Source organism: Panthera pardus, unplaced genomic scaffold (genome assembly GCF_024362965.1).
Source record: "Panthera pardus isolate Hobbes unplaced genomic scaffold, ASM2436296v1 HiC_scaffold_6, whole genome shotgun sequence".
In the NCBI taxonomy this organism is placed as follows: Eukaryota; Metazoa; Chordata; class Mammalia; order Carnivora; family Felidae; genus Panthera; species Panthera pardus.
The window spans coordinates 111,506,952-111,633,299 of NW_026526991.1; the positions used below are offsets into that span (position 1 = coordinate 111,506,952).

General features: G+C 35.6%; 1 protein-coding gene across 1 annotated transcript; it reads right to left on the minus strand.

The window, feature by feature from the left end:
- Positions 1-17,062: 17,062 nt before the first annotated feature.
- LOC109276309 (coiled-coil domain-containing protein 7-like) lies at positions 17,063-98,566 on the minus strand. The gene is made up of 6 exons (XM_053895745.1): positions 98,444-98,566; positions 69,750-69,854; positions 58,808-58,891; positions 35,059-35,181; positions 19,564-19,686; positions 17,063-17,225 (listed from the first exon to the last, which is right to left on the minus strand). The coding sequence occupies exons 1-6, from the start codon at positions 98,544-98,546 to the stop codon at positions 17,185-17,187; spliced, it is 579 nt and encodes a 192-aa protein (XP_053751720.1). The 5' UTR covers positions 98,547-98,566; the 3' UTR covers positions 17,063-17,184.
- Positions 98,567-126,348: the final 27,782 nt, after the last annotated feature.

Sequence of the window (126,348 nt, forward strand, 5' to 3'; positions counted from 1 at the left end):
TCCCTCCCTCCTCCATGCCACTCTGTCCCTACAGCAGCAGATAGCTTTCACCCCTACATCAAGCAGAATAACTCTGAATGTTTTAGAACTGATGACTAGAAGCTTAAAATTACGTCATTTTATTTAAGATTTGACAGGATTGTTATCTTATTTTCTTTTTTTTTTTTTTTTTTGTAAATTTTTTTAATGTTTATTTTTGAGAGAGAGCGAGCACGAGTAGGGGACGGCAGAGAAAGAAAGGGAGACACAGAATGTGAAGCATGCTCCAGGCTTTGCGTTGTCAGCACAGAGCCTGACTTGGGTCTCGAACTCATGAACCGCGAGATCATGACCTGAGCCGAAGTCAAGACGCTTAACTGACTGAGCCACCCAGGTGCCCTGGAAATCTTATTTTCATTTGGCCTTGGTTTATTTGTCAGAGAAGTGTATATACCCATTAAAAAAATACTTGTGTAAAGCATATTAAAAGACATATATTCCTTCTTAGAGATACAACAAATGTCAGAAAGATTTGGGGGAGAGAATTGTGTTGAAACTTTTAAACTTTTAAACATTTTTAAAAATAGTTATCCTTTTGTGCTTATATCAGTTTAGAATCATACATTTTTACTAGATTGTAAGCTTCATGAGAGAAACTGTCTTGTTTGTTTTCTCTTTCCCACCACACATACTCCTCAGGTCATTTCCTTATGCTGTAGGCATAATCGATTGAATTACATATTTCTACTCCAGGAGTTTGCTTTTATAATGAGGAACAAACTCATTCTTCTATATATACGTATTTTTTCCGGACAGTTCCTTGAGACTGAAATATGGTGAATTTTTAGATTTCCATTACAATTTATAAAAAGATTTTCTATTGAAATCCTTTTATTTGGAAGCTGGAGTTGTTTATTTCTCATACTGACTGTAAGAGTGTTGAATAATTCAGGCTTAAAATTGGCAATTTCAAAGTACAATCTAAGAGATGGGAAATTAGCTTTGATTGAAGCCACATAGAACTTTGTCATGAAAATGTTTATTTTCCAGTGAAACCTCCAATGAAACACTTGCCAAAAAGTAAGAGCCCTGAAAGTAAAGTAACAGTTATAAGGTTTCTTTTATTTTAAACACTATTATGAAAATTTGCAAAATGTTACGTATCATTCACAAATTATTTGTGGATGTCAAATGTCAATAGTCACATTTGTTGCAGTGATTCTGACATTCTACAAAGTTTTCTCATCTTTTGCAACATATAACCTTATGAATTTATTTGATAAGATACCCAGATAAGACCTTAAGCCACAAGAACAGTTCATTATACTAAAAAAAGTTACCATGGTCAACTATTTTAACCAGGAATTGGCCTCTTTTCCTTGTTGCTTGCTGGAGTTTGAGAGAGAACCTTGAATAGAGGCCATTTGTCTTTATTGCCAGGTTTATTGCCTGTCCTCTTGAAGACTTGGATATTTCTGACCTGATCTGCTCAAAGGAGTTCAGAAATAGTATCTCCAGGATACTACTGAGCATATAAAGAGACTTCAGTGGCTCTTTAGAATCTCTATCATGTTCTAGGATTCTTCTAAGAATTTAGGGATAGGTAAAAGTGGCTTCTGACTGATAGGTACGAGCAGATTTTGAGGCTGAATTAGATTCAGATGAAATAGCCCATTAAGTCGTTACCACTGTGATGGTGACATGTTTTCTCAACTAGAACCTTTGGAGTACAAAAATGCTAGGATGAAGTATGAGGCAAGTATTACTGTCTTAAGTCCACTGATAATGACAATCCTTATATTCATTTCCTTCTATAATTTCTCTAAGTGTTCACTAGATTTTAACTGTATTAAAGATCTTATATGAATTTTTCAAGGGGATAGAGTTCATAAAAGGCTACTAGTGATATTTCATACAATTTTATTGGACTTTCTACTTTGGGTTTATTATTAGGACTAATTCTAAAATAGACTAATATTAAACAAGAGTTAATTATGGATCACTTTGTGAGTGGAAACACTATCAGAATATTTAAATCCCATTATTTAATCCATTACTTTATTGTAATAGTTTACAGAAGACAGAGTTACCTTCAATTTCATGTGTAGTATTTGATATGTTGTTGACTTTACTCATTGATAGCAATGTTACATTAATACTGCGTACTGACCAGGATTATTCCTGGGGGATAATATCAGCATTCGGGTCTCCTCCAACAGCTAAGTGGCCTCTGGGCAACAATTTAAAACATGAATTTGATCTCAACACCTGCATTCCAGTTCCAGTTTCAGATCCTCAAGGTTAATATGTGTCCTTTGTACTTGACGTTTCTGTCTTATCCCTAGATTTGATAGGTCTGTGAATACAGCAATCTGTGTGTTTTGATTCATCATTGTATCCCTAGAGCAATGTCTGGCACAGTAATAGGTGACTAATAAGTATTTGTTGAATAGATGGATTTGTTTCCATAAGTTACCACAACTGTATCTACCTACCTAGTATCATCTGCAGTGAGCTTCTCGACCTTCCTGCCAGTTCTTGTAGGTGGACTCTATCCCCCTGGGCCAGTCCTTCCACTTTATTTTAGATGCTGTTATCTCTTGCCTACTAAGACAAGCATCACTGCATCACTGTTTTCCCCTCTCTTCTAGATTATTTCCATCAGTAACAAACCTGCTATCGCTACCTTTTCTGTTTTTCTATTCCCTTTATAACACAAAAGAGTTATTTAATGCATACACCTATGGCCAATTGATTTTTAACAAAGATGTTAAGGAGGAAAGAAAAGTCTCTTCAACAGATGGTGCTGGGTAACTGGATTTCTGCATGGAAAAGAATGACATTGGACCCCACACCTCACACCATGTACAAAAATTATCTCACAATAGATCAGTGACCTAAGGGCTAAAACCATAAAACTTTTAGAAGAGTTTTTACGTGAATTACATGGTAATTCCTTATGACCTTGGTTTTGGCCATGCATTCTTAGACAAGACTTAGAAGCATGAGCAACAACAACAACAAAAAAATGTAGGAGTTGGACTTCATCAGAATGGAAAACTTTTGTGCATTAAAGGACATTATCAAGAGAGTAACAAGAAAGCCTACAGGATGGGAGAAAATATTTGAAAATTGCATATCTGATAAGGGGTGAACATAAATAACTACAACTCAATAAAACGACAACAAAATTAAAAATGGACAAAGGATTTGAATAAATATTTCTCCAAAGAAGAAACACAAATGATCAATAAGCACATGAAAAGATCCACAACATCATTAGCCATCAGAGAAATGCACATTAAACCCACAATTAAATACCACTTCACATGTACTAGGATGGCAGTAATTTTAAGTGGGAAATAATGTGTTGATGAGAATTTAGAAAACTTGTACCTTGCTGGTGGGAATGTAAAATGGTGCAACAGCTATGGAAAATATATTGGTTGTTTCTCAAAAAGCTCAACAGAAAATTACCATATGACCCAGCATTTCCAGGTTAATACCCAAGAGAACTGACAGCAGTCACTAAAACAGTGGCACTTGTGTGCCAGTATTCATTGCAACATTCTTCACAATAGCCAAAAAGCAGAAACAACCCAAGTTGTTTTGCTACACCCTAAAGGACCAGATAAGACGTTAGGTCACCCCCCGACACCCATGAAGGTCCCTCCTTCGGAAAGCCCTGGGTAGCCTAGATAACTGCTTGAGTGACCCCACCTCACACTTCCTGATCCTTAGCTCTTGCTCCTGTGCTTTAAATTGGCCAATAAAGAGTGAATGCAGGAAACTTAAGGCACACCACCCCCAGACCATAATGAAGGCAGAGACCCAAGTTGATACACAGCCTCTCTCTACCACCATTCCCGACCTCATTGTGTGATCTTTGGGCAGGCCATGTGCCCACTGAGAACTATGAGTAATAAATCTTGTTTCCTAAAGTTACCTGATAGTTTCTTAAGTGTGTTCTGCAATCATAATAAGAACCACGATGACCCGTGCAGCCACAACTTTGGCCCTAGTGGGGGAGATGTCTGGTGGGACCTCACTAGGAGTTATATGGGGCAGGCATGTGTGCCTCAGGCATTCCTAGCCAACAGCATCACTATCAATAGGTGGGGGTTGACACAACAAACAACCAGAGCAGTGTTTAATCAGGGCTAGCCCACATTTATTTAAGCAAAATCCTTCTGGGTACTCTACACATGGTTTTCGGATTCTGAGGTCCTCTAATCTGGTAGGAATAATTATTCCTGGCTATTTGCAAGCCTCTAACCATTTTGGGTTGATACATCCTCAGTTTCCTCACACAAATACAGTAATCGGTAGTCTACTGAATACTTACAGGGACACTTAGCAGATCTCTAGTGTTCTTTCTGTGCACAGCTCTTCTTTTACCCTGCCCTGTGTGTTCTAGCCTGCTTGGATGCTCAGCTCCAGGGAGTATGCTAAGCTCTGCCTTGGCACACCTTCCTTGAGTCGTGTCTTGGAACAGGACTTTAAAGACTGTAACTTGGGACAATTCTAGAAATCACTTCTTTTGTTTTCCATCTCTCAGGAATGCCCAAAGTGCTGAAAACTCTTTCATTTGATCTGTTTTAAATTTGGTTTCTTGGCTTGGAACAGAATTATTGAGAAGATGAAATTTTAAGTTTTTTTGAGGTCTAAATTTCTTTGTTAATCCATGTGTTCTTTAGTATGATGTTCTTTAATCTCCAAGTATTCATGGTCTTTAGAAATTTTTTCTTGTGGCTGATTTTGATTTTCATGGCATTGTGGTCTGAAAATAGGCAAGGTATGATCTCAATCTTTTTGTACTTGTTGAGGGCTGATTTGTGTCCCAGTATGTGATCTGTTCTGGAGAATGTTCCATGTGCACTTGAGAAGAATGTGTATTCTGCTGTTTTAGGATGAAATGTTCTGAATATATCTGTTAAGGCCATCCAGTCCAGTGTATCATTTGAAGCCATTGTTTCTTTGTTGATTTTCTGCTTACGTGATCTGTCCATTGTTGTAAGTGGGGTGTTGAAGTCCCCTACTCTTATGGTATTATTATCAATGAGTTTATTTATGCTTGTTATTGATTTATGTATTTGGGTGCTATCATGTTGGGGGCATAAATATTTACAATTATTAGATCTTCTTGGTGTATAGACCCCTTAATTATAATGTCCTTCATCTCTTGTTACAATCTTTATTTTAAAATCTAGTTTATCTGATATAAGTATGGCTACTCCACCTTTCTTTTGAAAACCATTAGAATCATAGATGGTTCTCCATCCTCTTACTTTCAATCTACAGGTGTCTTTAGGTCTAAAATGAGTCTCTTATAAGCAGCATATAGATGGGTCTTGTTTTCTTATCCATTCTGATATACGATACCTTTTGATTGGAGCATGTAATCCACTGACATTTAGAGTGAGTACTAAGAGATATGAATTTAGTGCCGTTGTGTTGCCTGTTGGTGTTTTTGGCTGGTCTTTGTTGCTTTTTGTTTTGTTTTGTTTGTTTGTTTGTTTTTGTCTTTTCTCAGTTTAAAGGGTTCCCCTTAAAATATCTTGCAGGGATGGTTTAGTGGTCATGAACTCCTTTATTATTTGTTTGTCTGGAAAATACTTTATCTCTCCTATTTTGAAAGGCAGCCTTGCTGGATATTGGCTGCCTATTTTTTTCTGTTCAGCACGTTGAATATATCCTGTCACTTCTTTCTGGCCTACGAAGTTGTGGATAGGTCTGCTGTGAACCTGATCTGTCTTCCCTTATTGGTTAAAGACTCTTTTCCCCTTGCTGCTTTCATAATTCTTTCCTTATCTGTGTATTTTGTGAATTTGACTGTGATATACCTGTTGATGGTCGGTTTTTGTTGAATCTAATGGGAGTTCTCTGTCCTTTTTGGATTTTGATGTCTGTGTCCTTCCCCAGATTAAGAAAGTTTTCTGCTCTAATATCCTCACATAAAACTTCTGCTTCTTTTTCTCTCTCTTCATCTTTGGGGACTCCTATGATTTGGATGTTACTCCTTTTTAATAAGTCACTGAGTTCTTTAAGTCCTGTAGTGGGCTCTTTTGCCTTTGTTTCCCCTTTTTATCTGCTTACTTATTCTCCATAATTTTATTTTATGTATCACATTCCCTGCTATGCTTCTTTGCCATCATGGCTTTTGCCATCTTTGCCATCATGGCATCCACTCGAGACTGCATCTTAGTTATAGCACTTTTGATTTTGTCCTGACTAGATTTTACTTATTATATCTCCACAGTAAGGGATTCTATGCTTTCTTCAACCCCAGCTAGTATTATTATTGTGGTTCTAAATTCTAGTTCAGACATCTTGCTAATATCTGTGTTGATTAAGCCCCTGGCTGTCATTTCTTCCTGTTCTTTCTTTTGGGGTGAATTCCCTCGTTTTGTCATTTTGGAGGAAAAACAAAATAAAATTAAAAAAATAAACATTAATTTTTTTAAAAAATTGTTAGCACTTATATTTTATGCCATTACTAATTCTACAAAATATGCTCTAATACATATCAGTCACATTATTGTCATGAGGCATTTATGTTTACTTCTTTTTTGAAATTTCTTGTGTAGTGTTTAAACATTAACATTTTGAATAGGGTATTTTCATCATTTGTGATTTAAAATATAACTAACATTTTTTTAAATTAGAAAAAAGAATTGCAAACATTCAAACTCACCTGTTTCCAATTAAGCTCCTCTATGATATGGACCTACTCTATTTATCCAGGGTGTTGCACACTATTGTTCAATAAGCACCATTCTTTCAAGTCAGTGTTATTTTCATAAGGCTTCCACACTTGAAATGTTCATTGCTATCTCCATTAATTTGCTCATGTTATCTTGACAAGAATTCATTTATTCTCAAAAGTATGGTGGGATAGAGATTTTCAGGCATTTTAAAGAAAAGTTACTGTGATTTTAAAAAATTAATTTCATTATTGATATAATTTTTATCATATGTTACATAGGGAAAACAGGTTATTATATATGAATAATAGTAACAATGGAATTGGAAATTTAAAAGCAGTACATAAATTTAATTTTCTGTTTCTATAGAAATGTTACTGGGACATCCTTAACATAGAGTAGTATAAATATAGTACAATTGTTCCCCAAATTTAGCTAATGTCAGAATCACCCTGAAAACTTATTAAAGCAGATTGCTGGACTTGAACTCCGAAGCTGATTCTGTAGGTCTGAGGTAGGGTCCAATAATTTGTATTTCTAATAAATTCCCAGTTGATGCCTAGGTTACTAGTCTAGAGGACACAATTTGAGAAGCATTCATAGAGAAATTTTAAAAGTTCAAACACTGGAATGATGGGTTTTGGTTGGAATACATATAATATATATGCTTACTATATTTATGGTTCTTCAAAAAATCAGTTTTAAGTGAGAGACAATTTGTGTACTGCGAAAGAAAAGGATCATAAAATTAATGTTACAGAGGAAATAGTGGCAATTCCTTTTAGGTAGAAGACTCATCTTTTAGCTGATAGAAACCAAAAATGGATTATAAAACATCTGTTTATTCAAATGATGTTTTTTGCAACATTGTTTGTTAGAGAGAAAACTGAAAACAACCAAAGTGCCCATTTAACCAGAGGCCTGATTAAATAAACTATGGTATTCTCAAATATAAAGGACTTAAAAAAATTAGGTTGATTTGAATGTGCTGATATGGAAAGATTTTCAAGATATATTATTACATGTTAAAAAGTAAAGGAGCAAAAAGATGCATGATTCCTTTGAATAAATAATGATAGAGGTGATATCAACAAGATGGGGATCTAGAATATCCCAATGCTTATTTTCCCGACAAAACAACAAGAATAAAATATAAACCAATGAAAATAGCTCTAGAAAAACTGCACTACAAAGAAAAAGCAGAAGAAATCCTGCAGAGCTCAAAAACCAAGGATGACCACATAGAAAAGCGGAGGAGACCCTTTACCTGAGTCACCTCATCCTCCATGCTAGGGCATCCAGGACAAGTTCCCTTGGAGGGATATCACCCCTTGGGGAAAAGGAGAACAGAAGAGCTCCAGCAAGCTTCACTACCATAGATGTTTGCACTTTTGCTACTCCCACAGTATGCACCAACACTAATTCCAGCTGACAGAGCTGCTTGGAGTTGCCCCTCCCAACTGCCCCCATCTGTCCAGGACTGAAGCTGTTGCTGTGGTGGGACCTGCCCCCAGGCACCCCAGTCATTGCTACTCCAGTTGAGAAACCACAACACCTCATCATCTATGGAACCAGAGGAGCTGCCACTGCTCTGTCCTCTGCCCCAGGTCCCAGAGGTTGTGGCTTTGACTTGCCATTAATAGAAGAAATCACTACTCTTCACTCAACCCTCTGGGTTCTGCCATAGGACTTTAACATTATATCACCTGGACGTACTGCTGCTGTTTCCAGACTACTCTGTGGGGCCAGAGTTAGGATTTTGACCTACCATCCCCAGGCCATGGTGCTACTGCACCCAGCTCCCTAGGCCAAATCACCACCATACCCTGCTACCACAGGGCCCATGATGTTGCATACTCCCTTCCTCCAAGCACTACCCAGAGACCTATATCTCAGTTCCACAGGAAATCTGCACATCCCACACCTCAAACACTAGTGCCCCTGCCACAGCAAGTGCACTGTATCCCAGGATCCAATTGCTGTGGTAGTTCCACATGCAACTGATCCCAAGACTGGCTCTAGTGCTAATATGAGTGCTAGTACATCAGAACTGGCACCAAGAGGGATTCATTCAGCTAGAACCTCTTCCACAGGCGAAAAAGAACAGGAAGACTCCAGCAGCCTTCACTCCTGAGGACCCTGATAGCCCAGCTGCTACTGCCAACCATACGAACTCCACAATCTTGGCCACAGAGACACCCACAGTATTCCCCAACATAGACCTCTACTGCTGTACCTCCCAGCAATTGGAGATGCTACACCTTGCCCTACAATTAACACCACCACACCTGCCCTACAAGAAATGCTAAAGGGAGTCCTTCAAGCTGAAATGAAAGGATGCTAATTAGTAACATGAAAATATGCAGTCAAAATCAAAATAGTACTGTAATGATGATGTATAATTTAGGCTGAACTCTAGCATATATGTTAAAAGGCAAAAATGTTAAAATAACTATAGATACAATATTTTGCTAATGTAAACAATATAATAGATATAAATTGAGACATCAACAAAATAAAACTGGGAGTATAAGTAAACATGTAGAATTTTTTATGGAATTTAGGTTGTTATCAGCTTAAAATAAACTGCTATAGGATGTATTATAAATGTATTATGATAATAACAAAGCAAAAATCTATAATACACAAATGATAAGAAAGTAAAACATATCACTACAAAAAATCATCAATTCACAAATAAAGACAGCAAGAGAGGAAGAGAGGAACAATAAAACAATTAGCAATTAACGAAATGGTGATCTAAGTCCTTATCCATCAATAATTATACTAAATATAAATGGTTTAAATTCTCCAATTAAAAATACAGAGGACTTAAAAGGATTAAAAAAATAAATAAGACTCAACCATATTCAGCCTACTATAGACTCCCTTAAACTTTAAGGGCACTGATAGACTGAAAGTGAAGAGATGGAAAAAGATATTCCATGCAAATGAAAACCATAAGAGAACAGGGGTAGCTATAATTTTACCAGACAAACTAAACTTTAAGAATTATCAAAAAAGACAAAATCAGTCTTTGATGATAACAGTCATTTCGTTCAGAGGATATAACCATTGTAAATATACCTATCCCATATTGGATCACCTAAATATACAGATCTGAAGGCAAAATAGACAGTAATGCAATAATCAGGGAACTTCATATCTCACTTTCAACAGTGTTTAATATCTCATTCTTAACAATGGAAAGATAATTCAGGTAGAAACCCCATTAGGAAATGAACTTGAATTAAACTTTGGACTAGACCTAACAGACACATATACAGAACATTTCATACAGTAGCAGAAGAATACACATTCTCTTCAAGTGCACATGGAACATTCTACAGATTAGATTATATGTTAGGTCAAAAAATAAGTTTTAAAAACTTGAGAAGATTAAAATCATATCAAGCATGTTTTCCAACCACAATGGTATAAAACTAGAAATCAATAGTGGAAGGAAAGGTAGAAAATTCACATATATGTAGAAATTAAACAACACATTTCTGAACAGCCAATGGGCCAAAGAAAAAAAATCAAAAAGGAAATTTAAAAATTCCTAGTAACAAAGAAAAATAGAAATATAACATACCAAACTTTATGGTATGCAGCAAAAGCAGTCCTAATTGCTAAGGTTTTAGCAATAAATGACTACACTAAGAAACAAGAAAACTCTCTAATAAAGAATCTAACTTTACACCTCAAGGAAAAGTAAAGGAACAATAAATTAATCTGACATTAGCAGAAGGAAGCAAATAATAAAAATTAGAGAAAAATAAAAGAAATAGTAGAAAGTCAACAAAATGAAGAATTGATTTCTTGAAAACATAGACAAAATTGACCAACATTTGCCTTGACTAAGAAAAAAAGAGAAATGACTTAATAAATTTATAAATGCAGAGTAGACAATACTGATACAACAGAAATACAAACGATCATAAGACTCTACTATTATTTAAGTAACTTAGGAGAAATAGATAAATTGAAACACACAACCTAACAAGACAATCACAAAGAAATAAAGAATATGAACAGAGTAATAACAGCAATGAAATTAAATCAGGAATCAAAAAATCTCCTAATGAATAAAACCCTAGGACCAGATGACTGCATGAATGTATTTTACTAAACATTTATTTTTTTTAATTTTTTAATGTTTTTATTTATTTTTGAGACAGAGAGACAGAGCATGAGCAGGGGAGGGGCAGAGAGAGAGGGAGACACAGAATCCAAAGCAGGCTCCAGGCTCTGAGCTGTCAGCACAGAGCCCAGCGTGGGGCTCGAACTCACGGACTGTGAGATCATGACCTAAGCGGAAGTCAGAAACTTAACCTACTGAGCCACCCAGGTGCCCCTCTACTAAACATTTAAATAAGAGTTAATACTAATGCTTCTCAAATTCTTGCAAAAAATAGGAGAGAAGGGAATACTTTCAAACTCATTGTATGAGGCCAGCATTACTGATACTAAAGCCAGACAAAGAGAGAGAGAGAGAGAGAGACAGGGAAAGAAGAAAGAAAGAAAGAAAGAAAGAAAGAAAGAAAGAAAGAAAGAAAGAAAGAGAAGGAGGGAGGGAGGAAGGAAGGAAGGAAGGAAGGAAGGAAGGAAGAGGGAGGGAAGAAAGGAGGGAGAGAATTGCAGGCCAATATCCCTGATGGACATACATGCAAAAAGCCTCAACAAAATACTGGAATAGAATTCAAGAGCACATTTAAAGGATTATACACCATGACCAACTGGGATTCATCTCAGGGATGCAAGGATGATTTAACATAGCCTATCAATAAATGTGATACACCACATTAACAAAATGAAAGATTATAATCATCTCAAGAGATAAAGAAAAGGCATTTGAGAAATTCAACACTCTTTCATGATAAAAGTTCTCAACAAATTAGGTATAGAAGGAATGTACCTAAACATAATAAAGGCCAGATATGACAAGCCAACAGCTAACATACTCAATGAAAAACAACAACAACAACAACACAAAACTTTTATCAGGGATCAGGAACAAGACAAGAGTACCCCTTTCATCATTTCTATTTAAAAGAGTCCTGGAAGTTCTAGTCATAGCAATTATAGAAAAAACAGAAACAAAAATTCATCCAAATTAGACAGGAAGAAGTAAAATGTTTTCAGATTATATTATATACAGAAAATCCAAAAGACTACATCAAAAAATGTTAGAACTAACAAAGGAATTCAGTAAAGTTGCAGGATCCAAATTAACATACAGAAATCAGTAACATTTTATAAACCAAAATAAAACATCAGGGAAATTAAGAAAGCAATCCCTTTTTGATTTAATGTTTGTATTTTCTTTGAATAAACACCCAGTAGTGGGATTACTTGATTATATGGTATTTTTTTTCTTTCCTTTTTTTTTTGAGAAGCTTCCATACTGTTTTCCAGAGTGGCTGTACCAACTTATATTCTCAACAATGCACAAGGACTCCTATTTCTCTACATCCTTGACAATACCTGTTGTTTCTTGTGTTGTTGATTTTAGCCATTCTGACAAGTGTAAACTGATACCTCATTGTGGATTTGATTTGCATTTCCCTGATGATGAGTGATGAACATCTTTTCATGTATCTGTTGACTATCTGCATGTCTTTTTTGGAAAAATGTCAATTCATGTCCTCTGCCCATTCTTTAAATTAGATTATTTGTTTCTTTGGTGTTCAATTGTATAAATTCTTTATATATTTTGGATATGAACCCTTATCTGATACATTATTTGCAAATATTTTCTCCCATTTAATAGTTTGCCTTTTAGTTTTGTTGATGATGATTTCCTTCTCTGTGAAAAGACCTTTTTATTTTGATGTAGTTCCAATAGTTTATTTTTGCTTGTTTCCCTTGCTTAGGAGACATGTCTAGGAAAAACGTTGCTATGGCTGGCTTATGTCAAAGAAATTACTGTCTATGTTCTATTATAGTATTTTTATAGTTTTAGGTCTCAAATGTAGGTCTTTAATCCATTTGAGTTTATTTTTGTGTATTGTATTATTACTAATTAATTCCTTTATTTTTGTTATTAACAGTTTTTATATATTAGAGTGCGTTCATGTTTGGTGCCTAAATATTTACAACTGTTGTATCTTCTTGTTGGATTATCCCCTTTATGATTATATAGTGTCTTTGTCTTTTGTTAAAGTCCTTGTTTTAAAGGCCAGTTTGTCCAATATAAGTATTGCTACTCTGGCTTTCTTTTGACATTCATTTGTGTGATGAATGTTTCTCCACCCTCTCACTTTCAATCTGCAGGTGTCTTTATGTATAAAATGAGCCTCTTGTAGGAAGTATATAGATCAGTCATGTATTTTTATCCATTCTGACACCCTATGTCTTTTGATAGGAGCATTTAGTCCATTTACATTCAAAGTAATTATTGATAGATTTGTATTTATTCCTATTGTATTACTTGTTTTGTCATTATTTCCAGAGATTTTCTCTATCCTTTCCTGTCTTTGACATTTTTAGTCTTTCTTTTCCACTCAAAAAGTCCCCTTTAATATTTCTCATATTAGTGGTCATGAACTTTTCTTTTTGTGTGGGAAACTCTGTCTCTCCTTCTATTCTGAATGGTAGCCTTGCTGGATATTCTTGGCTGCATATCTTTCCCATTCAGCACGTTGAATATATAATACCACTCCCTTCTAGTTGGAAAGTTTCTGCCGAAAGATCTCCAGTTAGCCTTATGTGTTTTCCCTTGCATGTTACTATCTTCTTTGCTGCTTTTAAAATGCTTTCTTTATCACTATATTTTTGCAAATTTAATTTCAATATGTCTTGGTGTTGGATTGCTTTTATTTATTTTGTTTGGCATTCTTTGTCTCTTCTATATCTGGATATCTGTTTCCTTCCCCAGATTAGGGAGGTTTTTAGCTATTAATTTCTTCAAATAAATTTTCTACCCCCTTTTCTCTCTCTTCTTAGGGAACTCTTATAATGCAAATGTTATTATGTTTGATCCAGTCACTGAGTTCTGTAAGTCTTTTCTCATGTTGCATAATTCTTCTTTCTTTCTTTTGTTCAGCTTTATTATTTTCCATTATTTTGTCTTCTAGGTCACTAATTCATTCCTCTGCTTCCTCCAGCCTGCTGTTCATGGCATCAAGCCTGTTTCTAATCTCATTCATAGTATTCTTCATCTCTGATTCCATTTTAACTCTTCAATCTCTGCAGTAAGGGTCTCAACTGGTGTCTTCTTTTCTTTTCTAAAGCTCAGTGAGTATCCTTATGATTGTTGTTTTGCATTCTCCATCAGGCATGTTACTTATATCTGTTTCACTTAGATCTCTGGCTGTAGATTTATCTTTTTCCTTCATTTGTGATAAATTCTTCCATCTTTGCATTGTCAAGGCCTCTGCCTTCTTCTCTGTGTTAGAAAATCCAATCATGTCTTCTGCTCCTGAAAGTAATGGCCTTATGAAGAAGAGGTCATGTAGTGCCCAGGGCCTGACACTTCAGGGGGATATCTCTGGTGTATGCTGCATGTGCTCTGCTTTGTGTTCTGGCTGCTCTATCCCTTAGGCCAGTTGTCTGCAAAGGCTCTCCTTGCTTCCTGTGGTCATTGTTTTCTCCCTGACCCTGAGTGTGGTGAGTTAACTAATCACTACATTGATATTTAATTTTCATTTATTTTTATAGTGTTTATTGTGTGCTTAGATTTGAAGGTATGGAGATGAGAATATGGTCACTATCTTCCAAGTTACCTTTATACATTTCAGAAAAAATAATATGTTTGTGACAGACACACATTTATATCTATCTAATCTATCTATATCATATATATATGAACATAGAGAAAATTATAAGACAAAAATACAGAATAAACAATTGATGAATCTGGGTATAGGCTATATGAGAATTCCTTCTGGAAGTCCTTCAATTTCTCTGTAAATTTGAATTGAGAGAAATTTTTAAAAAATTAAATCCTATTACACAAAAAATTTCTGCAATAACAAAAGCAACTACCAGAAATATAATAAGTAGGTGATTCTTGGAGAAAATTAAAGTATCTAATAATAACAATATTAAAATATGCTTAGTTCTCATTAAATGTAAATAACCATAATTTAAAACATTTTTAGTATGCATTTATTTTTATTTTTTAATTATTTATCTTAAAAATTGCAGTAAAATCTACATAATATATAATTTACCCTTTAAACCATTTTTAAGTATATACTTCAGTGGCATTAAGTATATTCACACTGTGCAGCCATCACCACTATCCATCTTCAGAAATTTTTCATTTTGTAAAACTGAAACTCTACCCATTAAAAAATAATTCTCCATTCCCATTTCCTCCAGCTCCTGGAAACCATCATTATACTTACTATCTCTATGAATTTGACCATGTTAAGATACTTCATGTAAGTTCAATCATACAGTGTTTGTCCTTTTGTGATTGGTTTATTCCACTTAGTATAATGTCTTTCATATTCATCCATGTTATACGCTAAACCATGCTGTATCAGGTTTTCTTTCCTCTTTCAGGCTGAATAATATTCCATTGCACACATATGCCTCATTTTTTTTTTAGTCCATTAACCACTGTTGGACGTTTGAAAGTCTTCTTTTACCTATCATGAATGATGCTGCTATAAACAAAGATCATTTCGTGTCCTTGCTTTCATTCTTTTGGGTATATATCTGGAATGGAATCGTTGAATCATATGGTAATGCCATATTTAATATTTTGAGGAACCACCATACTGCTTTACATAACAGTTACATCATTTCACATTTCCAACAGTAGTGCATAAGAGTCCCAATTTCTCCACATCCTCACCAATATTTCTTTCTTTTTTCCTCTTTTTCCCTTCATAATAGCTACCTTTCTGGATGTAAAGTGATATCTCATTGTGGTTTTGATTTGCATTTCCTTGATGAATAGTGATATTTACCATATTTTCATGTGTCTATTGGCTATTTTATATCTTCTTTGGAGAAATGTCTATCAAAGTCCTCTGCTCACTGTTATATCAAGTTTTTTGTTTTCATTGTTGAGCTTAAGAGTTCTCTATATATTCTGGTTGTTAACTGCTATTCAGATATATGATTTGCAAATATTTTTCTCCCATTCTGTGGGTTTCCTTTTTACTTTATTAGCCTTGTCTTTTGATGAATAATTTTAAAATTGTGATAAAACCTGTCCATTTTTTCTTTGTTTGACTGTGCCTTTGGTGTCATACCCAAGAAGTTATTGTCAAATACAATGTCTTTATGATTTCACCCTATGTTTTCTTCCAAGAGTTTTATAGTTTAGCACTTAGTTTTAGGTCTTTGATCTATTTTAAGCTGTAAGGTAAGGCATAAGGTAGGGATCTAATTTCACTCTTTTGCATGTGGACATCCAGTTTCTTCAACACCATATGTTTTACAATTCTCCTTTTCCCATTAAATGGTCTTGGTCTCCTTGTCAAAGTCATTTGACCATATATGTGATGGTTTATTTCTGGGTCCTCTATTCTATTGCCTTAGTTTGTATGTCTGTCTTTATGTCAGTACCATACTGTTTTGACTACTGTCGCTTTGTAGTGAGTTTCAAAATAATGAACTGTGTGTTCTCCAACTTTGTTTCTTTCAAGATCATTTTGACTATTTAGGATCTCTAAAATTCCATATGAATTTTAGGATGGATTTTTTTATTTCCTTAAAAATACATTGCTGGGATTTTTGATACGTATCACACTCAAACTGTAGATTACTTTACATAGTATTGATAGCTTAACAGTATTAAGTTTTCCAATGTATGAAAAGTCTAGGGCTGATTAACATACTGAGAAATAAGTCATTCATGAAATTGCTAGCAGAATTATTAATTATTATCATTTGAAAAGTAATTTGGAAACATATATTAAAAGAAAAAACATGTATATCTTTAATGTAATACATGTTTACATGCTCTCTTTTATAGAAATACAATCACCGTAACATAGATAAATATGTACAGTGATATTTATTGTACCATTGCCTATAGTAGTAAAAAACCCGATTTGAGAAGAATCTAAATGTCATTTAGTAGAAGAATGGTTGAATAAAGTATAGCACATTCACATTATAGAATATTATGTAGCAACTTAAAGGTATGAGATATAAAAGAGATATATATTATCAGTTTATCTGGATTGGAAGCAAGAAGGATCTATACAAGTGATTCTATTATGTACAGAACCAGCAAACTCATATATATATATATATATATATAGTGTGTGTGTGTGTGTGTGTGTGTGTGTGTGTGTGTGTCAAACACACGTTTGAAGAAAGGTTTAGAAAAATACACTTGGTTCATAACATTTGTTTTTCTGGAGAAGGGGGTCCATAGGTTTAAGGTGATTGGTAAATAAAAACAATGGAAACATAATACAAAGTTTTATTTCATTTGTCTTTGTAAAGCAGTGTTTTTTTTTTTTTTTTTTTTTTACCTTCATAGATAGGTTTTTTAGTTGTAGACATCACAGCAAGCAGAGTATTTGTAAGTTCAACATTCTTTTTTGTTTGAGATACAATTTTTTGGATGCCCTAGAAGATGAAAATAATATTACTAAATTATCTTATAAATGATCTGATTTCAACTTTTAAAAATTTAAAATAAATCTTAATCCACTTCTAAAGCACAGCTTCCTTAAATTTTAAAAAGAATTTAAAGCAGCTTTCCTAACACAAATATTTTTTCTCTGGTTTGTCCTTGCAGGGTATTTGATATTTAAAAACAAAACCAGGGCTCTTGGGTGGCTCAGTCAGTTAAGTGGCCAACTCTTGATTTCCAATCATGTCATGATCTCAAGGTTGGTAAGTTCAAGTCCCACTTCAGGCTTCACACTGGCAGTATTTCCCTCTGCCCCTACCCCACTCATGCTCTCTCTCTCTCAAAATAAATAAATAAATAAATAAATAAATATACTTAAAAACAAAACAAAACAAAAAAACAGTAAGAGTACAAATCAAGAAAAAGAAATATTAGAAATATTGTATACAGAAATGCCAGAGGAAGAGGGGCACCTGGGTGGTTCAACTGGTTTAGCATCCAACTCGTGATTTCAGCTCAAGTCATGATCTCACAGTTTGTGAGTCTGAACCCTGCATCAGATTCTGAGCTGAGAGTGTGGAGCCTGCTTGGGATTCTCTCTCTCTCTCTCTCTCTCTCTCTCTCTCTCTGCTCCTCCCCAACTCGCATGGACACATGCACACTCTCTCTCTTTTAAAATAAATAAACTTTTTAAAAAATGCTAGAAGAGTTTTTTTTCAGTATGACAGTAAAAAATACTTAAACAATTAAATTGATAAATTCTCATATAAAGTTTTTATCTCTATATAAAACAGTATATCTTTATTGAAAAGTTTTATATTACTACAGTGAAAGATCTAGTGTTAATGGAAACAGACGTTTACAAATACTGTTATTAAGATACATACTTTCAACAGTTAAAAACAAAACTATGTATAAAGAAAATAGTATCAGGTTGCTCATTTCAAGAAAAATACACTACAATAAACATAATGTGGGGTATTTAGATGGTATTTTCTCAAAGTTAGTGGGAAAAATTTACTAAGTTAATGCATTGAGTTTCTACAATATATGTTGTACAAAGAAATAAAACATTTTTAATTTTGTCATTTCCTTAAGGCAGGTGTTTGCTCCAAAAATGTTTATCTGTTATTATTTTTAGGTTAAAAGTCTTGATAGTTTGATAGAAAATAAAAACATTTATAATGGAATCATTTCTATTCTATCCATAAAAGAAGACTACTATTATTTTTCTCTAATTATGGAATAGAAATTTAGATAGTGAATTATTCAGACTATTTGTTAGTTGCTATTCTCTTTCTCTTTCTTGTTTCTTAAGGCAATATAACTGCTTATAATTAATGCCTCTATCAAAGGGAAAGCTTTAGCTTAGGAGAGAAAACCCAAATTGTTGGTAAAGTAGGAGCTAATAAATGGAAAGCAGTATTGTAGGTTATATGAAGTAGCAGGTGAATCTAAAATAAATTACATTTGTCTAAAATGTACATATACTATAAAACTACTGATCTCATTGTCTGGCAGTTAAGAAGAGGAGAGCTTATCTGAATCTAAAAAGCATATTATAATTAATTTTTCTGAATTTACAGAATTCTTGTTTGCCTAATCATGCCTTACTTAATAGTCAAATTTATTTTATCTCTGAATTACATACCCATAGAATGGTAAAAAGTAGCCAATGGATAAATGTTGAGATAAAGATGCACAGTGAGAAATAAAAACTGGCCAAAGTATTGGTAGTATGTATAATTACTTGGGACTTTAGAAAAATATGACAGACCAAATAAAAATAATCTACATTTTTAAAAACACCTTTAAACTCAGTATCTATAGGAAATATACTAAGATGATGATTATATAATGCCTCTGGAGCAATAATAAGAAATGGCATCTATAAATTAGTTCCTAGATATTGGCTGGGGAGATAGTAATGAAGGAAAAGGGAAAAGTAAAAATAATGTTTATTTTCCTTCCAATTTACCCTCATGTTGAGTTTCTCTGTTGCAGATCCTGCCTGGGGTTGGACAAAAGGAAAATGTATAAATATAAAAAGGAGGATTATAAGATGGGTTTATCTCAGCCATCTGCAGAATCTATAATAGTGAGCAAGAAAAGAAGGTTGAAAAAAAATGGAACTCCAATTTAGTGGTGACAGGGAAGGAAGAGATATATAAAAATGCATATATGTTAGATGAGCTTAATCAGTGTTTACTTCCACTTATGTTTTGCTAAGCTGGTTATATGACTAAGACTGGTACAATCTGGTTATTTACATATAATTAATGCTTTACTAATTAAAAAAAAATCACATTGTACACTAAGAATAAAAATTACCTGAAGGTTCTTTATTTAGTGAGGGAAACTGGATGGTTTTATAAATGGTTGACCCAGCCCTAGATGTTCTGTGATATGCTTTTGGAGGTTTATTCACATGGGGTGAAATGTACTCAGATCTTTCTAGAAATATTAGAAAATATATTAACTGTTAGATAGATTACATTTGTAACTAATTTTGATACACTTGCCAATAAAATTGAAATAACTAAATTTTTGAGATGATTAATTAGTAAAGAAATATACATTAAGAAGGATAGTTTTAGAGATCAGAGCTAAGTTATAAAAAAAGCAAGTCACAAAAAACCATCTATATAAATTCCATTTCTTTGAAATGGCCAGTGTAGGGAAATTTTATAGAGACAGAAATTAGATTGGTGGGTGATGGCTTGGAGTATGAATATTTCTTTTCCACATAATGAAAATGTTCTAAAATTGAACATGGTGATGGAAGCACAACTCTGTGAATGTACTAAAAGCCATTGATTTACACACTGTACATGAGTGAAATGAATGCTATGTGGCTTATATATCAATAAAACTATTAAGTAGATCAACATCTGACTTTCTATCACAAACAATGGAGGACAGAACTCAGTGGAATGACATATTAAAAGTGCTACAAGGGGCGCCTGGGTGGCACAGGCCAGGCTGAGTATGGGCTCAGGTCATGATCTTACAATTTGTGGGTTTGAGCCCTGTGTCAGGCTCTGTGCTGACAGTTCAGAGCCTGGAGCCTGTTTCAGAATCTGTGTCTCCCTCTCTGCCCCTTCCCTGCTTGTGCTCTGTCTCTCTCTCTCTGAAATAAATAAATGTTAAAAAAAATTCAAGTACTGAAATCAAAAATTCACAATCAAGAATTTAATACCCAGCAAAATTATTATTCAAGATAAAATGAAAACATTCCTAGATTAAAAAAAAAAACTAACAATATTTGTTATTATATTAGCAAAAATGTCTTAGAAGAAATGCTAAAAAGAATACTTCAGGCTGATACAAAATGACACTAGGTAGTAACTTCTCATTATATATAAAAATTGACTCAAAGTAAATTACATCCCTGAATGTTACAGTTATACTATAAATGTCTTAGAAAAATAGAAAATCTTGAGATTTTAATTAGACAATGATTTTTAAATACGAGTTTAAAAGCATGATTCATAAAAGAAAATTTAATACATTGGGCCTCATAAAAATTTAAAACTTTTGACTGCCATTAAGAAAGTTAAGATGAGGGGGGTGCCTGGGTGGCTCAGTGGATTAAGGGTCTGACTTCAGCTCAGGTCATGATCTCATGGTTCTTGGGTTCAAACTCCACATCAGGCTCTGTGCTGTCAGCTCAGAGCCTGGATCCTGCTTTGGATTCTGTGTCTACCCTCTCTCTGCCCCTCCCCTGCTCATGCTCTGTCTCTCTCTATCAAAAATAAATAAAACCTTTTTTAAAAAGTTAAAATGAGAGATGCCTTGGTGGCTCAGTCGGTTGAGTGGCTGACTCTTGATTTTGGCCCAGGCCATATGTCAGGTTTTGTGCTGAGTATGGAGCCTGCTTAAGATTCTCTCTCTTTCCCTTTACACCTTTCCCCCATTCATGTTCTCTCTCTCTCTCAAAATAATCACATATATATATGATACATATATATATATATGTATATATATACATGTATATATGTAATAAAGAAAGTTAAGACAAGCTGTAGACTAAAAGAAAATAATTTCATATTATGTATCCAATAAAGAAGTTGCATCCAGAATATATAAAGAACTCTTAACATTTTAAGAACTTAAAAGATTAAACTTTACAAATGGGCAAAAATTAAAAAGTTTTAAAAGACATTTCACCAAAGAAATATACAAATGGGTACTAAACACATGAAAAGATTCCCAAAATAATTTTTCAGGAAAATGTAAATGAAAACCACAATGAAATGCCATTTCGCATCCAACAGAATGTCTATAATCAAAAGGATGGACAATAGCCAAATGATGGAAAGACTATGAAGAAATAAATTCATTCATACCTTGCTTGTCTGTAGGTAAAATGGTACAGCCACTTTAGAAAAGTTTGACATTAAAAAATAGTTAAACATAAATTTACCATACAACATGGCAACTCTACTCCTAGATATCCACCTAAGAGAAATGAAAACTTATGTCTTCACCAAGACCAACATAGGAATATTGAGAGCAGCATTCATTATAGCCAAAAAGTGAAATGAACCTAAATGTCCATCAGCCTAAGAATGGATAAAGAATATGTGCTACACTTCAGTGTACTTGGAGAACAATGCTACAGTATTTCATTTGTATCATTAGGAACCAAATTTAACTCAATTATTTGTTTAAGGCTTTGAAAATTAAGTATATGTTTCATCTCAATGTTTCTCTTAACCTTTCAAATGTCTCTTTCAGAAATAATAATTAAAAGTTTGAGATACAGGGACGCCTGGGTGCCACAGTTAAGTGTCCGACTTTGGCTCAGGTCATGATATCATGGTTCATCGGTTTGAGTCCTGCATTGGGCTCTGTGCTGACAGCTCAGAGCTTGGAGCCTGATAAGGATTCTGTGTCTCCCTCTATCTCTGCCCCTCCCCTGCTCATATACTGTCTCTCTTTGTCTCAAAAATAAACATAAAAAATTTTTTTTAAAAGTTTGAGATACAGAGGTAAGATGTAATAATCCTAATTTTACTTTTTCAAATTGTCATTAAAAGTGACAATAATGCTGAGGGAAAAATGTGCTACAGCCATAGAAAGGAATACTATTCAGCAATAAAAATGATGCATGTTACTATATAGGTAAACTTCAAAATCATGCTCACTGAAAGAAGCTACATACAAAACACCATGTATTCTTTGATTCCATTCATATGAAATGTCCAGAAAAGGCAAATTGATAGGCACCAAAAGCAGATTAGTGGTTTGCCTGGGACGGGGAGTGAGAACTAACTTAACTATCATTAGGGATCCTGTGGGAATGGCAAAAATGTTCTAAAACTGAATTAAGATGGTGACTGCATACCTAGATAAATCTACTAAAATCCTTGACCCATACAATTAAGATGGGATAGATTTTCTGATATGCAATTTGTGCCTCATTCAAGTGTTTTTTTTTATATAGTTGCTAATCTGTACCTCTCTGAGAAACAAATTTACCAACTAGAGTACAATATTTATGCAGTTGTTTGTGTCTTTAGCCTTACAGTATCCACTCAAAGCACTCTTTTCCAGTTCCTTTGAGCACTCATTTTTCTCTACTTCTGTCAGTAAGGTTATGTCATGCGTTTATTGTTTTTTTCAAGCTTTATTGAGATATGTTTGACATATATAGCATAAGTTTAAGGTGTACAATGTGTTGGTTTGACACAGTTATCTATTGCAAAATGATTACTATCATAGCATTAGCTAATTCCTCTATTACATCACATAATTACCATATCTTTTTGTAGTGAGAACATTTAACACTTACTCTTCTAGCAACTTTCAAGCATATAATACAGTATTGTTAACTATAATCATCAGGATGTGCTTTATTTATTTATTTACTTATTTATTAATTTAATTTAATTTTATTTTATTTTATTTTATTGTTTAATTTACATCCAAGTTAGCATATAGTGCAACAATGATTTCAGGAGTAGATTCCTTGATGCCCCTTACCCATTTAGCCCATCCCTCCTCCCACAACCCCTCCAGCAACCCTCTGTTTGTTCTCTATATTTAAGAGTCTTTTATGTTTTGTCCCCCTACCTGTTTTTATATTACTTTTGCTTCCCTTCCTTTATGTTCATCTGTTTTGTACATGATGTGCATTAAATATCCAGAACTTATTCATCTTCTAACTTGGAAGTTTGTACTCTTTGACCAACATCTCCTCATTTCCCCAACCTATAGCCTCTGGTAACCACCATTCTATTCTCTGTTTCCATGAGTTTGGCTTTTTTAATTTTTTTTTAGATTCCACATATAAATGAGATCATATTGTATGTCTTTCTCTGTGTGACTTGTTTCACTTTAACATAATTCCTTCAAGGTCCATCCATGTTGTTGAAAATGGCAGGATTTCCTTTTTTATAGCTGAATAGTATTCCATTATATATATTCAATTCTATTATGAACATTATATTTCATATACAAATAATATATAATTATATTTTTATATACAATTTATTTCCCATATATATTTATATAATAAAACCACTATTTTGAATTCTTTATATGGTAAATTTTAAATCTCTGTGTCTTTGGGTTTGGTAGTGGAAGATTATTGTAATCCTTTGGTGGTATCGTGTTTCTTTGATTTTTCATATACCTTGGAGTTTTGTGCTGCTGTCTTACATTTGAAGTAGTAGTCACCTTCTCCATTACTAACTGCCTTCAGGGAAGGACTGCCTTTCATCAGCTCTGCTAGAAATCCAGAGGCTTTCTCCCATCTTGACTGTACAAGCCCTCTCCATACTTCTTGCTCCCTCCTGTGGCAGAATTCCTAAACTTGTATATTTTCTCTGGATCTTGCAACAGACCAGGCCAAGCCCTGACAGTTTAGTTTCCCTTTTGTTTTCCCTAACGTCAAGTTGTTTCCCTACAGCTCAGGTTGTAGTTTTTCTCTAGCCCACAGAACCTGGCTTGTTTTCTGCAAGTGCTCCTAGCTGTTCAACAAAGCACTCTCAGGAGCATGCACAGGGAGTTGGCTGCAGAGTTGGGGGAGATGTGGGTGAGATAAGGTTGTTACTGGGGATGCCTGCAACTAGTTGGGGGGATCTGCAAGTGAGGCTTTCCCAGCATCTCATGGGTGGGTTTCCTGATGGGAATCCACAAGACAGCAGAACTATATCCCTTTAATGCTTTCTGAGAATTGTATCTGCCACTCTCCTGATCTCCTCTCACCCCATAATTTAGTGTGCTGGATGCTTTGTGTCCTGCACAACTAACCTATTCTCCCTTCCCTCACAGTGGGAGTAATCATGGAGTGAGAAAGTCTCACTTGGCCTTAGCTGTACCACGTTGGGGGACATGTGATGCAGGCAGAGTCAAACTATTCTTCTTATCCAATCCAATGTGTCCAAAATCTTATTTTTTGCTCCAACAAAGTAATGGAATTTCTTATCTGGAAACCAGGACTTCCACAAAGCTCTCTTGTCTGTGGGTGACTGGTCAAGTCGGTGTTCTCCAGATGCTCCCTGACTGTGGCCAAGAGGGGTTGGAACCATTCATGAGCTACCTCAGAGTCCACAGCCAAGATGGAGGTTTGTCTGCCTATTACCTGATGCACAGGTGGGCAAGGCTTTCCCAGGTCCCTTGGTGTATGATGCTGGATCCCATAACTTCAGTTGCACTTTTGTTCATGAATGGGTGCCAAATTTTTGTCGTTGAGAATGGGGGCACGAAAGAAGGGACATGTTATGCTATCATGATGGTGACATCAATTGTCATATATTTGTATATTCCATATGTTCCAGTCTGCATTTCATCCTAGGATCTCTCAATACCCTGGTTCTCTTCTTTTTTGCATGCATATTTTTATTGAGAAAATTACAATATAATTAAAATATAGTATAATTGAATGATGGAAAAGGCAACATAACTGTATGCTGTATGGATCATTGACTGCTATGTGCATGTTTGGTTTTTTTGGGGGGGAGCCACTTTTTTGTAGAGGACTGGCTACTGAAGGGCCTATCCCTGTATTGTTACTGTATTTGTGTGTAAGTGTGTGTGTGTGTGTGTGTGTGTGTGTTTTGCAGGGAGTCACATCAGAAGAGCTGCCTCTGAAAATGATTATAGATAAAAAAAGTGATCTTTGGCCCTAGTGCAAAATTTTAATACAAATTTGTGGGGTTTTGGGAAGAGCACATGTATTTTGCATGGGAGGGGTATCAAGAATATTTGCAATCAGAGGACATACTATGGTGGATTGGTTTCAATAATGGCCTTGATGTGTTCTTGACTACTGGTATTCATATCCTCTCATAAAATTCTGATCTTGGCTATATAACTTTAGTAAATGGAACAAAAGCTAACAAATGCAAACAGAGACTTCAAAATTGCTTGTACATTGGGCTTTTTCACATGCCAATCTTAGAAGGAACATCTATACTGTTTTCCATAGTAGTTGCACCAATTTACAATCCCACCAACAATGTGCAAATGTTACCATTTCCCTACATGTTCAACAACATTTTTTTATCATTTATCTTGTTGCTGATAACCATTCTAATGGGTGTGAAATGATATTTCATTGTAGCTTTGATTTGCATTTCCTTGATTAGTGATGTCGAGCACTTTTTTATGTACCCATTGGCTTCTTTGTATGTCTTCTTTGAAAAATGTCTATTTACATCCTCTGACCTTTTATAATAGCATTGTTTAGTTTTAGGGTTTTTCCTTCTCCTCCCCCCTGTCCCTCCTACTCCTTTTTTTGCTACTGAGTTGTAAGAGTTCCTTACATACTTTGGGTTTTAAGTTATTATCAGATAGATGGTTTCAAATATTTTCTCACATTCTGTAGGTTGCCTTTTCATTTTGTTGATGGTTCCTTTTGCTGAGCAGAAATTTTAGTTTGATGTCCCACCTGCTTTTGCTTTTGTTGCTTGTGCTATTGGTGTAATGTCAAAAATATCATTGCCAATGTATATGTCAAGGAGCTTTTTACCTGTTTTCTTCTAGGAGTATTGAGGTTTCAGATCCCACATAAATCTTTAATCTATTTCAAATTAATTTTTGTTAATGATATAAAATATGGTTGTTTTGTTCTTGCATATTGATAACCAATTTTCCAACATCATTCACTTAAGACACTATTATTTCCCATTGAGTATTCTTATCTCCCTGTCAAATATTAATATATATGAAGATTTATCCTGGCTCTTGATTCTGTTCCTTTGGTATATGGTCTGTTTTTATGTCAGTACTATCCTGTTTTGATTATTATAGCTTTATAATATAGTTTGAAATAAAGAAGTGTAATGCCTCTAGCTTTGTTCTCTCTCAGGATTGTTTTGGCTCTTCAGGGTCTTTTGTGGTTCCAAACAAATTTTAAGATAGTTTTTTCTATTTTCAGAAAAATTCCATTGAAGTATTAATAGAGATTGCATTGCATCTATAGATGACTTTTTGGAATAGTATAAACATTAAAATTTTTTTAATGTTTATTTATTATTGAGAGACAGAGAGACACAGAGCATGAACAGGGGAGGGGCAGAGAGAGGGGTAGAAACAGAATCTGAAATAGGCTCCAGGCTCTGAGCTGTCAGCACAGAGCCTGACGTGGGCTCGAACTCATAAACTGTGAGATCATGACCTGAGCTGAAGTCAGTCACCCAACCAACTGAGCCACCCAGGTGCCCCGGATAGTATAAACATTTTAAAAACATTAACTTCCAATCCACAAACCTAGGGTATCATCCCATTTATTTGTGCTTCTTCAATTTCTTTCGTCAAAATGTTATAGTTGTTATGCTTAGATTATTATCAACCTTGTTTAAATTTATTAAGAATAAATAATTTATTTTGAATAAAGTATTCTGAATACTTATTTGATTGTTTTGATGTTACTGTGAATGAGTCTGTTTTCCTTATTTCTATTTCAGATATTTCATTTTTAGTGCATAGAAATGCAATTCATTTCTGTATATTGATTTTGTATCCTTCGACTTTACTGCCTTCACTTATCAGTCCTAACAGTTTTATGGTAGAATCTTTAGGATTTTCTCTATATAATATCATATCATTTGCAAACTTCACTTTTTCTAATTTGGATGCCTTTTATTTCTTTGTATTGCTTAATTGCTCTAAAATTTCCAGTACTAAGTTGAATAGGAATGATGAGAATGGGCACCTTTTCCTGATCTTAGCTGAAAACCTTTCAATCTTTCACCTGTGCACTTGTCATAAATGACCTTTATTATGTTGAGATATGTTCCTTCCATACCTATGGAGAGTTTTTATCGTGAAAACATGTTAAATTTGTCAAATGTCTTTTCTGAATTTATTGAGGTGATCATGTGATTTTTACCTCATTTTGTTAATGTGGTGTATCACATATAATGATTTATGTATGTAGATCCCTCTTTGCATCTTATGGATAAATTCCAATTGGTCACAGAATATTATCCTTTTAGTGTACTGTTGAGTTTGTCTTGCTGGAATTTTGTTGAGAATTTTTGCTTCAATTTTCATCAGGGATATTATTTCTCAGGGTCATAATTTTCTTTTCTTGTAGTGTCCTTTGGTATGAGGGTAATGCTAACCTTGTAAAATGAGCTTGAGAGAATGTCTTTCTCTTCAATTTTTGGGAAGTGTTTGAGAAAGACTGGCATTAATGATTCTTTAAATGTTTGGTAGAATTCACCAGTGAAACCATCTAGGTGTGGACTTTTCTTTGATGGGTTGTTTTTGATTACTGATTCAATATTATCATTATTGGTCTACTTAGATTTTCTATTTCTTTACAATTCAGTCTTTGTAGATGATATGTTTCTAGGAATTTATCCATTTCTTCTAGGTTATACAATTTTTTGGCTTATAATTATTCATTGTATCTCATAATCTTTGAATCTCTATAGTATCATTTTAATGTCTACTCTTTCATTTCTGACCTTTGAGTCTTTCTTTTTGTAGAAAAAATACTTAGTCTAGCTAAAGTTTTGTCAATTTTATTTACCTTTTCAAAAAAACCCATTTCTTATCATCATTGATCTTTTTATTATTTTTATGGTCTTTATTTCCACTCTGATCTTTGCTATTTCTTTATTTGTGCTAACTTTGGGCTTAGCATTTTCTTCTTTTGTAGTTCCTTGTGGTAAAAAGTTGTTTACTTGATATCTTTCTTTCCTTTTTTTGTAATGCAGATGTTTACCCCTATAAACTTACCTCTTAGAACTGCTTTTGATTCATCCTTAAGTTTTGGTGTGTTGTATTTCTATTTTCATTTGTTCCAAGTTATTTATTCATTTTACATTTTGTTTGTTCTTTGATTGGTTGTTTGGGAATGTGTTGTTTAATTTACACATATCTGTGAATCTACTAGTTTTCACTCAGTTATTGATTTTTCATTCCATCCACTGCAGTCAGAAAAAAATTCTTGGTAATTTTCAATCTTCTTAGTCTAAGACTTTTTTTATGACTTATCATATGATCTCTTCTGGAGACTGCTGTGTGTGTATTTGGGAAGAATATGAGAATGTGTATTGTGCTGCTATTGTATGGAATTCTCTATATGTCAGTTAGGTTTATTTGGTTTAAAGTAGAGCTCAAGTTGAATGTCTCCTTATTGATTTTCTGTCTGGATGATCTATGGGTGTATGATGTTGAAAGTGAGGTATTGAATTCTCATACTATTATTATATTATTGTCTATTTCTCCCTTCATATCTGTTAATACTTGCTGGATATATTTAGGTGTTTGATGTTGGGTGAATAAAAATTTATGATTGTTGCATTCTCCTGATGAATTCGCAATTTTATAAATATATAATTATCATTCTGTCTTCTTGTTACTGCTTCTGAATTTAAGTCTATTTTGCCTGATACAAGTATAGCTACGTTACTTTAATTTGGTTTCCACCACTATCTTTTTCCTTCACTTTGACCCTACATGTGTCCTTGAGTATTCTTGGCTCCTCTGTCAAATAGTAGTTGGCCATATATGAATGTGTTAATTTCTTGGCTCTCAATTCTGTTTGGTTGGTGTATCTGTTTTTATGCCAACTGTTTTCACTACTATAGCTTTATAATAGAGCTTGAAATAAGGAAGTGTGATGCCTCTTGCTTTGTTCTTTCTCAGGATTGCTTTGACTAATTAGGGTCTTTGTGATTCTATATAAATTTTAGGGTTGTTTTTCCTAATACTGTAAAAAAATGCCATTGGAATCTTAATAGGAATTGCATTGAACCTATAGATGACTTTGGGTAGTATGGATATTTTGACAATATTAATTCTTCCAATTCATGAACATGGGATATTTTTCTTTTTTTTTTTCAGTTTCTTTCATTAATGTTTTGTAGTTTTTAGTGTGGACGTATTTTACCTCCAGGGTTACACTTTTTCCTAACTATTTAATTTTTTTGATGCTATTGTAAATGGGATCATTTTATTTCTTTTTCAGATAACTTGTTGTTAAAGTATAGAAATGCTACTGACTTTTGCATGTTAATTTTGCACCCTGCAACTTTACTGAATTCATTGATTGGATATAGCTTTGGTGTTTTTTTGTTTGTTTTGTTTTTTGATAGAGTTTTTAACAAAGAATAGTCTCCCTGCCTGGCTGGAGCAGAACTGGCTCCATAAGTGGCAAGGGTCTTTTTTGTGGTCTTGACTCAAGTAAACTGTGCCCATTTCCCTGGCCGAATAGTGCTACTGGCTTTGCTCTGCCAAAGACCAGTTATGCCTGCTGTATCCTCTGTTCAAGTGTGTCTGGGCTACGGAGCCTCTATTTGTTCTATCTAGGCTTTCTGGTTAGGTTGGTCTAAGAGCTACACTCAGCAGTGGGCAGGGTTTATGAATGAGCTCCCTTGCCTAGGCAGAATGGGCAGGCCTGCTCCAAACAGCCTCCCTAGTGTTCCCAATCAGGTTTTCTAGCTGGAATGGGCTGGGCATGGTCGTTGGTGGGGCTACAAATTAGTTCCCTTTCCTAGGCAAAATAGGGAAACTGACTTCAAGTCCAGATCTTTGTGATCTTGACTCAAGATGACAGTTCCCCATGTTCCCTGGCCAAATTTACCGCTGGCTTTGCTCTGCAAATAATCAGTTCTGTCTGTCATTTTCTGCTCAGTTGGTGTTGAACCACACAGCTTCCAGGTGTTTTACCAGTCTTCCTGGTCAGGTGGGGCAAGAGATATACTCAATGGTGAACCATGCTATGACTTAGCTCCCCTCTCTGGGCAGTGGTAGACCAAGCTCCAGGGCTAGCAAGATTCTTCTTTTAAGAACCCAAGTCATACAGACCTGCTCCTCACCAAGTTCTCTGGTGAGATTATGTCACTATCTTGGCTCTGCAGATGAGCAAACCTGTGGTAAGGATACTACTTTGGTACTACAGGTAGGAACTCAATCTGCCAAGATCTGAGTGCGGGTTTTTGCAAGCACTTCCTCCCTTCCCTGTCACAGATTCCCAGTGGCCAAGTCCCCTGGATTACCCCACAATCCCCATGGTGTGAGACCAGAGTGGGGCTCCCAACAGGTGACACAATGCTATAGGAGCTGAATGTTCATCCTGGGCTCTCTTTTCCAACTGGAGAAATGGGGCTCAGGGGAAATTTCTCAGTGTGGTTCCCCAATGGGCATGGGAAAGAGGCAATATGGTCAGTGTGTAGCCACTTTTCCTATCTTTCTAATGCAATGGTCTTGGTCTCTATGAAGTGGAGACAGTGGTGCTTCACCTTCACCCCAATGTTCTAGGATTTTTTCAGTGGTGTCCTGTCCATGAATAGATTTTAGTTTTTCTTCTTCTTTGAGGAAGTACAGTCAGGAATGACCTTTGTTACAATTTTGGTATGCCACTCTTCCTCCTACCTTTTATGTTTTTGATGTCATAATTTACCTTTGTTTATTTTGTGTATCCATTAACAAATTACTATAGCTGTGGTTATTTTCAATACCTTTTCCCCTTAACCTTTACAGTTAAAAGGTTAATATTTTACCATACTGCAGCATTAGAGTTTTCTGAATTTAACTATATATTTGTCTTTACTATTGTACTGTATGTTTTCATGTCATAATTAGTGTCCTTTCATTTCAGCCTAAAGAACTCCTTTCAGCATTTATTGTAAGGCCTTTCTAGTGGTGATAAACCAATTCAACTTCTCTTTGTTTTTGAGTTTTATTTCACCTTCATTTCTGGTAGGCAACTTTGCCTTGTATTCTTTTTGGGTAGTTGTTTTTTTCAACACTTTGATATATCATCCCACTGTTTTTTGGCCTGCAATGTTTTTGCAGACATTGCTTCTAATGCCTGAGAGGATTTCCATGTATGCAAGAAATATTTTCCTCTTGCTGCTTTTAAAATTCTCTCATTGTATTTGATTTTAGACAGCTTTATTATAATGTGTATTGGCCAATATTATTGTGGATTGAAGTTTTGCACTGATTTATTACTTTTGTGAACTTGGATATTCAAATATCTCCCTAGATTTGGGAAGTTCTTAGCCATTATTTCTTTACATAAGCTCTGTCCCTCTCCTCTTCTTCTGGGATTCTAATCATCCATATATTAGTCAGATTATTGGTGTTCCATAGTTCATATAGTCTTCATTCATTTATTTTCTCTTCTTTGTATAATCTTAATACTGTCTTCTACTTTACAAATTCTGTCTTCTGCTGGATTTGCTACTAACTCTGGAATTTCTGTTTGATTCTTTTTATGATCTCTATTTCTCCATTAAACTTCTCATTTTCTTTGTATATTATTTTCCTGCTGTCATTGAGATGCCTTTCTGTGTTTTTTTTTAAACTTTTTTTTTTGAGAGCACATACACACATGCGTGAGCAGGGGAGGGGCAGAGGGAGAGGGAGAGAGAGAATCTTAAGAGAGAAAGAACCCCCCAGCCTCCAAACATGGAGCTCAATCTTAGGACTGTGAAATCATGATCTGAGCTGAAATCAAGAGTCAGATTCTTAACCAACTGAGCCACCCAGGTGCCCCTTTCTGTGTTTTCTTGTAGCTCAGTGAGATTCCTTAAAACAGCTATTTTGAATTCTTTATCAGTTAAATTGCCAATCTCAATTTTTTTTGAGTTATTGGAAAATTATTGTATTTCTTTCATGGTAACATGTTTCCTTGATTTTTCATGTTCCTAAATGTGCTCTCTGCTGTCATTACATTTTTAAAAGTAGTCACCTCGTCCAGGCTTATTGACTGGCTTCCAGAGAGAAATCCCTTCTGTCATCCCTGCTAGGGTTTCTTAAGTTTTTTCAGACCATTTCTATGGGTATGCCTGTTCCATACCTTTTGCTCTCTTTTGTGGGAGAATTCTTAAGCCTTGTTTCTGTGTTATAAAGACAGGCTGGTTGCTCAAGGCCTCCTTTTTGTTTTCCTTATGGCAGTGCTGACTGCTCAACTTTATGGTTTCTTCCAGGTCTGCTTTTTGTAGGTGTCCACTGTCTGTCAAAGGTCACTCTTGTTGTGGTTGGGAGCATGCACAGGGAGCCAGACACAGCGTGGAGTTTGTGTGGGTGAGACACATGAAGTGCTGGAGGTGCCTGTGGGTCAGGTGTGGGGGATCCACAGGTGAGGTATTTTCAGCAGCTGATGTGTGGGCCTCCCGATTGAGTCCTTGACACACTTAGCAGTCAAAATCCTTTTATACATTTAGTTCTGAGCCTTGGCTGCCGTTCTCTCAGCCGTTCTCTGCCCTCTGGTCATGCAGCTTATGACTCAGTTCTCTGGATAAGACAGGAGAGAAATTGGTCTTTTTGACAGTATCCTGCATACCTAAAGAAGCTGGGTACTTACATGCTCTCACTCTTTCCCATGCAAGAAATCCCGGGATGAAAAGGGCTCTCTTGACAATGAAGTATGGCTGTCCTGAAGGAGTGGTGCAGTAAAGTCAAAATGTTCCTTTTGCCCTCTACAATGTATCCAATATCAGATTTTGTTGTTCCAACAGTGTGCTTGGAACTACTTCCATGGACTCCTGGGCTCAACAAAACGTCTCTCATCTGTGGATGATCACCAACTTGGTTGTCCTTGTGTGGGGCAGGGGGAGGGGAGATGGTAAAAAAAGAAAAAAAGAAACAAAACCCCTGCAATGTTGATGTCATCACTGTGATCCTCCTTCTCTCTTGCCAAATATTTTACAGGAAATGTCACTTATTGTTTTTAGTTCTCTGATATATCTAATTATATCAAAGTGCTTTTTAGAAAGCTTTCTCCCTTCTCATTGAGAAAGGTTTTCTTTTCTCAAATGCTACAAAGCATTTTAATGCAGTAGTGCTTTTAATATTTGCAAATATAGATGTACAAAAGCTCTTCTTCCTTTTCCTATGTAAATTACAATAATTAGCAGTACAGCCTTCACTATTTTTTACCTGCTATAGAGGGTGGCACACACAGTTTTTGTCAGAAGGATAGAGTTTCTTATTCTCAGCATCTTCCTTAATTTTGTCCTTTATCCAAATGCTGTTTTAGTTGGGACCAGAATACTCATTTTTGTATGTGATATGTAATCTAATTTAGAAGGATGCATCCATAAGGATATCTTTGACAATCTGAACTATAGGCATAAACCATTGGTTTCCCCTCACTAATTCAGTTAAAGTTTATTAGATTTTTTTTTTACAAATCCTACTGATTTTAAAAGTAACGTGCTGTTGCAGAACACTTTCATTTAAACAAATAAGTATAAGCCTTATATTATTTAATCATTGGCTAGAATTAAACTGAAGCCACAGGCTGAGAGGCTTAGCAAGAGGTTGTAATTGAGAAAATAAAATACTGTTGACATTATTTATTTCAAGCCATAATTCTAAACTAGTCATTAACATTTGTCAAATATGAGCAAAAGCTGGGGGGGATCAAGTCACTAAAGATAAAAACCTTAGTGCATGTTAGAGTAATGGCCCCATAATGTCAAATTTATATTTATTCTTCATCTTATTTTCATGAAAGTATCAAGACTAGATTGTATGAAAATATTTTGGTACATCTTGGTATTAAATACTGAATATAATTTTGGATGCAGGTGGTATAGAAGACTAGCTATCCTAATGACCTAATTCTAACTAAAATGCTACATTTAAAAAATGCATTTTATTTTTTTTAAATTTTTAACATTTATTTTTGAGAGACAGAGAGACAGAGCATGAGTGGGGGAGGGGCGGAGAGAGAGGGAGACACAGAACCTGAAACAGGCTCCAAGCTCTGAGCTGTCAGCACAGAGCCCAATGCTGGGCTTGAACTCACAAACCGCGACATCATGACCTGAGGTGAAGTCAGACGCTTAACCGACTGAGCCACCCAGGTGCCCCTAAAAATGCATCTTAAAAACTATTGCTGAGATGGCATAAAATATACTCAGGAAAGCAACACAAACAAAAAAAGAAGAAGTAAAAGCATTTAACTTGCAGATTTCTGCTAAAAATGTGTGTGTGTGTGTGTGTGTGTGTGTGTGTGTGTGTGTATGTGTGTGTGTGTGTGTGTGTGTGTTGTACATAATTTTATAAAGTGGATTTATAATGTGGGAGGTGGGGGAGAAGACAAGGTGGGTAATTTCACAATAAAGGGAAATAAAAAAGAGGGCATAATCAAGTATTTTGGAAAGTACTGGTATAGAACATCATTATTATATATGGCTTATGGTGGCAGATGTGAAAGCTGGGAAAGAAGGGAATGGGATTATAACAGCACAGAGTAGGAACCATTAGAATGACTTTTTAAAAATATATATATTAGTTATACATACTTTCTGAATGCTTAAAACATTTCATAAAAAGTAAAATGAAAAATCATGCTACAAAAAGTATTCCAGGTAATTAGTTATTTTACATTGTTATATCTTTTACCTTGAGTGTCAAAGGTTGAAAAACTGATCCTGTTTGTAGAGAATTTACGTGGTGCAATGTGACTGTTAAAAAAATCTTCTTGATGTTGTGTGGACATATATCTGTTTTTGAATAAATTCACACCTAAAATAAAATGAAAAAAAATTTCACAAAGACATTGCAAATATTTGCATACTACTCCCTAGTCTCCATGTATTAGTTTTTATTTTTGCATTTGTAATTTTTCTTTTCATATTTTTAAATATTTATTTATTTTGAGAGAGGGACAGGGATAGAGAGAGAACAAGTGGGGGAGTGCAGAGAGAGGGAGAGAGAGAATCCCAAGCTGGCTTCTACATGGGGCTGGATCTCATGACCCTGAGATCGTGACCTTAGCCAAAATCAAGAGTCAGACACTTAACTGACTGAACCACCCAGGGGTCCCTTCTTTTCATATCAGACAAGTGGTCACTTGTCTATCATTCTAATTTCTATAAACTACTTTTTCATTTTCCCTCCCTTTTTTTGTTCTGTACTTTTAGGTAACATCTTCTTTAATCTTGACCTTTAACCCAAACTCATTTTACCTTAAACATGAATATTCATTTCTATATTTGAGCTATAGTCTTGTTTTAACTCCTTTCCTCTTAGCAATTTCTTCCAAATTTTGCTTAGAACATTTAATTATAAATTCACAATTAGTAAATAAGCATAGATTAATTAGCTAAATAAATTTTGTTCTTAAAGGATATGGTATTTTAAATTGACTAAATGTAGGTAAGAGTACTTCATTGCTTTGCCAAAGGTTATTATTTAAAATTGACAAGGACTCCTAATAATAAGGAACATTGAAGCAAATAGTAACTGAAAGTACCAAAACAAAAATAGTCTGAAAATTAAAGACAGAAAAATTACTCTTCATACTTTATCAAATTTGCTAGAGTAAAACACGAAACAAATTTAACTGCTTGATTCAAACAGTTTCATTTTTATAATGCCTTAGTCATAAGCTGTTTGAGTTAGTAATTTTTATTTGTGGGGTGCCTGGGTGGCTCAGTGACTTGAGCATCTGACTTCAGCTCAGGTCATGATTTCAGGTTCATGAGTTTGAGCCCTGAATTGGGTTTGCTGCTGTCAGTGCAGAGCCTGCTTTAGATCTGTTCCCCGCAGCCCCCCCCCCAAAGTCTCTGCCCTTCCCCCGCTCATGCTCTCTCTCTCTCTCTCTCTCTCTCTCTCTCTCTTAAAAACAAAAATAAAACATTAAAAAAATTTATTTGCTTCATTTTTTAAATTTTATTTTAATTCCAGTTAGTTTCCATACAATGTTATGTTACTTTCAAGTGTACAATAAATATAGTGATTCGACAATTCCATATACCACCCAGGGCTCATCACAAGTGCCTCATTAATTCCCATCATCTATTTCACCCATCCCCCACCTACTTCCCCTCTGGTAACTATCAGTTTGTTCCCTGTAGTTAAGAGTCTATTTCTTGGTTTGTCTTTCTCTTTCTCTTTTTTTCCATTGCTCATTTGTTTTGTTTCTTACATTCCACATATGAGTTGAATCACATAGTTTTTGTCTTTCTCTGACCGACTTTTTCCACTTAGCATTATATTCTCTAGCTCCATCCATCTCATGGCATATGGAACTCAAAATGGATTAAAAACTTAAATGTGAGGGCTGAAACCACAAATATCCTAGAAGAGAGCTCAGGAAGTAATGTTTCTGACATTGGCTGAGGCAACATTTTTCTAGGTATGTCTCCTGAGGCAAGGGAGAGCAAAAATAAACTATTGTAACTATATCAAAATAAAATTCTTCTGCACAGCAAAAACAAACAAACAAACAAACAAAAACAAAAAAACAATCAACAAATTAAAGGCAATATACTGAGTGGGAGAAGATATTTGACTATTTTAACTAGTTCTTTTTCAGAAATAAATGTGTGATATAATGAAATAAATAAAGCATTCACAAGCAAAGTTTCAGAAATCTTACCTTAATCTTAAATTTCACCAAGAACACATATTTTGGTGCTTATATTTGAGATTCAACTATTTCCAAATGCTATATTTCGGCATTGTTTCTGCAAAAGTCATGACTACAATATTTCTTGCACCAGAGAGAAACGTATCTAATAGTGTTACTCCAGGATTAGAAGCAGTAGTGTAATCTGCGAGTAGACAACTACTCTAATAGAGATGTAAGTTCACATACCAACTTAATTATGTACAGGGAATTGCTAACCAATGAAATAACTGTTATAATCCTCTCATAACACTCATCAACTAGCTCTTACTGTTTTTTCCAGTTTAAAGCAACTTTCCTTTCCAAACCAGCAACAGAAAGTGAGTAGACTAGCAGTGAGAAATACTACACTGAGTATATTCTAAGGTCACTAAAGCACTGGATATTATGGTTTACTTTCTAAGTGAATGAGTTTTAAAATTAATAATATCTAGCTGATTTTCTATTGATAGCAAATACTAAAGTTTAATTAATTATAAGAGGGAATTCATGAAGATTTTTACCCATGTAATAATATATACTTACTGTTGTCATTAATGATCCATACAAAATAAAATCCAAAAAAAAGACATAAACTATAAATATTAGACTTGAAAAATACTTGTCACCAGGGTGACTTTTATGTTGTGTCTTGATTTTATCAATTATTTTTTCTCTTCCAACATTATATGTCAAGTGTCCTACATCAGTCTCTATAGACAAAAAAAAAAAAAAAAAAAAAAAATCCCCAAACACTTTAAAAGGTAAACATTAATGTGTGGTTTTTTGTGTGTGTAGTATGAATTTAATTAGCATTTGTTATTATAGTAAAAGAGAAAAACACAATGTCTGAATTGTACAATCAAAAATTTCATAGAATTTGCATGCTAAAGCAATTATATAAGCCTCATTATAATGAAATGTTTAGGGATTTGATCAAGAAAAAAATCAGGATGATGAAAACCTGATAAAACTGAGGCACAACTGACACTGAATAATCCCTTAACGAGTGCTTTTTCTACACAAGGCTATCTTTTTTAAAAAACTATTTTTAATTTTTCTTTTTTAGAAAAGAGAGAGAGCATGTGAAAGGGGGAGAGGGGCAGAGGGAGGGGAGAAGAGAGGGAGAGAGAGAGAGAAAGAGAGAGAGAGAATCTTAAGCAAGCTCCATGCTCAGCGCAGAGCCCAACACGGGGCTAGATCCCATGACCCTGGGTTCATGACCTGAGCTGAAATCAAATATCGGATGCTGCACTGACTGAGCCACCTAGGCACCCCTACAATGTGATCTTTTTATAAAAACTTAAATCATTTTGAGGACTTAATGTTAATATTATAACTTCATGCTGTAGGAGTATACAAATGAGATGGAATATGACATTTTTGTTCATAGTTCAAGTTATAAACCATAGTCCCACATCAGAAAAAGTTACTATGAGGGAGAAATTCTTTGACTCTCTCAAGACTATTTTATGCCATTTTTAGGTTATATAATTGTAAACTAAGTAGGCATCAGTGATGTAGAAGAATAAGATATTCTGTGGTCTAAAAAAAGTGTCTATCAGTTCCCCTTATGCATATACCTTGTAGCTGGAGAAAGGAATATGAGTAAATTTGCAGTAGTACCTGCATTGAGATTGCATACCATTTCATTTGAGGTTTTTTTTTAATATATAAAATTTATTGTCAAATTGGTTTCCATACAACACCCAGGGCTCATCCCAAAAGATGCCCTCTTCAATACCCATCACTCACCCTCCCCTCCCTCCCACCCCCCATCAGCCCTCAGTTTGTTCTCAGTTTTTAAGAGTCTCTTATGCTTTGGATGTCTCCCACTCTAACCTCTTTTTTTTTCCTTCCCCTCCCCCATGGGTTTCTGTTAAGTTTCTCAGGATCCACATAAGAGTGAAAACATATGGTATCTTCATTTGAGTTTTTATGGGATTTGAACATTTGCTGGATTTAGAAACTACTAACTAGGTCAAACAAGAGGAAAAACACAAGAAATATATTAAAAAAGAATTTAAATTAAAAAGGAGATAACTAGGATTGGTGATTTGGATCAAATAAAATACCTAATGTTTTGTGAATGAAAGATGGTTATAGGAAAGCAAGTATCAAAGGTTGGAAACTTATCATAAATCTGACACCATAATAGGGACCTTGCTTTGTTGTAATGACTGAGACCATGAATAATTGTTAAAGGTTGTACTCTGATCTTTGTTGCCCAAATATATATTCACTGCAACATAAGAAGAGGAGGCAACCAGCCTGGGTATCTTTACCAAAAAGAACCACAAAGCAGAAGATTGGATAGAACAACTTTCACTACATTTGCGAAAATAAAATGACATACAGCAGTGAGAAATGGGGATATTAGTAGATACATCTGAGGCTTCTTTGGTTGTTTCTGCAATTTGTATAAGAATGAATTGTCCATTTGAACTGGACCAAGAGATTCTTAAATGAGCACGGAGGCATTAAAAGCATTTCATAGTGGATAGGATTAAAAACTGGAGGGGGGGGGAAGTATGTCCTAGAGAAATTTATGATCTAGTAAGAATCACAATTTCCCTCCTTCACTATGACCTCTCACTGCTTTCATGCTTTCTGAAAACTCTCCTTCCTGAAGTTCCTAGTGTAGAGTACACACTTATTTTTATTTTATTTATTTTTATTTTTAAAAATTTACATCCAAATTAGTTAGCATATAGTGAAACAATTATTTCAGGAGTAGATTCCTTAGTGCCCCTTACCCATTTATCCCATCCTCCCTCCCACAACCCCTCCAGTAACCCTCAGTTTGTTCTCCATAATTGAGTCTCTTCTGCTTTGTCCCCCTCCCTGTTTTTGTATTATTTTTGTTTCCCTTCCCTTATGTTCATATGTTTTGTCTCCTAAAGTCCTCATATGAGTGAAGTCACACGCTTTCTGTCTTTCTCTGACTGCCTAATTTCTCTTAGCATACTACCCTCCAGTTCCATCCATGTAGTTGCAAATGGCAAGATTTCATTCTTTTTGATTTCCAAATAATATTCTATTGTATACCACATCTTCTTTATCCATTCATCCATCGATGGACATTTGGGCTTTTTCCATACTTTGGCTATTGTTGACAGTGCTGCACAAACCTGGGGGTGCATGTGTCCCTTCAAAACAGCACACCAGTATCCCATGGATAAATGCCTAGTAGTGCAATTGCTGGGTCATAGGGTAGTTCTATTTTTATTTTTTTGAGGAACCTCCATACTGTTTTCCAGAGTGGCTGCACCAGCTTGCATTCCCACGAATTCATTTTTTTTTTTCAGTATATGAAATTTGTTGTCAAATTGGTTTCCATACAACACCCAGGGCTCATCCCAAAAGGTGCTGTCCCCAATACCCATCACCCACCCTCCCCTCCCTCCCACCCCCCATCAGCCCTCAGTTAGTTCTCAGTTTTTAAGAGTCTCTTATGCTTTGGCTCTCTCCCACTCTAACCTCTTTTGTTTCTTTTTTTTCCTTCCCCTCCCCCATGGGTTTCTGTTAAGTTTCTCAGAATCCACATAAGAGTGAAAACATATGGTATCTGTCTTTCTCTGTATGGCTTATTTCACTTAGCATCACACTCTCCAGTTCCATCCACGTTGCTACAAAGGGCCATATTTTGTTCTTTCTCGTTGCCTTATAGTACTCCATTGTGTATATAAACCACAATTTCTTTATCCATTCATCAGTTGATGGACATTTAGGCTCTTTCCATAATTTGGCTATTGTTGAGAGTGCTGCTATAAACATTGGGGTACAAGTGCCCCTATGCATCAGTACTCCTGTATCCCTTGGGTAAATTCCTAGCAGTGCTATTGCTGCGTCATAGGGTAGGTCTATTTTTAATTTTCTGAGGAACCTCCACACTGTTTTCCAGAATGGCTGCACCAATTTGCATTCCCACCAACAGTGCAAGAGGGTTCCTGTTTCTCCACATCCTTGGCAGCATCTATAGTGTCCTGATTTGTTCATTTTGGCCACTCTGACTGGCGTGAGGTGATATCTGAGTGTGGTTTTGATTTGTATTTCCCTGATGAGGAGCGACGTTGAGCATCTTTTCATGTGCCTGTTGGCCATCCGGATGTCTTCTTTAGAGAAGTGTCTATTCATGTTTTCTGCCCATTTCTTCACTGGGTTATTTGTTTTTAGGGTGTGGAGTTTGGTGAGCTCTTTACAGATTTTGGATACTAGCCCTTTGTCTGATATGTCATTTGCAAAGATCTTTTCCCATTCTGTTGGTTGTCTTTTAGGTTTTTTTGGTTGTTTCCTTTGCTGTACAGAAGCTTTTTATCTTCATAAGGTCTCAGTAGTTCATTTTTGCTTTTAATTCCCTTGCCTTTGGGGATGTGTCGAGTAAGAGATTGCTACAGCTGAGGTCAGAGAGGTCTTTTCCTGCTTTCTCCTCTAGGGTTTTGATGGTTTCCTGTCTCACATTCAGGTCCTTTATCCATTTTGAGTTTATTTTTGTGAATGGTGTGAGAAAGTGGTCTAGTTTCAATCTTCTGCATGTTGCTGTCTAGTTCTCCCAGCACCATTTGTTAAAGAGACGGTCTTTTTTCCATTGGATGTTCTTTCCTGCTTTGTCAAAGATTAGTAGGTAATACGTTTGTGGATCTAGTTCTGGGGTTTCTATTCTATTCCATTGGTCTATGTGTCTGTTTTTGTGCCAATACCATGCTGTCTTGATGATTACAGCTTTGTAGTAGAGGCTAAAGTCTGGGATTGTGATGCCTCCTGCTTTGGTCTTCTTCAAAATTACTTTGACTATTCGGGGCCTTTTGTGGTTCCATATGAATTTTAGGATTGCTTGTTCTAGTTTAGAGAAGAATGCTGGTGCAATTTTGATTGGGATTGCATTGAATGTGTAGATAGCTTTGGGTAGTATTGACATTTTGACAATATTTATTCTTCCAACCCATGAGCACGGAATGTTTTTCCATTTCTTTGTATCTTCTTCAATTTCCTTCATAAGCTTTCTATAGTTTTCAGCATACAGATCTTTTACATCTTTGGTTAGATTTATCCCTAGGTATTTTATGTTTCTTGGTGCAATTGTGAATGGGATCAGTTTCTTTATTTGTCTATCTGTTGCTTCATTATTAGTGTATAAGAATGCGACTGATATCTGTATATTGATTTTGTATCCTGCAACTTTGCTGAATTCATGTATCAGGTCTAGCAGACTTCTGGTGGAGTCTATCGGATTTTCCATGCATAATATCATGTCATCTGCAAAAAGCGAAAGCTTGACATCATCTTTGCCAATTTTGATGCCTTTGATTTCCTTTTGTTGTCTGATTCCTGATGCTAGAACTTCCAACACTATATTAAACAGCAGCGGTGAGAGTGGGCATCCCTGTCGTGTTCCTGATCTCAGGGAAAAAGCTCTCAGTTTTTCCCCATTGAGGATGATGTTAGTTGTGGGCTTTTCATAAATGTCTTTTATGATCTTTAAGTATGTTCCTTCTATCCCGACTTTCTGAAGGGTTTTTATTAAGAAAGTTGCTGAATTTTGTCAAATGCCTTTTCTGCATTGATTGACAGGATCATATGGTTCTTATCTTTTCTTTTATTAATGTGATGTATCATGTTGATTGATTTGCGAATGTTCGACCAGCCCTGCATCCCAGGAATGAATCCCACTTGATCATGGTGAATACTTCTTTTTATAGGCTGTTGAATTCGATTTGCTAGTATCTTATTGAGAATTTTTGCATCCATATTCATCAGGGATATTGGCCTGAAGTTCTCTTTTTTTACTGGGTCTCTGTCTGGTTTAGGAATCAAAGTAATACTGGCTTCATAGAATGAGTCTGGAAGTTTTCCTTCCCTTTCTATTTGTTGGAGTAGCTTGAGAAGGATGGGTATTATCTCTGCTTTAAACGTCTGGTAGAACTCCCCTGGGAAGCCATCTGGTCCTGGACTCTTATTTGTTGGGAGATTTTTGATAACTGATTCAATTTCTTCGCTGATTATGGGTCTGTTCAAGCTTTCTATTTCCTCCTGATTGAGTTTTGGAAGCACGTGGGTGTTTAGGAATTTGTCCATTTCTTCCAGGTTGTCCAGTTTGTTGGCATATAATTTTTCATTGTTCCCTGATAATTGCTTGTATCTCTTAGGGATTGGTTGTAATAATTCCATTTTCATTCATGATTTTATCTATTTGGGTTATCTCACTTTTCTTTTTGAGAAGCCTGGCTGGGGGTTTGTCAATTTTGTTTATTTTTTCAAAAAACCAACTCTTGGTTTCGTTGATCTGCTCTACCGTTTTTTTAGATTCTATAGTGTTTATTTCTGCTCTGACCTTTATTATGCCTCTTCTTCTGCTGGATTTAGGCTGTCTTTGCTGTTCTGCTTCTATTTCCTTTAGGTGTGCTGTTAGATTTTGTATTTGGGATTTTTCTTGTTTCTTGAGATAGGCCTGGATTGCAATGTATTTTCCTCTCAGGACTGCCTTCACTGCATCCCAAAGTGTTTGGATTGTTGTATTTTCATTTTCGTTTGTTTCCATATATTTTTTTAATTTCTTCTCTAATTGCCTGGTTGACCCACTCATTCTTTAGTAGGGTGTTCTTTAACCTCCATCCTTTTGGAGGTTTTCCAGACTTTTTCCTGTGGTTGATTTCAAGCTTCATAGCATTGTGGTCTGAAAGTATGCATGGTATGATCTCAATTCTTGTATACTTATGAAGGGCTGTTTTGTGACCCAGGATGTGATCTATCTTGGAGAATGTTCCATGTGCACTTGAGAAGAAAGTGTATTCTGTTGCTTTGGGATGCAGAGTTCTAAATATATCTGTCAAGTCCATCTGATCCAATGTATCATTCAGGGCCCTTGTTTCTTTATTGACCGTGTGTCTAGATGATCTATCCATTTCTCTAAGGGGAGTGTTAAAGTCCCCTGCAATTACCACATTCTTATCAATAAGGTTGCTTATGTTTATGAGTAATTGTTTTATATATTGGGGGCTCCCATATTTGGCACATAGACATTTATAACTGTTAGCTTTTCCTGATGGATAGACCCTGTAATTATTATATAATACCCTTCTTCATCTCTTGTTACAGCCTTTAATTTAAAGTCTAGTTTGTCTAAGTATGGCTACTCCAGCTTTCTTTTGGCTTCCAGTAGCATGATAAATAGTTCTCAATCCCCTCACTCTAAATCTGAAGGTGTTCTCATGTCTAAAATGAGTCTCTTGTAGACAGCAAATAGATGGGTCTTGTTTTTTTATCCATTATGATACCCTATATCTTTTGGTTGGTGCATTTAGTCCATTTACATTCAGTGTTATTATAGAAAGATATGAGTTTAGAATCATTGTGATGTCTGTATGTTTTATGCTTGTAGCGATGTCTCTGGTACTTTGTCTCACAGGATCCCCCTTAGGATCTCTTGTAGGGCTGGTTTAGTGGTGACGAATTCCTTCAGTTTTTGTTTGTTTGGGAAGACCTTTATCTCTCCTTCTATTCTCAATGACAGACTTGCTGGATAAAGGATTCTCAGCTGCATATTTTTTTTCTGTTCATCACATTGAAGATCTCCTGCCATTCCTTTCTGGCCTGCCAAGTTTAAGAGAGATTGGTCACGAGTCTTATAGGTCTCCCTTTATATGTTAGGGCATGTTTATCCCTCGCTGCTTTCAGAATTTTCTCTTTATCCTTGTATTTTGCCAGTTTCACTATGATATGTCGTGCAGAAGATCGATTCAAGTTATGTCTGAAGGGAGTTCTCTGTGCCTCCTGGATTTCAATGCCTTTTTCCTTCCCAGTTCAGGGAAGTTCTCAGCTATTATTTCTTCTTTTTTTTTTAAATTTTTTTTATTTTAATTTTTTTTAAATTTTTTTTCAATATATGAAATTTATTGTCAAATTGGTTTCCATACAACACCCAGGGCTCATCCCAAAAGGTGCCCTCCTCAATACCCATCACCCACCCTCCCCACCCTCCCACCCCCCATCAACCCTCAGTTAGTTCTCAGTTTTTAAGAGTCTCTTATGCTTTGGCTCTCTCCCACTCTAACCTCTTTTTTTTTTTTTTCTTCCCCTCCCCCGTGGGTTTCTGTTAAGTTTCTCAGGATCCACATAAGAGTGAAAACATATGGTATCTGTCTTTCTCTGTATGGCTTATTTCACTTAGCATTACACTCTCCAGTTCCATCCACGTTGCTACAAAGGGCCATATTTTGTTCTTTCTCATTGCCTTATAGTACTCCATTGTGTATATAAACCACAATTTCTTTATCCATTCATCAGTTGATGGACATTTAGGCTCTTTCCACAATTTGGCTATTGTTGAGAGTGCTGCTATAAACATTGGGGTACAAGTGCCCCTATGCATCAGTACTCCTGTATCCCTTGGGTAAATCCTTAACAGTGCTATTGCTGGGTCATAGGGTAGGTCTATTTTTAATTTTCTGAGGAACCTCCACACTGTTTTCCAGAATGGCTGCACCAGTTTGCATTCCCACCAACAGTGCAAGAGGGTTCCCATTTCTCCACATCCTCGGCAGCATCTATAGTGTCCTGATTTGTTCATTTTGGCCACTCTGACTGGCGTGAGGTGATATCTGAGTGTGGTTTTGATTTGTATTTCCCTGATGAGGAGCGACGTTGAGCATCTTTTCATGTGCCTGTTGGCCATCCGGATGTCTTCTTTAGAGAAGTGTCTATTCATGTTTTCTGCCCAAGTTCTCAGCTATTATTTCTTCAAGTACACTTCAGCACCTTTCTCTCTCTCTTCCTCCTCTGGAATACCAATTACGCTTAGATTATTTCTCTTTAGTGCATCACTTAGTTCTCGAATTTTCCCTTCATACTCCTGGATTTTTTTTATCTCTCTTTTTCTCAGCTTCCTCTTTTTCCATAACTTTATCTTCTAGTGCACCTATTCTCTCCTCTGCCTCTTCAATCCAAGCCGTGGTCGTTTCCATTGTATTTTGCAGCTCGTTTATAGAATTTTTTAGCTCCTCCTGACTATTCCTTAGTCCCTTGATCTGTAGCAATAGATTCATTGCTGTCCTCTATGCTGTTTTCAAGCCCAGCGATTAATTTTATGACTATTATTCTAAATTCACTTTCTGTTATATTATTTAAATCCTTTTTGATCAATTTGTTAGCTATTGTTATTTCCTGGAGATTCTTTTGAGGGGAATTCTTCCGTTTGGTCATTTTGGATAGTCCCTGGAGTGGTGCGGACCTGCAGGGCACTTCCCCTGTACTGTCTTGAATAACTTGCGTTGGTGGGTGGGGCCGCAGTCAGACCTGATGTCTGCCCCCAGCCCACCACCGGGGCCGCAGTCAGACTGGTGTGTACCTTCTCTTCCCCTCTCCTAGGGACAGGATTCACTGTGTGGTGGTGTGGCCTGTCTGGGCTACTTGCACACTGCCAGGCTTGTGGTGCTGGGGATCTGGCGTATTAGCTGGGGTGGATGGGCAATGTGCACGGGGGCAGAGGGGCAGGCTCAGCTCGCTTCTCCTTCGGTGATCTTCTTCAGGAGGGGCCCTGTGGCAGCGGGAGGGAGTCACACCCGTCGCCGGAGGGATGGATCTGCAGAAGCACAGTGTTCGGTGTTTGCGGGGTGCAAGCAAGTTCTCTGGCAGGAACTGGTTCCCTTTGGGATTTTGGCTGGGGGATGGGCAAGGGAGATGGCGCTGGGAGCACCTTTGTTCCCCACCAAACTGAGCTGTGTCGTCCGGAGCTCAACAACTCTCCCTCCCATTGTCCTCCAGCCTTCCCGATCTCCGAGCAGAGCTATTAACTTATAACCTTATGTAACCTTAACTTATAACCTTATATAACTTATAACAGACGTTAAGTCCCGCTGGCTGTCCGAACACACTCTGTCTGGCCACTCCGCTTTTGCCAGCCAGACTCGGGGTCTCTGGTTGGCTGGTGGGCTGCCCCTCCACCCCAGCTCCCTCCCGCCAGTCCGTGTAGCGCGCACCGCCTCCCTGCCCTTCCTACCCTCTTCCGTGGGCCTCTTGTCTGCGCTTGGCTCTGGAGACTCCGTTCTGCTAGTCTTCTGGAGGTTTTCTGGGTTATTTAGGCAGGTGTAGGTGGAATCTAAGTGACCAACAGGATGCAGTGAGCCCAGGGTCCTCCTACACCGCCATCTTCCCCTGGTTCCCACCAACAATTCAAAAGAGATCCTCTTTCTCTGCATCTTTCCCAACATCTGTTGTTACCTGAGTTGTTAATGTTAGCCATTCTGACAGGTGTAAAGTGGTATCTCATTGTGGTTTTGATTTGTATTTCCCTGATGATGAATGATGTTGAGTATTTTTTCATGTGTCACTTGGCTATCTGGATGTCTTCTTTGGAGAAGTGTCTATTCATGTCTTTTGCCCATTTCTTCACTGGATTATTTGTTTTTTGGGTATTGAGTTTGATAAGTTCTTTATAGATTTTGGATACTAACCCTTTATCTGATATGTCATTTGCAAATATCTTCTCCCATTCTGTTGATTGCCTTTAATTTTGCTGATTGTTTCCTTCTGCTGTGCAGGAGCTTTTTATTTTGATTTTTGCTTTTGTTTCCCTTGCCTCTGGAGACATGTTGAGTAAGAAGTTGCTGCGGCCAAGATCAAAGAGGTTTTTGCTTGCTTTCTCCTTGAGGATTTTGATGGCTTCCCGTCTTACATTTAGGTCTTTCATCCATTATGAGTTTATTTTTGTGTATGGTGTAAGAAAGTGGTCCAGGTTCATTCTTCTGCATGTTGCTGTCCTGTTTTCCCAGCACCACTTGCTGAAGAGACTGTCTTTATTCCATTGCATATTCTTTCCCATTTTGTCAAAGATTAGTTGGCCATACGTTTGTGAGTCTATTTCTGCGTTCTCTTTTATGTTCCATTGAGTGTCTGTTCTTGTGCCAGTACCATACTGTCTTGATGATTACAGCTTTGTAGTATAGCTTGAAGTCTGGGATTGTGATGCCTCCTGGTTTGGTTTTCTTTTTCAAGATCGCTTTGGTTATTTGAGTACACAGTTTTAATTGTTACTTTCATGATTTATATTTTCTGTTTGGTAAAAACTGGGCATTTTAGATGACATATTATAGCAAATCTGGATACTGAGTTCCCCTCCCCCTTTGAAGCTTGTTGTTTGCCTGATTATTTATTTAGAAATGAAAGCTGGACAATTTTTTTTTTTGTACTGAAATATCCTTCCCTTCAGTGTGAAGTTTCTAATGTTGCTTTTCTTAGGGCATAGACTTGGCCATGCATACCGCGACCTTTGGATGATAGTTTTTTTAAAGGGGTTTCTTTGAGTATTTCTTTTTTTATTTTTTTCTTGATTATTTCTTTCTCTTGTTTCTCTGTTAAGGTATCACACAGGGATCAATAAGAAATGTGTGAAACACTGTTCAACCAGGAAAAAAGGCAGTTGTATAAACTGTGAACTATATAACAAAACTAAAGGTTTCTACCTCACCTGAGAAATTTGCTTGATAGTTCAATCATATAGAGGGAATTAGTAACCAATGAAATAACTATCTGCTAAATTCCTCTTCTTATTCATTTCATATGCTAGAATTTCTGCTTTTGTAAATAAAAAGAAACTATCCCATGTAACCAGAAAAAAAGAAAGTGAATAGAACAGCACTTAAAATGTTTCCATCAAGCATATTCCAAGCTCGACTTAGCATTATATTTTATGGATCATATTTTAATGGATGAGTTCTAAAACCTATAATATGTGGCTAATTGTCCATTTATAGTAACTGCTAGAATTTCACTAATTATAGGAGAGACTTTACAAAGACGTTTTATCACATAATAATAGCACATAGATTCAACAATCTTTAAAGATCCAAATTTAAACTCCAGAGGAAATAATAAACCTTAAATAGACTTGAAATATTTTTGTTCTTACCAGAATGACTTTGACTCTGTCTTGACTTCTCTCTTTATTATACCTCTTCCAATAGCACCTAGGAGGCCTTCTCTATCAGTGTCTATAGAAATAAACAATTCTAAAACACTTTGTAAGGTAAATGTTAACATGTGTGCTTGTGTGTCTAGTATTCCTCTAATTAGCATTTATTATAGGAGGAGAATTATAGTGAAATGTCTGGATGGCAAAAACATAATACCTTAGAATCCAGATAGCTATTAGTGGTCACGTAAGCCCCATCATACTGAAGCATAGAGATGTTTAGTGATTTGACAAAGATGGCATATCTGGATAATGACAAAATTGATGCTCAAACTGGGGCTTCATCTAGAGCTTTTCCCAGAAAATATAAAGTATTTCACAAGTTTAAATCACCCCAGAGCATTTAAGTTAATAATATAACCTTCATGTACATATTAAAAACACATTCATCTAGTGAGGCAGGACATTACTTTTTTTCCCCAGGTCAGCTTATAAACTATGGTCACTGGAGTCACAGACATTATTGTGAGGCAGAAGTTCTTGACTTGTCTAGGAATATTTTAATGCTCCCCATTTTTATTAGGTTATGTCACTTTAAATCAAGTAGGCATTAGTGATGGAAAAGAATAACAAATAACATATGGAAGGAGATAAAATGCTGTCTCAAATCTTCTTAGCATGTACACCCCCCACCTGGAGAGGAGGAAATGGGTAATTTGCAATCATGTGAACATTGACATTGCATCCCTTTCCATTTGAGTCTTCACATGATTTTTAGGTTTTTGTCCTGGATGTGGAAATACTATGTAGGTCTAATGACAGAAAAAATAAAAAGAAACTTATTTAAAATAATTTCACACTGCACAAGAAATAACTAGAATTGGTGACTCTCGGTTACCAATGGGCAAAATTTTAATTGGTTCTAATACAGCATATAACTAAAGTTGAAAACATTTTCACGATCCAGATATAGATTGGAAGTCTTGCTTTGGAGAAATGACTGAGCCTATGAATTTTAAAGTTTTCAATATCACCATGACAACAAAATACATACTGCCATTGTAACCTAAACAGAGGTAGATACCACCAGGTGGGGCATCATAACTAAAACCAAAGACAAATAGGATTGGTCAGAACAGGTTTTAAGTAATTAAGTAATGACATTTGTGAAAGTAATATGAGCTATAGATTCACATAACTGGAGAACATTAGCGGACCTATTTTAGCCTTTTGGTCTTTCTCTAACAGATGTAATTAGAATAACTGATTCACATGAACTGAGAAGGCAAGGGATTCTTATATAAACAGGGAAGCAATGAGAATAGCCCCTGAGTGCAGATTGGATTAAACAGTAGAAGCATAAAAGGTAAGTGGTGGGGAAATTTATAAGAGTTACAATTTTCCTCTTTCACAATATTGTTCCATTTCTTTAAGTCTTTTTAAAAAATCTTATGCTGCTTAGAATTTCTGGAGTTATTTTTTAAATATACATACGGTATAAAATTTGCCCATTTTAAATGTTTAATTAATGTTTTTTTTTTTTAACATTTTATTTATTTTTGAGACAGAGACAGAGCATGAACGGGGGAGGGGCAGAGAGAGAGGGAGACACAGAATCGGAAGCAGGCTCCAGGCTCTGAGCCATCAGCCCAGAGCCCAACGCGGGGCTCAAACTCACAGACCGCGAGATCGTGACCTGAGCCGAAGTTGGATGCCCAACCGACTGAGCCACCCAGGCGCCCCTAATTAATGGTTATGAATATATTCCTAGAATTGTGTAACTGTCAGTACAGTTGTAGAATCTACTTAAGATTTATATCATTAAATTCCAGTGAGAGTTAGAAATTTTCCACCATATTTTTGATACAGATTCTGTATATAACTCTAAATTCCTATTCTCTTTCTACATATAAATATAAATATAAAAATACAAATATAAATATATATAAATTCATTTATTATAAAAATGTTTCATTGTTTATAAAACTGTGCCCTATAGAGAAACTGAAAGAATAAGAGCAAGTATGTATGGATAGTATTTGCTATAGTAACCATTTTTTGTCTCAGTTTTATTTTTATTTTATTTTTTAATATAATTTATTGTCAAATTGGCCAACATACAGTATGTAAAGTGTGCTCTTGATTTTTTGGGTAGATTCCCGCAGTTCATCGCTTACATACGACACCCAGTGCTCATCCCAACAAGTGCCCCCCTCAATGACCATCTCCCATTTTCCCTTCCCCCCCATCCCCCTTCAACCCTCAGTTTGTTCTCTGTATTTAAGAATCTCTTATGGTTTGCCTCCCTCTCGCTCTATTTGTAGCTATTTTTTCCCCTTCCCTTCCCCCATGGTCTTCAGTTAATTTTCCAAAGATCCACATGAGAGAAAACGTATGATATCTTTCTCTGACTGACTCATTTCACTTAGCATAATACCTTCCAGTTCCATCCACATTGCTTCAAATGGCATGATTTCATTCTTTCTCATTGCCAAGTAGTATTCCATTATATATATAAACCACATCTTCTTTATCCATTCATCACTTGATGGACATTTAGTCTCTTTCCATAATTTGGCTATTGTTGAAAGCGCTGCTATAAACATTGGGGTACATGTGCCCCTATGCATCAGCACTCCTGTATCCTTTGGGTACATTCTTAGTAGTGCTATTGCTGGGCTTTAAGGTAGCTCTATTTTTAATTTTTTGAGGAACTTCTACACTGTTTTCCAGAGAAGCTGCACCAGTTTACACCAGTGCAAGAGGGTTCCTTTTTCTCCAAATCATCACCAGCATCTGTCATTTCCCAAGTTGTTCATTTTAGCCACCCTGACCAGTGTGAGATGGTATCTCAATGTGTGTTTTGATTTGTATTTCCCTAATGAGAAGTGACATCGAGCATTTTTTCATGTGTCTGTTGGCCATTTGGTGTCTTCTTTGGAAAAGTGTCTATTCATGTCTTCTGCCCATTTCTTCACTGGATTATTTGTTTTTTGACTGTTGAATTTGGTAAGTTCTTTATAGATTTTAGGACTAACCCTTTATCCAATATGTCATTTGCAAATATCTTTTTCCATTCCATCAATTGCCTTTTAATATTGTTGATTATTTCCTTTTTAGTGCAGAAGCTTTTTATCTTGATGAGGTCCCAATAGTTCATTTTTGCTTTTAATTCCCTTGCCTTTGGAGATGTGTTGAGTAAGAAATTGCTGTGGCTGAGGTCCAAGAGGTTGTTGCCTGCTGTCTTCTCTGGAGTTTTGATGGTTTCCTGTCTCACATTTAGGTCCTTCATCCATTTTGAGTTTATTTTTGTGTATGATGTAAGAAAGTGGTCTAGTTTCATTCTTCTGCATGTTGCTGTCCAGTTCTCCCAGCACCATTTGCTAAAGAGACTGTCTCTTTTCCATTGGATACTCTTTCCTCCTTTGTCGAAGATTAGTTGGCCATATATTTGTGGGTCCAATTCTACATTCTCTATTCTATTCCATTGGTCTATGTGTCTGTTTTTGTGCCAATACCATACTGTCTTGATGATTACAACTTTGTAGTACAGGTTAAAGTCTGGGATTGTGATGCCTCCTGCTTTGGTTTTCTTTTTCAATATTACTTTGGCTATTCGGGGTCTTTTTTGGTTCCATACAATTTTAGGGTTGTTTGTTCTAGCTTTGAGAAGAATGCTGGTGCAATTTTGATTGGGATTGCATTAAATGTGTAGATTGCTTTGGGTAGTATTGATATTTTAACAATATTTATTCTTCCAATCCATGAGCATGGAATGTTTTTCCATTTCTTTTTGCCTTCTTCAGTTTTCTTCATAAGTTTTCTGTAGTTTTCAGCATACAGATAGATCTTTTTTATATATTTAGTTAGGTTTATTCCTAGGTATTTTATGGATCTTGGTGCAATTATAAATGGGATCAGTTTCTTTATTTCTCTTTCTAATGCTTCATTATTGGTGTATAGAAATGCAACTGATTTCTGTACATTGATTTTGTACCCTATGACTTTGCTGAATTCATGTATCAGTTCTAGCAGCCTTTTTATGGAGTCTTTTGGGTTTTCCAAGTAGAGTAGCATGTCGTCTGCGAAAAGTAAAAGTTCAACTTCCTCTTTGCCAATTTTGATGTCTTTTATTTCATCTTGTTGTCTGCTTGCTGATACTAGGACTTCCAACACTATGTTGAACAACAGTGTTAAGAGTGAAAATCCCTGTTGTGTTCCTGATCTCAGGGGGAAAGCCCTCAGTTTTTCCCCATTGAGGATGATATTAGCTGTGGGCTTTTGATATATGGCTTTTATGATATTTAAGTATGTTCTTTCTATCCCAACTTTCTTGAGAGTTTTTATTAAGAAAGATGTTGTTTTTTGTCAAATGCTTTTTCTGCATCTATTGACAGTATCATATGGTTCTTATCCTTTCTTTTACTATTGTGATGTATCACACTGATTGATTTGCACATACTGAACCAGCCCTACAGCCCAGGAATGAATCCCACTTGATCATGGTGAATAATTCTTTTTATATGCTGTAGAATTCGATTTGCTAGTATCTGGTTGAGAATTTTTGCATCCATGTTGATCAGGGATATTGGTCTGTAATTCTCCTTTTTTTATGGGGTCTCTGTCTGGTTTGGGAATCAAGGTAATGCTGGCTTCATAGAATGAGTCCGGAAGTTTTCCTTCCATGTCTATTTTTTGGAACAGCTTGAGAAGAATAGGTATTAACTCTGCTTTAAATGTCTGGTAGAATTCCCCTGGGAAGCCATCTGGCCCAGGAATCTTATTTGTTGGGATATTTTTGATAACAGATTCAATTTCCTCACTAGTTATGGGTGTGTTCAAATTTTCTATTTCCTCCTGTTTGAGTTTTGGTGTGTGTAGATGTCGAGGAATTTGTCCATTTCTTCAGGTTGTCCAGTTTGTTTGCATGTAATTTTTCATAGTATTCTCTGATAATTTCTTGTATTTCTGAGGGATGGTTGTGATAAATCCATTTTCATTTGTAACTATATATTTGGGTCCCTTCTCTTTTCTTTTTGAGATATCGGGCTAGGGGTTTATCAATTTCATTTATTTTTTTTCAAAAAACCACCCCTTAGTTTCATTTATTTGTTCTGCTGTGTTTGGGGATTATATATTGTTTATACCTGGCCTGATCTTTATTATTTCCCTTCTTCTCCTGGCCTTGGGTTTTCTTTGCTGTTCTGCCTCTAGTTCCTTTAGGTGTGCTGTTAGATTCTGTATTTGGATTTTTTCTTGTTTCTTGAGATAGGCTTGTACTACAATGTATTTTCCCCTTACGACTGCCTTTGCTGCATCCCAAAGTGTTTGGACTGTTGTGTTTTTATTTTCATTTGTTTCCATATATGTTTTAATTTATTTTTAATTGCCTGGTTGACCCATTAATTCTTTAGTAAGATGTTCTTTAACCTCCATGAGTTTGGAGGTTTTCCAAACTTTTTCCTGTGGTTGATTTCAAGTTCCATAGCATTGTGATTTGAAAGTGTGCACAGTATGATCTCAATTATTTTGTATTTACTGAGGGCTATTTTGTGAACCAGTATGTGATCTATCTTGGAGACTATTCCATGAGCACTCAAGAAGAATGTATATCTGCTGCCTTTGGATGAAAAGTTCTGAATATCTGTCAAGTCCATCTGGTCCAGTGTATCATTCAGGGCCATTATTTATTGATTTTCTGTCTGGAGGATCTGTCCATTGTTATAAGTGGAGTATTAAAGTTCCCTGCAATTACCACATTCTTACCAATAAGATTGCTTATGTTTGTGATTATTTTATATATTTTGATGTTTCCAAATTCAATGCAGAAACATTTATAGCTGTTAGTTCTTCTTGGTGGATAGAGCCCATAATTATTATATAATGCCCTTCTTCATCCCTTGTTACAGTCTTTAGTTTAAAATCTAGTTTGTCTGATATAAGTATGACTACTCCAGCTTTCTTTTGGATTTCAGTAGCATGATAAATCGTTCTTCATCACCTCACTTTGAATCTGAAAGTGTCCTCAGGTCTAAAATGGGTCTCTTGTAGGCAGCAAATAGATAGGTCTTATCTTTTTATCCATTCTGATACCCTATGTCTTTTGATTGGAGCATTTAGTCCATTTACATTCAGTGTTATTATTGGAAGATATGGATTTAGAATCATTGTGTTCTTTAGGTTTCATGCTTATAGTGATGTCTCTGTTCCTTTGTGATCTTTGCAACATTCTACTCACAGAGTCCCCCTTTGGATCTCTTGTAGGGCTGGTTTAGTGGTGATGAATTCCTTCAGTTTTTGTTTTTCTAGGAAAAACTTTATCTCTCCTTCTATTCTGAATGACAAGCTTGCCGGATAAAGGATTCTTGGTTGCATATTTTTCCTATTCACCACATTGAAAATTTCCTGACACTCCTTTCTGGCCTGCCAAGTTTCAGTAGATGGGTCTGCTACTACCCTTAAGTGTCTACCTTTGTATGTTAAGTCCTGTTTATCCCCTAGCTGCTTCAAAATTCTCTTTTTATCCTTCTGCCAGTTTCACAATGATATGCCACGCAGAAGATCAAATCAAGTTACATCTGAAGGGAGTTCCCTGTGCCTCTTGGATTTCAATATCTGTTACCTTCCCCAGATTGGGGAAGTTCTCAGCTATGGTTTGTTCAAGTACACCTTCAACCCCTTTCTTTCTCCCTTCTTCTTCTGGAACTCCTATGATATGGATTTTATTCTGTTTCATTGAATCACTTAGTTCTCTAATTCTCCCCTTGTGGTCTAGAATTTTTTATCTTTTTCTCACCCTCATCTTTTTCCATAATTTTATCTTCTATTTCACTTAATCTCCCATCTGCCTCTACAGTTCTTGCTGTCACTGCTTCTACTTTATTTTGCACCTCATTGACAGAATTTTTTAATTCATCATGACTATTTCTTAGTTCCTTGATCTCTGCAGCAATAGATTCTCTGCTTTCTTCTATTCTCTTTTCAAGCCCAGGGATTAATCTTATGATTATTATTCTAAATTCTTGTTCAGTTATATTGTTTATATCTGCTTTGATCAATTCCTTAGCTTTCATTTCTTTCTGGAATTTCTTTTGAGGAGAATTCCTCTATTTCATCATTTTGGCTAGTTTTCTGTCCCTTATGTGTTTTAAAAGCTTGTTATGTGCCCTACACCTGGGAACACTAGTATATTAAAGAGGGGTCATACACTGTCCAAGGCTTGTCCCTTCAGGAGGTGTTTTTTGGAGTGTGTTACTTGATCTCTGTTGTGACTCTGGCTGCTTTATTTCCGTACTTGTAGTAATGTTTTGGACCTTCCACAAAGTGTGCTTTGAGTTGTTCATTGAAGTAGTCCTGGGATAGCAAACAAACAAACAAGCAAACAGAAAAAACAAAACAAAACAAAACACTGGCTACAGCAAAACAACAGGGTTGGAGTGGCGTTGATGGAAGAGGCCTTATACTATACAAAGAGAGAAATGACAGGGGCAGGGAAAAAGAAAAGAAAATTGACAAGGCAGAGAAACTCTATGGCTTAATCCAGAGATAGAGCAGGGAAAATAAAGAAGGAGATATAGAATAGGTATAAAGAGAACAGATTAAATATGTCTGCTTAAACAAACCAACAACCAGAACAACTAGACAAGGAAAGAAAGAGAGAAAAATACACACACACACACACACACACACACACACACACACACACACAATATGAATTGTCCAAGAATTAAATCAGAAATGCAAAACCCCTGGGTGCCTTGTAACCGGTGGCAGCACTGGTCTGGTAGAGGGGCTGTTTTGTTGGTCACCGTCAATCCCGCTCTCATAAATACAGTTACCAGGCACAGAAGGGCGTGGTTTGGTATAGGTAGGGACCCCCTCCACTGTAGGTCTGCTGTCAGTTCCCTGAAGCTCCACCTTGTTGGTGACGGGGAGAAAAATGGCAACACCCTGGTCTCTCCTCCACAGACCAGGTGTCCCAAACCACTGTTTTCAGACTGTCCTCACAGTGCCGCAGATGGGAACAAGGCAGTTTGTCCAGCTCCACCAACTCCTACACCTCCCTGGTGCTTGGCTGTGATTTAAACCACAATGTCTTAATGGATCCCACTCCATGCGCCCTGGTTCAGGGGAAAGCTGCTGCATGCTGCCCCACTTGAGGCGGTTTGTCCCACTTCACCAACTCCTACACCTTACTGGCACTTGCCTGGACTTAAACCCTGATGTCTTAAAGGGTCCCCTTCCGAGTGCCCCAGTTTTGGGGAAGTGCTGCTCCACGCCACCGGTATATGGCCTCTGGCTGGAAGGCGCAGGCAGTCTTTGTCCTTTGAATGGTTATATACCTTCTTGCCACATCACTCCAGGGAGGGGATTGCTTTCTTCCACTGCAGACTGTGCCTGTGAACTAGTTATTAAGCCTGGGGCTGGCTCCCCTCCTCCCCAGGTGGGTGAACAGGGCAGCCAGCCCCAGTCGGGAGAAAGCCCTGAAATTAGAGATTGGATCTTTCTCCTTTCTGCTCCGTGGTTTTGTTCTTGTCCAGATACAGTCCTACACTTTCTCCAATCCTTGCCTACACAGCCCATTTTATCTCCCCCAGTTCGCCATCACACACCTATGGCCCGTCCAGATTGTCCCTGTGGGTCCCTAGAGATGTCTTTGTCACTCTGTAACCCAGACTCTTGGAATTCAAAGTCCTTTGGCCTCAACACTGCTGTGTTTGAGGGAGGAAGGAACTTTGGGTTCCCCTACTTCTCCATGTTGGATCTTAACCATTTTGCTTATAAACATCTAGTTCTCTTTAAGCCATTGTTTCAAATTATATTCTCTGCTCTAATTTCTCAGCTCTTATTGTAGTATTTAAGTACTTTAGTTTTGCTCATTCTTTCTTCTTTTTTTTTTTAACCTTTTTTAATGTTTCTTTATTTTTGAGAGGCAGAGCATGAGCAGGGGAGGGGAAGAGAGAGAGAGGGAGACACAGAATCTGAAGCAGACTCCAGGCTCTGAGCTGTCAGCATAGAGCTGGATGCAGGGCTTGAACTCACAAACCATGAGATCACGATCTGAGCCAAAAGTAGGATGCTTAACCACCTGAGCCACTCCACTCATTTTCTTCTGACAGCATAAATTTACTGAGCAGTTCTAGTGAATTTTAATATTTCAGTTACTGTATTTCCATGCTTTCTTTTTTAAAATAATATCCTTCCCTTCACAGTTATTAGCAAAAGACAAAGCCTTTGGACATGTGGACACAGTCACCTTTAGATGACAGTGTTTTTTAACAGGCATATATATATATATATATATGAAAAATACAGTCAAATATCTGTATATATTGCATATGTACATGCATATATATGCATGCATGGCATATGCAGGCAATGGCAGTATGTTCATCGCTGTTAATGAGTAAAGGCAGTAGTATAATCTCCAAACTATATAACACAGCCAATGTACTCTGTTATAGTTGATATACCATAAATATGCCATCAAATAGAAGGAAATGGTAACTAATGAATTAACTATTCTAAATTCTGTTGCTATTATATTCATGAAGTATAGAAAATTAATAGTATGTGATTGGACACACTTTCACCAACCATATTTTAAGGACACTATAGCATTTTATTTTATGGTCTAATTTCTAAATGGATGATTTCTAAAACTCCTAATATCTAGCTAAATTTTTATTTCTAGTAAACACCAGAGTATAATGAATTATGAGAATATTTATGAAGATTTTATCTGTATAGTAATAACATATAGCTACTATTTTCATATAGACCCAGTCTTCATTAAACTCCGAAGAAGTTCATTTAAAACCAGAAATATAGACTTGCAAAACTCTTGTTCTTACCAGGGAGACTCTTTGATTGTATCTTCTTTTCCTTCACCAATATACTTCTTTCAATGGCATCCTTCAAGTGTTCTATATCAGTTTCTATACAAATAAGAACATCAAAACACTTCATAAGGTAACTCTACTAAGGTAGAACTATCTACTTGTTATTAAATAATAAGAATTATAATAAAATATTTGTATTGCTTAATCAGCAAACTTTATTATTGGAAGGTATATTAGCAATCATTAAGTCTCCATATATTGTGTATCTAGATAATGACAAAATTGACACACAAACTTACATATCATAATCTTTTAACCAGTGCCCTTTCCATACAATACTATGTCTTTGGTTAAAATAAAATATACTGGAGAGTGTATGATAATAATATAACTTTAAAGTTTATACTAAAATCATCTTCATATTGTAGGGGTATATCTAGTGATGTGGAACATAACATTTTTTTCCTCACAGGTTACATTACAAACCATGGCCTCCATTGTCAGAGAAAATTAGCAGGGAGCAGAAAATCTTTGACTTACCTAAGAATATTTTATGCCCCTTTCATATTATTTAATTGTAAAAAAACAAGTAGGCATCTGTAGTGGAAAAGAATAACAAGATATTTTGTATATTAAAGGGAAAAAAGTGGTTTCCCAGGTCTCGTTAGCATGAAGACATTGTTACTGGGGAGGAGGACATGGTTAAATTTGCAGGAATGCCAGGATTGAGACTTGGTCTCTTTTCATTCGAGTGTTTATGTGATTTGAAATTTTTGCTTGATTTAAAAACTACAACTAGATCCAATTACAGGAAAAATATATGAACATGGCTAAAGGACAGTTTATACTGAAAAAGGAATACTTAAGAATCATCAAGTAAGGTCAGCTACAGGGTCTAAAGTTTTGTGAAGTTGTTTCTAACAGCATGCACCTAGATTTGGAAACCTGTCATGAGCTAGTCATCCAGATGGAAGTGTTTCTTTGGAAAAATGGCTGAGTCAATAAATAGTTAATGTTGCACTGTGACTTTGGCAATCCAAATATAGCAACACTGCAATCTGTATAAAGGTGGTGACCTGCTACAGCATTACAAAAATGAAATGTGTCGGATTTGGTAGAACTAGTTTTCAATAATTAAGTAACAACCAGTTGAGAATGTAATAAGATCTATGGCAAAAATAAATAAATAAAACATGGGCGAATATTAACAGATGCATTTTAACTTCTCTGGATCTTTCTCCAACTGGTATATATAAGAAAGATTTCCTCAGGGGCGCCTGGGTGGCGCAGTCGGTTAAGCGTCCGACTTCAGCCAGGTCACGATCTCGCGGTCCGTGAGTTCGAGCCCCGCGTCAGGCTCTGGGCTGATGGCTCGGAGCCTGGAGCCTGTTTCCGATTCTGTGTCTCCCTCTCTCTCTGCCCCTCCCCCGTTCATGCTCTGTCTCTCTCTGTCCCAAAAATAAATAAAAAAAAAAAAAAAAAAAAAACGTTGAAAAAAAAGAAAGATTTCCTCATTTGAATTGAGGAAGCAAAGGATCCTAAAATAAACAAAAGACAATGTGAATAGTATTTGAGAAAAGATCAGGTTAACTATTAGGAATTAAAAGTTATGTGCTGGAGAAATAACCTAGAGTCACATTTTTTTCATTTTTGTATCTTTCCACTTCCCAAATTATTTTTTTTAATCCTATTGTGCTTGGAGTTCACTGAGCTGTTTTTAAAAACGATGTAACAGAGTATAGATCTTTTACCTTTTTGGTTAGGTGTATTCCTAGATATCTTATGGTTTTGGTACAATTGTAAATGGGATCTATTCCTTGGTTTCTGTTTCTGCTGCTTCATTACTGGTGTATGGAAATGCAACACATTTCGGTACATTAATTTTGTATCCTGTGACTTTACTGAATTTATGTATCAGTTCTAGCAAGTTTTTGGTGGAATCTTTTGGGTTTTCTACATAGAGTATCATACAATCTGCAAATAGTTCAAGTTAGACTTCTTTGCCAATTTGGAGGACGTTTATTTCTTCTTGTTATCTGATTGTTGAGGTGAGGACTTATAGTACTATATTAAATAATGGTAGTGAGAGTGGACATCCCTGTCTAGTTCCTGACCATAGAAAAAAAGCTCTCAGTTTTTCCCCATTGAGGATGATATTAGCTGTGGGTCTTTTGTATATGGCCTTTATAATGTTGAGGTATGTTCCCTCTATTCCTACTTTTTGAGGTTTTTCATGAAGAATGGATGCTGTACAGGGGCGTCTGGGTGGCTCATTCAGTTAAACATCTGACTTCAGCCCAGGTCATGATATCATAGTTCCTGGGTTCAAGTCTCGTGTTGGGCTCTCTGCTGACAGCTCAAAGCCTGGATCCCACTTTGGATTCTCTGTCTCTGTGTCTCTCTGCACCTCTCCTACTCTCTCTCTCCCTCTCTCTCTCTCTCTCTCAAAAAAGCGAATAAACATTAAAAAATGTTTAAAAAAGGAATGGATGCTTACATATGATTCTTTCCCTTTCTTTTATTAAAAGATCTGTAACCTGAAAACTATAAAACACTGATGAAATAAATTGAAGGTAACACAAAGAAATGGAAAAACATTCCATGCTCATAGATTGGAAGAACAAACATTATTAAAATGTCTATACTACCCAAAGCAATCTATACATTTAATGCAATCTCTATCAAAATACCACAAGCATTTTTCACAGAACTAGAGCAAACAATCATAAAATTTATATGGAACCACAAAAGACCCCAAATAAGCCAAAGCAACCTTGAAAAAGAAAAGCAAAGCTGGAGGCATCACAATTCCAGGCTTCAAGCTATATTACAAAGCTGTAGTGATCAAGGCAGTATGGTATTGGCACAAAAACAGACATATAGATCAATGGAACAGAAAACCCAGAAATGAACCCACAACTATAAGGCTGACAAATCTTCAACTAAGAGGGAATAAATACACAATGGGAATAAGACAGTTTCTTCAACAATGGTATTGGGAAAACTGAACAGTGACATGCAGGAGAATGAAACTGGACCACTTTCTTATACCATACACAAAAATAAATTCAAAATGGATGAAAGTCCTAAATGTGAGATGAGAAACCATCAAAATCCTACAGGAGAACACAGGCAGTAACCTGTTTGACTAGCAACTTCTTACTAGATACATCTCCTGAGACAAGGGAAACAAAAGCTAAAATAAACTATCAGGACTTCATCAAGAGAAAAAGTTTCTGCACAGTGAAGGAAAAAATCAACAAAACTAAAAATCAGCCTATGGAATGGGAATCGATATTTGCAAATGATATGTCTGACAAAGGGTTAGTATCCAAAAATATGTAAGGAACCTAGAAAACTCAACACCCAAAAAGCAAATAACCCAGTTGAAAAATGGGCAGAAAACATGAATAGTCATTTTTCCAAAGAAGACATCGAGATGGCTGACACATGAAAAGATGCTCAACATCACGCATCATCAGAGAATTAGAAATCAAAACTTTAATGAGATATTCTGACATCTGTCAGAATGGTTAAAATTAATAACACAGGAAACAACAAATGTGGGTGACAATGTGGAAAAAGGGGAACCGTCTTACAGTGTTGTTGGGAATGCAAACTGGTGCAGTCACTCTGGAAAACAGTATGGAGGTTCCTCAAAGAGTCAAAATAGAACTACCCTATATTTATGTATGTATATGTGTGTGTGTGTGTATATATATATATATAATTTCATATATATTACATATATATATAAAGTCTTGTGAGTTGTAATATATATACATATATTATATACATATTTCACCTCTTCTTTATCCATCCATAAGTTGATAGACATTAGACTATTTTCATTTATTGTAGGTAATGTTGCTATAAACATCAGAGTACGTGTATCCCTTCAAATTAGTATTTTTGTATCCTTTCAAAAAAATTTTTAGTAGTTTTTTCTCTAGAGCAATTTAGGGTTTCAGAGAAGTTACACAGAAAGTACAGAGTTCCCAAATACTTCTTTCCCCTAACACACAATTTCCCGTTATTAACATCCTATTTTAGATAATATATTTGTTGCAGTTGATGAACCAATGTTGATGAGTTACTAATAATATTCATAGTTTATGTTAGTGACTCCTTTTGTTGTACAATTCTACAGATATTGACAAATATATAGTATCATGTGTCCACCACTATATTATTGTACAAAATAGTTTCAACACCCTGAAAATTCCTTGTGCTCCAACTCTTCATTACTCCTCAATCTGAACCCCTGGCTACTTCTGAAATTTTGACTATCTGTATAGTTTTGCCTTTCTCAGAGTGGTATATAGTTGAAATAATATAGCTTTTCCAAGCTGGCTTCTGTCATTTAGTAATGTGTGCTTAAGTTCCTGCCATGTCTTTCTGTAGCTTGATAACCCAATTCTTTTTATTGTTGAATAATATACCATTATATAAATGTACCACAGGTTGTTAATCCATTAACCTATTGGAAAACATCTTTGTTGCTTCCAAAATGGGGCAATTATAGGTAAACCTGCTATAAATATTCATGTGCAGGTTATTGCCTGGATATAAGGTTTCATTAGGGTAAACACTTGGGAGCATAATTACTGGATTGTATGGTAAGATAATGTTGACTTTTATAAAAATGTCAAACTGTCTTCCAAAGTGGGTACAGCATTTTGCATCTTCAAAAACAATAAATGAGAGTTCATGCATTCCATATACTTTACTACATTTTGTGTTGTCAGTTTTTGGTTTAACCATTCTCATAGGTGTATCTCATTAGGTATTTCATTGTTTTTATTTGCAATTTCCTAATGACATTTGATGATTTCATTATGCTTACTTGTCATCTTCTATCTTCTTTGAAGAGATGGATGTTCAGATATTTTAAGTTTTAAAATAGCATTGTTTTTTTTAATGTTTGATTATTTTTATATATTTCAAACACAAATACTTTATATGAGATACGTGTTTGGCAAATATTTTCTATCAATATATAGTATGTCTTTTAATTCTCTTAAAAATGTCATTCACAAAATGTAAGTATTAATTTTAAAGAAGTCCAAACTCATCACAATTTTTCTGCTTCTCTTTTTCTAGTTTCCTAAGGGGGAGGAGAGATTATTGATTTTTTACTTTCTTATTTTCTAATATATTAACTCAACGCTATAAATTTCCTTCTAAGCACTCCTTTCACTGTTTTATCACACACATTTTGATAAGCAATATTGTAATTTTCACTTAGTTCAAATTTTTTAAACTTATTTTGACACTTCTTCTTTGAACATGCACTTTAGAGGTATATTGTTTCATCTTCAAATATTTTGAGATTTTCCATCTACATGTGTCACTGATTTCTCATTTAATTTCACTATGGGCTGAGAGCATGATTTGTGTGATTTCTATTTTAGACAAATTTTTAACACACTATTTCTATCTTAAAATGTGGTCCATCTTTGTGAATATAGCTTGTGAGTTTGAAAGCAATGCGTATTCTGCTATTGTGGATGGGGTATTCAGATAGATATCGATTAGATGCAGTTGATTGATGGTGTTGTTGAGTTCACCTATGTTATTATTGATTTTTTTGCCTGCTGGTTATAGTCATTTCTGATAGAAGGGTGAAGTCTGCAAGTATAATAACGGATGTGTTTGTTTCTCCTTATAGTTTTATCTATAGTCCAGTTTTTGCCTATGTATTTTGGCACATATGAGTTAAGGCATACACACATTAAGGAATATTATATATTCTTGGAGAATTTGTTCTTTTATTATTACTTAACACTTCTATTTATCCCTGGTAATTTTTCTTTCCTTGAACTCTTTTTCTTTTTTTAAGTCTGCTTTTTCTGATCCTAATACAGCTATTCATGCATATTTTTCTCCATGCCTTTATGACATATCCATTTTTTCCACCTTAATTGAAGTGTAATTAACAAATAAAATTATAATATATTTAAAGTGCACAGCACAACGATTTGATATTTGTACACATTGTAAAATTGTTGTCACAATCAAGTTAACACATCCATGACTTCACATAGTGAATTTCCCTTCCTTCCTCCCCTCCCCTCCTCTTTTTCTTTCTTTCTTTTCTTTCTTTCTTTCTTCTTTCTTTCTTTCTCTCTTTCTTTCTTTCTTTCTTTCTTTCTTTTCTTCTCCCTCTGTCCCTCCTTCCCTCCCTTCCTTTTTAGTGAGAGTGTTTATCAAATATCACATAAGCAATAGAGTATTATTAGATATAATCCTCAGAATTTACTTACCTAATAACTAAAAGTTTGAACCCTTTGACCAATCACTCTCCAGGTTTATCCTCATGTTTTCAAGAGGCAGTATTTCCTTCATTTTTATGGCAAAATTATATATATATATATATATATATATATATATGTATGCATATATATGTTAGATATATATGTATATACATACATGTTTGTGTACACATACACATAGATATCTACATATATATTCATTATTCGTTATCTATTATCCATCAGTCGTCAATGGATGGTGAGTAGTTAGGTTATTTCCATCTTGGCTAATGTAAATAATGCCACTATAAATATGGGTGTACAAATGTTCCTTTGAGATAATGATTTCCTTTTCTTTAGATATAAATCCAGGTGTGTGACTGCTAAACCATATGGTAGTTCTATTTTTAATTTTTTTAAAACCTCCATATATTTATTAAATAATAATAAAATATTAAAGAAAAAAGAAAAATAAAATAAAATAAAAATAATAAATAAAATAAATAATAAAAATAAAAATAAAAAATTTATTATTATTTAATAAATAAACATTAAAAGAAAAAGAAACTAATATTTTCCATAATAGCTGCACAAATTTATATTATAATCAACAGTGTACAAGAGTTATATTTTCTTCACATTCTCACCAATACTTGTTATCCCATGTCTTCTGATCATAGCCATTCCAAAAAGTGTGAGCTGATACTTCATTGTGGTTTTGATTTGCATTTCCCTGATGATTAATGATGTTGAGCATATTTTCATGTGTCTCTTGGGCATCTATATGTCTTCTTTGGAAAAATATCTGTTCAGATACTTAAGTTATTGTGATTGTGAATGAATTATTGGTGATTTTTCCATTGAGTTGTAGAAGTTCATTATATATTTTGGATATTAACCTCTTATCAGATATGTAGTTTACAAATACTTTCTCCTGTTCTGTAGATTGCCTCTTCATTTTGTGATTGTTTCTTTTGCTATACAAAAGTGTTTTAGTTTGATGTAGTCCTACTTTTTTCTTTTGTGCTTGTGCTTTTGATGTCAAATCCAAAATTATTGCTTAGAGCAACATCAAGATATCCCCCTGTGTTTTCTTCTATGAGTATTATTGTTTTAGGATTTAAGTCTTTAATCCATTTGAATTGATTTTGTGTATTATGAAAATAGGTGATCATTCTTTTGCATAAAGTTACCCAGTTTTCCCAACAGCATTGAATAAACTATGCTTTTCCCATTGTATATTTTTGGTATCTGTCAAAAAATCAGTTGACCATATGTAAGTGGGTTTATTTCTGTGCTCTGTATTCTGTTCCATGGAATTATTTACCTATTTTTATGTCAACAACATATTGTCCTGATTACTGTATCTTTGTAATATAGTTTGAAATCAGACTATGTGATGTCTCTAGCCTTGCCCATCATGCTCAAGATTTCTTTAGCTATTTGCAGTCTTTTGTGGTCTATGAAAATTTTAGTGTAGTTTTTAAACATTTTTGTAAAAAATGCCATTGGTATTTCTTTTATTTTCAAATATTTGTTTCAGGAGTAGAATTTAGTGATTCATCGCTTACATATAACTCCCAGTGCTCATCATAACAAGTACATTCCTCAACACCCATCACCCATTTAGCCCAGCCCTCCTACCTCCCTCAATCAACCCTCAGTTTGTTCTCTATTAACAGTCTCTTATGGTTTGTTTCTCTTTCTTTTCCATCTCCTTCCCATTTGTTCATCTGTTTGTTTCCTAAATTCAACATATGAATGAAATAATTTGGTATCTGTCTTTCTCTGACTTATTTTACTTAGCATAATACATTCTAGTTTCATCCACACAAAGTACACACACATACATACACACAACACATTCTTTATCCATTTATCAGTCAACAGACATTTGAGCTCTTTCCATAGTTTGGCTATTGTTGATAATGCTGCTATAAACACTGGGGTATGTGTTTCCCTTCAAATCAGTACTTTTGTATCCTTTGGGTAAATACCAAGTAATACAATTCCTAGGTCATAGAGTAGATCTATTTTTTACCTTTCAAGGAACCCAGGTACTGTTTTCCAAGTGGCTGCTCTAGTTTCTATTGCCACCAACAGTGTAAGAGGGTTCCCCTTTCTCCACATCTTTGCCAATATCTGTTGTTTCCTGTATTGTTAATTTCAGCCATTCTGGCAGGTGTGAGGTGGTATCTCATCATGATTTTGATTTGTATATCTCTGATGATGATTGATGTTGAGCATCTTTTCTTGTGTCTGTTAGCCATCTGGATGGCTTCTTTGGAAAAATGCCTATTCATGCCTTTTGCCCATTTCTTCACTGGATTATTTGTTTTTTGGGTGTTGAGTTTAATAAGTTCTTTATATATTTTGGATACTAACCCTTTATCTGATGTCATTTGCAAATATCTTCTCCCATTCTGTCAGTTGCCTTTTAGTTTTGGTGATTGTTTCCTTCACTGTGCAGAAGCTTTTTATCTTGATAAGGTCCCAATAGCTCATTTTTGCTTTTGTTTCCCTTGCCTCAGGAGACACATCTAGAAAAAAAAAGTTGCCACAACAGCTGTCACAGATATTATTGCCTGTGGTCTCTTTTGGGATTTTTATTTTATGCAAAAATTCTAATTCAAAGGGGCACATGCACCCAAATATTTATTGCAGGTCTATTGACAACAGCCAAAGTATGGAAAGAGCCCAAATGTCCATTGATGGATAAATGGATAAAGAAGATGTAGTATATATACAATGTAATATTACTTAGCAATCAAAAAGAATAAAATCTTGCCATTTGCAACTACATGGATGGAACTAAAAGGTACTATGCTAATGAAATTAGTCAGTCAGAGAAAGACAAATATCATATGAATTAACTCATATGAGGAATTTAAGGTACAAAACAGATAAACATAAGGGAAGGGAAGCAAAAATAATATAAAAACGAGGAGGGGGACAAAACATAAGAGACTCTTAACTATAGGGAACAGAAGATTGCTGGAGGGATTGTGGGAGGGGGAGATGGGCTAAATGGGAAAGGGACATTAAGGAATCTGCTGGAAGCTGAGCTATCCCCACTTGAGTGGCAAAGCCCGGGCTGTGGACGGATTGGTGACTGCAAGGTAGCCCACCGACAGTGAAGCTTCTTGTACTCCTGCTTTTAGGTAGTTTGGCCTTAAAACTACCCGGGGTATTGTCTGTTGGAGAACTGCCCTTGACAGGCCCTCTGGGAAAAGAACCAGTAGGAAAGAAAATAAGGTTCCGCAAGAAATTGTGTGGCCTTACGTTTAGCCCTTACCATCCCCTATGGATGGACGCCTCATACCTTTGCCAGCAAAAAGGGCCTGTATAAGAGAGACATATGGATTTGAAAGCCCCACTCCGGTAACTAAGGAGTATATCTATGGACACAGGTCACTCTAACCCCTAGGCCCACTTGGCCCCCAGGAGGCATTCCAGATGATGATTGAACCTAGTCGGTTAAAGTACAGAATGGTTCATCGGTTGCTAGGTGCACTGTCTCTCTGAGAATGTATAAAGCATGGGTTTCTAAGGCCCTCTTGGCCCCCTTTCTGACACCTCGGACCCAGGCGAACACTTTTGTTCTTCAAAACCACAAATGGCTCAGGGAAACAACTAAGAGGTCATGTCCTTGTAACTGTTCCACTTGAGGTGTTGAGAGATAAATGATCTTTCGTGAAAACAGCAAAGCAAATACTTTATAAATTATAGATAAACATAGATACATAATAAAAACAATAAAAGAAATTAATCAATAAGCAAAGGGCAGGAGGTAACGTTATGACAAAACAATCATGATGTTCCTTTTTGGGTGATTATACAAAGGAACAATTTTAGAATTGGGTAATGTTAGAAAAACATAGATGACGTATGTTACAAGAAAATCACTAGTATATATAATGCCACGTTTACTGCTATAAATCGGCCAGTTCAACACGCTGCTGTTGTTTATGTCCATTTTTATTTAAGTTTTTTATTTTAGTTTTTTATTTTAGTTTTTTATTTTTATTTTTGTTTTAGTTTTGTTTTATTTTCACTTTTTCGCCGACGCTATTCATCCTTCGGGAACCCCTGGACCTGCTGGAGCTGGACTCCAGCAGGAATCTACTCCTAAAATCATTGCACTATATGCTAACTAACTTGGATGTAAATTAAAAATAAATAAAGTAAATAATAATAAAAAATACAGAAGGACTATAAATAAATGAAAAGACTCAACTTCAAAAAAAAGAAGTCCAAACTTTGTGATAAGTAGATCAAAAAGCAGCTATATTGCCTATCTTGTGAAAGTACCATTTTTCTTATTCCATCTTGTTATTACAAATGATATAAGAAATCAAAATTATGTTCTCTAAGAAACTGATCATATAACATCAAGTTTGTTATAAAAATTCACAATCTAGGGAGAATCCTATATATTTTTGTTTTATAAACAGGAAAGGAAAACTATTAAGCATTACCTAATGAAAGCTTGTTTGGTGGATTAATGAGCACATAATTAACTCACTTAAAGCTGAATATTAATTGATATATAGATTGATTAGAATAAAATTATTTTTAAATTGAGAAAGTCTGCCCTACATTTGAATTTCTTATCTTCTTTTAACAACAGAACTAGAGCTGAAATACTTTAAGTCTTAGACTGTGTTTTACTTGCCCAAACATCATAAATTTCTACTTACCTATTACTTTGTTTAAATCTAATTGAAGTATTAGATCACTAATTGATGGATTAATTGCTGGAATATCTGCCATATCTGGAAGTTCTGAGGCTACTTCATTTTTGACTGGAATAATAACAGATTGCCAAATTAGTTGATTTAAAACTAAAATTTTATTTACAGTAAAATTATAGCACATAAAATCAATTAGAAATATTTTACCATATAGTTATTCAGCCTTATTTTTTAAGCTCGTTCATTTGTTTGTTTGTTTGTTTATTTATTTTTAGCATGAGCAGGGGAGGGGCAAAGAGAGAGAGAGAGAGAGAGAATCCCAAGCAGGGTCTGTGCTGTCAGTGCAGAGCCTGATTTGGGGCTCTATCTCATGAGCCTGAGATTATTACCTGAGCTGAAATTAAGAGCTGGACCCTTAACTGAGCCATCTGAGGTGTCTCTAGCCTTATTTTTTTGTTTTGTTTTTATTTAAATTCCAGTTAGTTAATATTAGTTTCAGGTGTACAATTTAGTGATTTAACACTTACATACAACACTCTGTGCTCATCACAAGTACACCCCTTAACCTTATTTACTTCACAATTTAACATGCATTATCCAATTGAATACAAACATGTCTAATAATTTTTAAAACTTTATCAAATATTTACCATATGTCAGATAATATACTAAGCATTTTTCAAATATCATCTCTTTTAATCCTCACAATAATTCTAGGAAGTAGGTACTTCATTCCCATCTAATAGATAAGGGAAGTAGAGCTGAGAAAGATTACGAATATTTTGGAAATTCATATTCTCAAGTGCAAAATCTTGAAATGAATTTTGTTCTTTTAGAATCCAAAACCTAGTCTCTAGGTAGTAGACTCAAAGGTCTACCAGGACTAAGCATGCAATGTGAGTGAAATGACCTGGTGATGTTTGGAGTGGCATGAATAACAGAAGTGAAATGGAGAGTATACATTTATTAAAAATAAAAAGCTATTACTCCAATTGACTGTTACAAATGCAGGCCTGGTGTTCCTGGGTCATCAACATTCTCAAGGGAATCCAGAAATGTAGATATTTGCAAGGGATTCCAAGATTGTAAAATATTTTCAAGTAATAAAAAAGTTTTATGCATGTTTGTAGGACAAAGGAAATCATCAGCTATTGTCACAAAAGAATTACCTAATTTTAGAAAAGAATTAATTCTAACATATGGGTAGGATTTAAGAGCCAATAACTAGGTTATATTTCTTTGTTAAACATCATTATTTACCTATATATACCAGTATATCTATCATCTAGTAACAGGAAAATAAGATTTAAAATCTTGAGGAAATCAGCACTTCCAAAAACAATACCAATGAGCAAAATATACCAGAAAAAATGGAAAAAACAATTAAAAATTAAAATTCACAATTAAGCTAACCTTTTCAAAAGTTACAGGCCCACATATTTTAATGTGTGGGCTTCTTTATATTACATCCTATGTCATAGCACATAAAAAGAGAATTTATTTTTACAAAGTCAAAATAGTCACTGCAAGGGTATTAACATTGACAGACATAATTGGCATAGGGATATAAAAATACTACACAGAAAAAAATATATATAATATAAATTAATTTATAGTAATTTCATAGCAGGTCTTCAAATACTTGTATGTGTGATACACTTATAGTATATCTCAATTCAGACTACCTGCATTTAAAGTGCTCAATATTCATATGTGGCTAGTGGTGGCCACATTAACAGTACTGATTTAGAATAAAAATGCAAAAATCTTAAATTAATAAGTAAGGAAATAGAATTGAGAATTATTAAAAAAACAGCATGGCATCATCTAGTAGGGTTTATTCCCAAAATACAAGCTAGGTCATCTATAATATAGTTATTATAATAATGGTTCTCAAGAGAAATGATGGAAGATTATCTTAAGGTAAATATAACTTACAAAACTTAAACATACGTTCCTTTTTAAATTTCCCCAAATTTATAGAGATATAATCGCCATATAAAATTGTATAAGTTTAAGGTTTACAGTTTAATAATTTGACACACTTATATATTGCAAATTGAATACCACAATGTTAACATGTCTACCACCTTACATATATGCATAAAATAGATACATATATTAGCACATATATAAACAAGTATATGTAATAAGTATATATAAATATACACTGTTTAGTCTTTAATATATAAAATATATAATATAAATAAAATATATTACATTTATAGTGACAACATTTAAGATGTACTTTCCTAGGAATTTTCCAGTATAGAGTATGGCTACCTATAGTCACCATGCTGTATATTACATCGCAAGAACTTATTAATCTTATAAATTGAAGTTTGTAATCTTTGACCAACATTTCCCCATTTCTCCTACTCTTAGGCCCCTGGCAACCACTATTATACTCTATGGTTCCATGAGTTAGCACTTTGTGATGACATATATAAATGGGATAATACAGTACTTGACATTCCTGTTTGACTTATTTCACTTAGCACAATAGTTTCAAGGTCTATCCATGTTGTTTCAAAGAAAATTTTCTTTTTTATGGCTGAATAATATTCCACTTTATATATTTACCACATTTCCTTTATCCATTTATTTGCCAAAAAGATACATAGATTTTTTCCTTATCTTGGCTAAGGTGAATAATGCTGCAATGAACGTGGGAGTGCAGATATCTCTTTAGGGTTCTGATTTCATTTTCTTCAGATACATACCTAGAAGTTAGAATGCTCAATCACACAATAATTCTATTTATTTTATTTTATTTATTTATTTTTTAGTAACCTCCATATTGTTTTCCATTGGAGGTATCAATTTACATTCCCACCAAAGGTGCATACAGGTTCCCTTTTCTCCACATCCTCACCAGCGCTTGTTATTTTTTATCTCCTTAATAATAACCATTCTAACAGGTGTGAGATAATATCTTATTGTGATTTTGATATGTATTTCCTTGACAATTAGTTACATTCAGTATCTTTTCACCTACCTGCTTGTGATTTGAATGTTTTCTTTGGAAAAATGTATACATTCAGGTCCTCTACCCAGTTTTAATTGGATTAGTGTTAATGCTATTGAGTTATATGATATATTTTAGATATTGACCTCTTATACAATATGCAGTTTATAAATATTTTTTCCTATTCTTCAGGTTTCCTTTTCATTTTGCTGATTGTTTCTTTTGCTGTGCAGATTTTAAGTTTGGTTAGTCCTACTTGCTTTTGTTGCTTGTGCCTTGGGTATCTTACCTAAAAAGTCATTGCCAAAATCAATATCAAAGAGCTTTTTCCCTGTCTTCTAGGAGATTCTTCTAAACTGTCACAGTTTATTCTTTAATCCATTTTATGTTGATTTTTGTATATAAGGGATCAATTTTATTCTTTTTCATGTGGATATTCATGTTTTTCAACACAATTTATTTCCTCATTGAGTATTCTTGGCTTCCTTGCATAATATTAGTTGACTGTATCTGGCATAGGTTTATTTCTGAACTCTTGGTTCCATTACATTTGTCTATGTGACTGTGTTTTATGCCAGTTTTGATTACAATAATTTTGTAGTATATAGTTTAAAATCAGGAAGACTGATGCCTGGAAATTTGTTCTTCTTTCTTAAGATAGCTTTGGCTATTTGTAGATTTCTTTCCTTCTTTCTTTCTTTCTTTCTTTCTTTCTTTCTTTCTTTCTTTCTTCTTTCTCACACAATTTTTATGATATATTTTCTATTGCTGTGGAATTGCCATTCATAGTGACCACATTAAATCTTTAGATGGCTTTGGGTTGTATGGGTATTTTAACAATATTAATTCTTCTGGGTTTTAAGGAAAGATGACAGCTGAGTAGGAGGACCCTGGGCTCACTTCTTCCCACAAATACAACTTAAATAACTACCAAACATCCTAAATATTCCAGAAATCAACCTGAAGATTGACAGAACAAATTCATAAGAGGGAAGAAAAAGCCCATATAAAAGAAGGTAGGAAGTATGCAGAATTGGTTTAGGGGAGAAATGAATTATGGGTGTTGCAGACGGGAGGGAGCTGTGGTTACAGAGAAGGTTGAGAGAGAGAGGAAACACATGAGATTGCACAAGGAGAATGTTTTCCCAAATCCACTGGCTTGGAAAATTAGAGGGGCTGAATTTTGTGAGTTATTGCAATCAGTGTACTTAAAGCCTGGAAAGTTGTGTTTTTTTTAATATTTATTTATTTTTGAAAGAGAGAGAGAGTGAGAACCAGTGGTAGAGGGACATAGAGAGCGGAACAGAGGATCCTAAGTAGGCTGCCAGCTGATAGCAGAGACCCCAAAACAGGGCTCAGACTCATGAACTGTGAGATGGTGACCTGAGCCAAATTCAAACACACTTAACCGACTTAGCCACCAGGTGTCCTTAGAGCCTAGAGTTTTAAAGGTCAGTGGGCTTTGCTGGCAAAGAGCTCAGAGGACGCTGCACTGCTCCTGGAGAGAAGGCAGGGGAACAACCTGGAGGCAGACAACTTGGAAACAGTGATCAGAAGAACACCTGGGGCACAGAGGAGAGAGATTATTTGCTTTTCTCAGAGTGTGTCAGTGAGAGGCAGCACTCACGGTGACACCTCTCCAGGAACAAAGGAATTGGCTGGCACAATTTCCCAATTTCCTTCCCTCAGCATACCTGTGGGAAGCAGCACAGCATTGACACTGGCTGCCTAACTTTATACACCAAGCCCTATGCTGGTGGGACTGCCGTTCTCAGTTGAACTTGCCTTAGACAGTGTGGTGGGTCCCTCCCCCAGAAACCAGTACAAATCTCTGCCCATACCATGTCTCCCAACCAGAGGGTTCTGTAGGCTTTCAGTTCTGGTAGAGTGTCTAGCCTTCAGGTTTTCAGTTCTGGTGGTGTCAGGCCTCATTTCACAAACAGACCAAGCACACCTAGTTAAAACCCACTACATTCAGGCAAAGGACCAAACACTGCCCACAGCAGGCAAGGAGAGTCTCTTCAGATGACAGAGCAACCAAAACACAACAGCAAAGTACACACAACACACAGTAGGGACATTTCCAGAAGTGACAGGCCCTGGGCAATACATGACCTCTTATTCATAATGTCAGAAGTAGTAGACATAACTGGCTTTTCTAACAAACAGAACAGGGCAGAGACTGAGACAAAGTGCCAGGATGGAGGTATTCATCCCAAATGCAAGAGCAAAATACAGCCATGGCCAGAGATCTAAGCAAAACATATAGAAGTAACATTCCTAATGGAGAATTTAAAGCAACAAGCATAAGGATACTCACTAGGCTTGAGAAAGGAAGACATGAATAAGACCCATACCACAGAGATAAAAGAGGTAAAAAAAAAATCATTCAAGATTAAGACTGCAATAAGCAAATTAGAAACATGCTTGAGGCAGAGGAATGAATTATTAACAACAGAAGACAAACTATTAGAAATTAATGAAGTTGAACTGAAAAGAGAAAGAAGAATTATGCAACATAAGTATAGACTTAGGAAATTCAGAGACTCCATCAAACATAATAACATTTGTATAATAGGAGTTCCCAAAGAAGAGCAAGAAGAGGGGGCAGAAAATTTATTTGAAGAAATAATAGCTGAAAACTTCCCTAATCTTGGGAAGGAAACAGATATCCAGATCCAGGAGACACAGAGAACTCCCATCAAAAGCAACAAAAGAGACCAACACCAAGACATATTGTAATTAAATTTACAAAATATAGTGATAAAGAAAAAAACCTTAAATGCAGCAATACAAAAGAAATCCTTAACTTACAAGGGAAGACCCATAAACCTAGCTGTAGATTTCTCAACAGAAACTTGGCAAGACAGAAGGGAGTGACATGATATATTCAAAGTGCTGAATGGGAAAAATCTGCTGCCAATAATATTCCGCCAGCAAGTCTACAATTCAGAATAGAAGGAGAGGTAAAGAGTTTCCCAGACAAACAAAAACTAAAGATGTTTGTGAGCAATAAAGCAGCCCTCCGGAAATATTAAAGGGGACTCTTTGATAGGAAAGGAGAGACTAAGAGTGACAAAACAAGAAAGGATCAGAGAAAATATCCAGAAATGATGACAAAACAACTAACAAAATCACAATAAACACATATATATTAGTAATTACTTTTAATGTAAATGGGTTAAATGCTGCAATCAAAAGACATAGGGTGTAAGAGTAGATTAAAATCAAGACCAACCACATGCTGCCTACAAGAGACTCATTTTAGACCTAAAGACACCTGTACATTGAAAGAAAGGGGATGGAGAAACATCTACCACACAAATGGATATCAAAAAGAGTAGCAATACTTCTATTAGACAAACTAGACTTTAAAACAAAGACTGTAACAAGAAACAAAGAAGGGCACTACACAATACAACAAGAAGATCTAACATTGTGAATATATATGTACCAAGCATGGGAACACTGAACCACATAAAATAATAACAAACTATTGCAATAATAGGAGGGGAGTTTAACACCTCATTTACATCACAGGACAAATCATCTAAACATAAAATCAACAAAAAGCAATGGCTTTGAATTATTTTCAATTGCACATAAAACGTTCTCCAGAATAGATCACATATTAGGTCACAAAACAGGCCTGAATAAAATACAAAACCTTTGAAGTCATACCATGCACCTTTTCTGACCACAACACTATGAAACTAGAAGTCAATCACAAGAAAAAAATCTGGCAATATCAAAAATACATGCAGATTAAACAACATGCTACTAAAATACTAATGGATCAAACAGAAAATAAAAAAAGAAAAAAAAGTACATGAACTTTTTCCCATTGGATATTATTTCCTTGTTTGTCAAAAATCAATTAACTATATAGTTGTGGGTTCATTTCTGGGTTTTCTATTCTGTTCTTTTGACCTATGTGTTTGTTTTTGTGCCATTATCATACTGCTTTGATCAATATAACTTGAAGCCTGGAGTTGTGATTCCTCCATTTTTGCTTTTGTTTTACCAAATTGTTTTGGCTATCTGGAGTCTTTTGTGGTTCTATACAAATTTTAGAATTGTTTGTTATAGCTCTGTGAAAAATGTTAGTGGTATTTTGATAAGGATTGCATTAAATGTATATTTTAGATTTATTTTGGGAAATAAATACATTTTAAAAATATTTGTTCTTCCAGTAAATGAGATGGGTTGTTTTTCCATTTATTTGTGTCATCTTCAATTTCTTTCATTAGTGTTTTATCATTTTCACAGTATAGATCTTTTACCTCTGGTTAGGTTTATTCCTATACTCTGTCCACCTGTGTTGTTTCTTAAATCACTACATTGTTTACCTGAAACTAAGTTTACCTGAAACTTGCACCGTAAGTTAACTAAGTGGAATTTGAATAAAAACTTAAAAAACAAAACAACCCATTTTCAATTGCACCAACAAAAGGAATAAAATTCCTAGGAATAAACTTAGCCAAGAAGGTAAAAGACCTTCACTACAAAAACCATAAAACATTGATAAAAGTAACTGAAGACGACACAAGTAATGATGCTCCACTCAAATTGGGAGAACTAATATTGTTAATTTAAATGTCCATACCATGCAAAGTAATCAACCAATTCAATGAAATCCCTATCAAAATACAAATAGCATTTTCACAGGACTAGGAGAAAGTATCTTAAAATTTGTATGGAACCACAAAAGAGAGAATATCAAAGCAATCTTGAAAAATAAAACAAAGCTGGAGGTATCACAATTCCAGATTTCAAGATACACTACAAATTGTAGTAATCAAGACAGTATAATATTGGCTCAAAAATAGACACATGGATCGCTAGAACAGAATAAAAAGTCCAGAAATAAACCCACTCTTTTATGGTCAATTAGCCTATGACAACAGAAGCAAGAATATCCAATGGGCAGAAAGAATGTCTTCAACAAATGGTGCTGGAAAACCTGAACAGCTACATGCAAAAGAGAGAATTTGGACTACTCTCTCTCACCATACACAATACACCCAAAATAGATTCGAGACCTAAATGTAGACCTGAAACTGTAAAATTCCTAGAAGAAAACAGGCAGTAATCTCTTTGACATTAGCCATAGAAACATTTTTTTTAGATATATCTCCTCAGACAAGGGAAAGAAAAGCAAATTTAAGCTGTTGGACTATAACAAATAACAACTTTTTACAACAAAGGAAATCATCAACAAAACAAAAAGTCACTCTACTGATTTGGAGAAGATATTTGCAAATGTTATATCTGATACAGGGTCAATATCCAAAATATATAAAGTATTTATACAACTCAATACCAAGAAAACAAATAATCCAATTAAAAGTGGGCTCGGAACATGAACAAATATTTTTCCAAAGAAGACATACAGATGGCCAACAGACACATGAATAGATGCTCAACATCACTAATCATTAGGAAATTGTAAATCAAAGCCACAATGAGATATCATCTCACATCTGTCACAATGGCTTAAGTCAAAAAATACAAGAAACAAAACGTGGTAGTGAGGATGTGGAGAAAAAGGAACCCTTGTTCACTGTTGGTAGGTATACAAGTTGGTGCAGTCACCATACAAAACAATTTGGAGGTTCCTCAAAAAATTAAAAATCCAATAATTCCACTATTGGGCTTATTTGCACTCCTATGTTTATTGTAGTATTATTTGAAATATCCAAAATATGGAAGTAACCCAAGTGTGCATCAAATGATGAATGGATAAAGAGATGGCACGCACACACGCGCACACACACACACACGATGGAATATTGTTCAGCTATAAAAAGAATGAAATCTTGCCATTTGAAACAATATGGATGGATCTAGAGGTTATTGCAAAGTGAAATATGTCAGTCAGAGAAAGACAAATACCATATTATTTCACTCATATGTGGATTTTAAGAAACAAAACATGCAAGCAAAGAAAAAAGAGATAAATAAAAACTAGATTCTTAAACATAGAGAACAAACTTGTGGCTGCCTTGGGGAGGGGTGGGTGGATGGGTGAAATAGTTGAAGAGGATTAAGAGTATACTAATTGTGATGAACAGTGAATAATGCATAGAATTGTTGAACTATTTTATTGTACACCTAAAACTAATAAAATGTTATATGATAATTATAATTGAATTAAAAATATACATATTAACAAAAAAAGAATGAGTCTTGGGTTTGGGACATTTCTTACCAAGAGAGATAGTACCCATACAAACTGTGTGAAAATTATCTTTCCTTTTTTGTGCACTCAATGAATGATTAATATGTCTTTGGAGTTTGTGGGTCATATGGAACCTGGACAACTCCAGTGTTTTATCTGTCCTCTGCCCAGATGGGACTGTTCCTTCTACTGTGGCACAGGAGGAATGTACATAGGAAAACTGCTTGCCATCAGCCACTGGAAAAGACTCACTGACCATGGAACACTAAGCTGCACTACTGAAGCTAATCTTGCTTAGTCTCTCTATGTACGTAAAGTGTTGTTCCGTTCAGTGCTTGACTGCATTGTGTTTTCATTAGCAACTCTCATGTCAAATGACATGGAAAAAACTGTTTGCAGTTCTTCTCTGGGTTTAGTAACTGGTGAACAGTACCCTATACCCTTGGGATTAATAACCAGTATTCTATATTTTACTGATCTAATGTTTCCTTTTTCAGTCATAAAACTCATAAGACTCATCATAGTTAGATGAGTCCTTCCTTTTTTTCTTGGTTGTCCAGCTAAAAGTTTGTAAATTTAGTTTATGTTTTAAAAAATCCAATTCTTTGTTTTATTGATTTGTTTTTATTGTCTTTCCAGTTTCTGTTTCATTTATTTCAGCTATCATTTTTATTATTTCCTTCCTTCTGCTAATTTGGGGCTTCAAATATCTGCTAATTTGGGGCTTCAAAAAAATTTGGGGCTTCTTCTTTTACTAATTCCTTGTAGAATAAAGTTAGATTATTCATTTCAGATCTTTCTTTTCTCCTAATGTAAATATCTACAACTCATAAGTTTTTGTACGTTGTTTTTCATTTTTATTGGTCTCAAGATGCTTTCTGATTTACCTCTTGATTGGTTGTGCAGGAGTGTGCTGCCTAATTTTCATACACTTGTAAAATTTTCCAATTTTTCCATTATTGATTGTTATCTTCATACTATTCTGGTCATTAAAAATATTTAATATGATTTCTTAAATTTGTAGCCCAACATATGATCTATCCTGAAGAATGCTTCCTGTGTTCTTAAGAATAATGTGTATTCTGCGCCAGAGTGGTCAAAATGAACAAATCAGGACACTATAGATGCTGCCGAGGATGTGGAGAAACAGGAACCCTCTTGCACTGTTGGTGGGAATGCAAATTGGTGCAGCCATTCTGGAAAACAGTGTGGAGGTTCCTCAGAAAATTAAAAATAGACCTACCCTATGACCCAGCAATAGCACTGTTAAGGATTTACCCAAGGGATACAGGAGTACTGATGCATAGGGGCACTTGTACCCCAATGTTTATAGCAGCACTCTCAACAATAGCCAAATTGTGGAAAGAGCCTAAATGTCCATCAACTGATGAATGGATAAAGAAATTGTGGTTTATATACACAATGGAGTACTACGTGGCAATGAGAAAGAATGAAATATGACTCTTTGTAGCAACGTGGATGGAACTGGAGAGTGTGATGCTAAGTGAAATAAGCCATACAGAGAAAGACAGATACCATATGTTTTCACTCTTATGTGGATCCTGAGAAACTTAACAGAAACCCATGGGGGAGGGGAAGGGAAAAAAAAAAGAGGTTAGAGTGGGAGAGAGCCAAAGCATAAGAGACTCTTAAAAACTGAGAACAAACTGAGGGTTGATGGGGAGTGGGAGGGAGGGGAGGGTGGGTGATGGGTATCGAGGAGGGCACATTTTGGGATGAGCACTGGGTGTTGTTTGGAAACCAATTTGACAATAAATTTCATATATTGAAAAATAAATAAATAAATAATTTACACCCTTTAAAAAAAAGAATAATGTGTATTCTGTTGCTTTTATATGTAATGTTCTGTATATGTCTGTTAGGTATATTTGGTTTACAGTGTTATTTAAGTCCTTATTTTCTGTATCTATCCAATGTCGGAAGTAAGGTATTGAAGCCCCTTACTGTATTGTATCTCTATGTATTTCTCCCTATAAAATTTTTCTTCATATCTGCTTTAGTATAAAGGTATGTACATGTATAATTATTATTATATCTTCTTTCTAAAATTACCCCTTTCTCACTATTCACTGACCTTCTTTGTGTATTTGGACCAATTTCAACTGAAAGTCTATAAATGTAGCCACTCTTGTTCTGATTTCTTCTGCTTGACATTTGTGTGGAGTTTTCCATCAATTTACTTTGGGCTGATGAGTATCCTTAAAGCTAAAGTGAGTCTCTTGTAGGCAGCATATTGATGGATTTTTAAAAATCCATTCATCCAGTCTCTGCTTTTTGACTGTATATTTTAGTCCATTTATGTTTAAAGCAGTTATTGAGAAGTAAGTTCTTGTTTCAATTCTGTTATTTTCCTGCTGTCTCTCTTTTTAAAGTTTTATTTAAATTCCAGTTAGTTAACATACAGTGTAATATTAGTTTCAGGTGTACAATATAGTGATTGAACACTTCAGTATAACACCGGGTGCTCACCACAACAAGTGATTCCCACCCACCTATTTAATCCCCATCACCTATTTAACCGATCCCCTCACCCACCTCTGATAATCGTTAGTTTGTTCTCTGTAGTTAAGAGTCTGTTTTCTGATTTGCCTCTCTTTTTTCCTTTTGCTCATCTGTTTTGTTTCTTAAATTCCACATATACAAGTGAAATATGGTATTATGTCTTTCTCTAACTTATTTTGATTAGCATAATACCTTCTTGCTCCATCCTAAATATTAATCAGCAGTTAAATTCAATTCTACCAATAATAAAATGTGTTATATTATTAGTGTACATTTTGAAACTGTACAGAAACAGGACATATATTTCCTTTTTTAAATTCTTTAAATGTTTTTATTTAGTTTTGAGAGAGAGGGAGAGAGAGAGAGAGAGAGAGAGAGAAGGGGAGGGGCAGAGAGAGGGAGACACAGAATCCACAGCAGGCTCAAGGCTCCAAGCTATTAGCACAGAGTTTGACACGGGGCTCGAACACACTATCCGTGAGATCATGACCTGAGCTGAAGTTGGACGCTTAACCACCTGAGCCACCCAGGCGCCCCACATGACATATATTTCTATGGAATAAAATGCACACATGAAAATAAGATTAACGGTTAACTCTTAAGGGACAAAAGGTAACTTGAAATCATGGTGACAGTCAAATGATGGGGATTAGGTGGGTATGTTTAGTTTTACATGTAATATTCTAATGTTAAGATGAAGAATACAGTATATAATATTTATGTACCCACAAAGATAGATAAGTGATACATAGATGAAGAAGATGATGATGATGACAGATGATAGATAGATAGATAAATAGATAGATAGATAGATAGGTAGATAGATAGATAGATAATAGACAGATAAATAGACAAAATAAAGGCCTAGAAGCCATTGAGGCAACAGAGGCTAGTTTCTGGGTCTGGGTGGTAAGCATATTAGTTATTGCTGTTTTCTTTGTACAATTTGTATTGTTCATTTGCCATAATAATAAAAGATAACATTAAGATGAGCATGTCTGGAGTAAAGATTAGTTTTTTTTTTAAATATTGAGTTCTTGGAGCCTGTGGATTCCAAAATACCTACTGCATAGTCAGGTATGACTGTATAGAGAAGGATGTCCAGCCAGCATTGTACATGCAGCTGAGATTTAACTAAAAGTTCTAGAACTGGCTCCACTTTCTATAATTCAGAGGGCTTTACCCAAATTTACCCTGATATAATGAGTGAGCAATTGTGAGGAAAAGAAAATGGGCCTTTAGAATTGAGGATTATAAAGTGAAATAATAATTAAATAATCACTAAAATCAATATATAAATAGTGTTAATGAATACAGACTTTAAAACAAATTCCTAGTAGAAAAAGAAATCCTACATTCAAATCTTGGCTCTTCTTAGAATCTATGTGATTATATTAGTTAAGTCATTTAACCATTTTAAGTTTTCTTTAATCCTCTATCTATAAAATGGGATCCCATAGTATCTGGTGCATAGTAAACATCTCAATAAATTGTAACTATTGCAATTGCTACTTTTATAAAGGGAGGGTAAGAAAAAGATAAGGCTAGATAGGTCTAATTAAAATGATTAAGATAAACTGAGTTCTATAATAAAGGCAGAAGAAATCTGTTGAGATGACATATAATGAATTTTTCTTTTTAGTTTTATGTTGATAAAAATATCTGTAATTAAGCAATGAGAATCATGACCTATATCAATATTTATTTAGCCTAGTATATGTACTATTATATGTTTTGTTATCTATCATGTTACTGACATTATATAAACTTTCTTTTCTTAGACTCTGGGATGTTATAGTGTTATTTTTAAAGATCCATTCTTTTTGCTATATAAAAATTATGACAGGAAATATGATTATTACCTAGCCTTCTTTTAAAATATGCTTATATAAAATCTCAGGGAGGAGCTAAAGTGGTTGAGTAGGAGGACCTTAGGTTTGCCTCATCCCTTGAACACAGCTAGATGAATATCAAGTCATTCTGACTACACAAGAAATCAATCTGGAAACTGAAAGAACAAACTGCACAAATAGAGGGAGAGAAAAGGTCATATCCTGGAAGGTAAGAGGTGTGGAGACATGGTTTGGAGGAGAAATGGATCATGGGTGCTGCAGAGGGAGGGAAACCTGGCCATGGAGAGAGGAGAGAGGGAGAGAGAAAGAGAGAGAGAAGGAAGAGGAGGAGGAGGAGGAGGAGGAGGAGGAGGAGGAGGAGGAGGAGAGAGGAGCACAGAGGGGATTGGACAAGGAAAAACTTTTCCAAAAACACTGACTGGGAAAGTGAGAAGGGCTGATTATCAAGAGTTTTACAACCAGCTGGGCCCAAAGACTGGAGTTTTAGAGGTCTGTAGCATGGCTGGTGTGGAACCCTGAGGGCACTGCAATGCCCCTATGGAAAAAGAGGGCAAATAGACCACAGTGTGACCTGTGGTTACCCTGGGGTCACCAGGGAACATCCCAGCATATATAGAAGAGGTGGCATTGACTTTCTAGGGATAAAAGAGCCAGTGGGTACCATTTACCGCCCCTTCACCTCAGGATATGTGCAGAGACACCTGCTGAGGGTGGCTAACCTGCACACTGGCTTTTTGTTGTGATTTACTTCAAACTCCATACCTCTGGTGCTTTGGTGAAACTTTCCTTCTGGAACAAACTTGAGCAACCCCAGAGTGGTGAGATCCTCCCCCAGAGCAACAGCAGAGGTCCTCACCATGACAGGTCCATAAAGTTTGGATTTTAAAAACTCTACCAGACTGCGTGGGATAGACCCCAAGGGTCTACCAGGAGGGCAGATGGCCCAGACCCAGACAGGTTGAAGGCAGCAATCTGAGTGATGCCTGTGACACACAAGGAATATTGCCCTTCTGAGAGGGCTTCTCAAAGGTGCCAGCTTCCCTCTCTTGGGACTGAGGAGCTTGCTGGTGCCAGTTACCTCTCCCACCCATTAGCATATACTAACCTCAGTAAACAGCACAGCACCAACAGTGGCAGCCTAAACCATTTATGCCAAGCTCCACCCCCTGCACTGTGCAGGTGCTGCTTTTTGTGGCCAACTGTACCTGATAACAAGAGCAGTGGGTTCTTCCCCCAGAAGACCAGCACAACCCCTCTGCCCACCCCCAACAGGCACATGTTCACTGACTATAGAGTTCTACAAAGCTTCAGCTCTAGTGGAAATAGCATTAGGTCTCTTAACAAGCAGACCAGAGTACAACTAGTAAAAACTCACCACTCTGGCCAAGGTCCACTCTCCCCCCAGCAGGCAAGTAGAAACTGCATTGGACTGACCTGAGAGAAAGAAAAGCCAAAAAACAGCAGCAGAGTTCACATAGCATACACCAGAGACACCTCCTAAAGTGCCAGGCCCTGGACACTAAAAGACCTCTTCTTCATAAAGCCACTACTTTCAGGAGCAGGAAATATAACAGGTTTTCATAACACAAAGATGAAGACAGAGACCTAGACAAAATGCAAAGATGGAGGAATTCATCTCCAAAGAAAGAACAAGAAATGGCTATGTCCAGGGATCTAATATAAACAGATATAAGTAATATGCATGATCCAGAATTTAAAAAAAACTTTTTAATGTTTATTTATTTTTGAGAGACAGAGACAGAACATGTGCTGGGGAGGGGCAGAGAGAGAGAAGACACAGAATCTGAAGTAGGCTCCAGGCTGTGAGCTGTCAGCACAGAGCCTGATGTGGGGCTCGAACTAACAAACTGTGAGATCATGACCTGAGCTGAAGTTGGACACTTAACTGACTGAGCCACCCAGGAACCCCTGCATGATCCAGAATTTAAATCAACAATCATAAAGATAATAGCTGGGCTTGAGAAAATCATAGAAGACTCCGGAGAGTATCTTACCACAAAGAGAAAAGACTTAAAAATTAGGCAAAAACAAAAATACAATAATCAAGATTCAAAAATGACTAGATATAATAACCACAAGGGTGAAGTAAGAGAGCAAGGAATAAATGATACAGAAGATAAAAATATGGAGAAATGAAGCTGAAAAAAAGAGGGAAATAAAAATATTGGATCATGAATGTAGACTTAGAAAACTCAGTGACTCCATAAAACATAATAACATTCATATTGTATAGGTTCCAGAAGAGAAGTAAAAGTTGGCAGAAGGCTTATATGAGAAAATTATAGCTTAAAACATCCTAATCTGGGGAAAGAAACAGACATCCAAATCTGGGAGGCACAGGGAACTCCCATCAAAATCAACAAAAGCTGGTTAACACCAAGACATATCATAAAGTTGCAAAATATAGAGGTAAAGAAAAAATCCTAAAAGCAACAAGACAAAAGAATTCCCTTCTTACAAGGGAAGTAAATAAGGTTAGCAAAAGATCCCTCCTCAGAAACATGGCAGGCAAGAAGGGAGTGGCAGAAAATATTCAACGTGCTGAAAGGGAAAAATCTGGAACCAAGAATATTCTACCCAGCAAGGCTGTCATTCAGAATAGATGGAGAGATGAAGCATTTCCCAGACAAACACAAACTAAAGGAGTTCGTGACTACTAAACCAGCCCTGCAGGAAACATTAATAGGCATTCTTTGAGTGGAAAGAAAAACCAAAAGCAACAAAAACTAGAAAGTAACAGAGAAAATCTCCAGAAACAATTACTTGAAAATAATACAATTACATTAAATTAATATTTATCAATAATTATTCTTAATGTAAATGGAATAAGTGCTCCAATGAAAAGACATAGAGTTTAGGAATGGATAAAAAAATGAAAACAAAAAAAACAAAATGCTGCCTACCAGAGACTCATTCTAGAACTGAAGACGCCTACAGATTGGAAGTGAGAGGCTGAAGAATAATTTAGCATGCTAATGGACATCAAAAGAAAGCCAGAGTAGCCATACTTATATCAGACAAACTAGATTTTAAGCCAAAGACTGTAGCAAGAGATGAAGAGGGACACTGTATCATAATAAAGGCTTCTATCAAAAAAGATCTAACAATTGCAAATATTTATGCCCCCAACTTAGAAGAACCCAAATATATGAAACAATTAATAAAAACATAAAGGAACTCATTGATAATAATAGAATAAGAGTAGGTGACTTTAATATCCCACTAACATCAAGTAAAGATCATTTAAGCAAAAAATCTATAAGGAAACAATGGCTTTGAATGATACATTGGACCAGATGGACTTAAAAGATATAGTCAGAACATTTCATCCTAAAGCAGCAGAATACACATTCTTTATAAGTGCCCATGGGCCATGGGACATTCTTCAGAACAGATCACATTCTGTGTCACAAATCAAGCATAAATAGTAAAAAAAAGAAGACTGAGATCATATCATATATATTTTCCAACTACACCTCTATGAAACTTCAAGTCAACCATAAGAAAAAATTTGGAGAGACCACAAATACATGGAAGTTAAAGAACATCCTACTAAAGAATGAATGGGACAATCAGGAAATTAAAGAAGAAATAAAAAATACATGGAAACAAACGAAAATGAAAAAATGATAGTCTAAAACCTTCAAGATGCAGCAAAAGCAATTATAAGAAGGAAGTGTATAGCAATATAGGCTCACTTCAAGAAGCAAGAAAAATCTCAAATACACAACCAAACCTTACACTTAAAGAAGCTAGAAAAGCAACAAGAAATGAAGCCTAGGGCCAGCAGAAGAAGGGAAATAATAAAGATTAGAGATGAAATAAATGTATAGAAACAAACAAAAAAGCAAAACAGTAGAACAGATCAAGGAAACCAGGAGCTGGCTCTTTGAAAGAATTAATAAAATTGATAACTCTAGCCAGATTTATCCAAAAAAAGGAGAAAGAACCCAAATAAAAATCACTAAAGAGACGGGGAGATCACAACCAACACCACAGAAATACAATTATAAAAGAATATTATGAAAAATTATATGTTAATAAATTGAGTAATCTGGAAGAAATGGATAAATTCCTAGAAAGATATAAACTACCAGAAAAAAACACGAAGAAATAGAAAATTTGAATGGCCCAATAATCAGCAAAAATATTGAATCAGTAATCAAAAATCTCCCAACAAGCTGAAGTCCAGGGCCCGATGTCTTCACAGGGGATTTCTACCAATATTTAAAGACGAGTTTAAATCTATTTTTCTTAAATTGTTGCAAAAAAAATAAAAATGGAAGGAAAATTTTCAAATTCATTCTATGAAGTCAGTATTATCTTAATTCCAAAACCAGACAAAGACCCCACTAAAAAAGAGTATTACAGGGGCGCCTGGGTGGCTCAGTCAGTTAAGCATCCGACTTCGGCAAAGGTCATGATCTCGTGGCCTGTGAGTTCAAGCCCTGTGTCAGGCTCTGTGCTGACAGCTCAGAGCCTGAAGCCTGCTCAGATTCTGTGTCTCCCTCTCTCTCTGCCCCTCTCCTGCTCATGCTGTCTGTCTGTCTCTCTCTCTCTCTCTGTCAAAAATAAACATTTTTTTAAAAAAGTACTGCAGGCCAATATCCTTGATGAACATAGATGCAAAAATTCTAAACAAAATACTAACAAATCAAATCCAACAGTACATTAAAATAATTATTTACCATGATCAAGAGGCATTTATTCACCGGCTACAGGGGTGGTTCAATATTGCAAATCAATCAACGTGGTACACCAAAATAATAAAAGAAAGGATAAGAATCATGATACTCTCAATAGATGCAGAAAAAAACATTTGACAAAATATAGCATCCAGCCTTGATTAGACCTCTCAACAAAGAAAGGACAGAGGAAACATAACTCAACATAATAAAGACCATATGTGAAAGATCCATGGCTAATATCATCTCAAACAGAAAAACTGATAGCTTTTCCCGTATGGTTAGAAATAAGACTGGATGCTCATTCTCACCATTGTTCTTTAACAGTACTGGAAGTTGTAACCTCAGAAATCAGACAACAAAAAGAAATATAAAGCATCCAAATTAGCAAGAAAGGAGTCAAACTTTCACTATTTGCAGATGACATGATATTCTATGTAGAAATTGAAAAGACTCCACCACAAAAGTTGCTAGAACTGACACACGAAATCAGTAATGTCACAGGATACAAAGTCAATGTACAGAAATCTGTTGCATTTCTATACACCAACGATGAAGCAACAGAAAGACAATTCAAGGAATTGATCCCATTTACAATTGTACCAAAACCATAAAACATCTAGGAATAAACATAACCTAAGAGGTGATATACCTATACTCTGAAAACTGTAGACTTATGAAAGAAATTGAAGATAACAGAAAGAAATGGAAAAACATTCAAAGCTCATGAATTGGAAGAAAAAATATTGTTAAAATGTCTATACTACCCAAAGTAATCCACACGTTTAATGCAATCCCTATCAAAATAATACCAACATTCTTCACAGAGCTAGAACCAACAATCCAAATGTTGTATGCAACCACAAAGGACCCTGAATAGTCAAAGGAATTTTGAAAAAGAAAATCAAAGCTAGAGGCATCACAATTCCAGACTTCAGGTTATATTACAAAGCTGTAGTGACCAAGACAGCATAGGGGTGTCTGGGTGGTTCAATCAGTTAACGATCCAACTTAGGCTCAGGTCACGATCTCATGGTTTGTGAGTTCGAGCCCGCATCAGTCTCTGTGCTGACAGCTCAGAGCCTGGAGCCCACTTTGGATTCTGTGTCTCCCTTTCTCTCTGCTCCTCCCCTGCTCATGCTCTGTCTCTCTCTCTTCTTCAAAAATAATAAACATTCAAGAAAAACAAAGACAGCATGGTACTGGCACACACACACACACACACACGCGCGCGCGCGCACACACACACCATATAGATCAATAGAACAGAATAGGAAACCCATAAATGGACATACACCTATATGGTCAACTAATATTCAACAAAGCAGGAATGAATTTCTAATGGAAAAAAGACAGTCTCTTCAACAAATGGTCTTGGGAAAACTGGACAGCAACATGCAAAAGAAGGAAACTGGACTACTTCCTTAAACCAAACACAAAAATAAATTCAAAATGGATGAAAGGCATAAATGCAACACAGGATACCATCAAAATCCTAGAGGAGAACACAGGCAGCAAACTGTTTGACATCAGCATAACAGCTTCTTACTAGATACATCTCCTGAGGCAAGGGAAACAAAAGCAAACAGGAACCTTTCAGAATTTATCAAAATAAACAAACAAACTTCTGTGCAGGGAAAGAAACAATCAACGAACTTAAAAGGCAACATCTAGAATTGGAAAAGATATTTGTAAATGACATATCTGATAAAGGGTTAGTATCCAAAATCTATAAAGAACTTATAAAAACACCAAAAAAAACAAATAACCCAGTTAAAAAACAGGCAGAAGACATGAATAGACATTTTTCCAAAGAAGACATCCATATGGCTAACAGAAACATGAAGATACTCAAAATCATCAGGGAAATACAAATCAAAACTACAATGAGATATCATATCTCACTTGTCAGAATGGCTAAAATTAACAACACATGAAAGAACAGATATTGGTGAGGATGCGAAGATTAAAGGAATCCTCTTACATTGTATGTGGAAATGCAAACTGGTACAGCCACTCTGGAAAAGAGTATAAAGTTCCTCAAATTGTTAAAAATGGAACTTCTTACCATCCATCAATTGTAATACTATATATTTACCCAAAGGATACAAAAATAGTGATTTGAAGGGATACATGCACCCCAGTGTTCACAATAGCATTATCAACAAAAGCCAAATTATGGAAGGAGCCCAAATGTCCATTGACTGATAAATGAATAAAGTAGGCATGTATGTATACACAGTGGTATATTAGCCCTAAAAAAGAATGAAATCTACCATTTGCAATGATGGGGATGGAGGCAGACTATACTGTGAAACAAAATAAGTCAGTCAGAGAAAGACAAATTCCATAAGATTTCACTGATATGTGAAATTTAAGAACAAACAGCTGAACATAGTGGGGAAAAAAGAGAGAGGAAAACCATAAAACAGACTCTTAACTATAGAGAAAAAACTGAGGGTTACTGGAGGGGAGGGTGGCAGGGGGATTGGTTAAATCAGTAATGGGAATTATGAGGGGCATTGGTTGTGATGAGCACTGGGTATTGTATGTAAGTGATGAATCACTAAACTGTATACCTGAAACTAATTCTGCACTGTATGTTAACTAACTGGAATTTAAATAAAAACCTGAAACTAAAAACAAACAAGCAAACAAAATGCAAAAAAAAAAAAGGTGTTTATATACTACAACAATATAGTAGAAAAATTCTCACCAGATATAGCAAATAATAATAGCAGATAATTTTATGGAGTTTATGCACTCTTCACCTAAATCCCACAATAACCTTATAATGTGGACACTATGACTAGTCATATTTAATACATGAAGAAACTAGGTTCATGGAGAGACTGACTAATTTACACAGTAAGTGACATAGGTAGGCATAAAAACAGGAAGTCTATCTGCAGCATTTGTACTTTTGAACACTACCTCTGCATTATCTTTCATAAGAATATGGTAGACCTCCCCTAACATAAATAGTCCAAATATCCACAGGAGAATGGGCAAAATTTGTAATACACTTAAAATAAAATAAAATAAAATAAAATAAAATAAAATAAAATAAAATCATAATAATAATAAAAAACAAAAACCAGACCAATATACAATAAAAATAAATAAATGAAATTTAAAATTATCAACAGTGATTAATCTTACAACTGTTGAACCAAAAGGGCAATTTGCTAAAGAAAAAAGCATATGGCATACTACCATTTAATCATATAAAACAATAAATTCTTTAGAGATGTAAACATATTTAGCAAAAATATAAAGAAATAAATGGGGCTAATAGCCATCTAATTCAGAATGAGAGGCAATAATCTGAGAAGAATGAAGAGGGAAATTCAATATTTTAGATTTATTATATTTATTAAGTGGGACACAGACACGCAAGTGTTCATTGTATTAATTCTTAAAACTTTCTATATTTAAAATAAAAATAACAGAAACAATCTATAATACCTGGATTTTATTTGGTTCATAAGAAGTTTAGAGATAAATTCAATTTTTTATTATACTAAGAAAAAATTGAAATAGAAATTTTCTAATCCTCTAATAATATCCTACTTTCCTTAATCCATGTTTGAAGAAAACAGAGAAAACCAACAAGCAAGGAATCAAGCAAACAAACAAACAAATAAATAAATAACTTTTTAAAAATTATAAACCAATGTCACAAATTGTAGAAAATCTTGTATACCAATATCAATAGCAAGGCACAGTAGAAGAAAACAAATATTCCTTTTCCCTTTAAAATGATATAACAGTTGCTATCTACACTCAAATATTGAAAAATTTTAAAAAGCTATAAACAATATCTTGAATAAGGTCTACTGGATAATAACCAATATGGTTTAGCATTAAATGATACTTGATAAGAATTGAAATGTGAATAATGGATGAATGTTTTACTTTTAGAATTTAAATAATTATCATTTCTGTATAAAATTCCTAGAAAAGTGTTTTCTAAACTAGTATTCCATGAAACTCTATTCCAAGATGAAAAAAAGGATAGGATTTCTTGGTCAATAGATTTAAGAAATATAGTATAATAATTAGAATATTAAAGACTATAAGAAGTAATAAATGGTACAAATAGCTTTACAACATTTACTAGTTCTGTAGAACTTCAATTTTGGCAATTAATGTTTTAAATATTCAACTTAAAGAAAAATTCAATAATAAAACCATAAATTAAGCTGATCACATTTAGAGCTTCTGGTTGGCTTAGTAGTGCATGCAACTCTTGATCTCATAGTTGGAGTTCAAGCCCGACATTGGATGTACAGATTATGTAAAATATATATATATGTATATATATACACACATACATACATATATATGTATATATATGTATGTATATATACGTATATGTATACATGCATATATGTATATATACGTATATGTATATATATGTATGTATATGTATATATGTGTGTGTGTGTGCAGATATATATATATATATATATATTATTTTTTTTTTTTTAAAGCTGATCACATTTTAGATGTGTTTTTAAATTGTCAAGTAATTTATGTCACCCAACGCTGTGCTTCTGCGTATCAATCCCTCCGGTGGCAGGTCTGACTCCCTCCCAGTGACGCAGGGCCCCTCCTGAAGCGTATCACAAAAGGAAAAGCGAGCTGAGCCTGCCCCTCCCGCCCCTGTGCACCTTGCCGATCCACCCCAGCTAATATGCCAGATCCACAGCACCACAAGCCTGGCACTGTGCAAGTAGCCCAGATGGGCCACATGACCCCACAGTGAATCCTGCCCCTAGGAGAGGGGAAGAGAAGGTACACACCAGTCTGACTGTGGCCCCAGTGGTGGGCTGGGGGTAGACATCAGGTCTGACTGCGGCCCCTCCCACCAATGCAAGTTATTCAAGACAGCACAGGGGAAGTGCCCTGCAGTTCCGCACCACTCCAGGGACTATCCAAAATGACGGAACAGAAGAATTCCCCTCAAAAGAATCTCCAGGAAATAACAACAGCTAACAAACTGATCAAAAAGGATTTAAACAATATAACAGAAAATGAATTTAGAATAACAGTCATAAAATTAAATTAATCGCTGGGCTTGAAAACAGTATAGAGGAGAGCAGAGAAACTATTGCTACAGAGATCAAGGGACTAAGGAACAGCCAGGAGGAGCTAAAAACTGCTATCAATGAGCTGCAAAATAAAATGGAGACAACCACAGCTCGGATTGAAGAGGCAGAGGAGAGAATAGGTGAACTAGAAGATAAAATTATGGAAAAAGAGGAAGCTGAGAAAAAGAGAGATAAAAGAAATCCGGGAGTATGAGGGGAAAATTAGAGAATTAAGTGATGCACTAAAGAGAAATAATCTACGCATAATTGGTATTCCAGAGGAGGAAGAGAGAGAGGGAAAGCTGCTGAAGGCGTACTTGAAGAAATAATAGCTGAGAACTTCCCTGATCTGGGGAAAGAAAAAGGCATTGAAATCCAAGAGGCACAGAAAACTGCCTTCAGACGTAACTTGAACCAATCTTCTGCACGACACATCATAGTGAAACTGGCAAAATACAAGGATAAAGAGAAAATTCTGAAAGTAGGGATAAACGTGCTCTAAAATATAAAGGGAGGGGCACCTGGGTGGCTCAGTCGGTTAAGTGGCCGACTTCGGCTCAGGTCATGATCTCGTGGTCCGTGAGTTCAAGCCCTGTGTCAGGCTCTGTGCTGACAGCACAGAGCCTGGAGCCTGTTTCAGATTCTGTGTCTCCCTCTCTCTGACCCTCCCCCATTCATGCTCTGTCTCTGTCTCAAAAATAAAATAAATGCTAAAAAAAATTAAAAAAAAAATAAATAAAATAAAATATAAAGGGAGACCAATAAGACTCATGTCTGTTCTCTCTACTGAAACTTGGCAGCCTGAAAGGAATGGCGGGAAATCTTCAATGTGATGAACAGAAAAAATATGCAGCCAAGAATCCTTTATCCAGCAAATCTGTCATTTAGACTAGAAGGAGAGATAAAGGTCTTCCCAAACAAAAAACTGAAGGAATTCATCACCACTAAACCAGACCTGCAAGAGATCCTAAGGGGGATCCTGTGAGATAAAGTACCAGACATCGCTACAAGCATGAAACCTACAGATATCACAATGACTCTAAACTCATATCTTTCTATAATAACATTGAATGTAAATGGACTAAATGCGCCAACCAAAAGACTAGGGTATCAGAATGGATAAAAAAAACAAGACCCATCTATTTGCTGTCTATAAGTGACTCATTTTAGACCTGAGGACACCTTCAGATTGAAAGTGAGGGTGTGGAGAACTATCTATCATTCTACTGGATGTCAAAAGAGAGCTGGAATAGCCATACTTATATCAGACAAACTAGACTTTAAATTAAAGGCTGTAACAAGAGATGAAGAAGGGCATTATATAATAATTACAGGGTCTATCCATCAGAAAGAGCTAACAACTATAAATGTCTATGCACCGAATATGGGAAGTCCCAAATATATAAAACAGTTGCTCACAAACATAAGCAACCTTACTGATAAGAATGTGGTAATTGCAAGGGCCTTTAACATCCCACTTACAACAATGGATAGATCATCTAGACACATGGTCAATAAAGAAACAAGGGCCCTGAATGATACATTGGATCAGATGGACTTGACAGATATATTTAGAATTCCACATCCCAAAGCAACAGAATATACTTTCTTCTGGAGTACACATGGAACATTCTCCAAGATAGATCACATACTGGGTCACAAAACAGCCCTTCATAAGTATACAAGAATTGAGATCATACCATCAATACTTTCAGACCATAATGCTATGAAGCTTGAAATCAACCACAGGGAAAAGTCTGGAAAACCTCCAAAAGCATGGAGGCTAAAGAACACCCTACTAACGAATGAGTGGGTCAACCAGGCAATTAGAGAAGAAATTAAAAAATATATGGAAACAAACGAAAATGAAAATACAACAATCCAAACGCTTTGGGATGCAGCGAAGGCAGTCCTGAAAGGAAAATACATTGCAATCCAGGCCTATCTCAAGAAACAAGAAAAATCCCAAATACAAAATCTAACAGAACACCTAGGGGAAATAGAAGCAGAACAGCAAAGGCAGCCTAAACCCAGCAGAAGAAGAGAAATAATAAAGATTAGAGCAGAAATGAACAATATAGAATCTAAAAAAAACTGTAGAGCAGATCAGTGAAACCAAGAGTTGGTTTTTTGAAAAAATAAACAAAATTGACAAACCTCTAGCCAGGCTTCTCAAAAAGAAAAGGGAGATGACCCAAATAGATAAAATCATGAATGAAAATGGAATTATTACAACCAATCCCTCAGAGATACAAGCAATTATCAGGGAATACTATGAAAAATTATATGCCAACAAACTGGACAACCTGGAAGAAATGGACAAATTCCTAAACACCCACGTGCTTCCAAAACTCAATCAGGAGGAAATAGAAAGCTTGAACAGACCCATAATCAGCGAAGAAATTGAATCAGTTATCAAAAATCTCCCAACAAATAAGAGTCCAGGACCAGATGGCTTCCCAGGGGAGTTTTACCAGACGTTTAAAGCAGAGATAATACCTATCCTTCTCAAGCTATTCAAAAACATAGAAAAGGAAGGAAAACTTCTAGACTCATTCTATGAATGCAGTATTACTTTGATTCCTAAACCAGACAGAGACCCAGTAAACAAAGAGAACTACAGGCCAATATCCCTGATGAATATGGATGCAAAAGTTCTCAATAAGATACTAGCAAATCGAATTCAACAGCCTATAAAAAGAAGTATTCAACATGATCAAGTGGGATTCATTCCTCGATGCAGGGCTGGTTCAACATTCGCAAATCAATCAATGTGATACATCACATTAATAAAAGAAAAGATAAGAACCATATGATCCTGTCAATCAATGCAGAAAAGGCATTTGACAAAATTCAGCATCCTTTCTTAACAAAAACCCTCGAGAAAGTCAGGATAGAAGAAACATACTTAATCATCATAAAAGCCATTTATGAAAAGCCCACAGCTAACATCATCCTCAATGGGGAAAAACTGAGAGCTTTTTCCCTGAGATCAGGAACACAACAGGGATGTCCACTCTCTCCGCTGTTGTTTAACATAGTGTTGGAAGTGCTAACATCAGCAATCAGACAACAAAAGGAAATCAAAGGCATCAAAATTGGCAAAGATGAAGTTAAGCTATCACTTTTTGCAGATGACATGATATTATACATGGAAAATCCAATAGACTCCACCAAAAGTCTGCTAGAACTGATACATGAATTCAGCAAAGTCACAGGATACAAAATCAATGTACAGAAATCAGTTGCATTCTTATACACTAATAATGAAGCAACAGAAAGACAAATAAAGAAACTGATCCCATTCACAATTGCACCATGAAGCATAAAATACCTAGGGATAAATCTAACCAAAGATGTAAAAGATCTGTATGCTGAAAACTATAGAAAGCTTATGAAGGAAATTGAAGAAGATATAAAGAAATGGAAAGACATTCCCTGCTCATGGGTTGGAAGAATAAATATTGTCAAAATGTCAATACTACCCAAGGCTATCTACACATTCAATGCAATCCCAATCAGAATTGCACCAGCATTCTTCTCTAAGGTAGAACAAGCAATCCTAAAATTCATATGGAACCACAAAAGGCCCCGAATAGCCAAAGTAATTTTGAAGAAGAAGACCAAAGCGGGAGTCATCACAATCCCAGACTTTAGCCTCTACTACAAAGCTGTATCATCAAGACAGCATGGTATTGGCACAAAAACAGACACATAGACCAATGGAATAGAATAGAAACCCCAGCACTAGACCCACAAATGTATGGTCAACTAATCTTTGACAAAGCAGGAAAGAACATCCAATGGGAAAAAGACAGTCTCTTTAACAAATGGTGCTGGGAGAACTGGACAGCAACATGCAGAAGATTGAAACTATACCACTTTCTCACACCATTCACAAAAATAAACTCAAAATGGATAAAGGACCTGAATGTGAGACAGGAAACCATCAAAACCCTAGAGGAGAAAGCAGGAAAAAACCTCTCTGGCCTCAGCCGCAGCAATTTCTTACTTGACACATCCCCAAAGGCAAGGGAATTAAAAGCAAAAATGAACTACTGGGACCTTATGAAGATAAAAAGCTTCTGCACAGCAAAGGAAACAACCAACAAAACTAAAAGGCAACCAACGGAATGGCAAAAGATATTTGCAAATGACATATCAGACAAAGGGCTAGTATCCAAAATCTGTAAAGAGCTCACCAAACTCCACACCCGAAAAACAAATAACCCAGTGAAGAAATGGGCAGAAAACATGAATAGACACTTCTCTAAAGAAGACATCCGGATGGCCAACAGGCACATGAAAAGATGCCCACGTCGCTCCTCATCAGGGAAATACAAATCAAAACCACACTCAGATATCACCTCACGCCAGTCAGAGTGGCCAAAATGAACAAATGAGGAGACTATAGATGCTGCCGAGAATGTGGAGAAACAGGAACCCTCTTGCACTGTTGGTGGGAATGCAAATTGGTGCAGCCACTCTGGAAAACAGTGTGGAGGTTCCTCAGAAAATTAAAAATAGACCTACCCTATGACCCAGCAATAGCACTGCTAGGAATTTACCCAAGGGATACAGGAGTACTGATGCATAGGGGCACTTGTACCCCAATGTTTATAGCAGCACTCTCAACAATAGCCAAATTATGGAAAGAGCCTAAGTGTCCATCAACTGATGAATGGATAAAGAAATTGTGGTTTACATACACAATGGAATACTACGTGGCAATGAGAAAGAATGAAATATGGCCCTTTGTAGCAACGTGGATGGAACTGGAGAGTGTGATGCTAAGTGAAATAAGCCATACAGAGAAAGACAGATACTATATGTTTTCACTCTTATGTGGATCCTGAGAAACTTAACAGGAACCCATGGGGGAGGGGAAGGAAAAAAAAAAGAGAGAGGTTAGAGTGGGAGAGAGCGAAAGCATAAGAGACTCTTAAACTGAGAACAAACTGAGGGTTGATGGGGGGTGGGAGGGAGGAGAAGGTGGGGAATAGGTATTGAAGAGGGCATCTCTTGGGATGAGCACTGGGTGTTGTATGGAAACCAATTTGACAATAAATTTCATATATTTAAAAAAATGAAATGAGTGTATTTTAAAAGTACACTAGTATGAGATTAAAGTTCTGCTTACTCTCAGTTAAAAAAACAAAGTTTTCTTGGATTGTTGGTCTGCTGTTGACAAGAAAATGTAAACAAAGGTTTTTTCTTTATCTGTCCAGAAAACCAAAGTTTTTATGTTTTGTCTTTATCAGGTCTTTGATTACTTACGTTAAAATCTGTCAATATTAAAGGAATTAAGATTTGCTAACAAAAAAATATTTTATGACTACTAGTTTTAAATATGTTTTAAAATATTATACCCACCATTCAATCTTTGAGATTGGTAAACTCCACTTCTTCCTCTTTGATCCTTGTATCCTATAGTAAGTTCTAGATCTTCAAGGGTAAAATCTGAGGGTTCATACATATCCTGATCTACCAAGATGAAAATAAAAAGCCTTTTTAATAAATTAAATATAGAAAGACTATTGAAATCCACCTACTGTGTTCTAATTCCAGGAAGAGTATAATATTTGAAAGTTAGGAAAATAGTCTTATATATTATATCAAGTAAGAGGAGAAAAAAATAATTCATAAATACCAGAAGTTCATTTGACAAATTTCAACATATATTCCTTATAAAACTTTGAAAAATTAAAATTATAGATTTACTCCTAGTCATTTACTCTTTAATACAGAATATGTTTCTATCTCAATCCAACAGTTAACATTTTGATTTATAGTGAAGTGCCAATAGATAGTCCTATTAAAATTGTGAACAATATAAAAATGTGACTCATTACCATTTAAAAATTACCTAGTTCTGGTAAAGTTAGTAATATATAAAACAGAAATTTGATGATTTTCAGCTAATATATAAATAGATTTGTCAGAATAGATTTGCCACATATATTTTTTATTATCAACATTAAATTTAAAAAATGAAATGGGTCAAAGAGACTATACATTTCCAATGTCACTGATATCTATAGGTGTATTTTTATTATAATTGATACATATTTTCATACAGCTTTCCTGAAAATGTTTAATCACTATCCCTATTTACTTGTAATATTGAGAGCTGTTTCCTCACACTTTTCCCAACTGATATTATATACTTTAAGTATTTGGTATTTTATAAATCATTTTAATGGAAATTATTTCATTATTAGTATAAACCTACTTGATTAACAAGTACAAAAATATTTGCCATCTATTTTTTCTGTTGGAGGAATTCATTTTTCTAACTTCTTTTACTATATTTTTAGTAAAGAAATAATCTAAAAATGGACATTAAATATTTTTATAGACAGACTTATATGTATTTTATATAAGGATACAACCTGTTCACTGTCACAAATAGTTTCTTAGATTATTGTTTGCCTTTTAATTTTGCTTTTGATATTTCTGTGTGCAGAAATTTTAAATTATTATTTAGTTAATTTGTAATGATCTTTCCCTTATGTTTCTGGGTATGAAGTCATGCCTAAGGTAGTTTTTTTCCAAACAAGATTAATTTATGTTGGACCTCTGAGAAGATGGCAGAGTAGGAGGATCATAAATTCACTACATCCAGGGACATATCTAGATAACAGCCACATCAGTGCAATCAACACAAAAAACTGACTTGAAACTGGCAGAAAAGGCTTTCCACGTTAATCATGGAGAGAAGGCCACATCAAAAAGGGTAGAAGGGGTGGTGATACAGTTGGGAACCAAACTCCCAGTGATACCAACTACAAATGGGGGGAATACCACATACATGGAGAATGGAGAGGAGCAGACCCCACACCAGGCACCACAGACAGAGGGGACCTACACTGGAAAGATGAATCACCATAACATCTGGCTTTGAAAACAGGGGGTTTAACTCTGGTTACTTTATTTTTTTGTTTTTAATTTTTTTAATTTTTAAATGTTTATTTAAACATAGTTAAGAGAGAGAGAGAGAGAGAGAGAGAGAGAGAGAGAGAGAGAGAATATGTGGGGTAGAGGCAGAGAGAGAGGGAGACAGGATCTGAAGCAGACTCTGGGCTCTGAGCTATCAGCACAGAGCCCAACTCAGGGCTCAATCCCACAGACTGTGAGATCATGACCTGAGCCAACTAAGCCACCCAGATGCCATTAAATCTGGTTACTTTCAAATTCAGAGACTCATCTCTGGGAGAGATAGAGGACAATAGGAAACTTAGTTCCCACCTTTAAAAAGACAGCATAATAACCTTACTGAGACAGAGCATAGAAGCAGCATTTTGAAATGCACCTAGGGGTATGAAGGAGATTTATTTATAGTCTCAAAATGTGTGCTGAAGGGGCAGAGAGCTTTAGGAGACTTCTCCAAGAACAAAAGAACTGGCAAGTGCCATTTCTCTCCCCCATCATTGATAGTCAGACACTTGTGGGAACCAATTTAAACCTTTCCACCTATCTTGCTGACATCCATGCCCCATGCCCACATTCTCCTGCAGCACCCTATCCAACCTGCCACCCTAAGCAGAAGCCCCACCAAAATGGCTCCTGCTGCATCACATCTGTAAGTATCCACAGCAGTGACTGGTACCACTCCAAAGTCACTCTTGTTCTGGAGGGAGTGGAACATGACCACACACATCAGTTCAACTCCAACCCCAGCAGTGAAACCTTATTACTGGCAGTACAGACAGAGTGCCTTGACAATCAGTGCACCTGCAGCCCCAGCAGACAGAATGAGGGCTGGCATCTAATCTAACTGCTGGATGCTCCCAGGAACCAAATACCCTGCACAAGGAGAGTGATTCACAGCAACTGCAGCCCCAGCAAACAGGCCAAAGCCTGGGATCAGGTCTGAAGGCTGACACCACAGATCTACAAGCTCATGGTGCCCCCAGACTGTTCTGTTAATAACACAGGGATCAAACCATGCCCAATAGATGCAAAGGGTGCCATTGCAGCCATCTGAACTGAAGGCAAATGATGCTTAGCCAGAATAGTAGGGCAGAGACAACCCACATAGAAGACATTCATGGAGTGTCTGGTTCTGGAGAACAGGGTACATTGTGCTACATAGCAGCATAGGATCTGTTCTTTGTAAGGCTACTACTTTCATATCAGGAGAGAGAACTGAATTTCCTAATATATAGAAACAAACAGAGAATTAACAACATGGGAAGATAGCAGAATATGTCCCACATGAAAGAACGGGACAAATCACAGCAACAGAGCTAAATGAAACAGAGATAAACAAAATGCCTGATAAAGAATCCAAACCAATGGTCACAAATATACTTACTGGACTTGAAAAAAGAGTGAAGGATCTCTGCGAGACCTTCAACAAAGAGATAGAAAACATTAAAAGACACAATTAGATATAACTCAATAACTGTAATTAGAAATACACTACAAGGAATAAATAGTAGGCTAGTGTAAAAGAAGAACAGATCAATGAAGACAGAATAATGGAAAGCAACCAAGCTGAACAGCAAAAAGAAAAATAAAAATGAGAATAGGTTAAAGGAACTCAGCAACATAACCAAGTGTAATAAAATCTGGATTATATGGATCCCAGAAGAAGAGAGAATAAAGAGGGAAGAAAATTTAATTAAAGAAATAATGGCTGAAAACCTCTAAATCTGGGGAAGGAAACAAAAACCCAGATCCAGAAAGCACACCTGGATCACCCCAAAAAATCAACCCAAGGAGGTCCATAACAAGACACATACCAATTAAAATGACAAAATTAGTGATAGAAAATTTGAAAAGCAGCAGGAGAAAGCAGTTGCATACAAGGGAAACGCCATAAAGCTGTCAGCTGATTTTTTAGCAGAAACTTTCCAGGCTAGAAGGGCGTGGTGTGATACACTCAAAATGCTGAAAGGTAAACACCTGCCTTCAAAAATACTCTATCCATCAAGTCTATTATTCAGAATAAAAAGAGAGATAAAGAGTTTCTCAGAAAAGAAAAACAAAATGGTTAAAGGGATTCAACACCACTAAACCAGGTTTATAAGAAATGTTAAAAGGAATTCTTTGACTGGAAATGAAAAGTCATAATAGGAATAGGAAAATTAGGAAAGGAAAAAATTTCCCATGTAAACACAAACATAATACAGTAGATTACTTATAATACCAGTACAGAAATTAAAACACAAAAGCAGTAAAATAAATTATACCTATAAAAATCAAACAAGGGATTCCCATAATAAAAGGGAATATGTAAAGTATGATGTCTTATACAAAAAACATGGGGTCATGAGGAGTAAGAGTTTTTAGAGTGGATTCAAACTTAAAGGACAATCAACTTAATATAGATGCATAAGATGTTATATATGAACTTAAAGGTTACCACAAATCAAAAATGTGTAATAGATACAAAAAATAAAGAAAAAATGAATCCAAGAATATTACTAATAAAAATATGTGTGCATATATATGTGTGTGTATATATAAATATATATACACACCTCTGTGTTTATTACAGCATTATATACAATAACCATGATATAAAAGCAAACAAAATGTCATATTTTCTTTTTTCCATTTGTCTTAATACCATTTGGTAGACAAGCGATGTTTTTTTTTTTAAATATATATAATACAATATTACTTAGGCATGAAAAAGAATGAAATCTTGCCATTTACAACAACATGGATGGATCTAGAGGGTACAATGCTAAGTAAAATAAGTCAGTCAGAGAAAGACAAATACCATATGATTTCACTAACATGTGGAATTTAAGAAACAAACAAAATAATAAAAATAGACAAACAAAAATTCAGACTCTTGGTGATTGCCAGAGGGGAGGTGGGTGGGTATATGGGTGAAATAGATGAAGGGGGTTAAGTGCACACTTATTGTGATGAGGAGTGAATAATGTATAGAATTGTTGAATCATTTTATTGCATATATAAAGCTAATATAACACTGTATGTTAATTATATTTGAATAAAAAATATTTGTGTTTTGTTTGTTTTTTCATGGAAATAGTTTATAAAATCATATTTTTAAGCAGTATAGATAAAAATCTCACATTTTATTTTTTCCATTTGTCTTAATGCCATTTGGTAAACAATCAATGTTTTTTGTTGTTTTCTTTTTTACATGACCAGTTTTGTTTTTACACTATAATATGACATTCTTTGATTAATTTCTGGAATTTCTAATCTGCTCCATTGATCTGAAGTTTATTAGTTAGTATTGAAATTAAAAAAAATTTTTTTTAATTTTATTTTTTATTTTTTAAAATTTACATCTAGATTAGTTAGCATATAGTGAAACAATGATTTCAGGAGTAGATTCCTTAATGCCCCTTACCCATTTAGCCCATCCCCCCTCCCACAACCCCTCCCATAACCCTCAGTTTGTTCTCCATAATTATGAGTCTCTTCTGCTTTGTCCCCCTTCCTGTTTTTATATTATTTTTGTTTCCTTTCCCTTATGTTCATCTGTTTTGTCTCTTAAAGTCCTCATATGAGTGAAGTCATATGATTTTTGTCTTTCTCTGACTAATTTCACTTAGCATAATACCCTCCAGTTCCATCCACGTAGTTGCAAATGGCAAGATTTCATTCTTTTTGATTTCTGAATAATACTCCATTGTGTGTGTGTGTGTGTGTGTGTGTGTGTGTGTGTGTGTGTGTGTGTATCACATCTTCTTTATCCATTCATCCATCGATGGACATTTGGGCTCTTTCCATACTTTGTCTATTGTTGATAGTGCTGCTATAAACATGGGGGTGCATGTGTCCCTTCGAAACAGCACACCTGTATACCTTAGATAAATGCCTCGTAGTGCAATTGCTGGGTCATTGGGTAGTTTTATTTTTAGTTTTTTGAGGAACCTCCATACTGTTTTCCAGAGCAGCTGCACCAGCTTGCATTCCCACCAACAATTCAAAAGAGATCCTCTTTCTCCGCATCCTTGCCAACATCTGTTGTTGCCTGAGTTGTTAATGTTGGCCATTCTGACAGGTGTAAGGTGGTATCTCATTGTGGTTTTGATTTGTATTTCCCTGATGATGAATGATGTTGAGCATTTTTTCATGTGTCAGTTGGCCATCTGGATGTCTTCTTTGGAGAAGTATCTATTCATGTCTTTTGCCCATTTCTTTACTGGATTATTTGTTTTTTGAGTATTGAGTTTGATAAGTTCTTTATAGATTTTGGATACTAACCCTTTGTCTGATATGTCATTTGCAAATATCTTCCCCCATTCTGTCAGTTGCCTTTTAGTTTTGCTGATTGTTTCCTTCTGCTGTGCAGGAGGTTTTTATTTTGATTTTTGTTTTTGTTTCCCTTGCCTCCAGAGATGTGTTGAGTAAGAAGTTGCTGCAGCCAAGATCAAAGAGGTTTTTGCCTGCTTTCTCCTCGAGGATTTTGATGGCTTCCTGTCTTACATGAGGTCTTTCATCCATTTTGAGTTTATTTTTGTGTATGGTGTAAGAAAGTGGTCCAGGTTCATTCTTCTGCATGTCGTTGTCCAGTTTTCTCAGCACCACTTGCTGAAGAGGCTGTCTTTAATCCATTGGATATTCTTTCCTGCTTTGTCAAAGATTAGTTGGCCATACGTTTGTGGGTCCATTTCTGGGTTGTCTATTCTGTTCCATTGATCTGAGTGTCTGTTCTTGTGCCAGTACCATACTGTCTTGATTACAGGTTTGTAGTGTAGCTTGAAGTCTGGGATTGTGATGCCTCCTGCTTTGGTTTTCTTTTCCAAGATTGCTTTGGCTATTCGGGGTCTTTTCTGGTTCCATACAAATTTTAGGATTATTTGTTCTAGCTCTGTGAAGAATGCTGGTGTTACTTTGATAGAGATTGCATTGAATATGTAGATTGTTTTGGGTAGTATCGACAATTTTAACACTATTTTTTCTTCCTATCCAGGAGCATAGAATCTTTTTCCATGTTTTTGTGTCTTTTTCAGTTTTTTTCATAAGCTTTCTATAGTTTTCAGTGTATAGATTTTTCACCTCTTTGGTTAGATTTATTCCTAGGTATTTTATGGTTTTTAGTGCAGTTGTATATGGGAACAACTTCTTGATTTCTCTTTCTGTTGCTTCATTGTTGGTGTATAGGAATGCAACCGATTTCTGTGCATTGATTTTATATCCTGTGACCTTGCTGAATTCATGAATCAGTTCTATCAGTTTTTTGGTGGAATCTTTTGGGTTTCCTATAGAGTATCATGTCATCTGCAAAGAGTGAAAGTTTGACCTCCTCCTGGCCAATTTGGATGCCTTTTATTTCTTTGTGTTGTCTGATTGCAGAGGCTAAGACTTCCAATACAATGTTGAATAACAGTGGTGGGAATGGACATCCCTGTCTTATTCCTGACCTTAGGGGGAACGTGCTCAGTTTTTCCCCAATGAGGATGATATTAGCGTGGGGTCGTTCCTATATGGCTTTTATGATCTTGAGGTATGATCCTTCTCTCCCTACTTTTCTGAGGGTTTTTATCAAGAAAGGATACTGTATTTTGTGAAATGCTTTCTCTGTGTCTATCTAGAGGATCAGATGGTTCTTGTCCTTTCTTTTTTTGATGTGATGAATAACGTTAATTGTTTTGTGGATATTGAACCAGCCCTGCATCCCAGGTATAAATACCACTTGGTCGTGGTGAATAATTTTTTTAATGTACTGTTGGATCCAGTTGGCTAATATCTTGGTGAGGATTTTTGCATCCTTGTTCATGAGGGAAATTAGCCTATAGTTCTCCTTTTTTAGTGTGGTCTCTGGTTTTGGAATCAAGGTAATGCTGGCCTCATAAAAAGAGTTTGGAAGTTTTCCTTCCATTTCTATTTTTTGGAACACCTTCAAGAGAATAGGTGTTAACTCTTCCTTAAATGTTTGGTATAATTCCCCTGGAAAGCCATCTGACCTTGGGCTCTTGTTTTTTGGGAAATTTTATTTCTAATTTGATTTCTTTACTGGTTATGGGTCCATTCAAATTTTCTATTTCTTCCTGTTTCAGTTTTGGTAGTGTGTATGTTTCTAGGAATTTGTCCATTTCTTCCAGATTACCCATTTTATTGGCATAAAATTGCTCATAATATTATTGTTTTTATTTCTGTTGTGTTGGTTGTGATCTCTCCTCTTTCATTCTTGATTTATTTATTTGGGTCCTTTCCTTTTTCTTCTTGATCAAACTGGCTAGTGGTTTATCAATTTTGTTAATTCTTTCAAAGAACCAGCTTATGGTTTCATTGATCTGTTCTACTGTTTTTTTGGTTTTGATAGTATTAATTTCTGCTCTAATCTTTATTATTTCCTGTCTGCTTCTGGTTTTGGGTTTTATTTGCTGTTCTTTTTCCAGCTCCTTAAGGCATAAGGTTAGGTTGTGTATGTGAGATCTTTCTTCCTTCTTTAGGAAGGCCTGGATTTCTATATACTTTCCTCTTATGACCACCTTTGCTGCATCCCAGAGGTTTTGGGTTGTGGTCTTATCATTTTCATTAACTTCCATATACTTTTTAATTTCCTCTTTAACTGTTTGGTTAGTCCATTCATTCTTTAGTGGAATGTTCTTCAGTCTCCAAGTATGTGTTACCTTTCCAAACTTTTTCTTGTGATTGATTTCAAGTTTAATAGCGTTGTGGTCTGAAAATATGCACAGTATGATCTCGATCTTTTTGTACTTACTTAGGGCTGATTTGTATCCCAGTATATGGTCTATTCTGGAGAACGTTCTATGTGCACTGGAGAAGAATGTATATTTGCTGCTTTAGGATGAGATGTTCTGAATATATCTGTTACATCCATCTGGTCCAGTGTGTCATTCAAAGCCATTGTTTCCTTGTTGAGTTTATTAGATGATCTGTCCATTGCTGTGAGTGGGGTGTTGAAGTCTCCTACTATTATGGTATTACTATTGATGAGTTTCTTTATGTTTGTGATTAATGGATTTATATATTTGGATGCTATCACATTAGGCGCATAAATGTTTACAATTGTTAGGTCTTCTTGGTGGATACACCCCTTGATTATGATATAATGCCCTTCTGCATCCCTTGATACAGTCTTTATTTTAAAGTCTGGATTGTCTGATATAAGTATGGGTACTCCGGCTTTCTTTTGTTGACCATTAGCATGATAGATGGTTCTCCATCCCCTTATTTTCAATCTGAAGGTGTCTTTAGGTCTAAAGTGGGTCTCTTGTAAACAGCATATAGATGGATCTTGTTTTCTTATCCATTCTGTTACCCTATGTCTTTTGATTGGAACATTGAGTCCATTGATGTTTAGAGTGAGTACTGAAAGATATGAATTTATTGCCATCATGATGCTTGTAGAGTTGGAGTTTCTGGTGGTGTTCTCTGGTCCTTTCTAATCTTTGTTGCTTTTGGTATTTATATTTTTATATACATTTTTTCATCTTTTCTCCCCTCAGAAAGTCCCCCTTAAAATTTCTTGTAGGGTTGGTTTAGTGGTCACAAACTCCTTTAATTTTTGTTTGCCTGGGAAACTTTTGTCTCTCCTTCTATTTTGAATGACAGCCTTGCTGGATAAAGAATTCTTGGCTGCATATTTTTCTGATTCAGCACACTGAATATATCCCACCACTCCTTTCTGGCCTGCCAAGTTTCTATGGATAGGTCTGCTGCAAACCTGATCTGTCTTCCCTTGTATGTTAGGGACTTTTTTTCCCTTGCTGCTTTCATGATTCTCTCCTTGCCTGAGTATTTTGTGAATTTGACTATGAGATGCCTTGCTGATGGTCATTTTTTGTTGAATCTAATGGGGGTCTTCTGTGCTTCCTGGATTTTGATGTCTGTGTCTTTCCCCAGGTTAGAAAAGTTTTTTGCTATGATTTGCTCACATAATCCTTCTATCCCTATTTCTCTCTCTTCCTCTTCTTGGACCCCTATGATTCTGATGTTGTTCCTTTTTAATGAGTCACTGATTTCTCTAATTCTTAAATCATTCTCTTTTACCTTAATCTCCCTCTTTTTTTCTGCTTCGTTATTCTCTATAAGTTTTTCCTCTGTATCAGTGATTCTCTGTTCTGCCTCAACCATCCTTGCTGCTGCTGCATCCATCTGTGATTGCAGCTCAGTTATAGCATTTTCAATTTCATTCTGGCTATTTTTTACTTATTTTATCTCTGCAGGAAAGGATTCTAATCTATTTTCAACTCCAGCTAGTATTCTTATTATCGTGATTCTAAATTCTGGTTCAGACATCTTTCTGCTTTCTGTGTTTGTTAAATCCCTGGGTGTTGTTTCTTCGTGATCTTTCTTTTAGGAAGAATTCCTTTGTTTTGTCATTTTGAAGGGAGAAAAGGAATTAATGAGGTAGAAAAACTGGAATTAAAAAAATGAAAATTAAAAAAAAATAAAATTAAAAATTAAAGACACACACACAAAAATCAAATAGATGATGCTAGATACTAGGTGTCTTTTGTTCTGGGTGTTGAAAGTGGTTTGACAGATTAGAGAAAAAAAAGGGAGGGAGAAAAAAAAGGAAATCATTTGAGAGTTTGAAAAAATGAATACACTGAAGTAGACTAAAATGAGATGATGGCGGTAAAATAGAATTTGAAAAAATATACACAAAAATAAAGAATATAGTAGAAAAAATTAAAGAAAATATTTTTAATTAAAATTAAAATTTTTCTTTTTCTGTATTTAAGAAGAAAAGAAATGAAAAAGGAAAAGGATTAAAAAAAGAAAAAAAGAAATCGTTTGAAAGTTTGAAAAAGTGAATACACTATAGTACACTAAAATAAAATGATTGAAATAAAATAGAATTTGAAAAAATTTACATAAAAGCAAATAATATAGTAATAAAAATTCAATAAAATATTTTAAATAGAAATTGAAAGTAAAAATGAAGTGTTTCTCTTTCTGCATTCAACAAAAAGAAACAAAAAGAAAAAAGAAAAAGAAGGAAAAAAAGGAAATTGTTTGAAAATTTGAAAAGATGAATACACTGAAGTAGACTAAAATAAAATGATGCAAGTAAAATAGAATTTTTAAAAAATATACAGAAGTAAAAAATATAGTAATAAAAATTAAAGAAAAATATTTTTAATAAAAATTGAAAATAAAAAAGAATTTTTTCTCTTCTGTATTCAAGAAAAAGAAAATAATTGTAAAAGAGAAAAAGAAAAAAAAAGAAATTTGAATAGAATAACCTGCTAACAGATTGAAGTAGGTCTGAAATTGTTACATTTTCCCCTCAAAGTCAGTGTATGTAGCTCTTTATAGTCCATAAGTTAAGCCGGCAGTGAGACTTGTGTTCTTGAAGAGCAAAGTTGGCCCAGTTGGGCGGGGCTCAGTGTAACAGCTCTGTTCTCCACTAGATGGCACTGCTAGCCTACTGGGGTGGATTGTTGCGGCACTCATAGGTGCATATGCACATGCGTGGGAGCGGTGAAAATGGCGCCACCCAGTGCCACCCAGTCTGTTCTCCCAGATCAGTAATTGTGCACCCGTCCTCTGTCTTCAGCTCTTGTCCACTCCCTGATTTTTCACTCTCTGTGACCAGGCCCCAGGCAGTACCTCTCTCCTGTTTTGTCTCAGATGCGGCTGTTTTCCCTGGCCCCTTACTTCCAAAGGACTGCGGTTTTGACCTGTTCAGCCCCTCTGCAGGAGGGTCTCACCGAGCAATGGCCGAGTGAGCAATGGCCGAATGAGCAATGGCCAAATATTGGTTACACCCAGGAATGCACTCTGGACCCTGCTGCTGCCAGTGCCCCGAGACTGCAGCCAGGTAGCAGACTGCCCTGAAAAAGTTAGGAGACAGTGAAGCAGCAGCATGTCAGGGATTATGGAAAATCACAACACACATCTGACACCAGGATTCACCCTTAGCGACCTTGCCCCAGCACCAGCAAATATGGCCACCTTCCAGGGTCTGCTGGGACCAGGTGGCTTCAACAATCTGTACCAAATGTCCTTCCAGCAGTGGAACCACTTTTCCCTGTGTGGCCCAAGAACCTCTTGGACCCACTCTGTTCCTGGGGATTCGTCCTTTCCACCAGAGCACTGCCAGGTATCAAGCTATGGAGTTGCAGCCTTTATGCTCCCCTTGTTTACAGTCTTAATGGAATTTAAACCATCTCCTTTCTCCTTTTTTAGTTCAGTCCCTGTGGCTGTTTCCAATTTTCCACTTTCTCTCCAGCTGCTTTGGGGAGGGGTGTTTTTCCTGTTTTCTGTCCCTCTCCCAGTCTCCATTCTCTCTCCACCCGCAAAAGTAGTTCCCTACCTTTTGCGGCTTCTTGCTCCCCAAATTCACCTCTCTGCGCCATGTACCTGCTGAATTCTGTGGTTCAGGTTGTGCAGATTGTTATATTAATGCTCCAATCAGTTTTCTAGGTGTGTAGGATGGTTTAGTGTTGGTCTGGCTGTATTTCATGGATGCAAGACACACAAAAAATTTCCATGCTGTTCTGCCATCTTGGCTCCTCCTCTCAAAAATTTTTTAATGTTTATTTACTTTTGAGAGAGAGAAGGAAACACAGAATTGGAAGCAGGCTCCAGGCTCTGAGCTATGAGCACAGAGCCCTACTCAGGGCTCAAACTCACAGAATGCAAGATCATGACCTGAGCCAAGGTTGAATGCTTAATTGATTGAGTCACCCAGGAGCCCCATATTATTGAAACTTTTTAATATGTAATTTTATCTAGTGTTGCTTCCCAAGCTTTATCCTCTTTTTGTACTCAATTATTTGATACTGAAGTATGTAAATTCTTTTCAGGATAAATCTAGAATCATGGTCATAAAATGTCATCAATAACAAAACAAATTACTACTGGCATTTTGACGGAAATAAATTGTTTACAAGTAAGTTTTAAAAGCCTTTCTTTTAGGAGCTTTTAATGCTTCATTATTAATTCATCATAAGAGATCAGCATATTTCCTGATATTTATTTATTATCAGTTATTTTATTATGTCTTTACTTGTTTCAATGCTGTAGTATATAGGAATGTTGTTTCCTGTAACAAATTTTTTTTAGTCAGTTTGCTAAACTTTTCTGTATTGATATTTCAATTTTTATTTGATTATTTTAGGTTTTAAAGGTAGAAATATAATAATCTGTAAATAACATTCATGTTATATTATCTCTTTCAATATTTATAACAGATTACTTTTCTTATTACATGGGTTAGGCATTTTATAACAATGTTTTATTTAGCAGTAATAGACAGCAATTTTTTAATTGGATATTTTATTTCACCATTAAATATGCCATTGGGATATTGGTTAGAAATAGATTTTCTTCATCGTATTAAAAAAGAATTATTTATTTTGTAATTTTTTAAAAACAGGAACAGCTGTATATCTATAAAAATGAAATTTTTATAAAAATAAATAGGAAAACACATAACTGACATTGTTTTCATCACTTTATCAACACTTCTTGTTACTTAAACATCTGAAACTGAGGAACATACTGTCTTCTATATAATAATCATGGTAATATCAAGTACATGCTGTATACATACAGTAGTTCCCCCTTATCAATGAGGAATATGTTCCAAGACCCCTAGTGGATGTGTGAAATCACAGATAATACCAAACCCTAGATATACTATGTACATACATATCTATGACAAGTGTCATATGTACAAGATATGTACATACATATCTATGACAAAGTGTAATTTATAAATTAGGTACAGAAGAGATTAACAACAATAAGAATAAAATAGGACAATTGTAACAATATACTGTAATAAAAAGTGAATATGGTTGCTCTCTCAAAATATCTTACTGTACTGTACCCACCCTTCTTCTTGTGGTGCTATAATATGATAAAATGTTACATGATGAGATGAAGTGAGGTGAATGATTTAGATACTGTAACAAGTGTTAGGCAGCTACTGACATTCTGTTTAAATTTCAGATGGATGATCACCTAATTCCAGATTGTAGGTTAACCTTGGGTAACTGAAACCATGAAAAGTGAAGCCCCAAATAATGGGATACTACTGTGATCAATTTTAAGAAATTCTGATAGCAACAGAGAAATTATAGCAAAAGAGAAAGGAAGAACAAAAGAAGGGTTTGCATGAGAGGTTAGAGGAAACAGTTTGTATTACTTCTAAAGAGTACAATCAGATACTTCCAAGATTTTCTCTCGTTCTCTTAGGGTCATAGCAGAGTAAATAGCTAGATTATATGGGTTTGAAGTACATATTTAATTATGAGTTTTAGGCAAGTTACACCATGTCTTACTGTCCTCATTTCTTAAATGGTGATAATGGTAGTACTTCCCTCATAAAGTTTCTTACATGCATTACTTATTAACTGTTTAATATTAAATGTTTAATAAATAACAAAATGTTTTCCATTATAAGTCCACATGTAAAAATCATAATTTGTTAGTTTTCTATTTGTAATTACATCCCAAATTAACTTTTCTGAATGTGACTATTTATGCAATTTAAAGTTATTTGTATTAATTTTTATTTTTTATTTTAAGTTATTTTTGATATTGTATACACTAAACACTTCTACTTGGACAATTGTATGTTTCTTAATTTGAGGATGATCTTTTGATTTTGAGTCTACTGGATCTGATATCTGAGGCATCTTTACATATACAAAATAGATGTTTGAAATACTTTAAAGAGAAACATACATCTACACACATTTACTCTGAAAGGGTGTTGAAACACAATGATGTATTTATTTTCTCATTTTGTTAAGTTGGTGATTTTCTATATTAAATTGCACAGCTTAATAACCATCAGTTAAATAAACTCTTGTAATTTCTAAGAAAATTAGCATTTGTGAATAAGTCAGTGAACTAAACACAATTCCTGAGTTTTTACATATATATATATGTATGTATGTATGTATGTATGGGGAATAAGCTTAGGAATTCCCTGAGTTTGCACCAATGGGTTAACAAGGCATAAAGAATCAGAAAGCCATAGGATGTTCACACCCCAGTTTCAGTAAACAAGATTAGGTAAATAATTAGGGTGGGGCAAAGGTTCCAGTATAGAACAAAGGTATATGAGGTAAACAAGATTAGGTATTCAGGGTGGAAATGCACCCCCCCCCCAACTTAGTACAATAGCAGAAAGCTGCTTTCACAGGAAGGAAGGACCAAATTAGGTAAACAAATAAATAGGGCTATAGACTGCTTTGGGGTGAAGTTGCCCAGAGTGGAGCTAATTAGCAAAAGAAAGGTGCCTTGCTGACCCTGAGGTAGCATGTTCTCTCTTTCTTGTCCCCTAGACCAGTTTAGGTAAACAGAGGTGGTGTCTCACAACCTTCTGCCCAGTGCCAGGATTTTATATTAACCCAAACCCCTAACACCGCATATTTTCAAAACCCCCTTTCCCTCATGCCCATGAGTTAATGTTCACAGTTTTATTGTCTCTTTGTGCACATCCATCTCCATGTTTATAAGCCTTCTGATTCTAATAAAAACAGAGCAAGAACCCTTAATCAGGGCTCTTGTCTTCTCCTGGACAGTAGCCATCTCTCACATTTTAATCCTGAATCCCGCTCTCTTGCTGGACAAGACAGAACTTCAGACCTAGAGTCTACAACATGTATGTATGTACCTGTATGTATGTTTGTGTGTGTGTGTGTGTGTGTGTGTGTGAGTATATATATATATATATATATATATATATATATATATATATGGTTAAGAACTGGGGCCTGAGATAAAGGTAGATAAAAATGTGCCAACTCTTTAGGGAAAGCACAGATATTAAAATACTACAGATTCATGTGAGTAAAAATATTTAATGCCATTGATACATATTTTGAGGGGTTTTTTAGAGGTTTTTAAATTTTTTTAATGTTTTTACTTATTTATTTTAAGAGAGAAAGAGTGAGAGAGAGAGCATGATTGGGGAAGGGGCAGAGAGAGAGAGAAGGAGGAAGAGAATCCCAAGCAGGCTCCACACTGCCAGTGCAGAGCCTTATGCAGGGCTCATTCCCACAAACCATGAGATCATGACCTGAGCTGAAATCAAGAGTTGGACACTCAACTGACTGAGCCACTCAGGCATCCCTATTTGGAGGTTTTTAAAAATTGTTAAACATTCCTACTGATAATATTGAGTGGCAAATCAGCTTCATAATCTATTTCTATATTTTGCCCATTTTTATATTAGATTGCTTATTCTTTTTATATATTTACATATTAACTTTTGATATTGTATTATAGTCACACTAAAAGGGAGGGCCTGAAAGACAGTGGTAAAGAGAAATCCTTCTGTGGGCAGAACTTGGGCAGTACATCTAGGGCTTCACTATATGTAGAACTAAAGATTGCCTGAGATTTAGATGTACATTAATTTGGGGATAGAAGATAATGGATTTGGCCAGGTAGTCAGGGACTTGGAAAAACAGAGATTGAAAAAATGATGAGAGTCTTGGCGACATTTATGTCCATTACTCCTTAGAATAGGATTCAAATGCATAAAGATATAAATATCTTTATTTTGTAAATGTGCACAAGGGTATTTATTAAAGTGTAAGCTCTTAGCTTAATGGTCTGCCCTATGAATGGCAGTTAGCCTTACTCCTCTGCTACACTGGTGCTTATCTCATGGCCCTAAAGTACCAAGAAGAAAGCTATGATAGCCATAATGAAGCATCTGCAAAGACTTAATAATAGAGTTTTTCTCACTAAGAATGATCAGGATTCTGGGACTGCTGAGTGCTCAACTTGTCAAGAGCATAGGACAAAACTGAACTCATCAATATAACATCATTTTCCAGAGGGAATAGGAAACTATCCAGTGACAGATTGATTACACTAAAATTTCTATCATAGAGAGGGCAGTGATTTGCCCTCAATGGATTAGATATATATTTGATGTACTTATTTGCTTTCCCTGCCTATATAATTTCTACTAGTATCATTGTTTATTGACTTGAATCTTTTCCACTGTCATAGTATCGTATACAATATCATCTCCAACAAGGGACATGTTTTATGGAAAGTGATGTGCCACAATGGGTTTTACCAATGGAATTCACTGGTATTAATAGAAACTCCACCATTTAGAAGCAGCAACTTTTATGAAAGAGTAAAATGGCTGGGTGATATCTCACTATGATATATATGACAACACCCTGAGAGTCTGCAGTGTTGATATACATGATGCACTTAGACCAGACTTAGAATAGATGCCAATATCCACCCCATAGCCTAACCCCATATCCCAAACACCTATTAACTCATTTAAATAATTTTCACATCATTTCCCAGTGTTCTTCATTAAATGGATTACAGAGGTCCTTGTGCCCAAGGGAAAGAAATCTCCCACTAAAGAAACAGTCATGTGTCCAATTAACTACAAACTGTGATTGTCATCTTGACATTTGAGGTTCTTATGCCATTAAATGAACAGGTAGACAAAGAGATTACTGTACTGGTCACAGGATTGATACCAGTAATCAACAGGGAATTGAGTTGGTCCTAATTCGTGAAGGCAAGAAAAACTATATTCAAAACCCAGGGGATTCACTGGGTCACCTTATAATACTCCCTTGCACAAAAGTCATGAAAATGGAAAAATGCAGCAGCTTAATAAAAATAAAAACATCAAAGAATCAACTATTATAAGAGTAAAGTTTTGGGTTACCTCACCAGATAAGTCCCGTCTAGCAGGTAGTGGCAAAGATGAGAATATGGAAATGAAATGTGAGAAAACAGCTATGGTAACTAAGCATCTTCATAGCTAGTTATAGAAGTGGCAACTAAGCACCTTCACAGCTAGTTATAGAAGTGGCAACTGTAGTTATAGAAGTGGCAACATGAGAATGTTTATGCTCATTAATTGTTTTACAACAACACCCCCTTTTTCTCCTCTGCCACTTTATATACAGAACATTGGTGGTGAACAATGTTTTAGGTTACATATGGGAGTAAGACCATATTGATACTATTCTTTAATTAAGTGGATTCTATTTTTTTCTTTCTTCAAATTTTTAAGGTTCTAGTTAGTTAACATACCATGTAATATTAGTTATAGGTATACAATTTAGTGATTCATCATTTATATAACACTCAGTGCTCATCACAAGTGTCCTCCTTAATACCCATCACCTATTTAACCCATATCCCTGCCCACATCCCCTCCAGTAACTCTCAGTTTGTTCTATATACTTTCCATTTTTAATTTTTAATTTTATTTATTTTGAGAGAGAGAGAGAGAGAGCATGTGTGAGCGGGGGAGGGGCAGAGAGAGAGAGAATCTCAAGCTCCACGCTTAGCATGGTCTGACATGGGGCTCAATCTCACAACTGTGAGATCATGACCTGAACTGAAATCAAGAGTTGGACACTTAACCGACTGAGCAACGTAGGTGCCCTATGTTCTCTGTACTTAAGAGTCTGTTTCCTGGTTTGGCTCTCTCTTTTTTTTCCCTGCTATGTTCACTTGTTTTATTTCCAAAATTCCACATATGAGTGGAATCATATAGATTCTAATAGGACCTAATGTCCCTTAAATTGGATACACAAATTTGTCTGGATGAAGAATAAAATGGGGATATTGAGGGGTAAAAGAGGTAGACCAAGAAGACATCTTTAATTTCACGTTTACAATCATTCTTCAACTTTCTCTATTTAGCTATATGTCCCCCAAATCTAACATACATGGAGTACATCAATTGGTTCCCTTGCACTTTGGCTTCCAGTTGAATCCAGCCAATAAAACCATAGCAGGAGATCAGAGGAAGAAAAGACAATGAGTCCAAGGGATGTATTTCCATGGCCTGCATGGTCACAGTAACCTGGCATGTACCTCCCCCGTCTTAGGTCTTGCCAGGCTAACCTCTCCATATAGCTCCAGTAACTATTATTTCTCATTTCCTCCTCAGAACTAGAGGTAGTTAACATTGTCCCACTTTTTTCTACGTCTGAGTTGCTACACTTTTTCTTATGATTCCTTAGATATTCCTTCCTCCCTTGTAGACAGTCCTTTTATTAAAATTGCAAATTACTCGATTTGTGCCATCTCATTTCCAAAGACTTTGACTTATACACCCACCAGTAGCAGACTGGATAAAAGGTAGTACATTCATACAACAGATTGTTTAACAATTAAAATAAACAAAATATAAGCTACACATGAAAACATAGCATTAAATTTTAAAAAGATAAGAAAGCATATTTAGAGAATTATTTATAAACTTCAAAAACTTTGTGATTTATGGATACATATTAAAACGGTAAAGCTGTTAGGTTTAACCATAAAAACTTGCCATTGTCGTAGGTCAAAAAGGGTTGAATATTAGCAATTGCATATAGTTTGATCTAAAATAAAGGGAAATAGAAAAATGATTGCCCAAAAATCTAAATAGTTATTGCCACTGTGGGAGGGAAGGGAATTGTGAAAGATATACTGAAGATTTTATGTGACATCAGTACTCTATTTCTTTACCTCAGGACTGGTTATCCTATTTTTGTTTATATAACTGTTAAAATTTACACACAAGTCTTATGAAATATCCCATATTATATTTCACAATAAAAGTTGTTTAGAAATAAGTTAAAGATATGTTCAGTATTATTGCTCTTGAATATCTTTTGGCATCTTTATCAGTACTTCGTTAAATTTCTGAACTATAAGAGATTTTTAAGTCACTTAAAAACTATATATTAAAAAAACTATATATTGAAACTACACAGCAATATTTCCTCTTGGTTTTATAATGTAATGAGTATAGGACCACAGTACAGTAGCAGTGAATTACTATAGACTGTGGTTAAATCATATACATATAGACAGTACTTTTTCTGAGTGCATGTGTGAAAATCTTATTATTTAATAACTATACTTAGTTATTAAACACATTTGAATTTACTATTCAATTTTATTATGGTATACATATTTTAGGGAAAAGTTTAAATTCTTAAAATAAATGGTTGAAAAAAATGGAAAGATTAAAAACGTTATCAATCTAAAAGAATGAAAGAAAAAAGAGAAATCAGTGGAGAGTTAAGATGGCAGAGTAGTAGGGGGACCCTAGGCTTGGTTTGTCCCTTGAACACAGCTAGATTAACATCAAATCATTTTGATCACCGAGGAATCAATCTGAGGATTAAGAGAACAATCTCCACATGTAGAATGGGAGAAGGTGGCAGGTATGAGATGTAGAGACATGAATTGGGAAATAGAAAAGCCATGGTGAAGCAGAGGGGAGGGAGACCTTTTCACAGAGAGAGGAAAGAAAATGAGAGAGAGGGAGAAAATAGCACATCAGGTTTGCACAAGACAAACACTTTCCCAAGGCCACTGACTGGGGAATCAAGAGGAATTAATTATTGCAAGTTTTTATAAGCAGTAGAGCTCAAATACTGAGGTTTTAGAAGTACCCACCATTTGCCAGGGTAAAGCCAGGTGGGACAGTGATGTTCCTGGGAAGAATGAGGGTGGAAGCCTGGGAGGAGACAATGTGGTATAGGGATCCCCTGGGTTGCACTGGGAAAGAACATTCTCCTTCCTGGATTACATTTGAAAGAGGGTATATTGCTTCTCCAGGGACAAAAGATCCATTCATCAGCAAAGGACAGAAGCAGATACAGAGAAGGCAGATAACCTGATCACAGCATTTTGCTGTGCTTCCACATAAAGTCCAAGCAAATGTGTGGCTGTGCCACTGCTTTTCTGGGGCAAAATGGCACTACACACAGCACAGCAAGATGCTCCTCTGGAGCAGGAAGCAGAGCCATTACATGGTTGGTCCATTAAGATTTGGAGTTTTGAATTCCAGGCATGCACCAGAAATAAAACACAGAACTGTAGCACCGGGCATGCCATTGGCCTGGACACAGACAGGGTGAGTACAGGGATCTGATGGAAGCCTGGGACAAAAGAGGGGAGATTGTATGCTTTTCTGTGAGGGCTTCCTGAACAGCGGCAAGCATGAGCTCCCCTCTCTGGGAAGGAGAGAGAGGTGACACCATCCCCACCCCCCCACCACCCCCGTACCCCCACCTCCACCCCACCCCCACCACCAGTATGGTTGGACTTCAGTAAGCAACACAGCACCCCCAGTGGAAGATGGAGCTGCTCACACCAAATCCCACCCCCCTGTACCCTGCAAGTATAATTTTACTAGGGAGGTCTGACTATGAGCCAGCACAGCGGGCCTCTTTCCCAGAAGACCAGCACAGGCCCCCCATGTGTACCAAGTCTACGATCATAGAGTACTTTAAAGCCTCAGTTCAGGGACCAGGCTCCCTGACCCCCCCCCCCCCCCAATTTGGAATCAGACTTATAGTTTTTCTGTGTGTGTGTGTGTGTGTGTGTGTGTGTGTTCCTTTATATCTTTGTTCCATTTCCTCTCCCTCTTTCTCTCTCTCTCTCTCTCTCTCTGGATAAGGATTTTTTTTTAATCAGGATTACTTTAACAAACAATCAAAGCACACCTAGTTAAAGGTCCAAACACTCCCCACTACAAGCAAGGAGGAACACTGGAAACATTTCCTGAAGTACCAGTCCCTGGAAAGTGTATGACCTTTTCTTAACATAGCATTACTCACAGGAGCAGGAAACATAATAAGCTTTCATAACTCTCAAAAGACTGACCTAGACAAAATGAAGAAGACAGAGGAATTTTCCCCCAAAAGAAAGGTCAAGAAGAAATCACAGCCAGGGATTTATTTAACAGATGTAAGCAATATATTTGAACAATAATTAAAAACAACAGCATTAGACTACTAGCAGGGCTTGAAAGAAGTGCAGAGGACTCCAGAGAAATTCTTACTGCATACAAAAAAAACCCACAAAAACTAGTAAGGCTGCGATAAAAAAATGCTAATGATGAGATGCAAAACCAACTGGATGTAATCACAAAGAGGATGGAAGAAGCAGAGGAATGAATAGGTGATATAGAAGATAAAATTCTGGAAAATAATGAAGTCAAAAAGAAGAGGGAAAGAAATCTATCAGATCACAAGAGAATTAGGGAACTCCAAGAACCCATGAAGTACAATAATATACATATCATACGAGTTCCAGAAGAAGAGTGGAAGAAAGGGGCAGAAGGTTTATTTGAACAAATTTTAGTTGAGAACTTCACTCATCTGGGGAAGGAAATAGGCATTCAAGTCCAAGAGGCATAGAGAACTCCCCTAAAAAAAACAAAACAAACAAACAAACAAAAAACAGGGCAACACCAAGGCATAGCATAGTGAAATTGCAAAAAACAAACAAACAAACAAACAAAAACACAAAGATAAAGAGAAAATTCTGAAAGCTGCTAGGGACAAAAGGTCCTTAACCTACAAGAACAGACATGTAAGGTTAACAGACCTGTCAACAGAAACTTTGCAGACTAGAAGGGAGTGGTATGATATATTCAATGTCCTAAATGGGAAAAACATGCAGCCAAAATACTTTATCCATCAAGGTTGTCATTCAGAATAGAAACAGAAATAAAGAGTTTCCAAGACAAGCAAAAACTAAAGGAGTTTGTGAACACTAGGCTAGGTCTACAAGAAATATTAAAGGGTACACTTTGAGTGGGAAAGAAAGTAACAAAGACTAGAAGGGAACAGAGATAATCTACAGGAACAGTGACTTTACAGGTAATTAAATGGCACAAAATTCATATCTATCAATAATTATTCTGAATGTAAATGGACTAAATGCTCCAATCAAAAGACAGAGTGTATCAGAATGGATAAAAAACAAGATCCATTGATATGCTGCTTACAAGAGACTCATTTTAGAACCAAGGACACCTCCAGATTTAAAGTGAGGGTATGGAGAATGATTTATCATGCTAATGGACATCAAAATAAAGCTAGAGTAGCCATACTTATTTGAGACAAACTAGATTTTAAATCAAAGACTGTAATAAGAGAGGAAGAAAGGCACTATATCATGAAAAAGGGGTCTCTCCAACAAGAAGATCTAATAATTGTAAGTATTTATGACCCCAAGTTGGAGGAAGCCAAATATAAAAATCAATTAATAAAAAAACCTAAAGAAACACATCAATAATAATACAATAATATTAGGGGACTTTAACATCCCAGTTACAACAATGGACAGATCATCTAAGCAGATTAACTAGGAAACAATTGCACATGGGAAATTCTACAGAATAGATATATTTAGGTCACAAATCAGGCCTCAACAAATAAAAAAATTGAAATCATACCATGCACCTTTTCTGACCACAACACTATGTAACTAGAGGTCATCAACAAGAAAAAATTTGGAAAGAGCACCAATACATGGAGGTTAAACAACATATTACTAAAAAAGAATGGGTCAACCAGGAAATCAAAGAAATTTTAAAAATACATGGGAAAAAATGAAAATGAGGGCACAAGTTTTCAAAATCTTTGGGTTGCAGTAAAAGTGGTTCTAAGAGGGAAGTATACAGCAATACAGGCCAATCTTAAGAAACAAGAAAAATCTCAACTAAACAACATAACCTTATACCTAAAGGAGCTAGAAAATAAACAACAAATGAAACCTAAAGCCAACAGAAGGAAGGAAATAATAAAGATTAGAGCAGAAATAACTGATGTGGAAACAAACAAACAAAAAGTAGAACAGATCAATGAAAGCAGGAGCTTGTTCTGTGAAAAAAATAAAAATATTGATAAATCTCTAGCCAGACTTATCAAAAATAAAACAGAAAGACCCCAAATAAAAACACAAATGAGAGAAGAGAAATAACAACCAACAGCACAGATATACAAAAAACCATAAAAGACATTATAAAAAAAAACCCATATGCTGGGTAGCCTGGGTGGCTTAGTTGGTTAAGTGATTGACTTGATTTCAGCTCAGGTTATGATCTCACAGTCATGGGATTGAGCCCTGCAACAGGCTCCTCACTGAGTGTAGAGCTTGCTTTGGATTTTCTCTCTTTGCCCCGCCTCTGCTTGCACACACACTCTTTCACTCAAAATAAATAAATAAACTTTTAAAAAAAGCTATATGCCAACATATTGGATAACCTAGAGAAATGGATAAATTCCTAGAAACATATAAACTATCAAACTGAAACAGGAAAAAATAGAAAATGTGAACATGCCTATAGTCAGCAAAGAAATTGAATCACTAACAAATTACCAGAAAGCTCCCAAAAAACAAAAGTCCAAGGCCATATGACTCTACAGGCAAATTCTGTCAAATATTTAAACCAGAGTTAGGATTGTATGGTTCTTATTCTTTCTTTTATTAATGTGGTGTATCATACTGATTGATTTGTGAATATTGAACCAGCCCTGCAGCCCAGGAATGAATCCCACTTGATCATGGTGAATACTTTTTTTAATGCACCGTTGAATTCTATTTGCTAGTACCTTGTTGAGAATTTTAGCATCCAGGTTCATCAGGAATATTAGCCTGTAATTCTTCTTATAGTGGGGTCTTTGTCTACTTTTGGAATTGAGGTAATGCTAGCTTCATATGAGTTTGGAAGCTTCCCTTCTGTTTCTATTTTTTGGAACAATTTGAGAAGAATAGGTATTACCTCTGCTTTAATTTTTTTTAATGTTTTTATTTATTTTTGAGACAGAGAGAGACAGAGCATGAGCAACAGAGGGACAGAGAGAGAGGGAGACACAGAATCTGAAGCAGGCTCCAGGCTCTGAGCTGTCAGCACAGAGCCCAACACAGGGCTCGAACTCACGGACTGTGAGATCATGACCTGAGCTAAAGTCAGACACTTAACCAACTGAGTCACCCAGGAGCCCCAACTCTGCTTTAAATGTCTGGTAGAATTCCCCTGGGAAGTCATCTGGCCCATGACTCTTACTTGTTGGGACATTTTTGATAATTGATTCAATTTCTTTGCTGGTTATGGGCCTGTTCAAATTTTCTTTTTCTTTCTATTTGAGGTTTGGTTGTGTGTGTCTTGGAATTTTTCCATTTCTTTCATATTGTCCAGTTTGTTGGCATATAATTTTTCATACTATTCTCTGATAATCGTTTGTATTTCTGTGGTGTTGGCTGTGATCTCTCCTCTTTCATTCATGATTGTATCTATTTGAGACTGCTCTCTTTTCTTTTTGAGAAGTCTGGCTAGGGATTTATCAATTTTGTTTATTCTTTCCAAAAACCAGCTCTTAGCTTCATTGATATGTTCTGTGTTTTTTTTTTAATATTCTATGTAGTTTATTTCTGTTCTAATCTTTATTATTTCTTTTCTTCTGCTGGCTTTGGCCTTTTTTTCTGCTTTTTTTCTAGCTCCTTTAGGTATAAGGTTAGGTTGTATATTTGGGAACTTTCTTGCTTCTTGAGATAGGCCTGAATTGCAATGTATTTTCCTCTTAGGGCTGCGGCTGCCTTTGCTGCATCCCAAAGGGTTTGCATTGTTGTGTTTTCATTATCCCAAATCTATAAAGAACTTAACTGGAGAAATGACAGAAGACATGAATAGAAACTTTTCCAAAGAAAACATCCAGATGGCTAACACACACATGAAAAGATGCTCAACATCTCTCATAATCAGAGAAATACAAATCAAAACCACAAAGAGATACTACCTAACATCTGTCATAATGGCTAAAATTAACAACCTAGGAAACAACAAGTGTTGGTGAGGATGAGGAGAAAGGGAAACACTTTTGCACTGTTGGTGGGGATGCAAACTGGTGCTGCCACTCTAGAAAACAGTATGGAGGTTCCTCAAACATTAAAAACAGAACTACCCTACAACCCAGCAATTGCACTACAAGCAATTACAAAGGATACAAAAATGCTTGACTATCAACAATAGGCAAATTATGGAAAGAGCCTAAATGTCCATCAACCGATCAATGGAGAAAGAAGATGTGGGTAATATACATATATATATATACATATATATATATATATATATGTATATATATATATACACATATATATATATATATACACATATATATATACACATATATATATATATACACACACATATATATATATATACACATATATATACACACATGTATACATATATATATGTATGTATATGTGTGTGTATGTATATATGTATACATATATATACATACATATACATACATATACATGTACATACATACATACATACATACAGTGATGAAAAAGAATGAAATCTTACCATTTGCAACAGTGTGGATGGAACTGGAGGGTATTATACTAAGCAAAATAAATCAAAGAAAGACAGGTACCATATGACTTAAATCATATGTGTAATTTGAGAAACTCAACAAATGAACATAGGGGAAGGGAAGGAAATATAAAATAAAAACAGAATGGGAGGCAAATCATAAGAGAGTTAAATATAGAGAACAAACTGAAGGTTGGTGGAGGGTTGGGTGGATGTGTTAAATGGGTGAAGGGCATTAAGGAGGGCATTTTTCAGGATGAGCACTGGGTGTCATAAGTAAGAGATGAATCACTGGGTTCTACCCTGAAGTCAAGACTACACTGTATGTTAACTAACTTGAATTTAAATTAAAACAAAAAATAAAGAAGAGTCAATACCTATTCTTTTCAAATTATTCCAAAACAATAGAAGAGGAAGAAAAACTTCCAAACTGATATATGAGGCCAGAATTACCCTAATACCAAAACCAGATAAAGATTCCGCTAAAAAACAGTACAGGCCTGGTGTGCCTGTATGGCTCAGTCAGTTGAGTGTCTGACTTCGGCTCAGGTCAGATCTCACAGTTGTGAGTCTGAGCCCCGCTTCAGGCTTTGTGCTAACAGCTCAGAGCCTGGAGCCTGCTTCAGATTCTGTGTCTCCCTCTCTGCCCCTCCCCCACTCACACTCTGTCTCTGTCTCTGTCTCTCTCTCAAAAATAAATAAACATTTTAAAAAAAGAGCAGAGGCCAATAACTCTGATGAACATGGATGCAAAAATTCTTAATAAAATACTAGCAAACCAAATCCAACAGTACATTAACAGAATCATTCACCATGATTAAATGGGATTTATTCCTGGGCTGCAAGCATGGTTCAATGTTTACAAATCAATCAGTGTGATACACCACATTAACAAAAGAAAGGATAAGAACCATATGATCCTTTCAATAGATGCAGAAAAATCATCTGACAAACTACAACATCCATTCATGTTAAAAACCCTCAACAAAGTAGGGTTGGAGGGAACCTATCTCAATATAAAAAAGGCCATATATAAAAGACCCACAGCTAACATCATCCTCGATGGGGAAAAACGGAGAGCTTTTCTCCTAAGATCAGGAACAAGACTGGGATGTCCACTCTTACCACTGCTATTCAACATGGTACTGGAAATGCTAGCCGCAGCAATCTGACAAGAAAAAGAAATAAAATGTATCCAAAACAGCAAGGAAGAAGAATTTCCCTATTTGCTGATGACATGATACTTTATGTAAAAAATCTGAAAGACTCCACTAAAAAACTTAGAACTAATACATGAATCATTAAAATCATAAGATACAAATCAATATACAGAAATCTGTTGAATTTCTATACACCAACATTGAAGAACCAGAAAGAGAAATTAATTAATGAATCCCATTTTCAATTGCACCAAAACATAAGATTATCTAGGAATAAACATAATCAAAGAGGTGATAGACCTGTACTCTGAAAACTATAGAACACTGATGAAAGAAATTGAAGATGACACAAAGAAATTGAAAAACTTTGCATGTTCATGGATTGAAACAACAAATATTGGTTTTTGGAATAACAAATATTGTTCAAATGTCTATACTACAGACAAGCAAAGCTGGAGGCATAACAATTCTAGGCTTCAAGTTATATTACAAAGCTGTAGTGACTAAGACAGTATGGTACAGCACAGAAACAGACACATAGATCAATGGAACAGAATAGAAAATCTAGAAATGAACCCACAACTCTATGGGGAATTAATCTTTGATAAGCAAGAAAGAATATCCAATGGAAAAAAGAGTCTCTTCAACAAATGGTGCTGGGAAAACTGGACAGCAACATACAAGATAATGAAACTGGACCACTTTCTTACACCATACACAAAAATAAATTCAAAATGGATGAAAGACCTAAATGTGAAACATGACACTATAAAAATCCAGGAGGAACACAGGCACTAATATCCTTGACATTGGCCATAGCAACTTTTTACTAGATATGTGTCCTGAGACAAGGGAAACAAAAGCAAAAATAAACTTTGGGACTTCTTCAAAATAAAAAATTTCTCTACGGTGAAAGTAACAATCAATAAAACTAAAAGGCAACCTACCAAATGGGAGAAGATATTTGCAAATGACATATCTGATAAAGGGTTAGTATCCAAAATCTGTAAAGAATTTATCAAACTCAGCACCCTAAAAACATATAATCTGATTAAAAATTGGGCAGAAGA

What these genes read in the sequence shown, in the direction of transcription:
- LOC109276309 (XM_053895745.1), bottom strand. Translation starts at nt 98,546, where the DNA reads ATGTATGAACCCTCAGATTTTACCCTTGAAGATCTAGAACTTACTATA. An exon ending in AGATTTAAACAAAGTAATAG is followed by an intron (nt 58,892 to 69,749) that starts GTAAGTAGAAAT and finishes TTATTTGTATAG; the next exon opens with AAACTGATATAGAACACTTG. An exon ending in TTCAACCTTTGACACTCAAG is followed by an intron (nt 19,687 to 35,058) that starts GTAAAAGATATA and finishes TAATATTTCTAG; the next exon opens with AAAGATCTGAGTACATTTCA.